Genomic DNA, 130,604 nt, shown 5'->3' with positions numbered 1-130,604 from the left:
TACTGTGTTTAGTGCTGCTGAAATGGACGACTTAATCAAATGTTATTTCGGGATTGGGTTTAATAACAAAGAGATCCTTGCAGTCTTGGCACAGAATCACAATATTGTGATTTCTATCCGGACTTTGAAGAGGCGGTGTCGTGAACTTGGTCTTTTCAGGAGGAAATCATGTAGTGGTTCTGTGTTAGTCTCTAGCAAACAGAAAGCCACTGCCTAGAAGTATTTGAATCTACGTGAATCACATCACCAACTGACTTCCTGTACCCCGGTTGTCACAACTCTGAATTCCATGGCTCTGGTCTCAGCCATTCATGTCTACCGGCCGGGAGTGAGTGTCACTTCCGTATGGAAGCCCGCCTTCTACAGGTTTCTGACTTTTTTTTCTCGAAAATTTCGACTTTTTTTCTCGAAAATTTTGACTTTATTTCTCGAAAATTTTGACTTTTTTCTCGAAAATTTTGACTTTTTTCTCGAAAGTTCTGACTTTTTTTCTCGAAAATTTCGACTTTTTTCTCGAAAATTTTGACTTTTTTCCTCGAAAATTTTGACTTTAATCTCAAAAATTCTGAGTTTTTTTCTCAGAAGTTTCCAAATAAAATATAAAACCCTGGCCCTATTGCTCTGCCGTACCTTTGGAAACTTCATTTCAAATCTTCCCCCCCCCCCCCCCCCCCTTTGGCCTCTGGTTTCCTTTATCTGATGCAGCTTTAGTCACATATAATTCTCACTTGTGGTTACAAGGCTTTAAAGGAGTAATAAGTGGTTGTGATATGGTTTCATTGCTTTAAGAAATCGTTTGTATGGTCACTATCTTGAAACACTGATTTAGCAAATGAAATTCTCAATACTTGGTAGCAAAGGTTTTTAAACGGTTTCTAGTCTGTGTATAAAGTGTGGACTACAAGATGGGCTTATTTACATAGGATAAATAGCTTTAAAGGATTGCATGAGCAGTCATTACAAAGGTGACAGGTCTTGGGCTGCAATAGCTGGGCAGTGTAGACCTCAGTCACTTGTGAAGAGGAAGAATGTGGAGATGGTGCACTGAGAGCCCCTGAAACTGTTATGTTACTGCTTAGTGGCATGACCATTTGATACCTAGACTGTGACCTGAATTTGTCCCAAAGTCTGTCAGCCTCTTAAGGTCTTCCCATCACAGGGTGTGCTGTCTGTGTAGTGTTTATAAGGTTATAGGAGTTTGCTTTTTGTGTGTGTGTTTTCATGGTTTAGGTCCTATAAGAGATTGCCTCCAGCTGTCTGGTGGCAACTGTAACATTTCAAGACGCACCGTTACCCAGGGGAGGAAGGCCTTGTTGTCCTCTGTCCAGGAGAGTTTTAAGGTGTTTGTTTTTCTACTTGTGCACAGTACCTGTACCAAAAAAACAAAAAAAAAACCCCACACAACTGGATTTGAGAACTGTGGTCTGCCTGGTGTTTCGGGGGGAAATGTCGTGTTCTGAGTAAGAGGTCCTTTTTTTATTTTTTAGGTCTTTGGCTGGCCTCTCTTTATAATATACCAAAAATATTTGTTAAAACATGTTGCTGTATATTACCATTGTAGCGTAGGGTAGTTTAAATATTTATGAGTGGAAGCTCTTGGTAAACCACAGGAAATATTATAATGCAATATTTTGAAGATCATTTCCAAAGACAAAACTATTTTTTATTTTGGTTGAGGTGGCTTCCCCTGCTCTGCTCTGTCTTGTTTGTGCAGCTAACCAAATAACCCGAGTAGATGGGGAGGGTGGAGGTTTGAAAAGGTTGGAGGTGGTCAGGCCCATGCACTGCAGCAAAAACACCCCAAAGTAACCTGACCTCCTCCAGGTCATTGCTGAGAAGTCTTTTTGAGTGAGAGGTGAGAGGGGGTAGGGCTGAAGCAGGCGCCCTCTCTCTCCCTAATAAAGTTAATATATTTCAAAGATGTGCTGTGTGTGGATGGAAACAAGGTGCTTTTGTCTTACAGGTTCTTGTTTTCTGTGTGCTTCTAAGATACCAGAGTGTTTTTGTTCCTTAATAGACTGAAATATCCACTATCTAGGCAGGTTTGGGTCAATATTTGGGAGCTTTAGCAGTCTGATCTGTTATTCTCCCCTTACCAATGTAATTCAGCCATGACGTAAAGCTTGAACCAAAGTTTTCTTGCTAGCTGCTGTGCCTGTGGGGATCAGCGAAATGCTGGCCACACTATCACCACTCTACACTACTGACAAGCTTCCTCATGTCTTACTTCTGTTCTTTACCAAACTCCTAATGAACATACTTAAATGAGTTGTGTTTAGCTTTAAAGTGTAATACAGCTTGTGCTGTGCTCACTTCTTTTTTTTTTTAAAGGGATTTTTAGGTTTTTAATGTTCAGTAGCATAGGTAATGGCCTCCAAGTGCCAAGTATTCCTCCAGGTGTACTTCTTACAATGCTTTACATTTGACTCATCAACTTGAAGTCCTAGAGGCTTCACAATCTCATCGTCAGTAGAGTTCACTGGAATCCACTTACGGCATTAGCTTTTATGTTCTTGCCACTGTATTGTGTAAGACTGTGGGAAAATCCCAAACCACTTTACAGTCTGACTGTCCTCCAAGCCTGGCACAGCACTGGTACATACAAACATAAGGCTTTAATGGTACATAGTGTGGTATACCAAAACCACTTTTTGCATGGATAAAGTTAAAATGCAGTCAGGATTAATATATTATTTGAATTCTTAATTTATTTTTTAAGTAGACTGTTCCTGGTTTAGCTCGATTCTGGTCTTTCAGCACCTTAATCCTGCATGCTTTACCAGAGAATTTTTAATTAGAAGGTGTATGCTCTGTCAGCCAGGCATCAAGTCACATATAAATTAACTGTAAAAACATGTCATGTACCTCTAAAGCTCACAAACATTCTGATTTTTCATCCTAGCTCGTTTTTTTTTTTTGTATTTATGCCGGGATCAGAGTACATGAATTCCGCTCTCTTTTTTTTTTTTTGGCTGACAAATTTCCAGCATCAGGCCTGAATATTAATGTTGGTAACAACAAACAGGCCTTGCAGCGTGACATCATTGGCATCTGGGCCGCTCCATGACTACTACTACTTCCTGCTTGTCCCACACTGTTGCCAGATCAGGGTCCATGTGGACACTATTGATCCACGTGTCATATTAATTGGAGCATAGTTTTATGCCAGATGCCCTTCCTGCCACAACCCTCCCATTTCTAGGCTTGGGAAACAACCATCCACACTTATGGGCAATTTAGAGTAGCCAGTTAACCTAACTGCATGTCTTTGAACTGTGGGGGAAACTGGAGCACCTGGAGGATATGTGAACTCCACATAGAAAGGCTCCTGTTGGCCATGAGGTTTGAACCCAGAACCTTCTTGCTGTGAGGTGACGGTGCTAACCACTTCACCACCGTACCACCCTGGGCCATCCCGCGTCACCCAAACAAAACATCTAGCATGTTAGAATTTTTTGTATTTTCTTACAGTACCTCATTTGATGACTCCTATGACATGTTCTTTGATGGCCATGATTGACAATTTCTTGACCCTCATCCCTGATTACACAAGGATATGAACGATGATCGGTTGGGGTCAAACTTGTAGTGCTTGCCAGTCTCCTGACCAAAGCAAGAAATTATGGCACTATAATTGCCTAATCTGACATGGTGACCATAGGGAAAGACAAAAATATTGTGTAGTCTGATCCCGGCATTAGTCCCATCCATATGGGCCTGAGGATTACTGGCAATTTTTTCTGTTACCCTGTCTGCTGGTTTCGATCCATTTCAGCCTTGCTTGTATTTTTTTAAATTCTTTTTTTAATTACCTCATCAGCACTTAAATGGAAGGTTCGCTTTCAGCAAAATGGCACCAACAGACAAGAACTTTTAATGTTTGAACAATGTCCTTTTGAAATTTTCAGTATTGCATAAAAAGAAAACATCAACGAAAAGTCTAACTACTACTGCTGTTTCAAGTACTACTACTTATAGGGTACCTCCAATTTTATTATTTTATTGTCCTACTTGCCAAAGTGAAAAAGCCTTTGTCTTTGTGGCTTGTTGCTGCTCACTCCGCTGGTTCTGTCCTAAGGCTGCCGCATGGCCTTATGGGACTTGTAGTTTTATGTATGGTTATGTATTGCCGTTGTTTTAGTGCAGTGGTGTGGTGCTGGGATGCGTGGGAAGTTACTGAAATATTTATCTAAGTAACAACTTAAATAATTAGAGAGAGAACTGTTTCCCTAATTTCTATATATAAATATATAAATATACATTTGTAATATACTCATATTTTATAATTCAACTATTATAAAGATTGAATGTAGTGTTTTGTCATGCTTATTCACAAAAAAACAACCAAACAAAAAAAAAAATACCTTCCTTACTTTTTATGATGGCAATTGAACTGAACTGAAAACCCTCAGAACCAAAAATTTAGCACCGTACCCTTTGGATGTGGTACTAGCGGTCAGTTACACCCTCCACAATTAAATGTATTTTGTTGAATGAGGGGGCTTGCCATGGTGCTCCCAGCTTGTAGTGTTGTCTGGGAAATGGACGCAAAAAGCACCTGACCTTAACTTTCTTTATTATTATTGTTATTATTGACTTGATTTGCTGTGTTGTTTTTAACAATCATTTCAACTTATTTACTTTATTTTATGTATTTTTGTATAGCATGAGGGAGCAACATCACTGGCTTTCTTAGTTTAAGAAAATTAACTTATCATTTATGCCTTACTATTATTTTAGGAGATTGATGCTTTGTAGCAAATTATAGTATGTTGGTAGGTGAGTGCAGGTTTTTGTTTTATTTTGTTTTGTGTGTGTGTGTGTGTGTGTGTGTGTGTGTGTGTGTGTGTGTGTGTGTGTGTGTGAATGGTGAATGCGTGAAAGGATTAATTCCTGCCTGTTTTTAGGTCTACATCACATATTGATCGCTGAAATAGCGCTGTGAGTCTCGGACATTTTTTAGTTTTTGATGTTTGAACATACAAAATGTTGCTACCTGTTATTTTGGTGTGACTTACGCAGGTTGGAAACCTGTTGCAAAAAGCTTTACTAATAACCCAACTCCAGCTGTTGTGTAGGTTAACGGGGTTGACATCGTTCTTGGTAGCTGTGCATTCGCTTTCAGAGGCCATCCTGTAGGGAAGATAGTTCTCTGAATTTGATTAAATCGATTGGAATCAAGACTTCTAACTAATAATCAGTTGGGAAACAAATAGAAAATATTAACAATCTTGATGTCCAAAATTTCTGAAAGCATTTCTGACTGATTGAGGCAACGGTGACCACTTAGCTTTATGCTTTTAACGTGTGATTGGATTGAGTGGCGTTCCAGAGCCAGATACGACTGATGAGGCTTTGCATTTCTGCAGCAGATCTTGTGTAGTGTTAACTGTAGATAAGTGCTCTGATGAGCGGTTGCATTAGAGATTTTGATTTTTGGGACAGTTGTAGTCGTATAGTTTCTGGTCTGTAGGTTGCTGCAGGAGGCCTTCAGTCAATTGCTGGAAAAGGATAAAGGTGGAAGCAGTCATGGACCCGATGGCTGAGTTTGCTGGAATGGGTAAAGGAGCTGTTGTATACCTCATTTCTAACTCGAGACTGAGTAAAAACTTGCTTTAATCTATTTTGAAAACAAACAAAGAAAAAAAAAACCCTTATGAAAATAACCCTGTCCTGAAAGAGAAGTCTGCAGAAGTCTAGCGTCTAGGGCGAGGGTCCAGCAGTTGCTACGGGGACACACACACACACACACACACCCCACTCATTTTCAAACTTGTGGAGTATGACTCATGGTTTGTTTGTTTGTTTGCTTGCTTTCCTCTCAAATGTAGTGAATGCATATTATAGCCTTATTTATTTTGCACCTTTGTCATTGTAGTTAACCTTGTAGTTTGTTTTTATGATTTGACAATCGTCTCCTTAATGTCCTTCATTTGTATGAATGTAACTGCAGGGCTTATTTGGTATGTAATGTGTGGGTGTGTGTATGTCCTCTTCGTGGCCCTCACAGTCCTCGGCCCTCATCCTCTCTGTAGTAACCAAAGACTTACAAAGTGATTGTATAGACTCCGTTGTCTCTCCTTCTTACCCTCCCTTTATGGATCTGAGGTCATAAGAAGATGATGAGGACAGAGTGCAGGCTTCTCCAAGGGACTTGTAAAATGAACCCCCCCGCCCCCTTTGACTGGGTGATGTTAGTTAGTACACACTGAAGGACATCCTGTGCACAATGCAACCTGCTCAGGATGAACTGTCTACTGTCTGGACTCAATGCCTTTTGTCTTTATAGTTGTAACCAAGCAAATCTGTTTCTATGAGTGTCTCTAACCAAAAACACATCTGACCTCTCCAAGGCTACTTGTTCTGTACTGATGTCTCGTTATTTCAGTGTACTGTTTTAACGTATCTTTTTACAATTTGTCTCTGCTCTTTCTGCCATCTTGATTTCCCTGTGCAACTATGCATTGTTGTCCTGTTTGCCGCTGGGGCTGTGTCTCTGCAACACCGCTCTTAACCAAATGGGTCTTCGATTCTTCGCTCAGCAGCTTTATAAAAAAAGTGCAAGGTCGACAGACACTACAAGCTCTATCCCAAAGCAAAAATCCAAATATGAAATGTTTGACACATGCAGATACCAAAGATGACACTGTCTTTTGTCCTGTTTCTCTCTTTCTCTCCAAGCCCTTCAGCGTGTGTATTAAGGAACAGAACCCAGCTCTGACATTAGTCTTAACCTCAGTAATTCCAAAGCGTAGATGTATATTTTGGTATTTTTCTGAAATACTTAAGGGAAAGAAAAAGCAAAAACAAAAGTGGCATTTTAAAATTCTGATTTGTTGGATGTATTGCTCTTTTTCTGTCACAGCATGGAGTTAACTGAAGAACTGTCTTACTATTAGTAGGTGAAACAAATAGTATTTTTATACGTTTTGGGTGTGTCTGTGTATGTGATTTATCAGTTTCACTGCCCAAGTTACCATTGGTTGTTTTTTTTTTTCCTTTATAACAAATGAGGAAAAAAATAGGAAAATGTACATAGCGCTTGAATCAAGGACTGTAAATGGTCACTCTCATTTCCTACAGCTAAAGCTTTTTTTCACCGTCATAAAGTAGATTGTATTTCTGTGTGTCTCTCTGAACTCTAAGCCACTGTTGTAATAGTGAGGCTCATTTCTTGTATCCTGAGTATCACTTTGGAGCAGGGCTTCAATGCCTTTCACTCTGAACACAAGCTTTTGACTGGATTCTGCAACGGCTACATCATGGTAGCTTAGAACTGACCGATTGTGTAGAAATATAAGTATGTGAATCAGGATACATGGTAGATTAGATACATTTTGTCTGCTGTATTTTTTTTAATATATAAAGATAATCTTTACTGTAACTGTACAGGTCTCTTTTGTTGTAAACATCATTAAACCATTTTCCAAGTGTTTTCATATTGTAAGAAGTCTTGAGTCTTGCCGTGGTTTGGGTACCTTTTTAAACTAGACTCTCTAAAATGGCTTTTAAAACTTGGAGCCACAACTATTTGTTCAGACACCAACTCTATGGGAAAGTAATGCAGATAATTACTTAATCCAGTGAATGATCACCTCTCCTTATGTTTGTTTATATATTTGTGAGCCATTACCTCACAGATTTTAATATTTGTGCAGTCCTTGAGAAATGGTCCTCCACTGAAAGTTATGATTGGTTTTTGTGATTTCTGGCAGCCATCCAGAGCAATGGTACTAACTAAAACATGAAGTCTTTGATTTTATCAGCATGATGTCGCCTTGAGTAGTTATGAAGCTCAAGATGGATTAAGAATGAAGCAAACAGCAGAGATGTGGGAATAAATGTGTTTATTAGCAAAATATAGTCTATTTTTCCAATTAGGCTTAGAACATTATATAGCTTTTTTTTGCATGGAAAAAGTATGCATGTAGCCTGCGCTGAACATTTTAAAAGAAATAAGGTTGTGGATGGACAGATACAGTACTTGTTTCTCAGGGGAGATGAAACAATCTTTTTGTCTTTCCAGATAAAATATTTCTTCCCAATGTACTGAATTAGTTGAGAAAACTAATTGGAGGGCAACACTCCTGCTCTACTGGGCTCTACTATGCTTAACGTGCACAAGCAGAACATAGCACGTCTTTCATGCTTTGGCATAAGAAGCTGTTTCTGCCATTTTTAAATATGACAGACTTGTGTATAAGAGATTAGCTTTTTTTTGTCATTACAGTAGACTTTAATCTGCTTACCATGAAATAACAACGGCCACAACACAAAGCACATATGTCGGCACAAAATGTCATGAGCAGTGAGTATGTAAAGATCATATTGTCAGAAAATTTCCTTGGGCCAAGATTTCTGAATTACAGTACAATCTTGTGGACCAAAATTCACCAGAGCTACATTAAACAGATCATTTACTGTATTTTAACAAAAGAGTCTTAGTTGTAAAAGTGTAACTTTGTTGTGACAGGTCAGTACCATGATTTAATTTAAGCAAAACATTTCCACTTTTTCTGGCCACCATGTAGTTCTCTTCACCATTATCCATCCATCCATTATCCATAACCGTTTATCCTTCTACAGGGTCGCAGGCAAACTGGAGCCTTTCCCAGCTGACTATGGGCGAGAGGCAGGGTACACCCTGGACAAGTCACCAAATCATCACAGGCCTGACACATAGAGACAAACAACCATTCACACTCACATTCACACCTACGGTCAATTTAGAGTCACCAGTTAACCTAACCTGCATGTCTTTGGACTGTGGGGGAAAACGGAGCACCCAGAGGAAACCCACGCAGACACGGGGAGAACATGCAAACTCTACACAGAAAGGCCCTCATTGGCCGCTGGGCTTGAACCTAGGACCTTCTTGCTGTGACGTGACAGTGCTTCACCATGATCTCATCATGATATATTAACAATGAGAACAATAGCAGGTACGTCAAGCATAAAAAATGTCAGGGTGTGATGTTATAGGAAAATAATTAATACTGGGGTGCACTATTAGGTTGTTGATTCATTTCCCATTACACCACACCCTGTCTCTTTTTTTGTCTTTACATACTTGTTTTATTCTTTATACCACTGCTATTTGCCAATAATTACATGTTTTTATTTTTAATAAAATTATTTTTAACCATTACACGGACATCGTAGCTCCATTTAGTAAAATGTTAATTATATGTATGGAACAACCAAGTCTACTTCATTGTTATCTTCTTGCAGAAAACTTCACTGCATCAACCACTAAACATTTTACTTGTAATATATAACAGCACATTTTAAAATTGTTCTATAATCAGGCCAGGGTTGTTCTGGGTTATTATGTGGAGCATCTATCATACACCATGCATCCCTGTGAATGAATTGTTAGTACAGACACTATAACATCAGCATAAACCTGTGCTTTTCCTTTCAGTCAGAGCTACTCCCGGAGTAGTGCTGTTACAGAAAATTAATCAACACTTTCTGACCAATCATATTTGAATAGAATAGAATAGATTCAAATATTCATATTTGAGAATTCATCATTATTGGCATCTAAATTAAATTAATTATTTCAGCTAGTATACACTTTTTTTAAAGCAACATAAATTGAGTTATTATGCAAACAAATGGACAGATTGCACATAATTGGCAGTAGACCCTGGAGTTTTTCACTGGGTGAAATGTGCAGAAATGACCAGATGCCCAGTTAAATGAGCAGATGCTTTGATGAAGTGGAGGGGTGGAGGGGGGGGATCATTGAGTTGTTTAAAGCAGTCCTGTGTGTACTGGCTCAGTTCATCTCAATGGCTTCTGCTGCACCACTCTTGCTTTTAGGCTACAAAGAGGCAACAGTTAATGAAATGGTTAAAGCACTACATTTGTATCCATGATGCAGTGCAGAATGAGGAAACTCACCTCTTTGGATTTACTCTTATGTTTGCGAGGCTGTGGAGACATGCAGGTATAATGGTAAATTTCCAAACTCTGATTTGTCACCAGGACTAAGGATAGCAACTCTTTGAACACATACCTTGCTTTTCCTTTTGATTTCCTCGTATTCTTGATTTGACTGTCCAACCAGTGCCTGCAGAAAAATACAGCTGTTTCACTACTGAAACATCTCTGACGAGCTTCCTGCACTTCAATAGACCTCCACCAGGGGGCATCTGTGTATTAATTATACCTGTATTCTCAATGAGGGTGTAACACAACATATCTGTAGATGTTCAGTGCTCAAATTAATAATAAACCGGAAGTGGCTGTGGTCTAGAAAGGAAGGGGGTTTATGTGAACAAACCCCCGGAAACATTGGAAAACAGTGAAAAAGTAAAAAGAAGCAATTTTCATCCATATTATTCATGCACACAACAACAACAAAAGAGCAATCTGCAGTACACAACTTTATTCAGCTCCTGAACTAGATGTGTTGTGAAACTTTCTGGCGAGCTAACTATGTTTCAAAACAACAGTCTTTCCCAAATCAAGAAAATGTTATTTATACTTGACAACAATAGTAACCAACTAATAAAATTTTATTCAATTTAGTTTTGAGGTTTGTTCTGAAAAATCAGAACATTGGATACTGTATCAGAATCTACTACAGCATTGCTTCTAATAACATCCATCCATCATCTATACCGCTACTTCATCAGGATCGGGGGAAAGCTGGAGCCAATCCCAGCTGACTTTGGGCAAGAGGCGGGGTACACCATGGGCAGATCGCCCATCTATCACAGAGCTAACACTGAGAGACAGATAGCCATTCACAACTTTGGGCACCAAATCTGCACGTCTTTGGACTGTGGGGGGAAACCGGAGCACCCAGAGGAAACCCACACAGGCACGAAGAGAACATGCAAACCGTGTGGCTGTGAGATTCGAAATCAGAACCTTCTTGCTGTGAAGCTAACTAGTAACATTTCGCAATAATGATGAGAATGGTTAGAGAACGATTTAAGAATGAAGAAAACATGCACTAAACGTACAAGTTACATTTTTAACGAATTAATTCAATTAAATACATTAACACATGTCCCCTCCTAGACATGTACAACCAGCCAACCTGAACTTTTCTGACCTGCTGTACATACAGCATCACAGAGCAGCATAACACACTCAGAGGATATGCCAGTCTTGGCTTCTGGCCATGGATGGCTGTGGCATCATTGGGATTTAAACCCTTTATATGTACTGTGCTCTTTAAAATGTCTCAGTAGTGCAGGTAATTTGCCACAAAGCAGGTAATCATGAGACAACACCATCTGGCTGTATGAGACTTCAGTGGGCAATGAGTTTCTTTATAGGCCAAGGTTGCAGGATGTGAATCCAAAAACAAACACAAGGGCTTTTCCAATAAAACTAATGAGACATGCTACATCCATTTGTCAGTTCACGTAGGAGAATGAATTAGGCATGAATTAGGCAATCAAGCCACACCCACTCATGTTGAAAAGCTGTGATTTGACAATAAAAAAGGATTCAGGAAAAGGCACCGCTTGAAATTTTATGGAAATGCAACATAATGGTCATGTGCTGTAACATAATGGCCATCATGCGATAAGTTTTCATAACTATGTAGAGGTTAATAATTAAACAATTGTAATGAACAGCTGTGTTCATTGACAGTATTCTATCACCTTCAAGACATATCCAAGAGCCATGACATTCTCTCAACTGCTGATAGTGGGAAACTTATAGATTCCAGGAGCTCTATCACTAGTTTACAGAGAGTGCAAGATGCTGTTGCACAAATCTTTATATGTACTAGACTGTGAGATCACTCTACACCCATTCTTAAACAGCTGCACTGGCCCATATTCACCAAGTCCTTTATTATTATTATTAATTTTTTTTTTTTCTGTTTTGTTATTTTACCTCAGGGACCAGGTCCAACCTGTGGATCTGAGGTCCGTTAAGGGGCTGGAGTTAAATGGAAAGCACTCTCCTCAGGATTTATTATTATTATTATTATTATTATTATTATTATTATACAAATTTTATTATTACTGTGTGTATAAGTTGAAATGTACTCAAATAATGTATTATATAAATACTGTAGTAATTATTCATTTATACTGCATTTAGTCATTCATATATAAACACATCTATATTGTGTTTATGCTATTTCAGAATACTGGACAAATCTAGGAAATAACCAAAAATAATCCAGGGCTACATTTCAATTTTAACATTGCAAAGAAAACCTAACACTCTTTTCCTGTTTCAGTATTTTGCTACTCTATGTGCCATTACATGCATTTGGAAAAGTAATTAGAGCAAAAATAGCACAGTAGATGTTACAGTTGCCAAACTATCACTAATAAAGTGCATTAAAAGTAAATATATTCTGTTAGACATTAATCCTAGAATTCAGCTAATTGACAAAATAATGGTATTAAAACCTTAGACTAGACATACAAAATGTATGAATCATAGCCTTATGCTTATCGTGTACTTATATATATATATATATATATATATATATATATATATATATATATATATATATATATATATATATATATATCTGCATCACCGCTGGCATTTACACTGTAATGTACGATTAGTCTTGATCAGACTAGTCTTGATCAGACATCAGGTAATGTGTGTACTATTTCAAATAATTTTTTTCCCCATCAAATATCTGTCACATCTGTCACACATTGAATTAAACTTACCTGATAATGCCCCTCATCTTGTCCTGCTTCAGCCTACATTTAAAAAGACACAGAAGTAGATTAAATGAGTCACATGAATGATGCAAAAGTTACTTATGGCAAATACAAACCAGATTATAGTAAAAGGTGAAAGATTATAGCAATGATTTTTTGCTTGCACAATCACTGACATGCTATTCTCAGAAATGTTGCCCAACTGTACTCAGAAATACACAACACAGTGACTCACCGTTAGAGCAGACTTGTCAGGTAGCTTGACAAAGGCCTTTGCCTTTTCAAACTAAAAAGTCAAATAGAAGATAGTTTAGACAAAAACACTCCATAGTAATGAAGAATCATTCATCCATCATCTATGTAACAGTCTCACCTTAAGTTTAAAGTACAGTGCTGTAAAAATGATGCAGTATAAGAGCAGAACTGCATCCAGCACGTAGCAGACGATGGGGTCACTGAAATTTGTGGCCTCTGCAAAGAGGACAAAGAAAGCTATTACAAATGGTTGGATTACAAGAATTCATGAATAAAGACCAAATATTATCTGCATTTTAAAGTATATAACGACACAGTTTTACATAGTGTTAAAGTTGAAGTACAAGAAAGAATCACAACTGAGAACAAAGCCTATATCTCAGATTAGAAACTGACTTTAGTTATTGAGGGCAAATTAATGGTCTTTCAGCAAAGAACCAGGGAATGTGAGTAACTATTCACTTAAGTGAACTAACATAAGTTCTGTTTTTAAGTGAAAGAAAAACTGTAGTGCAGATACTCGGAAAAAAAAAAACCCTACTAATTGTTCACCAAGATGTTTCCTGTTTAACACTGAAACACTATTAAAATGAAAAATGAAATATTTGGGAAAAAAGGTCCTAAAAATGAATGACCAGCCTTTCCATGTTTCAAACAGTACAAATTAATATATACTACATGGCTACTAAGGTATATACAGGGGGCTGCAAAAGTAGGTATACAGTAAGGATTATTTCAGTATTACCAGTATTATAATAGTGGTGCTAGGTTTCATTTAATACTAATGTTTTGTGTGAATGTTTTGCTTTTCATACTGTATACCTACTTTTGCAGCCCCCTGTATTATTGCAAAATAGTAAATATTAAAGCTCTGTCTTATCCATGATCTTTAGAACAACATTTATGTTTATCTATTTTTGCAAAAATCTAAACTATGAAGATGACTTATAGTTGAGGCCAAAGTCTGCATCTCTCATAGTCCTGAATGGAAAAAAGTGAAAATGTTCATCTGTTTTATAATTTCTTAACAAACAAACAATGTTTGTTTGTTTGTTTGTTTGTTTGTTTGTTTGTTTGTTTGTTTGTTTGCTAATGCATCTCAAAAAATTAGAATATCAGGAAAAAGTTCAATATTTTCCATCAGGTATTTAATAAAGTGAAAATTTAACATATTTTAGGCTCATTACATGTAAATTAAAATGTTTCAAGCATTTTTATATTTTAAGTTTGATAATTGTGGTCAACAGCACAACATTTTTTTAAAAAGCATCTCAAAATATCAGAATATTTCCTTTCAAGTTTGAGTAAATGATTATTCAAACGGTATAAATGCTGTGTATTTTTCGGTCTACTTCAGTACACACAACCACAATCATGGGGAAGATTGCTGACTTGTCAGTTGTCCAGAAGACAATCATCGACACCCTCCACAAGGAGGGTAAGCTACAGAAGGCCATTGTTGAAAAGGCTGGCTGAAAAAGGTGCACAAGCAACAGGGATGACTGCAGCCTTGAGAGAATTGTCAAGAAAAGTCAATTCAAGAACTTGGGAGAGCTTCACAAGGAGTGGACTGAGGCTGGTGTCAGTGCATCAAGAGCCACCATGCACAGATGTCTTCAGGAAAGAGTCTACAACTGTCGCATTCCTAATATCAAACCACTCCTGAACCAGAGACAATGTCAGAAGCGTCTTACCTGGGCTATGGAGAGAAAGAACTAGACTGTTGTTCAGTGGTCCAAAGTCCTCTTTTCAGATAAAAGTAAATTTTGCCAGTCCAGTGTGAAGCTTCTGCAGTCTGTGATGATTTGGGGTGCCATGTCATCTGCTGGCATTGGTCCACTGTGTTTTATCAAGTCCAAAGTCAATGCAGCCATCTACCAGGAGATTTTAGAGCACTTCATGCTTCCATCTGCTGACAAGCTTTATGGAGGTACTGATTTCCTTTTCCAGCAGGACTTTTCACCTGCCCACAATGCCAAAACTACTACCAAATGGTTTGCTGACCATGATATTACTGTGCTTGATTGGCCAGGCAACTTGCCTGACCTGAACCCCAGAGAGAATCTATGGGGTATTTTCAAGAGAAAGATGAGAAACGCTCAACTCAAAAATACAGACGAACTGAAGGCCGCCGTCAAAGCAACCTGGGCTTCAATAACACCTCAGCAGTGCTGTAGGCTGATTGTTTCAATGCCACACTGTATTGATGTAGTAATTCATGGTAAAGGAGCCCCAACCAAGTACTGAGTGTATAAATGAACATACTTTTCAGAAGCTGGACATTTCTGTATTGTAAATCCTTTTTTTTTATTGATCTTAGGAAATGTTCTAATAATTTGAGATACTGAATTTCTGATTTTCATGAGCTATAAGCCATAATCATCAAAATTAAAACAAACCAAAAAAAGGCTTGAAATATTTCACTTTATGTTATGAATAGAGAATATATGAAAGTTTACCTTATTGAATTAAATTACGAAAAAACAAACTTTCATGATATTCTAATTTTTTTAGATGCACCAGTACTTACTTCCACTAACAACAACAATAATTTGTTTCTTTCTCACTTTCTTTCTTTCCACTGTTACATATGTAAAATGGGTGTATCCTTCAACATGACAAATTCTAAAATATAAGGCAAAATCAAATTAAAAATTTTGAAAAGTAGAATTGCTATTATGCTCTTGGTCTCCGGAACTGATCTGAATAACACAGCGTATTACGTTGGGCAGGCGGCACGGTGGTGTAGTGGTTAGCGCTGTCGCCTCACAGCAAGAAGGTCCTGGGTTCGATCCCCGGGGCCGGCGAGGGCCTTTCTGTGTGGAGTTTGCATGTTCTCCCCGTGTCCGCGTGGGTTTCCTCCGGGTGCTCCGGTTTCCCCCACAGTCCAAAGACATGCAGGTTAGGTTAACTGGTGACTCTAAATTGACCGTAGGTGTGAGTGTGAATGGTTGTCTGTGTCTATGTGTCAGCCCTGTGATGACCTAGCGACTTGTCCAGGGTACCCCGCCTTTCGCCCGTAGTCAGCTGGGATAGGCTCCAGCTTGCCTGCGACCCTGTAGAAGGATAAAGCGGCTAGAGATAATGAGATGAGATTACGTTGGGCACAGTTATGAAAGATACAGTATTTCAAGAAGAATGTGAGAGAATGAAAATTAGAACAGAGAATATGGAATAGTTAATCAGACGATTAGAGAAGTTTGGAGGCAGTTACAGTGGGGCAAAAAAGTATTTAGTCAGCAACCAATTGTGCAAGTTCTCCCACTTAAAAAGATGAGAAAGGCCTGTAATTTTCATCATAGGTACACTTCAACTATGAGAGACAGAATGGGGGGAAAGAATCCAGGAAATCACATTGTAGGATTTTTAATGAATTAATTGGTAAATTCCTTGGTAAAATAAGTATTTGGTCACCTACAAACAAGCAAGATTTCTGGCTCTCACAGACCTGTAACTTCTTCTTTAAGAGGCTCCTCTGTCCTCCACTCGTTACCTGTATTAATGGTACCTGTTTGAACTCGTTATCAAAAGACACCTGTCCACAACCTCAAACAGTCTCACTCCAAACTCCACTATGGCCAAGATAGACTGGTACCAAAATCCAGAATTGTGACACCCAAAGGCATTTTTGAGACAAAGTCGGCAAACAGTCTTATTTTGTCAATTTGGGTGTGCCGAATTCAAATCTGCAATATGCCGAGCTCTATCTGACCTCTGTTGACCTCTAGAGGTCATTGAACTTTGGGCCTGTAAACGTCTCAGCTGAACCCAGTTTCTCAGCTTTCTAAGGAATGAAATGTACTAAAATGATTAATGAAGTTAGCAAATGGCCTTGTTTGTTAAATGTTTGGGTGCTGAATTCATTTTTCATTTGTAAAACAACATATGACCTCTGATAACCTCAAGGTCATTAAACTTGGCCTATAGGCCTATGCATTTAACGGCATTTTTAAACTGACTTTACTCCCCCAAAAAGAATATGAACAGACAAAAAACAAATAGAAAGGAACAAATACAACATTAAATGCCAGTCCATGTACATGTGACTTACTTTTCACAATGAGAATGCCTAGGCGATCACCTTACATAACATTGCAGTACATTTAGCGGTTATTGTTTATACAAAGCTACTGAAAAAAGGACAGATTCAGCAGCATACAAAATGTGGGGGCATACAGGGTATACAGGTTAATCAGGGTTAGTATATATGAGAGTTTTTTTCTTTGTTGTTTGTTTTTTGTTTTGTTTTGTTTTAAAAGGGGTAAAGTTTGTTACAAAAAACAAACAACAAAGAAAAAAACTCTCATATATACTAACCCTGATTAACCTGTATACCCTGTATGCCCCCACATTTTGTATGCTGCTGAATCTGTCCTTTTTTCAGTAGCTTTGTATAAACAATAACCGCTAAATGTAATGCAATGTTATGTAAGGTGATCGCCTAGGCACTCCCATTGTGAAAAGTAAGTCACATGTACATGGACTGGCATTTAATGTTGTATTTGTTCCTTTCTATTTGTTTTTTGTCTGTTCATATTCTTTTTGGGGGAGTAAAGTCAGTTTAAAAATGCCGTTAAATGCATAGGCCTATAGGCCAAGTTTAATGACCTTGAGGTTATCAGAGGTCATATGTCATTTTACAAATGAAAAATGAATTCAGCACCCAAACATTTAACAAACAAGGCCAGTTGCTAACTTCATTAATCATTTTAGTACATTTCATTCCTTAGAAAGCTGAGAAACTGGGTTCAGCTGAGACGTTTACAGGCCCAAAGTTCAATGACCTCTAGAGGTCAACAGAGGTCAGATAGAGCTCGGCATATTGCAGATTTGAATTCGGCACACCCAAATTGACAAAATAAGACTGTTTGCCGACTTTGTCTCAAAAATGCCTTTAACTCCTTAAATAAGCACTTTTTTGAATTTTGGTACCAGTCTAAGACCAAAGATCTGTCAAAGGACACCAGAAACAAAATTGTAGACCTGCACCAGGCTGGGAAGACTGAATCTGCAATAGGTAAGCAGCTTGGTGTGAAGAAATCAACTGTGGGAGCAATTATTAGAAAATGGAAGACATACAAGACCACTGATAATCTCCCTCGATCTGGGGCTCCACGCAAGATCTCACCCCATGGGGTCAAAATGATCACAAGAACGGTGAGCAAAAATCCCAGAACCACACGGGGGGACCTAGTGAATGACCTGCAGAGAGCTGGGACCAAAGTAACAAAGGCTACTATCAGTAACACACTACGCCGCCAGGGACTCAAATCCTGCAGTGCCAGATGTGTCCCCCTGCTTAAGCCAGTACATGTCCAGGCCCATCTGAAGTTTGCTAGAGAGCATTTGGATGATCCAGAAGAGGATTGGGAGAATGTCATATGGTCAGATGAAACCCAAATAGAACTTTTTGGTAAAAACTCAACTTGTTGTGTTTGGAGGAGAAAGAATGCTGAGTTGCATCCAAAGAACACCATACCTACTATGAAGCATGGGGGTGGAAACATCATGCTTTGGGGCTGTTTTTCTGCAAAGGGACCAGGATGACTGATCCGTGTAAAGGAAAGAATGAATGGAGTCATGTGAGATTTTGAGTGAAAACCTCCTTCCATCAGCAAGGGCATTGAAGATGAAACGTGGCTGGGTCTTTCAGCATGACAATGATCCCAAACACACCGCCCGGGCAATGAAGGAGTGGCTTCGTAAGAAGCATTTCAAGGTCCTGGAATGGCCTAGCCAGTCTCCAGATCTCAACCCCATAGAAAATCTTTGGAGGGAGTTGAAAGTCCGTGTTGCCCAGCGACAGCCCCAAAACATCATTGCTCTAGAGGAGATCTGCATGGAGGAATGGGCCAAAATACCAGCAACAGTGTGTGAAAACCTTGTGAAGACTTACAGAAAATGTTTGACCTCTGTCATTGCCAACAAAGGGTATATAACAAAGTATTGAGATGAACTTTTGTTATTGACCAAATACTTATTTTCCACCATAATTTGCAAATAAATTCTTTAAAAATCAGACAATGTGATTTTCTGGATTTTTTTTTCTCATTTTGTCTCTCATAGTTGAGGTATACCTATGATGAAAATTACAGGCCTCTCTCATCTTTTTAAGTGGGAGAACTTGCACAATTGGTGACTGACTAAATACTATTTTGCCCCACTGTATATAGGGGACATTCAAGTTGTTCGAGAACATTTATATTCAGAGAACATTCAGTTCATAAGTTTCCAAAGGAAGAGTTTATCAGTATTAGTATCTTCATTTTTACACTGTTTACACCATTTGTGTAAATTGCAATAATGTAGAAAGTCGAATAAAATAAAGGCCTTTCTTTGTTTCCTTCATTTTGTCTGAAGAGTATGCAATCTCCTGAACCTGAAATTCAGCGATCAGTTTAAAATGGTTATGTTTGTTTCTTGTTAATAAGGCCTATGTGATGGTAATACGAAGTATATGTAGTATTGAAATAAAATATTGTCTTTTCTTTTTGAGGACTAACCTAAACATAATCTACAAAGAAAACTCATGTATTTTCTTAGCAACAAAATTATGAATGTGTGCCCACTATGGAGAACGAAAGCTGAGTATAAACAGAGGGTTTGCACTGGAGCTCTTGGCACAAGCTGCTGAGCTGAGCTGCATCACCAAAAGTCAAATCTATTAGCTATCTGTGGTGTTTGGGTCTGGAAGAATGAATCTTGGCCAGGAATAAATATTGCTCAGCGAATTTCTTATGGGTCAAGAATAAATGGCCGTGTACCCTTAGTCACAAAGTGATTGTTGAGAGAAAGTCTACTAGTATTAAGCAAGAAAATCTACAAACATTAATATTAAAATAATAGTATTATAGTGAAACTCCAAGGACACTGGGTGCCAGGTGTGTTCAGTTCACTTGGTGTTACTATGAACTGAAAGCTGAGCTCAGGCCTGATGATAAAACTATCTCCTGCTAAGTGCATGCCTTCCTGTCAGAGGTACAGCTAGAGTATTAACACACGATAGTGTGTAATTCAGCATGTAGTTCAGTGGTTTCTCATAAAGAGGTGAAAAATAGATGCTGATGGTTTATATGCATCACTACATTTCTATGTCACAGCAAAGGGGGCTTGAGGTTAGTGGTTAAAAACTGACCACATGTTTATCAGAAAGTAATTGTACATAAGCACATCCAAATAATTTGCACCAAGTACTCATGCACCATAATTAATTCAAATTACACAAATACATTGTAGAAAATGATTTCATTCTTGAAAATGTATTGCATAGTTGTTGAATTAGTGAAAGTTTCCTACATTATCATCATTCTTAATAACTTCTAAAAGAGAAGTCAGCAAGACACTTAAAATGAATTGTTAATGAACAGCACAGTAAGGAGGACAAGAGCAGAGAAGCCACTTTTAATTGACAGTGTGATTTGTATTACATGTAAACTTTATGAAAGATCTTTTAAAATGAGTTAGCATTAGGTGTTTATTGTATTAAACAATAAAGTGCTATTATTTAGTAAATAGTTGCAATGGAAAAAAGGACCAATCTAGATTCAGTGCTGTAACTGATTATATTTTAAACAATATATGAAAGTATCTTTTACTTGCGCTGAAAAAAAGAGATCTTAAACCTCCTTAGATGTAAAATGTATTGCACAGCGCTAAAGAACATTGTTTATCATATCAAGCATGTTTTTTGCAGTCAACTCAGGTGTTTCTTCATCATTTACTGTGTTGGAAACCATATGCCAAGAAAGTCATGGCATATTAAAAATTATTGAATAAAACATTAATACAAGAAGACATTCCTCGCTAATACACATTCCGTTAGTCTATTTGAATGCGCACAAAACCACTTCATGCAATTTTTTTGGTCATCATGTCTTCAGAATTAACCCGTGTAATATTTTATTTAGAAAAATATTTGCTTCTAGTGTATGACAATGAAAAACAGTATAAATATGTATTTCTGACAATAAGCAAAAACATAATTTGCATAGGTCTTACGTAGAGGTGTACATTTAATTCATTTGAATTTTAAAATTTCAGCTGTATTGTCAAAAATGCAGAAAATGCTGAGTTTGGAACCTGGACACAATGTGACTTTGGAAGATGAATCATAAAAATAAGAATAATATAAATTTAATAGGTGGGCCACTTCCTGTATGCTACTCATACTTCTAAGCAAAACAAAAATTAGTAAGATTGCTAAATTTGCAAAGTTTGTAAAGCAAACACTTGAAACACAATAATGTTTTATATATACCAAATGCAGATAGGAGCTTTATGAACAATCATTCATAAAAAAAACCCTCTCCATCTACATGTTCATACTTAACCCTAAGACAGTGGTCTCTTCATGAAGACAAAACCATCTCAAATAGGATGACAAATAACTGACTATATTATGGATTTTGGTCTCCCAGCTACTGATTACATTTATAATGAATTAACCATTAATAATAATAATAATAATAATAATAATAATAATAATAATAATAATAATAATAATAATAATAATGAAATACCTTTAAGATATTGCACACAACCAGTGCAATAATCTTAGATAATCTATGGAAAATAAATGATTTGCCATTATTGCATGCTGGTGCAAGAACTAAGAAACTGATTTGGTGAATTCAGAAATGCATGTAGCTTTACTAATGAAACATTCCCTGTGTGATGACTTCAGTTTTACACAAGGAGTCTGGCTGTATAAGGGTAATTTTCCCAACTACAGTGTGTGAAAAATAATAATGACAAAACTGATGCAACATAGTACTGTAATAATAAAAAAAGACAACATAAAAGCTATAAACCACATCTGAGAAAATCAATCTGAGCTGTTGGTGAAAAGAGTGCAAGTGTTGAAATGGAACAAATGTGTGTTGCGCACAGCCTTTCTATATCGCCGTGAGCGGTAAAGCTTCAACGGTAATTTCTAATTCTCTGAGATGTATCAACCCAAAATATGTTTTTCTATTGTAAAATCTGTCAGACATTAAAGTGCATTCATTTGTGATAATTATCTCATGGAAATAATTATCTCCATTGTTGAAACTATGAATTAAAGAGCTCTGGCCTATATGACTAATTGAGACATGATTATTGTTAACGTTATAAATAAAAAATGGGAAGAAGAACAAATAACCTCACCTGCAGAGGAAAGCAGTAAGGCCAGGCACAGCAGGACATCCTTCTTGAACACTGCCATTACATTCCCTGAGACTCCAGAAATGTGTCTGGAAATCTTGAATTCTTGTTGCTGAGCTTCACTGAAGGGTTGTGTAGCACTCTACTCTGCACATTTGGCTGTGTATAGAAACCCCTTTGCTAACAGGAAATGGCCCCAGTGCTCAGATCTGTCTGGTGATCTTAAAGCTTCACTCTCAGCATCTTCTGTCCTCTCATCTAAACACCCTTCTCACAAGCACATCCTGTTTATTTATAGACCACCATGCACACAAAAGCTCTATGTCTCCCTGAGAGGTATTCGCTGTCATTTAAAAGCAGTACGTAAAGTGTCTTGACATCACTCATGTATATACACGATTAGCCCTCACTTTGCCATATATGAAGATTATGTAAAAAAAGGTTTTATATATTTAAAAAAATAAAAAGACAGAGAGTACTAAAAGAAACTAACTGATGTCATTTTGGTGTGACCAGCTTTTGTCACGGTCATGCGGTTTTATAAGGAAATTGGCTGCTAGGTTGTTTTAAGCTTAGTTCTTTGGCTGTTTCATTTAGTTGTCTTCAGGTAATCTCAGAAAGTGCCACTTATGTTTTTCTGTTTGTTTGCATTATTATTTTTTAAAGTGGTCTATTAACTAACATGGTATTTGAAAATTTTCTTGAAAGCCATATTAAAATTTGTCTAACATTTAATGCTTGAACAAATGAATGTATGGAAATATATTTTTTTCTACTGATGCATAAGACATTTAAAAAAATAATACTTTTTGCCTGGGTGGCACAGTGATGTAGAGGTTAGCACTGTCACCTCACAACAAGAAGGTCCTGGGTTCGAGCCCAGCGGCTGACGAGGGCCTTTCTGTATGGAGTTTGCATGTCTGTGTGGGTTTCCTCCGGGCGCTCCGGTTTCCCCCACAGTCCAAAGACATGCAGGTTAGGCTAATTGGTGGCTCTAAATTGACCGTAGGTGTGAATGTGAATGGTTGTTTGTCTCTATGTGTCAGCCCTGCGATGACCTGGTGACTTGTCCAGGGTGTGCCCCGCCTCTCACCCATAGTCAACTGGGATGGGCTCCAGCTTGCCTGCGACCCTGTACAGGATAAGTGGCTACAGATAATGGATGGATGGACTTTTTTTTTTATAAAAATACTTTTCAAACCAATTTCTATTATTAAATTCAGCTCACTTTTATTTGTATAGTAATTAACAATATTGTCACAAAGCAGATTTACAGTAATCTGGATGTAGATTTAATGACCAAATGCAGTAAATGTAAACGAAAATATCACAGTTTGTTGAGTAAATGCCATTGTGCTGTTTAAGGAGTATAACACACCACCCTGTGGTAAAAATGCATGATTACAAAACAGTCCAATTTACATCTTGACAACAGTCAAGTTTACCACTAAAAATAAAAACAAACAAAATGGAATTTTAGTTAGCTTTCACTAAACAAACAATACTATTTTGATAGTATTTGAGAGTTGTTTCCTGTGAGTGGTACATTGGTATTCATAAGATGCCTTTACTGTCAGAAATGGCGAGCTGAGGTGAAGTGAGGATCCAAGAACAGACTCAAGACAGGCAGTGTACAGAGAAAAGCTTCTTTAATGAAGTAGAGGGCAGAGGTACAGTAGGGATCAGGCAAAAAAAATCAGTGGTCAAAAAACAGGCCAGGAGGCCAAAAACACAGAGGAGCAGGTAGGCACAGTCAGGGACAAAAACAGGACAGAAAAATCTTAACAAAAATCGAAGAACACAGGGACAAGGGAAATCCAGGCAGAAGAACCAAAAACACAATCCAAAGGAACAAGCAGGTAAAACAGGGACAAAAAAATGGACAGAAAACTAGACAAAAAACAAGGAACAATTCAGGCAGGGGGAATCAAGAAGACACAGGTTCTGGGTTCGAACCCAGCGGCCGGCAAGGGCCTTTCTGTGTGGAGTTTGCATGTTCTCCCCGTGTCTGCGTGGGTTTCCTCTGGGTGCTCCGGTTTCCCCCACAGTTCAAAGGTTAGGTTAATATGGGACGGCCTTGGGCTGAGGTGCCCTTGAGCGAGGCACCTAACTCCCAGCCGCTCCCTGGGCACTGTTAGCATGGCTGCCCACTGCTCTGGGTATGTGTGTGTGCTCATTCCTCACGTGTGTGCATGTGCGTATTCACTGCTTCAGATGGGTTAAATGCAGAGAGGAAATTTCACAAGTGTGTGATGAATAAAGTTGTGCTTTCTTTCTTTCAGTACCAAAGGGTTGTAGTGAGGAGAGGAAAGTCTACGAGATACAATCTGGCAAGTGGAGTAGCTCCAAACAGTTCTTAAGAAGGCCCCGAGGAGTGGTGGCAGGTGTGGGAGTGCCTTCAGGGAAAATGGCCTTCAGCAGGGCAGGACTGAATTCCTGTCCCGGATCAGGCCTAGAGCCGGCATGGAAGTCCCACAAACTCAGGCATGGATGGACTGGACCGGACTGTGACATTTACTTTCTGATATTTCATACAAAGCTACAGGTTGGTGTAAGGAAGGGGAAATGGTCAGGGATGTTAAAACAACAGCTCAATACATTTAAAACCCAACATATTCCATTCCTATACAATGCCAAAGGCTACGAAATATTTTTGGCTGCTTTTTAAATTATATTTACAGAAAATATACAGTGCTCAGCGTAAATGAGTACACCCCCTTTGAAAAGTAACATTTTAAACAATATCTCAATGAACACAAACAATTTCCAAAATGGTGAAAAGACAAAGTTTATTATAACATCTGTTTAACTTGTAACGTGAAAGTCTCATTCTCATCTCATTATCTCTAGCCGCTTTATCCTGTTCTACAGGGTCGCAGGCGAGCTGGAGCCTATCCCAGCTGACTACGGGCGAAAGGCGGGGTACACCCTGGACAAGTCGCCAGGTCATCACAGAGCTGACACATAGACACAGACAACCATTCACACTCACATTCACACCTACGGTCAATTTAGAGTCACCAGTTAACCTAACCTGCATGTCTTTGGACTGTGGGGGAAACCGGAGCACCCGGAGGAAACCCACGCGGACACGGGGAGAACATGCAAACTCCACACAGAAAGGCCCTCGCCGGCCCCGGGGCTCGAACCCAGGACCTTCTTGCTGTGAGGCGACAGCGCTAACCACTACACCACCGTGCCGCCGAGAAGTGTTGTTATCATGAAATTTAAAATCACCTAATTTTTCTCTTTAAATGATACATTTTCTCAGTTTAAACATTTGATATGTCATCTATGTTCTATTCTGAATAAAATATGGAATTTTGAAACTTCCACCTCATTGCATTCCGTTTTTATTTACAATTTGTACTTTGTCCCAACTTTTTTGGAATCGGGGTTGAATATATATATATCTCATCTCATTATCTCTAGCCGCTTTATCCTTCTACAGGGTCGCAGGCAAGCTGGAGCCTATCCCAGCTGACTATGGGCGAAAGGCGGGGTACACCCTGGACAAGTCGCCAGGTCATCACAGGGCTGACACATAGACACAGACAACCATTCACACTCACACCTACGGTCAATTTAGAGTCACCAGTCAACCTAACCTGCATGTCTTTGGACTGTGGGGGAAACCGGAGCACCCGGAGGAAACCCACGCGGACACGGGGAGAACATGCAAACTCCACACAGAAAGGCCCTCGCCGGCCCCGGGGCTCGAACCCAGGACCTTCTTGCTGTGAGGCGACAGCGCTAACCACCACACCACCGTGCCGTAACATGAAAGTAAGGTTAATAATATAAACTTAGATTACACATTTTTCAGTTTTACTCAAATTAGGGTGGTGCAAAAATGAGTACACTCCACAACAAAAACTACTACATCTAGTACTTTGCATGGCCTCCATGATTTTTAATGACAGCACCAAGTCTTCTAAGCATGGAATGAACAAGTTGGCGACATTTTGCAATATCAATCTTTTTCCATTCTTCAACAATGACCTTTTTTAGTGACTGGATGCTGGATGGAGAGTGATGCTCAACTTGTCTCTCCAGAATTCCCCAAAGAAAATAATTTCTTTCCACCACAAAGGTGAAGGCTACAAGAAGATCAGCAAAGCTTTACTTATCAGTCAGAATACTGTAGCAAAAGTGGTACAAAAATTTAAGAAAGATGGAACAGCAACCACCTCACAGACATGTCCAGGTCGTCCACGGAAGTTAACACCTTGACAGGAGCGTCTTCAGATGAGAAGGGTTGAAGAAAATCGGCATGCAAGTTCACTGCAGTTATCTAAAGAAGTAGAAAGCCAAACTGGGGTGACTATTTCCCGTGACACAATACGGTGTACACTGCAGAGGAATGGCATGCATGGATGCTGTCCACGAAAGAAGCCTCTCCTAAAGCCCAGGCACAAAAAAGCCCACCTAGAGTTTGCCAGGGCCCATGCTGACAAAGATGAAGACTACTGGGACTCTATACTCTGGAGTGATGAGACCAAGATAAATGTTTTTGGAACTGATGGCTTCAAAACTGTATGGCGTCACAAAGGTGAAGAATACAAAGAAAAATGCATAGTGCCTACAGTGAAACATGGTGGTGGCAGTGTCCTTATGTGGGGCTGCATGAGTGCTGCTGGTGTCGGAGAGCTGCATTTCATTGATGGCATCATGAATTCACAGATGTATTGCTCTATACTGAAAGAGAAGATACTACCATCACTCCGTGCCCTTGGTCGTCGTGCACTTTTCCAACATGACAATGATCCTAAACACACATCTAAGGCCACTGTTGGATTTCTGAAGAAGAACAGGATGAAAGTGATTCAGTGGCCAAGTATGTCTCCTGATCTGAACCCAATCGAACACCTATGGGGGAATTCTGAAGAGACAAGTTGAGCATCACTCTCCATCCAGCATCCAGTCACTAAAAGAGGTCATTGTTGAAGAATGGAAAAAGATTGATGTTGCAAAATGTCACCAACTTGTTCATTCCATGCCTAGAAGACTTGGTGCTGTCATTAAAAAAATCATGGAGGCCATACAAAGTACTAGATGCAGTAGTTTTTGTTGTGGGGTGTACTCATTTTTGCACCACGCTAATTTGAGTAAAACTGAAAAATGTGTAATCTAAGTTTATATTATTAACCTTACTTTCACGTTATAAGTTAAACAGATGTTATATTAAACTTTGTCTTTTCACCATTTTGGAAATTGTTTGTGTTCATTGAGATATTGTTTAAAATGTTACTTTTCAAAGGGGGTGTACTCATTTACGCTGAGCACTGTATGCTATGTTAACAGATGTCTGTGCTGCTTCCAAGGACGATATAGATGTGAACTGAGAAAATACCACCATCCTTTCAGACTGACCAGATAAGCAAATACATTCTGTATGGGAAGCATGTCAGTAACAAGCTTACACAAGTCAACTGATAACGATTCACATTCTCCCATTTGCCAACCTGTTATAAAGTGCACTTAGTTAGACCATATTTAAATGTGTTAGCTAACAAACATCAATATTTTACAGGTTTCCCCATTTGTTTTAATTTCAGAGCACTACCAGTCAAAAGTTTGGACACCCCCTACTCATTTATAGGTGTTTCTATATTTTGACTATTGTAGTACATTGTAGAACAACACTGAAGACATGAAAACTATGAAATAGCACATGGAACATATGGAATTATGTGGTAAACAAAAAAAGTGTAAAAAAAAAAGTTTCATATTTTAAATTCTTCAAAGTAGCCACCCTTTACCTTGATGATGCTTTACACATCATTGGCATTATCTTAACCAGCTTCATGAGGGAGTCACCTGGAATGCTTTTCAGTTAACAGGTGCCTCGTCAAAAGTTAATTAGTGCAATTTCTTGCCTTCTTAATGTGTTTGAGATCAAACAGAAATAGTAAATAATAAAAATACAGTAAATAGCCCTATTCCACAACTGTAATCCATATTATGTCAAGAACTAAGTAAACAGAAATGACATCCATCATTACTTTAAGATATGAAGTGTATTTTAATTCATAAAAATAATGAAAAACCACTGAATTAGAAGGTGTGTCTAAACTTTTGACTGGTACTGTACATAGAGGGTAGCTTTCAGGACATATTGATTGGCTGTACACTTCAAGGCCACTATACTACATTACAGGCTGAACAGCACCCGAGTCAATATTTGCAGCACTTTTCTCCATTCTGCTCCACCAATCTGATGGGGTGAAAGGTTATATATCACAATCCTATGAAGGGCTTCACATAGTTCTTCCTAAAACCTCTAGCACCTTCTTGTATATTGTTCATGTCATCTGATAAAGCTTCATACTGTACCTCTGTGTTTTGTTCTCAGTCATGTGAGTCCCCCTGCTGAATACTGTAGGTTAATACCAGTATGGCTAGAAGTGGTTCAGGCAACCATTTTTGATGGCAGCAGAGGTGCCATAAATGGGACTGGATATGGGATGTAAACTGGGCAAGGAAGGTGACGAGGCATATGTGAGTCCATATGCCCTGAGTAGACATGGGGCCCAAGGGAACATTAGGGAACAAATATTTACCTGGGCAGAGTGCGCTGTGCATTAACCTGTCAGGGGAGCATTCATTTCATCCAAGTGTTTCAGATATAAACCAAGCCAGACTGCTACAACTGAAGTATTCTAGAGTTCAAGCAGAGAAAAAGAGGTAAACATTTCAACCACTGAGCTCTATCCATCCATCCATTATCTGTAGCCACTTATCCTGTTCTACAGGGTCGCAGGCAAGCTGGAGCCTATCCCAGCTGACTATGGGCGAAAGGCAGGGTACACCCTGGACAAGTCGCCAGGTCATCGCAGGGCTGACACATAGACAAACAACCATTCACATTCACATTCACACCTACAGTCAATTTAGAGCCACCAATTAGCCTAACCTGCATGTCTTTGGACTGTGGGGGAAACCGGAGCACCCGGAGGAAACCCACACGGACAAGGGGAGAACATGCAAACTCCACACAGAAAGGCCCCTGTCGGCCACTGGGCTCGAACCCAGGACCTTCTTGCTGTGAGGCAACAGTGCTAACCACTACACCACCGTGCTGCCCCCCACTGAGCTCTATCTCTAGAAAAATCTGGAGAGCTCATAGATTCGTCAGAGTGGTCGCCATTTTACCACTCCCATAGTAGAGCGGAACGGTCATTTAGACTACTGGAAGCTGCACAAAATTGGACAAGTTATTTATGTAGTTGGTGAGAAAAATTACAAGAAATATGCCTACATGTGCAGCAGTGAACTGTACAAATCATCAGGTCAAAGGTTGTGGACGGACATTTCACCTGTGAGTATATCCAACCCCAATTCCAAAAAAATTGGGACAAAGTACAAATTGTAAATAAAAACAGAATGCAATAATTTACAAATCTCAAAAATTGATATTGTATTCACAATAGAACATAGACAACATATCAAATGTCGAAAGTGAGACATTTTGAAATTTCATGCCAAATATTGGCTCATTTGAAATTTCATGACAGCAACACATCTCAAAAAAGTTGAGACAGGGGCAATAAGAGGCTGGAAAAGTTAAAGGTACAAAAAAGGAACAGCTGGAGGACCAAATTGCAACTCATTAGGTCAATTGGCAATAGGTCATTAACATGACTGGGTATAAAAAGAGCATCTTGGAGTGCCAGCGGCTCTCAGAAGTAAAGATGGGAAGAGGATCACCAATCCCCCTAATTCTGCACCGACAAATAGTGGAGCAATATCAGAAAGGAGTTCAACACTGTAAAACATATCATCATCTACAGTGCATAGTATCAAAAGATTCAGAGAATCTGGAAGAATCTCTGTGTGTAAGGGTCAAGGCCGGAAAACCATACTGGGTGCCCGTGATCTTCGGGCCCTTAGACGGCACTGCATCACATACAGGCATGCTTCTGTATTGGAAATCACAAAATGGGCTCAGGAATATTTCCAGAGAACATTATCTGTGAACACAATTCACCGTGCCATCCGCCATTGCCAGCTAAAACTCTATAGTTCAAAGAAGAAGCCATATCTAAACATGATCCAGAAGCGCAGACGTCTTCTCTGGGCCAAGGCTCATTTAAAATGGACTGTGGCAAAGTGGAAAACTGTTCTGTGGTCAGACGAATCAAAATTTGAAGTTCTTTATGGAAATCAGGGACGCCGTGTCATTCGGACTAAAGAGCAGGACGACCCAAGTTGTTATCAGCGCTCAGTTCAGAAGCCTGCATCTCTGATGGTATGGGGTTGCGTTAGTGCATGTGGCATGGGCAGCTTACACATCTGGAAAGACACCATCAATGCTGAAAGGTATATCCAGGTTCTACAGCAACATATGCTCCCATCCAGGCGACGTCTCTTTCAGGGAAGACCTTGCATTTTCCAACATGACAATGCCAAACCACATACTGCATCAATTACAGCATCATGGCTGCATAGAAGAAGGGTCCGGGTACTGAACTGGCCAGCCTGCAGTCCAGATCTTTCACCCATAGAAAACATTTGGCGCATCATAAAACGAAAGATACGACAAAACAGACCTAAGACAGTTGAGCAACTAGAATCCTACATTAGACAAGAATGGGTTAACATTCCTATCCCTAAACTTGAGCAACTTGTCTCCTTAGTCCCCAGACGTTTACAGACTGTTGTAAAGAGAAAAGGGGATGTCTCACGGTGGTAAACATGGCCTTGTCCCAACTTTTTTGAGAAGTGTTGTCTCATCTCCTCTCATTATCTCTAGCCGCTTTATCCTTCTACAGGGTCACAGGCAAGCTGGAGCCTATCCCAGCTGACTACGGGCGAAAGGCGGGGTACACCCTGGACAAGTCGCCAGGTCATCACAGAGCTGACACATAGACACAGACAACCATTCACACTCACATTCACACCTACGGTCAATTTAGAGTCACCAGTTAACCTAACCTGCATGTCTTTGGACTGTGGGGGAAACCGGAGCACCCGGAGGAAACCCACGCGGACACGGGGAGAACATGCAAACTCCACACAGAAAGGCCCTCGCCGGCCCCGGGGCTCGAACCCAGGACCTTCTTGCTGTGAGGCGACAGCGCTAACCACTACACCACCGTGCCGCCGAGAAGTGTTGTTATCATGAAATTTAAAATCACCTAATTTTTCTCTTTAAATGATACATTTTCTCAGTTTAAACATTTGATATGTCATCTATGTTCTATTCTGAATAAAATATGGAATTTTGAAACTTCCACCTCATTGCATTCCGTTTTTATTTACAATTTGTACTTTGTCCCAACTTTTTTGGAATCGGGGTTGAATATATATATATCTCATCTCATTATCTCTAGCCGCTTTATCCTTCTACAGGGTCGCAGGCAAGCTGGAGCCTATCCCAGCTGACTACGGGCGAAAGGCGGGGTACACCCTGGACAAGTCGCCAGGTCATCACAGGGCTGACACATAGACACAGACAACCATTCACATTCACACCTACGGTCAATTTAGAGCCACCAGTTAACCTAACCTGCATGTCTTTGGACTGTGGGGGAAACCGGAGCACCCGGAGGAAACCCACGCAGATACGGGGAGAACATGCAAACTCCGCACAGAAAGGCCCTCGCCGGCCACTGGGCTCGAACCCGGACCTTCTTGCTGTGAGGTGACAGCGCTAACCACTACACCACCGTACCACCTCTATTTATTTTATTATAATATGATATTATATAACCTTTCATATATTTCTTCTTCCTTTATATATATGGAAGAAGAAATATATGAAAGAGAAAGGTACACTGTATAAGAGAAAAACTGAATTATTATCGTCGTAAAAAAAAGAGATTCAAAAAAATTGATCAGAGACCTACGGAAGCTTATTAGGGCCACTTGGAGAAAATATAAAACAATAACAGTGAAGGGGAGCGCTGTAAAGATATGTAAGGAATGTGGGTAAAGTTGAGAGAATAAGAGGAGGTAATGAAAAAGAAAAAAGTCAGGAGATACTTTTCTTGGGGCGAATTTGATCGGATACCACAGTTTAACACAAAAGCCAAATACACGCGATGGGAGTGGTAATATGGCGGCCAGATGGCGTCACTCGTCTCTACAGCGGGGAATTGGCTCTGAGCTCTGCAGAGTTTATCTCGAGCTCAGCGATTTCAACAAGTTCATCTTCACATTTCAGCAGACACTAAAAGCCTGTAAATATTCCAACACTTAAGCATGGCTGACTGCAGTTTACAAATCATGTTCCAGCCCTTTAAATCTTATATACAATATAAATCCTAAATATTGGAAAATCAGTTGGAAAAAAAGGGATGATTGTTATTAATCTATTTTGTCTCGCCCAGGCAAGATTTAATAGATTTGCGCATGCGTGTGGTGCTTGTCTAAAAGGTTCTCGTCACGATATACGCTCGCGCACTACATACGGCAGGAAATAATGGCTTCTTTAAGCCGTGCGTAGTGAACTATGTGTCTAGTGGTTTAGTATTTGGAATACGGCCCGAGTGTGGCAGGAAATCACGTGACTGGGTGTTTTCTTCCGGGTGCGTTTAGGAGACAAGCTGCTCGGGTAAGAAACAAAAACAAACAGGACTCGGGTTTCCGAACGTGGTTCAGCGGTATCAGAAAAACAAACAAACATACAACGACTTACACAGTCTGCTTTTAAATTGTAGAGTTAATTTCATTTTTTTAAATCAAGAAACGTGCGTTATTTGGTTAGAGTGCTAATACTAGCTGAATATAGTTGCTTTGTGTCTTGGCCCGGAGTGTTTTGATTTACGTGAGTCACTCGACTGGAGACATGAAACCTCACAGCCGAAAACACCCTCTGACTTCTGGACTAACTCTCCTCCTGCTGCTGGGTATGTTATAGAACAACCGGTATCATTATACTGACAATAATAAATTAATTTCTTTTAAATGTTAAAAAATACACAGACCAAATTTTCCTTTTCAAATAACAGAAACATCACTACTACTACTACTAATAGAGCATACTATCACTATTATTATTATTATTATTATTACTAATGTAATAAAAGCAGTAGGTTCTTTCTCCTGCCACTATTTCATTAATTTCCTTTCCATACTTTAACACTTCTATGTGCCTTAAGAGAAAACTCTCCTAAAGTATTCCTCACTAGTCCAGTACTTGACTTCTTGCCCTGCTGTCTGAAAGTAGAAGCTCTGTATATTAGATGTACTCTGTATCATAAAGGAATTGATTTCAGCATGAACAATGGTCATTACAGCTGTAACATTATGCCCGAGTTGGTCCAGCGATGTGTCCTCCACCACTTCTGCTCCGACTCCCCCTTCACCTCCCAGTGTCCCTGAGAAAGGGTCCTACAATGTCACCCACAACGGCACTGCATGCTTGTTGGCCCGCATGGGACTGCAGCTCAACGTTACTATTGAGGGCAAGGTATTCACACATGTTGAACTTTTGATATAGAATAGTGTAGAACTGCCCTGCCTACTCCGGCTCTAAGGTTTGCCAAACTGCATTATTGTTCTGCTTCAAAACAAACTTGAAGCAGGTGCAGTCTGTGAACTTGCCTTCCTTTTACTTCCATTTTAGTGTGTGACTAAAATCGACTGTCTGGCACACAACTCATCTTTATAACGTGACCTTTAGCAGTGGAGTTACAGTGGTGCTTGAAAGTTTGTAAACCCTTTAGAATTTTCTATATTTCTGTGTAAATATGACCTAAAACATCAGATTTTCACACAAGTCCTAAAAGTAGATAAAGAGAACCCAGTTAAGCAAATGAGACAAAAATATTATACTTTGTCTTTTATTTGAGGAAAATGATCCAATATTACATATGTGAGCCTCTAGGATTAGCAGTTAATTTGAAGGTGAAATTAGAGTCAGGTGTTTTAAACCAATGGGATGACAATCAGGTGTGAGTGGGCACCCTGTTTTATTTAAAGAACAGGGATCTATCAAAGTCTGATCTTCACAACACATGTTTGTGGAAGTGTATCATGGCACGAACAAAGGAGATTTCTGAGGACCTCAGAAAAAGCGTTGTTGATGCTCATCAGGCTGGAAAAGGTTACAAAACCATCTCTAAAGAGTTTGGACTCCTCCAATCCACAGTCAGACAGATTGTGTACAAATGGAGGAAATTCAAGACCATTGTTACCCTCCCCAGGAGTGGTCGACCAACAAAGATCACTCCAAGAGCGAGGCGTGTAATAGTTGGCGAGGTCACAAAGGACCCCAGGGTAACTTCTAAGCAACTGAAGGCCTCTCTCACATTGGCTAATGTTAATGTTCATGAGTCCACCATCAGGAGAACATTGAACAACAATGGTGTGCATGGCAGGGTTGCAAGGAGAAAGCCGCTGCTCTCCAAAAAGAACATTGCTGCTCATCTGCAGTTTGCTAAAGATCATGTGGACAAGCCAGAAGGCTGTTGGAAAAAAATTGTGGACAGATGAGACCAAAATAGAACTTTTTGGTTTAAATGAGAAGCATAATGTTTGGAGAAAGGAAAACACTACATTCCAGCATAAGAACCTTATCCCATCTGTGAAACATGGTGGTGGTAGTATCATGGTTTGGGCCTGTTTTGCTGCATCTGGGCCAGGACAGCTTGCCATCATTGATGGAACAACGAATTCTGAATTATACCAGCGAATTCTAAAGGAGAATGTCAGGACATCTGTCCATGAACTGAATCTCAAGAGAAGGTGGGTCATGCAGCAAGACAACGACCCCAAGCACACAAGTCGTTCTACCAAAGAATGGTTAAAGAAGAATAAAGTTAATGTTTTGGAATGGCCAAGTCAAAGTCCTGACCTTAATCCAATGGAAATGTTGTGGATGGACCTGAAGCGAGCAGTTCATGTAAGGAAACCCACCAACATCCCAGAGTTGAAGCTGTTCTGTACGGAGGAATGGGCTAAAATTCCTCCAAGCCGGTGTGCAGGACTGATCAACAGTTACTGGAAACGTTTAGTTGCAGTTATTTGCTGCACAAGGGGGTCACACCAGATACTGAAAGTAAAGGTTCACATACTTTTGCCACTCACAGATATGTAATATTGGATCATTTTCCTCAATAAATAAATGACCAAGTATAATAATTTTGTCTCATTTGTTTAACTAATTTGGTTCTCTTTATTTTTAGGACTTGTACGAAAATCTGATGTTTTAGGTCATATTTATGCAGCAACATAAATTCTAAAGGGTTCACAAACTTTCAAGCACCACTACTTTTCTGGTTTTATTTTCTGTTCTTTTGTTTAGATAAGTATTCGTATAATGACGCAGTTTGGCCGGACAGGCTGAAATGTTGTCAGTGTTGTGAATTGGCCGTTAAAGGGGAACTGAGGGCAAATTTTATCAAAATTATTTATCTAATTTTATAAAATGTAGGAATGCATTTCTGACAGCTATTTTGTCACTGCTATAGCAAGTTATGAGTGTTTGAAATATGTTATGTAATATATCAGTCCTTATGCCAAAGCAATGGCCGTAAACGAGATTTGCTGAGACCTCTGCAAGACTTCATAGGACGGAAGTAAAACGTACAGCAGAAATCAAAGTGACCAACATCTGCCAATGTTGTCAAAAGTCCTTTGAGTGCTGACGTAATCAAGCCAGAAGTTTTCCCTGTGTCCGAAATCGCTCCCTACTCACTATGTTGGGCACTATATAGCAGGGATGCCATTTTGTAGTGCTGTCCGAAACCTTAGTGAGGATTATGTGGGAAATGCGCTCGGTATAATATTTATCACAAAAATACATGCATGTATTTTATTATTTTGAAAACCCACCAGCTGCCTGATGTGGCACATTTTAATTGTGCGACAGTAATGACATAAATACCAGCACAATGGACTAGTCCTTATCCTGTTGTCTTTCCAACTGTTCTCTACTCCACGCTGGTTCGAAGTCATATGGAATAATCAATCACTGATGAAGCTGGCAAATCTCGAAATTAATCTAAATTGGAATGATATGGCGATCTGGCCGCTGTGTAAACAGTTTACAAAATGGCGGCTCTGACACGTCACGTTTGAAGTCTTGCACAAGTCTCGAAGATTGTGTGAATAAGCGACGCCTGCCGTGGACCGTATGAACTACATTCGACGTGGCTAAAAACCGAAAAGGCCGATAAGTGTAATATAATATGCCAATACGAGTCACGATATAAGATTAATAAAACCCAAAATGTAATTGATCACATTAAGAAATAAAGCAAGTTTAAAAATGACTTCAGTTCCCCTTTAATCAGTATAACTGATGCATGGCTTTTCACATTTTGCATGTTATGTCCCTAGTAGCTGTGTGTTAATTGTGATCTATTCCAAATCCTCTTGTTCCTGAAGGCTTTTCCGGATATCATAAACCTGCAGCCAAATGTGACCAATACCACTGGCACCTGTGAGGCCGACACTGCAACACTCATACTCATGGAAAAGGATACAAACCTGACTTTCTCCTTCTTTTTGGTCAGTTGATTCCCCAACTCCTCCTCTCTCCATTAGTTACCCTACATCCTCACTTGCCATCTAGAATATTAATCAAATATACCATACACTGAGAAGCTCTGGTTGAAATTATGGATTCTCTTCGGTGACTGGCAAAGAAAATAGTACTATGCCACTCACCAAAGGGAATCCATAATTACCGGTGCCTCTCGGTGCATGGTATTTGATTTTTATGCTATTCACATTCACCGGATATGAGCAGTCGTTAAATTATCAAGTATTTAAAAGAAACCGAAATAGCTTAAAGAATATAGTTCTCCCCCCAAATATCTCCTGTTCCACACACTAACCCAGTCGGTGACTAATGCACCTTTTTAAGTTGGTTTGCCAATGGCCAAAAACCCTAAAGAAGAAGAAAACCCCCAAAAATACACCAACAAAAAATATGGAATAAAGTCCCCCCCCCCAAGAATGATTATTAAAGCATTTTTCACAAATTGCTACTGTCATTTCACCGGTTTGTCCACATTCTAAGTGGAAAGGATTTTGTTGGATGTTTTGTATAAAAAGTTATTTATCAAATTTGCAAAAAATAAAAATGCTCTGTTTCTCAAAATCCAGCGAAGGTGGATATAAAACAAAGTTATTCCACTCAATCTCGTCGTAAATAGCTTATAGCCAACTCGGCGCTACACGGCTCGTCGGCTATCAGCTCATGTCCAACTCGATTTCGTGGAATAGCTTAAATATATTCTTATCTAAGAGATCTTATCCTTCGCTCAGTCAAATAACACTTCAAATGGTGCTCGTTCCCCTCCAGAATTCTACAACTAAGAAGTATCACCTTGGTGGACTGGCACTGTCCATCAACCTGTCAGGCATGGCTCGTAAGTTATTATTAAATGAAGGAATTAAATTAGTGTACTTCAAGTTGAATCATTTTAAATGTATTGAATTGAATGGCTTTTCTGTCTTCTCAGGTTCCTTGGAAGTCAGTAACACTAGTCTTGACTACCTTCAGGGAACTTTGGGCTACTCTTACATGTGCCGTCAAAAGCTGATTTTGACCGTTGTGCAGAATTTCTCCCTGAATGTTTTTAATCTACAGGTGCAGCCTTTTGGTGTCAGTGGAAATAAATTTGGAGCAGGTAGTCTTATTTTAATTCACTTTGTTTTTCATTTTGTTTAGCCCCATTTTGTGCTCACCTGTACAAAAACATATTACATGTATGCCTTTTACAATCTTTTTTGATTCTTTCCTACTCAGCTGAGGAGTGTCAACCGGATAAAGATGACCTGCTGATCCCTATCGCTGTGGGTGCTGCTCTTGCAGGCCTTGTATTAGTTGTGCTCTTGGCCTACCTGGTTGGCAGGAAGAGAAGCCATGCTGGCTACCAGACCATCTAAACCTACTCGCGTAAGATTTCAAGCCAGAATATGCAGCAGTCACTAACCAGTGGATTCCAGTACATTAAGCCCTACCCTCTGCTATTGTTATGCTGCCTTTATGCCCATTGCCTGAGGTGATCCTATTACTTCTGGACTTTAAGTTGTATAATAACTGGTAAGTAGTTTATGAATATTTAATCTTGCACCATTCTGGGCATTCTTTTTGGAGTGGGTGATGCTTAACATTTAATGAAATGCTTAGGTCTCAGATAAAGCACAGACTAATGGTAACACTGACCAGAATATGTCTGGTGTGTATATTGAAAGGCTAGAGTTAACTGAAAAAGTGGACCCCAGTGAGAGCCTCTGCTCTGTACATGACAGTAATTGAGCTCAGTATTACAAGTTGGAGCATGACATAGGGAAACTAGCTGCTATAAATTTGTTTTACATCACTAATAAAAGGGAGTACTTAACACTTCCCGTGCCCCTGCAATGAGTCAGACTGTAACTCAGGATGGTAAGGATGCTGGACTCAGAGCCACAAAAAAGTCAGACATGGAATTTAAAGTTGCATTGTAGTCAGTTTATACACTTGTTTTCCTTTTTTAAAGGTGTTGTAACAGTGTGAAATTGCACAGGTAGCTTGAGTAATTCATACTGTATGCCCAGTGAGAAGCAGCTAAAGTGAGAGGTGCAGTTATGCAAAATTGATAAGGCTGCACTGAGACCTTTCTCTATACCTCTGACCCCCTTATACTCTATTTGAAGGTGCTTCATGCAAGAGTAAACTGGTACTTTTCTTTCCAAACTATCATTATTTATAAAACTGACGAATATAGTTATAGCATGGTGAGGTTCGTATGAAAAGCACAGTGACTTTTTGATATGTATTTGACATGGTGGACTTAACAACGTTTCTAATGATTACCACACAGCACACGTGTTATGCAAACTGTAAACCATTGAGTGTTAACCATCAACACTGCTTCCCCCACCCAGCATGCTTTGGGTTTCAAGAAATCAGTGGCCACTCAACTGGTAAATGAGAATTTCTTAACTATTAATATTGCACCAAGTCCCAGTTTGAAAACAATGTTGAAATTGATAAATGTCAGACTGTGAATGTTTGATATGAACTAGTAGTACAATTTTGTGTGTGTGTGACGGCTTGAGGGAGTGATGTAATGAACTCTTGAATACAGTGCACTGAACATACAGTATGTTATCTGCTTCTGCGTTCATGTTTTTATTCGCAACTTGGCCTTAATGTGAAACGCTTTGGAATAATGTGTTTGGAATGAGATGTTGCAATCCATATCTCTCAGGTGTTGTATAACAGTAGAGATTATGCACATTTATAAATGCAATGACAAATAAAAGGGGAAAAAAAAGTGGTTGATTAGTGTTATGCTCTCTCTATCATGTACAATACATGACACCCCTTGAACTTTCACAGGTTACAACCTGTAACTTAAATGGAATTGTTATGAAACTATACAATCACCCATAATATTTAAGGGAGCAAATCAATAGTCTTCAAAGTTAGTTATAAGTAAATGTAAGTTGAGTTGGCATAAGTATTTACCCAGGTTTCTGTGAAACTCTTAGATTTGTTCTGTTGTCATTAGAAGTCACATAAGTAATTGAAGAGAGTCCACGCTAGAACAATTAAAATCCCAAACTTAGAACATCACATGGCGCATAATTAAACTCATTATTTAAAAAACGTTAGGAATAAGAGTGGAGAAATATTTCACAAGCCAACCAGTGTATGGACACTCCACAAAGCTGGGTTGTGGTGAAGAGGTCCCAAATGAATGAAAAATTGAGTTTTTCAGGATACTTAGTTGGCGACTCAGCAAACATTTGGGGGGGGTAGTTGTTCGATTATACCAATGTTCAACTTTTTAACCCTAGCACAAAAGTGCTACAGTTGGCGGAAACCCAACACTTATCACACTGAGAACATCCTCCTCACACTGAGGCGTGGTGGTGGTAGCATAAGGTTGATTGGTACCCTTGGCTTCTCTGAATAATGCCTCTTTTTGATCACTGATGGCCTCTTGGAGACATACAGTAGTTATACCATATTGTTAATTTTTCCAATTTTTTAATAAATACTGTCCTGTGGGATTTTTATAACCAAACTGATTATTTTCTAGAACCTTTTTCCAGACACTTTTTTTTTTTAAGTAGCCAAATAGTGTTCATGATGTGGTTTGTTTTGGTATGCGCTCTCAAATTCTGGGGCCTTCCCGGAACAGGTGTTATTTATCAAGCTGGAGCCTATCCCAGCTGACTACGGGCGAAAGGCGGGGTACACCCTGGACAAGTCGCCAGGTCACCACAGGGCTGACACATAGACACAGACAACCATTCACACTCACATTCACACCTACGGTCAATTTAGAGTCACCAGTTAACCTAACCTGCATGTCTTTGGACTGTGGGGGAAACCGGAGCACCCGGAGGAAACCCACGCGGACACGGGGAGAACATGCAAACTCCACACAGAAAGGCCCTCGCCGGCCCCGGGGCTCGAACTCAGGACCTTCTTGCTGTGAGGCGACAGCGCTAACCACTACACCACCGTGCCGCCCGGTGTTATTTATATAGTGAAAATATGTAACACTATCATTGCACACAGGTAGACTTTTATTCAACTAATCATGTGACATTTGATAGTAAATAGTTTTCAGTAAAAACAAATTTTGGGGGTCAATAGTAATCAGGGTGAGTACTTGCACAATTAAATTTTTAAAAGAATTACACATCTTATATAAGTAATTTTGCAAACTTTACCAATTTTTTTTTAATTAACTTGCCCCAATTTCAGTATTCTGGCTTTTTGTGCTGATTTATGACCATTCCAGTTAAATCAATTTCAGTTACAGGTAAGATTAAGACGTGTGGAATAGTTGAAAGGGGTAGGGGGTTATGGTTATGCAAGCTACTGTATGTAAAGTCACAGTGGTAATCATTGTTCATAGTGAGAAGTATAATCGTTTTTAAAAAAAATATATATGATAGGAAAACCATTTAATGACTTGAGATTTCTCATGTTGAATTTGGTCCAACACAGTCACCATTATTATCCAGAGTCCTGAGCTTGTATGCGTTCTCGACATATTTCTCTGAGTTTAGTGACTGTTGCCATGGAGAGACTCCCAGGCTCCGTAAAGATATTCTGAGGCGAGATAAGGTCACACATCAGTAGGATATCAACTGTATGCTGTGAACAAGACTTAATTAAAATGCACAGCCAATGAAAAGTTTGCATCATTCATAACTAACCGTTATCAGCATAAATGACAAACTTTAGGTTGGTTTTAGAAGGACTATGGCTGTTACCTGCATGAATGCGTGACAGTTTTCCACAAACTCCCCATGCGTGATTTGTTTGAAACATTCATAGATGGCTGGAAAGTTTTGCGCCTGCAGGATTAGTTTCTGATGATGATGAATCAATGTAAGGGCCACACGGAACAGGATCTTCGAGCCCTCGTAGAACAGACAATCCCATATTCGCAGCACTGTCTGGCAAGAGGTATTTATTTCATTTTAGAAATATGGCATTTAATGCTGCTTGTTTTAGATAAATATTTACTTTCTGCTAATTTGAAAGTTCAAAGTACATTTGCAAATCTTTCCTCACCTCCATAGGAAGGACATCAATGTAAAGGCAAATAAACCACCTTGAGACCACCATGCCCCACATCACATTGTGTTGAGTCATGGCCTGCCACACTGCAGGCACCTTAGTCTTCACCAACTCTCCAAGAACTTCCTGGTCTGTCTTTAGACCCAGCATGGCCGGTGTGTAGTAATCTGGGTTACAGACGAGCATTTTACATTTGCATCTAATCACAGAGGAATATTACAATGTTTTGAACCTGTGTGCAATTATTACTTGACAGAATGTCAACATATTTTCCTGGACCAAGAAAAGAACAGAAAACCCATTTCATAAAATCTAAATGGTGTCCTGCTGAATAAAATCATAATGGACTTTGTCAAGATTTTATAGTCATAAGACTTAGACTTGCTTTAAAAGCGAGTTTTTGGTAGAAATGTCTTTGAAATACAATGTGGCAATTGTCTGGAGTAAATCAATCACTCATATTACAAATGTGATGGAATTAATTAGGTTCAAAGACACTTGTGTTCCTTTAAAACTAGATGGCCTTTCAATTTCATAAAATTGGTGAAATTTAGTTCCCACTGAAGTTGACAGTGATGCGTTTCTGTAATATCTCCAAAAAAAAAAAAAACACCCAGGCCATTCTGTAGCTGGGAAGTTATTTAATTTGAGGGGATTCCTGAGCATATAATATGCATGAAATTGCTCGCTTCATGCAGTCAAGCAGACAGAGGAAGTCCATGTGCGCATGCTTACCTGCTTCTTCTTTTGGGTTTTACAGCAGCTGGCATCCAGTGTTGCATTACTGCCATCTACAGGTTTACCTTGACTGTGCACTGACAGTTCCATCATTCTGTTGCTAAACGAACAGCTGATCATGCCGAGGTGCTCGCTGACTGCCGATATTTATTAGTTTGGTTCTGCGTTTTCACAAAACGTTTTTGCTTCTCGCTTTCCATTACTGTAGTCAGTCTTTCATATTTCATTTGCACACTCACGTTCTCCATTTTTCTCTCCTGTTGTTTCAGATTTGTATCCCACAATACCTTGTACGAACAGGGAAAGCCTACCATGTGATGCATGACCTAGTATCTTGAATTGGGTCATGGTGAAGCAGGAAAAAATAGTGGAGAATTTAGGGCCACGTTAAAAAAAATAAAATAGTAAGTCTATAATTTGGATGCAGTAGCTTTTGGTCCACTAAACAAAAATAATTGGGTGTCAGGGAAAGTTCTTTTTATGACCTATACTTAAAATCTGAATGGCAGTCTACCTTTAACTCTTTATCAGAGGGCCCCCCCCCAAAAAAAGCTGTAGTTGTACAATCTGTTTCTCTCTTGGCTGGGTCACTCTTGATAAAGAAACTTCAGTCTCCCTGAGGGTTTTTTTTTTTTATAAAACACCTGGTTAAATAAAGGATGAGGATCTCTGTATGGACAGGTGTGAATTGTTCACCCAGCAGGGGCTTCACACCCCTCCAAGTTTCTATGGCCCTGTAAGTACAGGGTCAAGATACTATACATACAGAAACTCAGTAGTGTCCTGACTAATCTTATTATAGTTATTATACTTGCAGCACTAAAATAATTCACCCGTTTATACTGACTGAAAATCTCCAAGTTGATTATCATTCCACTGGTGGAATGGAATGCCAGTGTGTGGTGAGAAAGTTAACTATGGGTTTAAGGGATTTAAAAAAAACAAAACACTGACCAGGTAAGATTCTACCAAGCAATGCGTCCATTAACCAGAAGGACTTTTCTTCATCTTTAGTTATGATAAGCAGGTATCCTGCGATAAAGTTCATTCCCTTGAAAACAGGAAAAAAAAAGCCACAGTAAGTTGACACTACAAATATTTACAGTGGAGCAAGTTTTGCCACATTATTGATTTAGGAAATACTGTTAAGGCTGAATGACTAGAAACCTATTAAGAATGATGTAAATACTTTCTTGAATGCAACCAATATGCAAAAATAAACATAGGATTAGTGTACTAGCATTGTACCTGACAGTATCCAACATCCTTATTATGGTGTCCATATGCCAAGAGAACATTACACAGAGCCTTCAGTAAACAGGGCTGGGAGGTGTCATGGAACTGAATGTTGTCTGGGAAAGTTCTGTGCAAGTCTGGTAGGTGACATGACTGCGTCAGTGTTGGCTTCAACTAAAATGACTCCGATGCTTGGCTGATTACAACAATGTTGCTCATCTGAAAGAGAAAAGGAGGAGACTGACCAGTGCGTATTGTCGCTTCCAGTGTGGGGTCATGGTGAACCTTGAGGAGAGAGTGGTAATAACCACTGTTCATCTCCAGATACCGCTGGGCTCCACTGGCAGCCATCCAGATCAGAGTACGGTGCTTGCTGGGGATGCCTTTCCTGACATACCTCTTCACTGCCAATAATGAACATACTGCCACTCAGTAATGAGAAAATGTGTTTACGTGACCATTAAAAATATATTTAAAAAAAAAAAACTTAACAAAATGGAGCTCATTGTGGGAGTGTGCCAAGCTTACCTTTCAGATTCTTATCCACTTTGTTGTTCTCTTTTAAAAGCTTTGACCACTTTTCTGATCTTCGAGCAAGCACTGGTAAATACTGAGACATCATTTCCTCATAGGTTTCATGGTTAAAATCTTCAGAATGCTCAAATCCATACTTGTCTACTCTATAGGTAAGAAAAATCAGAGGTCCCAGATATTTTGACACCTATGGTTTAGTCAAACCTTGAAAAGAAAAGCATGTTTTATAAGAATGATAAGAATTTATCATTATAAAAGTTCTCTTATACAGGCCAAAAACTGAAGTAGAAATAAAGAAGGGGAGGGGGGGGGGGGGGGGGGAGGATTATCACAAAAAAAAGAGAAGTAAAAGAAAAAGCTGCACAATATCAGTTGCACTATTTGTTTTTTCTTCATTTGGGGATATGGCAAATACACAAAAAGAAAAATTTGTACTTTTAACGTGTTAAACAGAAAAAAATAAGCACTGTACATAAGAAGTTTCATGCTAGAAAGAAAAAAAAAAACCCAAACACATGACTCCACATAAAAATTTAAAAACCTGGCAGGTCAGGACAGGTCTAACAAAAATAAATGTTAGAAATCCACTGGATTATCCTTGTCCAAGATAAATGTATGGAAAACTTGAACTCAATGCCCAGCATTTATCCCACACTCCAAATACTGAAGAATAACACAGAGCCACTGTTCAGTTCTGAAATTTAAAGGTGTCCTTTGACATAGAAGTCCGGTATAATAATATTTGAATAGGTTTTTCGAAATTTGTTCATTGAGAAGTATTAATGACATATAATACAATTCAGCTTGAGTGAAGATAGTACTTTAAGTAAATACTACTTGTTATAGCTAAAGATTAACAACAAAGGCCCATATTAAATTAACCACAATAAAATAATTACTGATACTCGAGAGATGATCACCTGACACACAGGTAATGACCCTTACCGAGCAGAAAAGATAAAATCAGGTATCTAAATGATAAAATGCAAAACCTACCTCGGTTTTCTGTTGGAAATGCCACCTTCAGTAGCGCCATAATCCACTGGGGGATTCATCTCCCTTCACTTTCACCAAACTTCACGTTTCACCTTTACCTGCAGATGCGCCTGGTATATAATTACACAAGCCACGCCCACTATGCAAATGAACACATCACCCAGCTCTAGCACTTACAATGAGTCTCACATTGAATTTATACAGCTCGAGATAGGGACATAAGCCACTGTTTAGTAGTTTGTGTAATACACATATGTTGGGAAGTATATTCGGGTTTCAGCACCCCCCCCCCCCCCCCCCCCCAATATATATTCTGGTTTAAGCGCCCAGTACAGATGTACAGTATCTTGCAACGTTTCTTTTCACGCAGACCAGTATTTCAGTATCATAATGCTTTAAAAATCTTAATAATATAAAATCTAAAAGCTCATAAAGCACATTTGTACTTTTAACGTGTTAAACAGAGAAAATAAGCACTGTACATAAAAGTTTCATGCTGGAAAGAAAAAAAACACATTATGACTCCACATAAAAATTTAAAGACCTGGCAGGTCAGGACAGGTCTAACAAAAATAAACGTGAGAAATCCACTGGATTATCCTTGTCCAAGATAAATGTATGGAAAACATTCATCTTAACTAACATTTATCTTAACTAACAAATTACGTTAGTGGATTTTTCATCTCATCTCATTATCTCTAGCCGCTTTATCCTTCTACAGGGTCGCAGGCAAGCTGGAGCCTATCCCAGCTGACTACGGGCGAAAGGCGGGGTACACCCTGGACAAGTCGCCAGGTCATCACAGGGCTGACACATAGACACAGACAACCATTCACACTCACATTCACACCTACGGTCAATTTAGAGTCACCAGTTAACCTAACCTGCATGTCTTTGGACTGTGGGGGAAACCGGAGCACCCGGAGGAAACCCACGCGGACACGGGGAGAACATGCAAACTCCACACAGAAAGGCCCTCGTCGGCCCCGGGGCTCGAACCCAGGACCTTCTTGCTGTGAGGCGACAGCGCTAACCACCACCGTGCCGCCCGGATTTTTTTTAAATGTTTATTCTGCTTCTCTTCTCATTATTATTATTTGAGGGAGAAATAGTAGAAAAGACAGCTTGGCCCAGTAGATGGCGCCATAAACCTAATAAACTACTTGAAGACAAACCCCCCCCAAAAAAAAAAAAAAAAAAAAAACCTACCAGCTTAATTTCCTTATAAATAAAACTGCACAAACTGTACCTTTTTAAGCAAAGGGTCGTCTACCAAATATTGACTTTAATTCATTTGTTAGTGTTTACTACTCTACATTAGCTTATTTTAATGTAGAAATGTTTAATTTCATTATTTTTGAAGGCATCTTTGCTCTACAGGAATTTACTTGCAACCTTTTAGGAATTACAATTTCATCCAATCAATGAGGAGAGGACGCAATGACGTATGCGGAAGTAATTCTTTTTTTTTTTTTGTCAGCTTAGCCAGGAAGACCTGAAATGCAGCAAGGGTTATTTTTAAAATATTGTTAATTAAACTAACAAAATGTTTTCTTTTTTTAAAGAAACTCTACGACTTTTATAAGTTTACAATCTTGAAGCGATTTGTTGAATGCAGTCTTTTTGGTAGCATCCGTGCTGAGGATGGAGCTATCATCTGGTGAGTTTGTAAATAAGAACTTTGTATTAAATATACCTTCAGTAAGCCTTGGATGTTGTGTTTGTATCACTGTCAGCTGTAATTTGTATCGCAGTAGGGCAAAGTTAGAAAATGCCTGCTGGATATAATATGGCGATTGTAAAATATTTCAAAATTTTAACGCGTAGCTTTATTACTATAGACTAATATTATTTGCACAGTTATATCGACTATTTGCAATGGCACTTTTCTTTTGTGTAAACACCCTGAGTCTGATTAATCTCTAACAGCTACATGCACTGTAATTTTAACATTAATTAAACATATTATAAATTGCAACATTCAGAGAGCTGGTCTTGGCCTGATGGACTGTGAATTCAAATTATTATTATTTCTTTCCAGATGTGGCTGTAGTTGAGAACATTGGGAAATTGCCATCAGAAGTGTTTGAAGATACAGTAAGCACTAAGTGTATTGTGTTTTTGCACAGTTTATATAATGAGTCCGATTCATTTATTGTATAATCATACACTGTATAGTGGACACCTGACCATCAAAACCAGATTTGCATGTTAAACATCCCATTCCAAAATCTTTTGCATTAATATGGAGTTGTTTCCCCCTTTGGTGCTATAACAGCCTTCGTTCATTTGCAAAGGCTTTTACACTAGATTTTGACATGTGGCTGTGGGGATTTGCGATATTCAGTCATAAGGCCATTAGTGAGGTCAAGCACTCATGTTGGACAAAAAAGGCCTGGTGTGCAATCAGTGTTCCAGCTCACCCCAAAGGTGTTCAGTGCAGGTCAAGGCTTGGACCATTCAAGTTCTTCCACACCAACATCTGCAAACCATGACTTCATGGAACTGTATTGTCATGCTGGAACATGTTTGGGCCACTTAGTTCCAGTGAATGGGAAATTGTAATGCTGCAAAATACAAAGACATCCCATACTTCCAACTTTTATGGCAATGGTGTTTGAAAGTTCCATGTATTGGTGTGGTGGTTAGATTTTCACATACTGTACATTTGGCCATATATTGTATATTTTTATTGAGTATAAATCTGACCTCCATTTTTTTTTATTGTTCCAGTGTCATGAGATTCTGCTTCATCTTGAAGGAAAGCGTAGTGCAGTAGATTTAGTGGAAAACTACCAGGTCAGTTGGGCACCACAGCTACATCTCCATTCTTCACTGTTTTGCAACACTGAACATGTTTCTCCATACTTACTGTTAATATCTGGTTATTCAACAGAAATTTCAAACAACTGGGATAAACCTTGACTGGAAAGCTATTCAGGACATTATCAGGCTGTTGTCATTTAATTTTAGGTGAAGTATATCTGAATGTCATGAAATTCCGGGTAGTCCTTATTATATGTGTCCCGTCTACTAGATTCAAAGCAGTGTTAGACATATCATGCATAAAATGCGGATAGCAAGCAAATAAACTTGCTTATGATTTTCCCAATGAGTAAATCATAGTCTTTGGTTGCTTGAATTTTGTGAGGCAGAATTTCATACTGATATACACTCACCAGCCACTTTTAATAGGAAATTGTTCTTGATTCTAAGGTTCCTGTTCTTGGCTGCAGGAGTGGAACCCAATGTGGTCTTCTCCTGTTGCATGCTGAGATGCTTTTCTGCTCACCACAGTTGTAAAGAGTGATTATATGAGTTACTATATCCTTTCTGGCAGCTTGAACCAATCTGGCCATTTTCCTCTGACCTCTCTTATCAACAAGGCGTTTGTTTCCACCCACAGAACTGTCACTCACTCAGTGTTTTTGTTTTTCGAACCATTCTGTATAAACTCTAGAGATTGTTGTGTGTGAAAACCCCAGGAGATCAGCAGTTTCTGAATACTCAAACCAGTCCCTCTGGCTCAAACCAACACCCATGCCACAGTGAAAGTCACAAAGATTACAATTTTTCCCATTTCTTTTTTTTCAAACTGAAACTCTTGATTTGTAGTTGCATGATTTTATGCATTGTGCTGCTGTCAAGGGATTGGCTGATTAGAGAACTGCATAAAACAAGAAGTGTATGGGTGTACTGAATAAAGTGGCCGGTGAGTGTATATAGGTTATTAAACATGAACAAAAGTCTTTTTGGTGCTTGTAACAAGTTTGTTGATTTATTTGGTATGCCTGTAAATATAAAGCTTACTGATATTAGTAAATGTTTGTGTTTCCTAACCTTTTACATAATTGCCTTTTGTTGTAGATCAGCTGCAAAGACGAAACTCACTGCTGATGGTCTGGTCACTAAATTAGGAGATTGTAGTTCTAAATGGACCAAATCAGCTTTACAAGTCATGCACCAGCTTTGGACTGAACATGGCTCTCTTGTACAAGCACAACAGGAGGCACAGGCTGTGGCCAGCATTGGGCAGGTAGCTCTCTGCTTTAATCACATAATAATTCCATATATCAGGGGTCATAAACTCAGATTTTTCCTGGGCCACAGCAACATTTTCTGAGTCCTTTAAGGACCATAAACTAATGTTCTTTATTTTTCATTTACTTTATTGATTAACACCATATTGCCCTAGATTCTGAATGTAGGTCACTTATGTGGAAATAAAGTTTTTTACAAAAGCTTATTCAGCTGTATGAAAAATTAGGTGATAGCATTCATTATACCAATTAATATGCCAATTAATAAAACAATCTTCATTTTTTGAACATCAAAAATGTATAATTTTAAGGAAATGATTTATGAAGAGCTTGCATGGACATCTCTCTGCTAAGAACTTGCATATCCTTAGTCTCCTGTCTCTGTTGTGTTTGCACTCCATCAGCTTCTTTTTTCCACATGTTGGCAGGTCTCTTCAGTGGCTAATACATTTTTAGGATTTTGAGTCAGTCATTGACTCTAAAGATCTCAGACTGAGGTCTGGTATGAATCTAGATATTACAGGCCTAGAGTGAAAATGTTGTATAGTAGGTACTACTACCTTGAGTTTGACACATGGACTTGTTTTAGAGTAGTAAAATCTGTTATCTTGTGGTAAAAGCAAGTGTGTGTAAGAAAAACTGTTCACTTATAGCTGGTAGATATCCAGTGGAAGCTGGGAATGGCTGTGAGCTCTGACACATGTCGCTCGCTCAACTCTCCCTACATCTGCATCCTGATGAAAATTGCAGACACATCTGGAGGGATTTCCTACAAGTCCTTTGAGATGACAGTACTTCAGTTCCAGGTTTGCTAAAATTGCTTTCATTATTTAATGCCCTTCAGTTGATGTAGGCAGACTAAAGTGATTTACATCTCTCTCTCTCTCTCTCTCTCTCTCTCTCTCTCTCTCTCTCTCTCTTTCTCTCTCTCTTTAACCAGAACTTCTACAGACAGTTCAAAGAAATTGCTTCTGTTTTGGAAACTGTGTAAGAGTTCAGCTCCAAATGTTCACCGTTTCTATTCTGGTCTGTAGCCTTTCAGTATTTACTAACTGTTTACATTTAAACTCTTTTGGTATGTACCGTATGTGTGGTATTTGACTTACCCATAGAGGGATATTTAACTATGCTGTATTTGCCCTGAAGTTTATTTCATTTTGAATGTGCTTTCCAAAATAACTTGTTATAAACCACTGAATAAAATTTGAATAAAGATCTTTGCTTGCATTTGTGATAATATTGATCTAATTATACCTTAAACAACAGGGTGAAAATGGAGAGGAGAAACCATGTGCATTTCTAATGGTTCATAAACGTTGATTGTGATTTAATGTACTAACTGTTAATTTATAGTGCTATTAATAAAAAAGGTGTTAGTTAATTGCACGCTGATGCATACCTTTTCATCTTATTTAAAGTCAGATTTACAAGTACATCAGCTCTTGGAACTAAATACATTTGCTATTACATTCACTGTAGTTGTGGAATAACTCATAGCAATAATTACTAAATATGCTTTAATAAAAATAGTAATTGGTTCAAATTATCTTGTGCCTTTCTCACACCAAAGATTGCTTTACAATTACAAAAAAAAAAGCTTTTAGATGAAAAACTGAGAAATAAACATAGGCTGGAAATAAGCCAAGACTTTTCATAACTGAAGTACCTTTCCTGTATTGTTTGTTGATGCTATCACTCTGATTTACTACTGGAGTAAGTGAATAAAATGTTAAAACCCCCAAAATAATTTGTGTCCTAAAGAGTGCACATGGGAGGGGAACTCCTGCAGTGTGCTAAACCTCATGGCCACAGGGTGGCCTCGATGGGGTTACATGTCTTGCATATTTTATCTATTTCTGGGAGTAAGAGAGCTTGCATCCATGGCATCTTGTTACAAGCAGGGCACTGACAGCATTCTGAGCTAAGTATGCTTTCTGTGTTTTACCGAATGTAGCAACACCAAGACTTTATTTTTTTAAGGAATGAAATGCTCTGGGTGAAAAAGAACAAACTATTCTTTGTCAATGTCTATTTCAAACAAATTAATAGAACCAATATTAAGCAATATGGTAATAAAGTGCTAATGGTAAACAAGCATAATACAAAACAAATATCATATTTTCCCGCATGGCACGAGATCGGCCTTGGGGCGTCATTGGAACTGTTGTTCCAATAGACACTTGAAGTTCATTTTGTCCATCATCGCCTTACTTGCTTGTTGCTGGTCCACTCCCAGAAGGTCTTCAACTTTTCTCCAAAGTCTATTTGAAGTGCGTCTGTCAAACAGAACTTGCTTTTGTGTTGTGTCATTTTCCATACAGCAGACATGGGCCAAATACTTGAGAAACTGTAGATGATAAAACTCTTGAATTGGCTGTGAACTTCTCATCTCATCTCATTATCTCTAGCCGCTTTATCCTGTTCTACAGGGTCGCAGGCAAGCTGGAGCCTATCCCAGCTGACTATGGGCGAAAGGCGGGGTACACCCTGGACAAGTCGCCAGGTCATCACAGGGCTGACACATAGACACAGACAACCATTCACACTCACATTCACACCTACGGTCAATTTAGAGTCACCAGTTAACCTAACCTGCATGTCTTTGGACTGTGGGGGAAACCGGAGCACCCGGAGGAAACCCACGCAGACACGGGGAGAACATGCAAACTCCACACAGAAAGGCCCTCGCCGGCCACAGGGCTCGAACCCGGACCTTCTTGCTGTGAGGCGACAGCGCTAACCACTACACCACCGCGCCGCCCCGGCTGTGAACTTGTAATTTCATATTGCTGTTGATTTGATATCTTGAATGCTCAGTTGAGTTGACCTTCAACTTGAGTTGCTGGATCTATTCCTTTCTTCCTCTCCTTACGAGGGGGTGCGTTCTTACGATTGTATCCTCCAGACACCATTTTTCTCAAAAACCCATTCCATATAGACCCCTTTGCATGTTTGTAAACAAACCGACCGTTGCCAGGATGCGCGCGCAGCCTGGACTCAAACAATGGTGCTTCCCATAGACCGGCATTATGAGCTATCAGATTATGCAAAACAATTGTCGTTACAAGATCGAGAATGCTACATAAATAAGTTAACTCTAACAAGTGGACATCGCCTACTGGATCCGTATTTAATTAAAGAGTGGACGGACGATGTTAGTAAGTTCCCTGGTATACAATGGCCAGATATATACTCGTACCTTATTGACAAGACTTCAGTGTACACCCACGAAAAACTTCATGCCTACAAGTCTTTAGACGCATATGATTATGTGCGGGCATGTACAACTTGATTAACAATGGGACATTCATATTCATTTTGTTTTAATAAAATTATGCCAGTGATGTGATGGCAATGTGGCTTTAGCTACAACAGCAAATACCAACACTAAACAGCAATTTGCAGGAGGTAATGGCATGAAAGGAATGATAGTGTAAAGAGTGCAGCTAAGAGAAATCAGAGCTGCGTAAAAAGCGAGAGGCAGAGAGCAGAAATGAAACTGAACGGGGCGGGAGCTAGGTTAGAGCAGTCAACGTAAGTTGGCATTTAGAGTGAGGGCACACAATTTTACCTTTCCGTCCTTGCTTTAAAATTGTGATTTTCGGCATACACAAATAATGATGGCACAAAATCTGGACTGCTTGAGTCAAGCGAGACCTCTCCTACAAACAAAATTGCATGCAAAGCTAAGTTAACATGCTAACAATATTCATTACATTGTGTAACTATGACCCAGCTAATCAGACAAACGTTACCAAAGTATTTTGCTACATCAATAAACAAAGACTAGAAAGAATAAAAAAGAAAGATTTAATAAATAGCCTGATCTTACTTGTGATGAAGTGGGCGCTGCAAACCCGTGCATTTTTGATAGTGCTTTCATCCCAGTCTACATGTTTGATGGCTTGTAGTCATAGACGTCGGCGATTTTTTTTTTTGGAATGGGTGAGATCCTGCTGGAATTCTGTACATTTTAACCCCATCACTGCTACGATTCTGACACCCGACAACACAACAACTAGGCATCGCTGAGTCTTTTTTGAGTCCAGGCTGCGCGCGCAATTTCCTCTTACGTATGAATGACGTTTACTGCGAAGGGGTCTATAGTCTCTAGCTTTTGTATTTCTTTGGCAGAAAGCTCCCATGCTTTATTGCTATAAAGTAACCAAGAATGGATGCATGTATTTAGAATCTTCACTCGTATATTGAGGTGGATTTCACAGTCTGTTAGAACTCGTTTCAGCTCATTCCACTTCTGGAATGCAGATGAGACTCTAAGATGTAAGAAAGCAGATGACTGTTCTGTGTTGGTAATTTCATATCCCAGGTAGCGAAAACTCCTTACGTTCTTGATATCGTGGTTGTTCACAGTTATTAGGAGATTTTTTCCTTGATCGTTTCATCTACATTGAAACTATGGCCTTTAGTCTTGCTGTACAACATTTGTAGACCAAACCTACTAAACGTGTTATAGTAGATCTCCAAAATCTGTTTAAGCTCTGTGATATTCTTTGAGAAAATCACCACATCATCAGCATAAATAAGCTCATTTAAATTGTTTTTGCCACTTGAAAGGAATCTGCTGCGAAGCTCACGTGGTGATACTTCGGATGGCATTATAAACTCCCACTGTAACACCAGTTTCAGGAAAATGTCTCAGGATTTCGTGCCTAGCACATTTCATAAAGTCCATGTAGATGTTAAAAATTGATGGGCTTTTAAGGGCATCTTGACGGCATCCTACCATGGTTTCAAAGTATTGACTAGCACCCCTTATACAAGCTTTAGTGCCAGTGTAGAGAGCTCTAATGATTGCAATGAGCCTAGGACATCTAAGACGACTCTCCAGAACATCAAACAATGCTTCGCAGGGGACTCAGTCATAAGCTGCTTTAAGATCATCTCATCTCATCTCTAGCCGCTTTTATCCTTCTACAGGGTCGCAGGCAAGCTGGAGCCTATCCCAGCTGACTACGGGCGAAAGGCAGGGTACACCCTGGGCAAGTCGCCAGGTCATCACAGGGCTGACACATAGACACAGACAACCATTCACACTCCCATTCACACCTACGGTCTATTTAGAGTCACCAGTTAACCTAACCTGCATGTCTTTGGACTGTGGGGGAAACCGGAGCACCCGGAGGAAACCCACGCGGACACGGGGAGAACATGCAAACTCCGCACAGAAAGGCCCTCGCCGGCCACGGGGCTCGAACCCGGACCTTCTTGCTGTGAGGCGACAGCGCTAACCACTACACCACCGTGCCGCCCGCTTTAAGATCAATAAAGCAGATAAACAATGGATCTTGTTCTTTTTCTATAACATGTCTTATAAAAATGGCGTCACTTGTTGATCTATTCTTTCTAAAACCAAACTGCATAGCCTGTAGAATCTTTTCATTCACTGAGCGAATCCTTTCCATAAAATCATAGAAGCAACTTTTGACAGCGTTGAGATGATTGAGATACCATGGTACTTTTCAGCTAAGCTTTTCAATCCCTTTTTATGTAAGCAAGTTATTGTTGACAGTAACCAAGAACTAGGGACCACAGTACATGACCAAATGATGCCTGTTAAGATAACTATACTGTATATTGGAGTAGATTTCCAGATACTGCGTACTTCAGTTGTTCACTATAGACTCCGTCACTACCCTGGCATTTACCGTTCTTCAGCTTCTTCAAACAATGCTGCACCTCAGAGGTATCAGGTGGCTCCTCATTAATATATTCAAATTCTTTTGGTGGTAGTATATGAGGATGATTTTCAGGGTGTAATACCTCTGGTTGTGGTTCGTATTCTCTCTCACCCAGACGTTGGGAGAAGTATTGCTCTAATTTTTCTGCTTTAATCATTTGCCTCGTTCTCATCGGTGTGGATGTATAGCTTTTAGCAAGTCTGAATTCCACCTCTATGTCCCTTTGTTCATTGGCGATATTAATCTTATTTGCTTTCTCCTTAAAGTATAAACTTTTGAGCTTCAAGCGCAGCTTTCTTATTTCGGTAGACAGCTCTCTTTTGACCACAGGGTCTCGCTCTTCCCACCTCTTTTTCAGTAGTTCCAAAAAGGCATCATTAACCCAAGGTTTGGAGTCCATTTCCTTTTGTTTAACAGGGATAGTCTCCTCAGAGACAACATGGATGGCATTGACAATTAAATATTCAATTTCATCCACCTGGTTTGATGGCCTTTCTTTCAAAAGTTCGTCAAGTCTTCTGCTATGATTTTGCCTAAGGTCTTCAGAATCTCTGAAAAGCTTGATGTTTGGGTGGCGTTGGCAGTCTTTCGTGGATTTCTTTGCAAAGATTAATTTACATTTTTATTTAGTTGGAAACATAACATCTAAGACAACCAGTTTATGATCTGATTCAAAAGGGTCACTAACACTTGGGTAGACTCTGCAGTTCTTTGATGCTCTTTTCACTAACCATTCTCCCAAGATATAGTCTAGTCGCCGTTCATAGCCTAGGTTTGATTTAAAGGACCAGTGATGTTTGTCTGATCTGGTGGCAAACATGGTATTTAAGATATATAAGCCATTATTTTCAGCAGTTTCTCATTAACCTTTTCTGCCATGACCCTGTTTGTGATTTGATGGTCTGTGCTGTCCATGACAATATGCTTTACATTTTACCTGCTTGCACCGACACAACAGAGGAACAGTGAAAATTAATAGATAACTAGTTATCTCCTGTCATCAAACCTATTCAACTCCATTTACATCATAGTAGTTAAATTTTTCCAGTTACTAGCCAACACATAAAATGTTATTGCTAGTTGACTACTTTGGATCCTTTTACTGAATGATTATGAAAAAAAAAATAGTGTAATATTGTTTTCATATTTTCTCCTTTCGGCTACTCCCGTCGTCTAGATCCGCATATTTGATTTGGCATAGGTTTTACACTGGTTGCCCTTCCTGATGCAACCCACCCCAGTCTATCCGGGCTTGGCACTGGCACTAAGTATGCACTGTCTTGTGCAACCCCAGTGGCTGGGTATTTTACCTAATCTGCATGTCTTTGAACTGTAGGAGGAAACTGGAGCACCCGGAGGAAACCCACATAGACACAGGGAGAACATGCAAACTCCACACAGAAAGGCCCCTGTCAGCTGTGAGGTTCAAACCCAAACCTTCTTGCTGTGAGGCAACAGTGCTAACCACTGCACCACTGTGCCACCTGTAATGTTGTTTTTATAAATGCTAGTATTTATTTTGGTTCATATGTATTACGTGTACAACCAACAGTGAGTTGTAACTAATGTGAGTTTTTATAAATGCTAGTATTTATTTTGGTTCATATGTATTATGTGTACAACCAACTCACATGCACAGCTCTGTTCAAAAGGAAGTCTAAAATGCAAAGGAAGCAAAACACTACCTTGATGAAGTAGGAAATGGAGTTAATCCTAGGTTATCTAAACAAATGCAGAGAAGGTTGACCTTCAACCAAAAGTTCAGGTGCCATCTTTACTGACAATGGCTTTACACATAACTGAATAAAACGATAAATAATACACCTGAAAAAAGTGCCCTGCAAGTTATAGGAAAGAGTAACAGGAGAGACAAAAGTTTGCCATAGTTAAAAACAAATGTTTATTCCATGCTGCTCTAACTGTATTCAATTAAACTATGGACAGATTTCTCCAGATTTGATTAATGCCAATGTCAAATTCTAAAGCTAGTGTTCTCGTACAGAATGGGTACGAGGTTAGCAATATAAGTAGCTCGCTATTTACTTAACTAGACTACATCAGTGAGTTAACAGATTTCTTATGTGGAACAAAACTGCTGATGCTCTCCTCTTATATCACTTCCTTACATGTCCCTTGTTTTTGGAGGGTGGTGCTTTAGAGAGAGCGTTGGATTGGAGGAACGTAGTGAACGCCTTCAAGTCTCATGGAAGCTGGATAAAATACAGATGGTGGCTTTACTGAAAACTCTGTCCTGATTGTAGAGCCCCAAATTTAATACTGTATCTTTCAACTGTGGTTTCATTTATATCAGAGGAAAGGGTTAGCTGGAGCTGTGTGGCACCAAACATGTCCCTGTAAAGGAAAAGGACAAAAAAAAAAAAGGAAAAGCTGGCATTGAAATGGATAATAACTTGTTCTGAAATTGATATTTATTCAGTTGGTTATTTTTTTCATACAAAAATCCTCCAAAGTGCCCACGTTTGAAAGTGAAAGAAGTTTGAATCATTGTATAAACAATGGGTGGGGGAAAAAACAGACATAGGAGAGAATGAATTATAAATGATTGTAGCAGGTAACATATTCAGCAGTGTTGTTTATTCACTATGTGATGTAGGCAGGGGTGGACAGTAACAAAGTACATTTACTTGGGTACTGTACTTAAGTACACTTTTTGAGTATCTTTGAGGGTTTTTTTTTTTTGGAAACTTATGACTTTAACGTCACTACATTTGAAAGGCAAATATTGTACTTTGGCTCAAGCTTGCCTGCGACCCTGTAGAACAGGATAAAGCGGCTAGAGATAATGAAATAAGAGGAGATATTATACTTTTTACTCCACTACATTTCTGTCAAGGTCCTCGTTACTCGTTACTATGAAGCAGCTTTGAAAGTGGATGTTTTTTCTTTTTTTTTTCTAAAACGTGATTGATTTTTTTTCAGGTGACACTGAGACATCCTATCAGTAATCACTAGGGTCACGTCACGTCCATAGACTGCATAAAATCAAGTTCAATGATTTCTCAGCAGCATTATTTGAACACGATCAGTTGATGGCAGAATGGAAGGAGGCGGTTCTTCTGGTTCTTCATGCACCCATGGCCATACCTAGAACCCATGTTTCAGTTTTCTGAAAGGATTAAAGATTCGTGTCATGTTAAATGTTTGCTTTGTTTGCGAAAAACGAACCACATCATGGCCTACAAAAACTCACCATCCAACCTGCGGAAGCATATTGAGGTATGTAAACATTTTAAGAAGAAACCTTTGTCACATGCACGCTTCAAGCACAGTGAAATTCATCCTCTGCATTTAACCCATCTAAAGCAGTGAACATACGCACACACACACACACACACCCAGAGCAGTGGGTAGCCACACTACAGCACCCAGGGAGCAGTCAGGGGTTAGGTGCCTTGCTTAAGGGCACCTCAGCCCAAGGCTGCCCCATGTCAACCTAACTGCATGTCTTTGGATTGTGGGGGAAACCGGAGCACCCAGAGGAAACCCATGCAGACACGGGGAGAACATGCAAACTCCACACAGAAAGGCCCTCGCTGGCCACGAACCCGGAACCTTCTTGCTGTGAGGCGACTGTGCTAACCACTACACCACCGTGCCGCCCAAGAGAAAGCTTGCAACAAAGTTGTCTGTGCTTTTAGAGCTAGCGATAACGTTGCAATAGCTATGCAATCTGGTGAGTCAAAGGACTTTCTATGGATTTGCCTGCTAAGTTGCCATCGCCTTGTCCATGGCTAAAGTTTATATATAGCTAGTTAACTTGGACACTGTAAAAACGGAGTTATGCTAACATGAATAACATTAACTTATCTGAAGTCCTTTCAGAAATATGTTTGAGCATAATCTTGCCAAATAAACAATGTAGAAATCTTTCTTTTCTAGGAGCATTAGCTACCCAATATGATTTTGAGTTTGAAAAGAGTTTGCTAGCATGTCAGGTGGCACTTCACTGACTAGCTAGCTTAACGTTAAACCACCGTGATGGCACAGCATACATTCATCTCATCTCATTATCTCTAGTTGCTTTATCCTTCTACAGGGTCGCAGGCAAGCTGGAGCCTATCCCAGCTGACTACGGGCGAAAGGTGGGGTACACCCTGGACAAGTCGCCAGGTCATCACAGGGCTGACACATAGACACAGACAACCATTCACACTCCCATTCACACCTACGGTCAATTTAGAGTCACCAGTTAACCTAACCTGCATGTCTTTGGACTGTGGGGGAAACCCACGCGGACACGGGGAGAACATGCAAACTCCACACAGAAAGGCCCTCGCCGGCCCCGGGCTCGAACCCAGGACCTTCTTGCTGTGAGGCGACAGCGCTAACCACTACACCACCGTGCCGCCCCCAGCATACATTCATTTTGTGAATTCACATTTATGTCTTTGGTAACAGCATTAGGTTTTGTAAGCGTTGTGGCAATAATACAACAATGCGTTGACAGAAAATGTACTTTTAATACTTAAGTATTTTTAAAAGCAAGTACTTTAACTTAAGTAAAAATTTGACTGGAGAACTCATCTCATTTCATTATCTCTAGCTGCTTTATCGTGTTCTACAGGGTCACAGGCAAGCTGGAGCCTATCCCAGCTGACTACGGGTGAAAGGCGGGGTACACCCTGGACAAGTCGCCAGGTCATCACAGGGCTGACACATAGACACAGACAACCATTCACACTCACATTCACACCTACGGTCAATTTAGAGTCACCAGTTAACCTAACCTGCATGTCTTTGGACTGTGGGGGAAACCGGAGCATCTGGAGGAAACCCACGCGGAGAACATGCAAACTCCACACAGAAAGGCCCAAGCCGGCCCCGGGCTCGAACCCAGGACCTTCTTGCTGTGAGGCGACAGCGCTAACCACTACACCACCGTGCCGCCCCCAGCATACATTCATTTTGTGAATTCACATTTATGTCTTTGGTAACAGCATTAGGCTTTGTAAGCGTTGTGGCAATAATACAACAATGCGTTGACAGAAAATGTATTTTTAAAAGCAAGTACTTTAACTTAAGTAAAAATTTGACTGGAGAACTCATCTAATTTCATTATCTCTAGCTGCTTTATCGTGTTCTACAGGGTCACAGGCAAGCTGGAGCCTATCCCAGCTGACTACGGGTGAAAGGCGGGGTACACCCTGGACAAGTCGCCAGGTCATCACAGGGCTGACGCATAGACACAGACAACCATTCACACTCACATTCACAACCATTCACACCTGAGTGTGAGTGTTGAAACTTTATATTTTAAAAAAACCCTCTGTAATTTTCTTCTGGTCCCAAGAAGTATTGTTAATAAGTAATAATTAAAATGTTAGCGCGGATCATGGCCAATTTCTGTTTGGCGATTTTCGTGACCACTCGGCGCGTGACGTCATTCAAGACAAACAAACCGCTTGAGTTGAGTCCACTTCTGTTTACTTGGATTGCCATTCGGCTTGAGTGCAGATGTGCGTTCAGGAATTTCCAAAGAAAAACCATGCCTTATTGTTGTACAGTGTAACAATGGGACTGGTTCAGGAAGAAGTTTTTATCTTTTTCCGAGAGAGGAAAAGAGGCAGAGAGAGTGGATTGTGCGCGTGAAGTGAGAGGGTTGGCTTTTTCCGGAAGAGGTGGAGAGAATGGATTGTGCGCGTGAAGCGAGAGGGTTGGCTTTTTCCGAAAGAGGAGAAGAGGCGGAGAGAGTGGGTTGTGCGCGTGAAGCGAGAGGGTTGGCAGCCAGGTAAATACGCCACTCTGTGCTCCGATCACTTCGACGACGATTCATTTTTGAATAATCCCCATCTGTTGGAGAGTTTAGGTGTCAGTGTCGGACAGAGAAGGCTCAAACCTGATGCTGTTCTGACAAAATTCGAACACAAAATCAAGCAGTCAAAGAAGAAACGGACCAGCAACGCTCAAGCAAAAAGAAGATTGGAGGTAAACATTTTTACCTTTTTCATTTAAATGCTCGGTAGTTTAAAAAAAATCATTGATAGACGAGATGAGATGTCAGGCCTGATATATTGACACCGCAAAATACCGCGGATGGCAGGCTAATGTGGCCTACTGGCGCACTGTCAAGTAATCGTTACCTATATCCACTATTCCGACCCACCTTTGGAACGATGATATGGGCGATTGATGATGATATCCACTATGGCTTCGCAACGGCCATAGGTTCATACATATATGGTTTCACCTCTCGATATTCAATTTGGAGAGTTCCTACTTCAAAATCACTATCGCTTTCAGACATTTTACACAACCTCTCACGACCCAAGTCCGTACACATGTGCTCGGTTCGCAAGTAAACACAGAACTGCTCCCAGTTTGTTTGCCTTGAATGACGTCACGACGGGGCGGCACGGTGGTGTAGTGGTTAGCGCTGTCGCCTCACAGCAAGAAGGTCCTGGGTTCGAGCCCCGGGGCCGGCGAGGGCCTTTCTGTGTGGAGTTTGCATGCTCTCCCCGTGTCCGCGTGGGTTTCCTCCGGGTGCTCTGGTTTCCCCCACAGTCCAAAGACATGCAGGTTAGGTTAACTGGTGACTCTAAATTGACCGTAGGTGTGAGTGTGAATGGTTGTCTGTGTCTATGTGTCGGCCCTGTGATGACCTGGCGACTTGTCCAGGGTGTACCCTGCCTTTCACCCGTAGTCAGCTGGGATAGGCTCCAGCTTGCCTGCGACCCTGTAGAAGGATAAAGCGGCTAGAGATAATGAGATGAGATGAGACGTCACGACGACGGTCCCCTGGCAGTAAAAGTGTGCATGAGAGAGATGTAAACAAACCTTCGGAACTTGCGCAAACCAATATATTTTAACCGTTTTATTCAATTTTGGGTGGAAATTAGACATTGGGAAGATTGAATTCACTTTTTGGGTCGTTCTTCTAGAAAATAAAGTTGATATTCCATGTTCCACCTCCGACCCTTGCCTATGACCTTTAAAGTGCATATCATGGGTAAATTCAGGAGCAAGATGAATGTAATTCTCCTATTTTATATTAAACTTTGGTCAAATATCTGTCACATTTTGCATTTTGTGCAATTTTTTTTACCTTGCGCAATACCAGAAAAATTCAGTTGAAATCAAGCCATTTGAGGCGAATTGGTCCGCCTCTAAAAAAACTTGGCATTTGAATTTCCCGGCAAACATTGATTTTCATTACGTCACGTGCAGGACGTCTCCTTCTGAATCCTACGCCAGTGCTGGTTTGTTTATGAGAAAATGACCTGGTGGTTTTCTGCAAATTTCTTCAACGTTATCATGTAATTACTAAAATGGTTAACAGATGTGGGCGGCACGGTGGTGTAGTGGTTAGCGCTGTCGCCTCACAGCAAGAAGGTCCGGGTTCGAGCCCCGTGGCCGGCGAGGGCCTTTCTGTGTGGAGTTTGCATGTTCTCCCCGTGTCCACGTGGGTTTCCTCCGGGTGCTCCGGTTTCCCCCACAGTCCAAAGACATGCAGGTTAGGTTAACTGGTGACTCTAAATTGACCGTAGGTGTGAATGTGAGTGTGAATGGTTGTCTGTGTCTATGTGTCAGCCCTGTGATGACCTGGCGACTTGTCCAGGGTGTACCCCGCCTTTCGCCCGTAGTCAGCTGGGATAGGCTCCAGCTTGCCTGCGACCCTGTAGAAGGATAAAGCGGCTACAGATAATGAGATGAGATGAGGTTAACAGATGTATCATAGGAGGGTGTAGCAACACCAGTCTTGATGGGATTAGTACTCATCATTTCCCAAAAGACCGGACAATGAGGGAGAAATGGGAGCACTTGGTCTACACAGGGACTGAAACCGTGCAAAGCTCGCGCAGCCTGCTGGCGCTTCCGCAGGTAATGTCACGAATTTGGCTCCAGACTCCTTTGGGATTTTTGCAGACACATTTTCTCATCTCATCATCTCTAGCCGCTTTATCCTGTTCTACAGGGTCACAGGCAAGCTGGAGCCTATCCCAGCTGACTACGGGCGAAAGGCGGGGTACACCCTGGACAAGTCACCAGGTCATCACAGGGCTGACACATAGACACAGACAACCATTCACACTCACATTCACACCTACGGTCAATTTAGAGTCACCAGTTAACCTAACCTTCATGTCTTTGGACTGTGGGGGAAACCGGAGCACCCGGAGGAAACCCACGCGGACACGGGGAGAACATGCAAACTCCGCATAGAAAGGCCCGAACCCGGACCATCTTGCTGTGAGGTCACAGCGCTAACCACTACACCACCGTGCCGCCCCCAGACGCGTTTTGTTATGTTATTTTTTTCTGCTGTAGACAGATGGCCTTGTGCAAAATTACCCTTCTGGATGAGTGTGTAAAGGGACATACTTTCATATAAAAAACATAAACATAAGTATCTGTATATATGATTTGATTTGGTCGATATTATACCATGTTGGTATTTTTTTTTGTTTGTTGCTTTTGTTTTCTTTTGTATATATAGTTTATAATGGCGGAAAGTGACGTTTGATTAGCGGTGGTATAGAGGGTTAGGATTTGATGTTATTTACTTCTTTCTGGGCGGCATGGTGGTGTAGTGGTTAGCGCTGTCGCCTCACAGCAAGAAGGTCCGGGTTCGAGCCCCGTGGCTGGCGAGGGCCTTTCTGTGTGGAGTTTGCATGATGTCTGTGTGGGTTTCCTCTGGGTGCTCTGGTTTCCCCCACAGTCCAAAGACATGCAGGTTAGGTTAACTGGTGACTCTAAATTGACCGTAGGTGTGAATGTGAGTGTGAATGGTTGTCTGTGTCTATGTGTCAGCCCTGTGATGACCTGGCGACTTGTCCAGGGTGTACCCCGCCTTTCGCCCGTAGTCAGCTGGGATAGGCTCCAGCTTGCCAGAACAGGACAAAGCTGCTAGAGATAATGAGATGATTTTTGGTCATGACTCCGCCCCTTCGACGACAGAGCCCTTTTATGGCCACGCCTCTGAAAAACGTCATTAAAACGAATGTATTTTTGAGTTGTTGGAAGCTTCTAGCCTTTCAGTAGCTTAGCTGTTTAAAAATGAATTTGGTTACTGATTCAGGGTTAGGATTGTTTTATAAACGGTATGCAGGAGCTGAGACTGCACATGTGTAGCGCATTCTTCGCTGGTCCCTGGGCTGCGTGCAAAACAGCACACTACCGCAATAAATAGTATTCGGTTCGATAAACAGTCTGATCGAGCTTGATTTGGGACGGGAAGCGTTTGTGAGAAGTGTGCACGGGTTCCGCCCATTCCCTGGTCAGAGCCACGCCTCCTGGAGCTGCAGCCTGGCAGGCAGAGGAGAACGTTGCTACGCTGCTGCTGTCAATAGTAGCGAAAGGAAAGAAGAAGAACAAACAAAGCAAAATATAACGACGCCCAGTATACTAAAGAATAACAAACTAAAGTAGTGCCTACAGAGAAGAGTGTCTGCTGGAGTATACGAGTTGTCAGCGTCGTGTGTTCAGCCTGGAGGAGACTCCACACTGTTTGTGTTGTATTGTGTGTTGTGTTTGCACACACACTTGAGTCGCCACGTTTCAGTGCGATAACTTCACTATTTTCTTCTCCTCGCACTCGTACTGCAGCCCTGCCCTTCATCCTTCAGCATGGACGCGGTTTGTAGGCGTGAAATTAATTCGAGGTGTCTGGAGAAAACCAGAAACGACTTATTTCTGTAGGGGAAAGAAGAAAAAAAAAGTGCAACTCTGTTGTTCCAGCTCCATGCGGGGCCCCTGCTGCTCTGAGCGCCTCAGAACATTTTACATACTTGAGAGAGAGCAGAAAGCTGTTTGAGACGGGACACACACACACACACACACACTCTATGTGATTTGTTGCACAACTGAGATCCAGCTGGTTTAGAGTTTCATTTTGTCTTCGCCGAGTTGAGATGGAGGGAGTGGAGGACAAAGGGAAGAAAGGGAAAGACAGGAGCTTCTCGCTGTGGTATGTGGGCTGCAGCGCGCTGGACCGCCGCACCACGCTGCCCATGCTGCCCTGGCTGGTGGCTGAAATCCGTAGGAAGAGCGAGTCCGGTCCGGCTCAGGCTCGCCAGGTCCAGCTCTCCCTCAGCCCTCCTACGATCCGCTGCGTGCCTGCCAACAGCAGCAGCTCGTCCGTCTTCATATTCGAGCACAAAGCGCAGTGCATCTCGCGCTTCATCCATAACAGTCATGACCTCGCCTACTTCGCCTACCTCATCCGCAGCCAGCCGGACGACCCGGAGTGCGAAATGGCCTGCCATGTGTTCAAGGCGTGCGACCCAGACCAGGTGCGTGCCCCCCCATTACCTATGTTGTCTGGTTTTCTAATTCCCTAATAATCAGAGCTGCCTTGTTCATATAAAAATATGGTCGTTGCACGTGAAAGTGTAGCTTCCACATGGCGCTGCTCGTGATGAAGACAATCAAATATCATCAGCCAAGAGGTTTTCTGATGATTCATTTATCATTCACGCGTCATCAGCACGGACTCTGGAACACACACACACACACACACACACACACACACACACACACACACACACACACACACACTCTTGCAGCTTGCACAGGATTAAATGAAACCTCCAAATGCATTTCAGTGTTTTTCAACATTTTGGGTGTAAATTACTTGCACCAAAAGACTAAGACTATACTAGTGCATCTCAAAAAATTAGAATATTGTGAAAAAGTTCAATATTTTGGGCGGCACGGTGGTGTAGTGGTTAGCGCTGTCGCCTCACAGCAAAAAGGTCCGGGTTCAAGCCCCGTGGCCGGCGAGGGCCTTTCTGTATGGAGTTTGCATGTTCTCCCCGTGTCCGCGTGGGTTTCCTCCGGGTGCTCCGGTTTCCCCCACAGTCCAAAGACATGCAGGGTAGGTTAACTGATGACTCTAAATTGACCGTAGGTGTGAATGGTTGTCTGTGTCTATGTGTCAGCCCTGTGATGACCTGGCGACTTGTCCAGGGTGTAACCCGCCTTTCGCCCGTAGTCAGCTGGGATAGGATCCAGCTTGCCTGCGACCCTGTCGAACAGGATAAAGCAGCTAGAGATAATGAGATGAGTTCAATATTTTCCATCAGTTATTTAAGAAAGTGAAAATGTTATATATTATAGACTCATCTCATTCATCTCATTATCTCTAGCCGCTTTATCCTTCTACAGGGTCGCAGGCAAGCTGGAGCCTATCCCAGCTGACTACGGGCGAAAGGCGGGGTACACCCTGGACAAGTCGCCAGGTCATCGCAGGGCTGACACATAGACAACCATTCACACTCACATTCACACCTACGGTCAATTTATGGCCCTTTTCCACTACCCATTTTCAGCTCACTTCAGCCCGACACGGCTTGCGTTTCGACTACCTCAGAGCAGCACGACTCAGCTCGCTTCAGCCCGACTCAGCACCCAAAACTCGCACGGTTTTGGAGTGGGGCTGAAGCGAGCCAAACCGAGCCGAGTGGGGCTAGGGGTGTGAGGAGACACTCCCCTGTGCACTGATTGGTGAGGAGGAGTGTCCTCACATGCCCACACACGCCCCGCGAGCACGCTGGGATCTGTAAACACCGTAAACCCAGAAGAAGAAGAATTACGAATTACGAGAATTTCTGAAGCCTTATGCGCCTCGCCTCATCTATACGCTCTTGCCAGTATCTGTTGGTGTTGTCGGTGACAACAAGCCACAGCACCAAGACCAGCAACACTAACGACTCCATGTCCTCCATGTTTATTGTTTACTATCCAGGTCGTGAGACTACCGCTTAAAAGGTCACTGATGTCACTGGTTGCGCCGCCTAATGACATCACGTGACGTCCACCCACTTTCGCTAACTCCACCCAATGTGTCCACCCACTTCCAGCCAGCACGGTTCAGCGCGGTTGTAGTCGAAATGCAACTCCAACAGCCCCACTCAGCTCGACTCAGCCCGACTCAGCCGCGTTGGTAGTGGAAAAGTGGCAATAGAGTCACCAGTTAACCTAACCTGCATGTCTTTGGACTGTGGGGGAAACCCACGGGGAGAACATGCAAACTCCACACAGAAAGGCCCTCGCCGGCCACGGGGCTCGAACCCAGACCTTCTTGCTGTGAGGCGACAGCGCTAACCACTACACCACCGTGCCGCCCCAAGCATTTTTCTATTTTAATTTTAATCAGTATGACATACAGTACAAAAACATTTAAAAAAAACCCCATCTCAGAATATTAGAATATTTCATTTCGAGTTTGAGTAAAACAGTATGAACACAGTGTATCTCTTGGTCTAGTTCAGTACACACAACCACAATCATGGGGAAGACTACTGACTTGACTGTTGTCCAGAAGATGATCACTGATGCCCTCCACAAGGAGGGTAAGCCACAGAAGGTCATTCCTGAAAAGGGTGGCTGGAAAAGGTGCACAAGCAACAGGGATGGCCGCAGTCTTGAGAGGATTGTCAAGAAAAGTTCATTCAAGAACTTGGGAGAGCTTCACAAGGAGTGGACTGAGGCTGGTGTCAATGTATCAAGACCCATCACGAACAGACATCTTCAAGAAAGGGGATACAACTTTTGCATTCCTAATATCAAGCTACTCCTGAGCCAGAGACAATGTCAGAAGTGTCTTGTCTGGGCTAAGGAGAGAAAGAAATGGACTGTTGCTCAGTGGTCCAAAGTCCTCTTTTCAGATGAAAGTACATTTTGCATTTAATTTGGAAATCACGGTTCTAAAGTCTGGAGGAAGAGTGGAGAGGCACAGAATCCAAGGTGTTTGAAGCCCAGTGTGAAGTTTCCACAGTCTGTGATGATTTGGGGTGCCATGTCATCTGCTGGTGTTGGTCCACTATATTTTATCAAGTCCAAAGTCAACACAGCCATCTACCAGGAGATTTTAGAGTACTTCATGCTTCCATCTGCTGACGATCTTTTTGGAGATGCTGATTTCCTTTTCCAGCAGGACTTAGCACCTACCCACAGTGCCAAAACTACTACCAAATGGTTTGCTGACCATGATATTACTGTGTTTGATTGGCCAGCCAACTTGCCTGACCTGAACCCCATAGAGAATCTATGGGGTATTGTCAAGAGGAAGATGAGAAACACCTGACCCAAAAATACAGATACGCTGAAGGCCACTATCAAAGCAACCTGGGCTTCAATAACACCTCAGCAGTGCCACAGACTGATCACCTCCATGCCACACCGCATTGATACAGCAATTCATGGTAAAGGAGCCCCAACCAAGTACTGAGTGTATAAATGAATATACTTTTCAGAAGTTGGACATTTCTGTATTGTAAATCCTTTTTTGATTGATCTTAGGGAATATTCTAATAATTTGAGATACTAGATTTCTGATTTTCATGAGCTATAAGCCATAATCATCAAAATTAAAACAAAAAAGGCTTTAAATATTTCACTTTACATGTAATGAATATATGAAAGTTTACCTTTTTGAATTAAATTATGAAAAAAAGGAACTTTTTCATGGTATTCTAATTTTTTGAGATGCACTAGTATATGAGACAGCAAAACTGCTTTAAATGTAACACTAATGCTATTATTAAAACTAAAGTGCTTGGGCACTATTTTTTTTTTTTTTTTTGCTGTTCAAAACCCAATTGAAAAGTAAAGCTTGGGATGGACACACTGACCTTCAAATCATTTTTATCAAGAAGAAGAAGAAATGTGGGCGGTACGGTGGCGCAGTGGCTAGCACTGTTGCCTCACAGCAAGAAGGTTCTGGGTTCGAGCCCAGTAGCAGACAAGGGCCTGTCTGTGTGGAGTCTGCATATTCTCCCCATGTCTGCGTGGCTTTTCCTCCTACAGTTCAAAGGCATGCAGGTTAGGTTAATTGGTGGCTCTAAATTGACCGTGAGTGTGTCAGCCCTGTGATGACCTGGCGACTTGTCCAGGGTGTACCCCGCCTCTCACCCATAGTCAGCTGGGATAGGCTTCAGCTTGCCTACGACCCTGTAGAACAGGATAAGCAGCTACAGATAATGGATGGAAGAAGAAATGCATATTTTGTGAAGGCAGTAACATTCTTTCATAATTTTATCAGTCATTCAAAGTTACTTACAATTCTACAAGATCATATTAAAACAAAACCTGATTGATTTGATTTGCATTGGTGCACTTTAAAAGTATGCTGCTTCTTTTTTGGCTGTCTGTCGATTCAATGATTGTTTGGGAGGTTTAATTTGGACAAGGTCATTTATGGGCCTTAAGGCAAGAACACGCCTTGCACAGTGGTAAGGCATACGGTGTCGTGCCACAAAATCTGATACCAAAAGGTTCACAAGAGTTCAGACTTTGTTGATAAGGAGGCTGCCCTAGTTGGTCGATACCATCCATTGGCTGTCATACTGGTTCCTCTACAAGCCACCGAGGTGGCTGTACCATGGATCCTATTGGATTCATTTGCCACAGATACCAGCAAATGCTCTGCCGCCAAAAGTGTATATTATATACACCGATCGGCCATAAAATTAAAAGCACTGACAAACTGCTGAAAAAGTTAATGCTGACACTTTTGTTTTAGCCAACAGTAACTTTTTCATCAGTTTGTGCTACAGTAGCTCTTCTGTGGGAGTGGACCCATGTGAATCAATGAGCCTTCGACACCCATGACCCTGTCACCAGTTCACCAGTTGTCCTTCCTTGGAACACTTTTGGTAGGTACAAAACCACTGCATACCGGGAACACCCCACAAGATGTGCCATTTTGGAGATGCTCAGAACCAGTCATCTAGCCATCACAATTGGGCCCTTGTCAAAATCACTCAGATCTTTATGCTTGCCCATTTTTCCTGCTCCCAGCACATTGATTTCGAGAACTGACTGTTCTCTTGCTGCCCTATATATCCCACTCCTTGACAGGTGTCACTGATTGTAATGAGATAATCAAATGTTATTCACTTCACTCATCAGTGATTTTAATGTTATGGTTGATTTGGTGTGTGTGTGTGTGTGTGTGTGTGTGCATAATAGGCATGGAATGAACAAGTTGGTGACATTTTGCAACATCAATCTTTTTCCATTCTTCAACAATGACCTCTTTTAGTGACTGGATGCTGGATGGAGAGTGATGCTCAACTTATCTCTTCAGAATTCCCCCATAGGTGTTCGATTGGGTTCAGATCAGGAGACATACTTGGCCACTGAATCACTTTCACCCTGTTCTTCTTCAGAAATCCAACAGTGGCCTTAGATGTGTGTTTAGGATCATTGTCATGTTGGAAAAGTACACGACGACCAAGGGCACGGAGTGATGGTAGCATCTCCTCTTTCAGTATAGAGCAATACGTCTGTGAATTCATGATGCCATCAATGAAATGCAGCTCCCCGACACCAGCAGCACTCATGCAGCCCCACATAAGGACACTGCCACCACCATGTTTCACTGTAGGCACCATGCATATTTATTTGTATTCCTCACCTTTGCGACGCCATACAGTTTTGAAGCCATCAGTTCTAAAAACATTTATCTTGGTCTCATCACTCCAGAGTATAGAGTCCCAGTAGTCTTCATCTTTGTCAGCATGGGCCCTGGCAAACTCTAGGCAGGTTTTTAAAAAACCCTTTAAAAATCCCGTATTGTGTCACGGGAAATAGTCACCCCAGTTTGGCTTTCTTCTACTTTAGATAACTGCAGTGAACTTGCATGCCGATTTTCTTCAACCCTTCTCATCAGAAGATGCTCCTGTCGAGGTGTTAACTTCCGTGGACGATCTGGATGTCTCTGTGAGATGGTTGCAGTTCCATCTTTCTTAAATTTTTGTACCACTTTTGCTACAGTATTCTGACTGATAAGTAAAGTTTTGCTGATCTTCTTGTAGCCTTCACCTTTGTGGTGTAAAGAAGTTATTTTCTTTGGGGAATTCTGAAGAGACAAGTTGAGCATCACTCTCCATCCAGCATCCAGTTACTAAAAGAGATCATTGTTGAAGAATGGAAAAAGATTGATGTTGCAAAATGTCACCAACTTGTTCATTCCATGCCTAGAAGACTTGGTGCTGTCATTACAAATCATGGAGGCTATACAAATTACTAGATGTAGTAGTTTTTGTTGTGGAGTGTACTCATTTTTGCACCACCCTAATTTGAGTAAAATTGAAAAATGTGTAATCTAAGTTTATATTATTAACCTTACTTTCACGTTATAAGTTAAACAGATGTTATATTAAACTTTGTCTTTTCAACATTTTGGAAATTGTTTGTGTTCACTGAGATATTGTTTAACATGCTACTTTTCAAAGGTGTACTCATTTACGCTGAGCTGTGTGTGTGTGTGTGTGTGTGTATATATATATATATATGAGTGATTCCACGCTTATGGGTACTGAAATGGGGACATGAACTTATTTTTAAAAATTCACCTAAAACCATTTTTCTTTTTTTTACCATCAGGTCACAAAACATGTAATCTTTAATGAATGATATGTTAAAAGATAACTTTAATTTTCTGAGATGTAATAAAAACATATTTATATGCCAAAGTCAGAACGTAACAGAAGTGTTGTGGACATATATATTCTCAATTTTAACAATGTAGAATTACTTTTTGAAACATAGGAAGGTGATGTTTTAGCAAATATAATTAATAAACATGTGTAGTAGAATAAACATACACATTCTTTCAATAAGATTAACATGGTATATAGCTAGATTGTAATTAATTTGTAACAGACGCGAGATGGACAATCGTAACAGAAGTAATGTAACAGACATCATTTTGGAACTCATAGGCTTGACTTTGGCATATAAATATGTTTTTATTACATCTCAGAAAATTAAAGTTATCTTTTATCATATCATTCATTAAAGATTACATGTTTTGTGACCTGATGGTAAAAAAAGAAATGGTTTTAGGTGAATAAGTTCATGTCCCCATTTCAGTACCCATAAGCGTGGAATCACTCATATATATATATATATATATATATATATATATATATATATATATATATATATATATATATATATATATAAACACTGTAAAACAACCATTTCTAAAAGCTGAAAGTTTCTTAGTGAAATGAGTGTGTTTTCTGAGAAAAGCCTTGGTATGCCTCGTTTGACTAGCAGTGTGAAAAACAAACTGGCACTGTTGAGCTGGATGGCCTCCTGACAGTTTAATGATGAACACGAAAATCTATTGTGTTATGTGGCTGTTATCTCTAGATATGAGCAGGTGTTCATCTCCAGAGAAATTTATTATATGCCTGCAACCTGTTATATCATCAACTGTTGTATTGATTGTTGCTAGTCCGAGCTAGGCTCACTTGTAGTCTAACTGTGGTGTGAAACAGGAGTGCGAGTGTGTGCAGGGCATGCATACGGTACATGTCAATCTCCAGATTGTATTGTTCTTAATTGAAGAACACGACACTGCCAATATCCTTCATGTTTTTTCCATTGATGTTGCATTCTTAAACAGTGACCTTTCTGGAAGTAACTGCAAAATATGTCACAAGCAATGCAACATTTAACTCTCAACATTCAAATGACTGAAACCATATATGAAAACTACTGGTGATTCCTCAGATCAGGTCATTTGAAAGATTTTTTTATTTATTTATTTATTTTTTTTACTCTCATGATTTTATTGCCAGGCGGCACGGTGGTGTAGTGGTTAGCGCTGTCGCCTCACAGCAAGAAGGTCCGGGTTCGAGCCCCGTGGCCGGCGAGGGCCTTTCTGTGTGGAGTTTGCATGTTCCCCCCCGTGTCCGCGTGGGTTTCCTCCGGGTGCTCCGGTTTCCCCCACAGTCCAAAGACATGCAGGTTAGGTTAACTGGTGACTCTAAATTGACCGTAGGTGTGAATGTGAGTGTGAATGGTTGTCTGTGTCTATGTGTCAGCCCTGTGGTGACCTGGCGACTTGTCCAGGGTGTACCCCGCCTTTCGCCCGTAGTCAGCTGGGATAGGCTCCAGCTTGCCTGCGACCCTGTAGAACAGGATAAAGCGGCTAGAGATAATGAGATGAGATGAGATTTTATTGCCAGTTTCGTCATTAAGCTGGTCATGTACATAGAGAACCCTGACCTTCTGAAAAGCGAGGGTGCACTGAACCACATGGTTCCAAATAAACACGGTGTCTGTCTTTGTATGAATGAAGTCTTTTCGTGGTTGAATATGAGCCAGGAGGATTTGTTCTTGGAAAAGAGTGTCATGTTAGTGCATGCAGCAGTCAAGAACACCATACAAGCAACTCATGATCATGTTGTTCAAGAAAAACTGGCTGGATAGGACTGTGCCAGACAGACAGTGAGGAATTTCCCTGTTCTTAGCTACTACTGTACATGTAGCCATACAGAAGCTGCTTTTTTAAACTCCTCTGCAAAACCCTTTAAACATCAAGAACACCTTCAAAGTGCTACAGCTGAGATCGTCTCATTTAACCTTGGTCTCAAGAAATCTGTTGGTTCTGATCGAAAGAACAAAACAACAAAAATGATGATCTCTCCAACCTCTCAGCAGCACAGATATGAGCTGGCAAGCAACATCTCAGCTTTCATTTATGCAATGCGAAGAGACTGGGATGATATTTTATAAGCTGAAGGAGTAAGCAGTGCTTGGCCAGTATCTGAAGTGTCTCAAGTTTGATAGCTGTGTTCTGGTCCTCCTTTTCTTGATTCATGTAAGATGAGCCAGAGTTCACCAGTTGAGCAAACTCAGTCATGCTTAATTCTGACATGAAGGATGAAGTCTTGGAGCTTAATTAAGAACTGAGGATTGAGACTTTCCATCAGGTTTCTGTGAAAAGTCATTGAGTGTTCTTAGCTATGGTTTATTGTGTGTGTTTGTTTTTATATACTACCGAGGACCAAATGTCCCCACAAGGATAGTAAAATCTGGCAATTTTGACCTTGTGGGGACATTTGGATGGTCCCCACAAGGAAATTGCTGTGGGTTATTTATTTATTTATTTATTTATTTTAAACAAAAATGGGGGGGGGGGGGAGCCAAAAAGTTCCCTTTTCATCACTGAGGTTAGGTTTAGGTGCAGGCACAGCATTAATTAACTACAATATTAACTGTCAATGAAAGGTCCTCACGAGGATAGTGAGACAAATGTGTGGGTGTGTGTTGTACAGTACCAGTCAAAGGTTTGGACACAACTTCTAATTCAGTGGTTTTCCTTGGAAGGAGAATGTTGAGGATGGTTTTCCTTTATTTTTATTAATTAAAAGACACTTCATACCTTAAAGCTAGACGGCCTTTCGATTTCATAAAATCTGTGAAATGTAGTTCCCTTTGAAATTTGGTCATTGTGATATATGTTTATTTCTGTAATATCTCAAAAAAAAAAAACCCAGGCCATTCTATGGCTAGGAAGTTATTTAATTTGAGGGGATTCCTTCACAAATAATGTGCATGAAATCGCTCGCTTCGCACAGTCAAGCAGACAGAGGAAGTTCGTGTGCACATGTACTGGTTTACCTTCTTCTTTTGGGTTTTACTGCAGCGGCATCCACAGTGTTGGATTACTGCCATCTACAGGTTTTTATTTTTTTTACTCTCATGATTTTATTGCCCGGGCGGCACGGTGGTGTAGTGGTTAGCGCTGTCGCCTCACAGCAAGAAGGTCCGGGTTCGAGCCCCGTGGCCGGCGAGGGCCTTTCTGTGCGGAGTTTGCATGTTCTCCCCGTGTCTGCGTGGGTTTCCTCCGGGTGCTCCGGTTTCCCCCACAGTCCAAAGACATGCAGGTTAGGTTAACTGGTGACTCTAAATTGGCCGTAGGTGTGAATGTGAGTGTGAATGGTTGTCTGTGTCTATGTGTCAGCTCTGTGATGACCTGGCGACTTGTCCAGGGTGTATCCCGCCTTTCACCCGTAGTCAGCTGGGATAGGCTCCAGCTTGCCTGCGACCCTGTAGAAGGATAAAGCGGCTAGAGATAATGAGATGAGATGAGATGAGATTTTATTGCCAGTTTCGTCATTAAGCTGGTCATGTACATAGAGAACCCTGACCTTCTGAAAAGCGAGGGTGCGCTGAACCACATGGTTCAGCGCACTGATGGTTACATCATTCTGTTGCTAAACGAACAGCTGATCACACGGAGGTACTCGCTGACCACCGATATTTATTAGTTTGGTCCTGCGTTTCCTTTCCTTCGCTACATAACGTCTTTTCTTCTCGCTTTCCATTACTGTAGTCGGTCTTTCACATTTCATTCACACACTCATGTCCTCCATTTTCCTCTCCTGTTTCAAATTTGTATCCCACAATGCCTTGTGCCCATCACATGATGCATGACGTAGTATCTTGAATGGGGTCATGGTGAAGCAGGCAAAAATAGCAGAGAATTTAGGGCCATGTGGGCCTAAATTCATTAATTGCTCTATTAAAAAAAACTAATAAAATTGGAAGTCTGTGATTTTGAATTCAGTAGCTTTCGGTCCACTAAACAAAAATGATTGGGTTTTAAGGAAAATTCTTTTTATGACCTACACTTGGAAAAATCTGAAAGGCAGTCTCCCTTTTAAAGTAATGTCATTTCTTTTTACTTAGTTGAATGGTTCTTGACATAATATGGATTACCGCAGTTGTGGAATAGTACTAGTTACTGTATATTTATTATTTATTCTTTACTGTTTGATCTCAAACACATTCTGTGTCCGAAATCACTCACTCATTCACTATTCACTATATAGGGAATTACTATATAGAGGACTATATCGTGAGCTCATTGGTAAAATGAAAACACACTTTCGGACTCTACTCCGCTGCGACGTTATTTACGTCATTACTGTCGCACAATTAAAACGTGCCACATCAGTCGGCTGGTGGGTTTTCAAAATAATAAATACATGCATGTATTTTTGTGATAAATACATATTATACTGGGCGGATTTCCCACATTAATAAATATAAAGCACTTTGTGTCTGCTGCGTCTTTCAGTTCTTTTAAATCAAGGCTGAATACTTTTTCTTCTTTGCCGCTGCCTTTTATTAAATCAACTTTTATTCTTGTATTTTATCTGTCTTATTCTATTTTAGCTTTTTTTATTCTCTTACTATTTTTAATTGTACTTGAATGTCAGTTTATAATGTTTCTTCCTCTGTCCATTCACACCAACATTTTTTTTTCAGTGCAACCGCAATGCATGATGGTATATATTGTTTGGTTTGTGACCATTGGTTGTACACTACTTTTTCACAGTGCATTGTGGGATACTTTGAGTGCACTATATAGGGTGTAATAATTCTCACTATACATTCTAATTCACTATATAGTCCACTGTATAGTGAGTAGTGAGTGATTTCGGATACAGGGATTAAGAAGGCAAGAAATTGCACTAATTAACTTTTGACGAGGCACCTGTTAATTGAAAAGCATTCCAGGTGACTCCCTCATGAAACTGGTTAAGATCATGCCAATAGTGTACAAAGCGTCATCAAGGTAAACGCTGGCTACTTTAAAGAATCTAAAATATGAAACACCATTTTTTTAAACACTTTTTTTTGTTTACCACATAACACATGGAACATTATATGAAATTATTTAATAGTTTTGATGTCTTCAGTATTGTTCTAGTGTAGAAAATCATCAGAATACAGAAACCCACACACACACCTAGCTTTTCTGACCTTTTGCTGAACAACAGGTTTGATCTGTCCATTCATATTTTAGGTGTTCAAGGCCAGTGGTTTTGTTCAGTAGTCAGGTTCTTTGAAATGCTGGTTACAGACATGTACTGACTCTTAAAATGCTCACCCTCATCCCAGCGAATAGCACAGTTCTTTCTCACAAGCATGTTGGTGGGGAATGCGGAAAAGCTTGAGGGATGTTTGAATTTGTGTATTTATAGATGTTGCAATGATCGTAATCTGTATTTACTGCTGTTGTTCTCGATCCCACCAGATGTTGGGTTCAATCAATCAATCAATCAATCAATCAATCAATCAATTAATTAATTAATTCTTCTGCGTTTGTAACACAGAAATGTGAAAAAGGTCTTTTGGGTATCTTTTTTTTTTTAAATACACATTTTTTTTGTTGCTATTCTACTGGTGGGTTTAAAGGAAGAGCAAACATAAGGTGGTTTAGTAAGGTGTTCCTTCTGACAGTCTTATCAAGTCCTGCAATGACAGTCACCATTCTTACTCTTCTGTTCTTCCTTACATATTTCACTAAAGCTCAAGCATTACAGTCATTGAATGTGCACTTCTAAGTACAGTTTCCGTCCCTATTTACTGATTAGCTTTCCCTTAGATGTTAATGGAAATGTTACTTCAGGACCCGTTCACTACTGGTTTGTCTTCAATGATCAGGTCACAAGAGGACAGCTGAGATGCATAGCTGTTCACACTTGGCATTGTGAATGCATCTCTTGTGACCGCTTGTGTTCAGATTTCATACATTGTTTCTACTGGAGTAAATTTCATACTCTTCAGTTGCCTTGTCTGCTAATAAAACTAATAAATGAATGGCAGATAAGATGATGCAAGAAGCAGCTCTGGGTGTGCATTAGAAGTGCAACGGACAGTTATTGTTAGTGGTTGGTGGAAAGTTATTAGCGGATCTCTTCATGCGTGCAAAGCATGCACGAAGTGGCGCCCCATACTAAATAAATGTGTCTAGCTGATTTTTGATTGCTTGAGCGTATGACATCCATATGTACGAATGTGTACCACCACACGGAACCAGATCAAAAGTGCATGCTAACATATGCCATAAACACTTGACCATCGGACAACGAAATTTGTATCTTTATTTGCATAAGATAGATGGGTTTTTATCCAGTGCTTATTTTTAATTTGCTTTAAAAAAAGGGGGGGGGGCAAGTCTTCAGCAGAAAGGCCAAAATTATGAAATTATTAAGATTGCCTTAACTTGTCAGCTCAGTGATGTTGCTAAAGTATGGAATCCAAGGCAAAATGTACTGAAAAACCATATATTTAAAAATCATCACTCCAATTATAGCAATGTCGCTTGAGAGAAATCTTAGTTTGAATTTTAAGAAATGAAAGTTCTTAAGTTCAGGTTTTTTTTTTTTTCTGACGTAATTCCGTTACTGACTTTTCTTTCCTCGTAAAAGATTTTGCATTCAGAGTTAAACATAGCCAGTTTTTCTATGCTTTTTTAGGGTCAAAAGATACCCTATACAGTGTGAATTTTTTTTTTTATTTAATATCATTATCTTGAGTACTGCAACTAAAAAAAAAAAAAAAGTTACATTTTGCTGTGAATGTCATTCAGTTACCAAAGAACTACAAAAAAAACCCAACAACCCATGGGATTATTATGGAAAATATTCATGGCAGTTTCATAAAAAAGGGCGGTAGACGGATATAAGTGCAGGAAGAGTATTATTGAAAACATGCCAGCAAACAGATCCAAAACCAAGACAAATAAAGAGTCAGAAAAACACGCAGTGAGGCACAGACAGGATATCAGATGTAATACAATACTCACAGTCCAAAAACACAAACATGGTCAAAACCAGAAAAAGCAACACAAGGCTTTCGCAAAGTCTGTGTGTTACTGGGAGTCCTTTTATGATTGTGCTCTAATCAGGAACAGGTGCATGCTAATTGGTCCGAATGGCAAAATTGCAGTCTGGCTGCATGCTCTGAGCGCCAATGCGCGTGGATGTGACAAATGTAACCAGACAACTGTTTGAAATATCAAATTTGATATTGGATGGTAACTGTATAGTAATTATGTAAAGTGAAAGCTCTGGTTCACTGCTGTCCACCAGGCACCCAGCAGAGTCACACCATAATAAATGTCGTGGTGTTGTTTCTGGCGCATGCCATGCGGTGTCCAAGAAGGGAATAAATATGTATTTGTAACTGCGATGTATGTCTCATTATTGGTATCGCTGTCACAAGACAATGCAGCAATCTATTGACATGAAATACACAGTTAGATGGTTCATATGCTATAATATTATTATTCTATTCAGGTTGATTTTGTGCAAATATTTTGCTCATACACTCATCAAGAGCTCTGCTTTTAGGTACTACCTAAATATGTATATCAGTTCAGCACAAGTTCCAAACAATCTTGCAATGATTATGTATTCTCTGGCTTGGGCAATGGCGCAGTCCATCAGAAGATGCTTAATAAACACATTCAGGTTTACGCTACAAATGTGATGTGGCCATATGCATCCCAGAACACCTTCAAATGTGGTTTGATTGATCACATCACAAGATGACTTAAAGAAGCATTTAATCCTGTTCACACCTGTACCTGGTGCTGACCACTTACGATCTAGTTACCCAGGATGCATGTTCATGCCAGTTGTAAATGGGCTTTCATCCCTATTCCTATTGAAGCATTAGCAGGCTAGATCAACTGGGCCTACACAGCACTTTATACAATGGCAGCATGCTAATTACTTAATTGTATCATGAACTACAAATGTCCTGAAGCACCTTTATTGTCATGCTGTCATATTGGAGGGCCCCAGACACAATTGCGTCTCCAACTCTGCTTAATTTGTCAGACAATCCACAACATTCCATAAAAGACAAGGCTCTTGCATCATGTGAATGAAAGGCAAAATAAGACTTTCTCAGAGATAGAAGTGAAAGTTATTTTTGACTGATGTCCTCGCTCCCCTCTCTCTCCCCTCCCCCACAAGTTTTAATTTATTTTGGGTTTTCTGAAATCAATACAGGACTAGAATTATATATCCAGGGTTAAATAAATAAATATACACACATACAGCACACCTAATGTTAGGTTAAATGTCCCTTAACAAGTTTCACCTTGCCCAGATGCTTTTGGTAGCCATCAACAAGCTTTTGACAGAATTATGATTGGATATTTGACCCCTCTTCTTGGCAGAATTGGTCGAGTTCAGTTAAATTTGTGTTTCCTGCCTCAGACCTGAGTTTTGATCACAGTTCACATATTTCCGATAGGGTTGAGGTCAGAAGTTGTTTTAAACTTGTTAGCATGCTTTATTCATTTCACAACCAGCTTTGATGTGTGTTTGGGGTCAGTGTCCTGTTGGAACACCCAATTTTGTCCAAGTTTCTGATGGTTTGAGGTTATGCTGAAGAATTCTGAGGGAGTCCTCCTTCATTATTCCATCTACTTTGTGCAATGCACCAGTTCCAGTGGCACCAAAACAGTCCCAGAGCATGATGCTACCACCACCATGCTTAACAGTTGGTACAGTGTTCCTCTGTACCTCTGGTCATTGTCGTCAAACAACTCAATCTTTTGTCTCATCTGACCATAAAACTTTCCTCCAGAAGGCTTTTTCTTTGTTCATGTGGTCAGCTGAAAACTTTAGTCAGACTTGCAGGTGTTGAATTTTGGAGCAGGGGTTTCTTTCTTGGACAGCAGCCTCTCAGTCCATAGTAATGTACAACTTGCTTGACTGTAGACAGTGTTACAGCAGCTTCCGGTTCATGGCAGGCCTGTGCCTTAGTGATTCCTGGGCTGTTCCTGACAATCTGAACCAGTTTCCTCGCAACTGAGGCTGACGGTTTAGGTCTTCTTCCAGCAAAGTTGCTTGGCAAACCTCCCACTAACCTATACTTATGTACAGTTGTTAGAACTGATGATCTTAAACTCTGCAGTTGCTTAGAAAATGCTCCAAGAGACATTTCTGAGTTGTATAAATCAGTGATTCTCTTTCTCAGATCTGCACTTGGCTCCTTAGACTTTCCCATTGTACTGTGCGTTGTTCAATCCAATGAGTGCTGTCAAACAAATCCTTTTTATGTGAAGCTACCAACTGATTTATAAACCAGCTTTCATCCCCTGAAATACGAAGTTTTTATGCAAGTGTTCATACCTCTGGTTTACAAATAAATCTGTTCATATTCAGTTTGAAAAATAAGACCAATTTTTGACTGGATTTATAAATTCATACTGAATTAAATATTACAATAGTTATTGGGGTAATTAATTATCCATTTAATTCTCTTGAAAGACATTCAGCATTTTGTTCTTAGCAAATACTTTTAAATACTTTTGTCCTAAATACAACATTCAGAGTGCATAAATGAATGATTTCTTTCAAACTGTAAGCTGGTTGTATCATTAGTAAGATGAGTCTCACTGGGCAGATTGCCCATGCCCATGATGAACCATTTAAAAAAGGTCGCCAAGGAAACACTCTCAAATATACCCTTACTGTGAAAATGTAAACATTCAGCTCTAAGTCATAACTGAGGTATAATTTTTTTTCTAATTCCTAATTCAGGAATTCCTAATTAATTTTTGGGTGGCACGGTGGTGTAGTGGTTAGCGCTGTCGCCTCACAGCAAGAAGAGCCGGGTTCGAGCCCCGTGGCCAGCGAGGGCCTTTCTGTGCGGAGTTTGCATGTTCTTCCCGTGTCCGTGTGGGTTTCCTCCGGGTGCCCCGGTTTCCCCCACAGTCCAAAGACATGCAGGTTAGGTTAACTGGTGACTCTAAATTGACCGTAGGTGTGAATGTGAGTGTGAATGGTTGTCTGTGTCTATTGGCCCTTTTCCACTACCCTTTTTCAGCTCGCTTCAGCTCACTTCAGCCCGACACGGCTCGCGTTTCGACTACCTCAGAGCAGCACGACTCAGCTCGCTTCAGCCCTACTTAGCACCCAAAACTTGCACGGTTTTGGAGTGGGGCTGAAGCGAGCCAAACCGAGCTGAGTGGGGCTAGGGGCGTGAGCAGACACTCCCCTGTGCACTGATTGGTGAGGAGGAGTGTCCTCACATGCCCACACACGCCCCGCGAGCACGCTGGGATCTGTAAACACCGTAAACCCGGAAGAAGAATTACGAATTACGAGAATTTCTGAAGCCTTATGCGCCTCGCCTCATCTATACGCTCTTGCCAGTATCTGTTGGCGTTGTCGGTGACAACAAGCCACAGCACCAAGACCAGCAACACTAACGACTCCATGTCCTCCATGTTTATTGTTTACTATCCGGGTCGTGAGACTACCGCTTAAAAGGTCACTGATGCCACTGTTTGCGCCGCCTAACGACATCACGTGACGTCCACCCACTTTCGCTAACTCCACCCAATGTGTCCACCCACTTCCAGCCAGCACGGTTCAGCGCGGTTGTAGTCGAAATGCAACTCCAACAGCCCCACTCAGCTCGACTCAGCCCAACTCAGCACCGCATGGCTCAGCCCAACTCAGCCGCGTTGGTAGTGGAAAAGTGGCATATGTGTCAGCCCTGTGATGACCTGGTGACTTGTCCAGGGTGTACCCCGCCTTTCGCCCGTAGTCAGCTGGGATAAGCTCCAGCTTGCCTGCGACCCTGTAGAACAGGATAAAGTGGCTAGAGATAATAATTCCTAATTCACTATTGCTTTAAGAAATTTGCAGCATCTTGAGTTAACCAGTCATTCTTCCTTTTTTTCTGTTCTGTTTTGTGTACCTGACATGTTAGCTCTGTAACCCACCATAAAATTTCACTAGGTGTGGAAGCTCTTACCATAAAAACAAAGCAGACCACACCATTTTACAAAATGGGGTAAATATGAATTTATTCAGTGAATTGCAGATGTTGCAAAGATGTACGTATTTGATCACCATAATTTGGTCAAAAAGACGTATTTCAGACGATTTTATCCTGCATGTCAATGGTCTACTAAAACCTTTTGGGGCCCCCTCAGACCTGGGCTTGGACAGCTTCTCTGGTTGGCCCTGGAACAGCAGGTCTGAGTAAGGTTAAACTAGCCTAATAACCGCAGAGCAGATCTGATGTTCCCTTTTGAGCATATTTGAAGATACATATTCATATTCGTACAGATCTACCAACTATGATAGTGATGAAACTTTAAATATAAGTGTATAAGAATTCAGGGCTCTTAAGCAAGCGTAAAAAGCACATTTTCACAACGTTTATCGATTTTTATGACCTCAAATTCTGTCCTTATTAGGGGAGTTGATATTTCATTGGTAACAAGAAGTTGATCAATATTTAAATCATACTGATCTATTGGTCACATTTGACTGTAAATGTGTTGTACTCTGGTGTTAGAAACCGGTTTATTGCACAGAGTGGTTGAAGAGGAAGCAGAACATTCAATACTCGATAAAAGCAAACTGTGGCAACTGAAGCACATCAGTACAGTAGATCAGTTAATGATCTCTGGGTGATAGTATTTTTCTGAAAGAATGGAGCTGCGCTGGGAATTTGCACACATCACGTTGCACACATCGGCCCCAGTCATGTCACAGCCAAGTTGGAAACAAGCTGTGTTTCTTTGAAACAGACTAATGAATAAAATGACTGGCCAAAATATACTTGCACTTTTGTCAATAACCTATGTATAGAAGGCACGGAGTTCTGCTGGCTTCCATAAATAGTCCACTAGTTGTGTTTTGTGTCCATCTGAATCATGTAGACACAATGACCCTTAGCATAGATTTCTGGCTGGCTGGTGTGGTTGGGACCTGTGCACAGCCCAGAAACATGAGACACCGACTACAATGACAGCAGCAACTGAGCTTGAAATAAACTTTAGCCAAAACCCTGCACTAGTCACCTAAACAACAGCTGTTGGTCACACGCATTGTGACATGTAGCAAACTATGCATATTTGATTTTAATTAATTAATTACTATTCTGATGCATGAAGAGTTTAAATAGTCTAAGTTATTTAAGTTAAAATGGGAGAAACCGTTAAAGGACATGGGACATGGATTTTTTTCTGGGTGTAATTATGTATAAAGGACATAAGAAATACCATCTAAATCACTGCAGGGTGTCAAAAATGTGAAAATCATCACATTATTCAACTTTTTTATACATCAGTGTAAAACAATGATTCGTTAATTAGCTAAGCGGTCACGTGACCCGTGACGTCACAAAAACTTTTCAAGGAGCCAGCGCTTGGGAATCTAATGTAAACAGGTTACCGAAATGGACACCATCGACAGTGACATTCCCGATGTTTCACAGAGATGTGAAGTTAGACCCTATCAATTCGAACCGATAGCTGGAAATTCACATGAACATAGATCTTGTCTTTACTCTGACGGGTCAGATGATTCTGAGAGTGAGAGTTCATTCAATCCCCATGAAACTGAAAGCAGTCGGCTCGATAACACATCCTGGTAAGTTAAAAACAATTCTGCTCAAAGGCTAATGATCTGTTGAAAGAAGTATTATTTTTGTATCATACATTGAAAGTTCATCATAGATCTAGCTAAAGTCCGTTGCAAGCTAGTTTTTTTTTTTGCTGATATTTTTCGAGATTGATTGAGATACAATGCTTCCAGAGTCCGAGATGAAAACATTCAAAATGGCGAAACGAGTCAGAATTATGATAATCAATAATTGATACACCCAAAATTATAATACTAATCCTTACCGCATGAGGCCCATGGTAAAACCACACTTCCAGGAGGGGCTGCCGTCTGCCTCCCAAGCCGGTCAAGAGCGCTCTTCGTCGGGCACGGCCAGGCGGGCGAATGCCCTGGTCCGTCCGCCCTGTCTAAAAAATAATGGTACAACTCCGAGTGAAGGTATCAATGCGCTGTCGAAGCGCGCAGAAGGTGTTAGTACGCCTGTCATTATAGTGCGGACTTTCCATAGCATAGAAAATTCTCACGTTTCAATTTGTGTAACTGAACTTTGTTTCATTTCACTGGTCATATAAACCTATGTAAACAGGAAAAATGCGGAAGAGTTTGGTCGCATCTAACTACAGCCCCAAAAAATACCATTGGCCATGCTGAGCCTAGCTACATTGCTAACAGGAGTGACAGCGCGTCTGACTGACTGGGAGGTCGCAATACACCATGATGTTCAATGTACGTTAAACACTCTAAAAACGAAACAATTTTCTTGTCATCCAAGACACAAAAACTATTTTGTTGCATTCGTCATCATCACGATTCACACTTCTCCATATTCATCTACCCGCTTGTGCTGTACCCGAAAGTTTTTGTGACGTATGATCACATGACAGCGGCTCTTCCGGTTGTAAAATATGCATATCGGAGCTCGAGCAGAAATGCCATATAATCATCACGAATATAACGATTTTGCTGAATTTAATAGATAATTTTGTATTTGTTGATGCAATTATTTCATATTTTTAATGGAAAGAAACTGATATAGCGTGCATTTATGTTTCATGTCCCATGTCCTTTAAATGCTCCCTAGTACTGTCAAACAGTAGACAGTAGTATCCAACTGGTAGCTATTTGGCACCATAAGGTTATTTTATCTTATGGTCCACATTTCTAGAAAAACAAATCTTTGTGGGTGGGGTGTGTTTTTTAAAAATAATTCTGGATTTATTGAAAAACGAGCAACGACAAACATAGTATATGTTAAAAGTACTTTTATACACCTATTCATTCATAGGTTTTTCTGTATTTTGACTATTTTCTACATTGTAGAACAATACTGAAGACCTCAAAAATATGAAATAGCACATGGAACATTTATATGAAATTATGTGGTAAACAAAAAAAGTGTTAAAAAAAGCAATGTTTCATATTTTAGATTCTTCAAAGTAGCCAGCATTTACCTTGATGCTTTGCACACTATTGGTATTATCTTAACCAGCTTCATGAGGTAGTCACCTGGAATGCTTTTCAATTAACACGTGTGCTTCGTCAAAAGTTAATCAGTGCAATTTCTTACCTTCTTAATGAGTTTGAGATCAAACAGTAAATAGCCTGATTCTACAACTGTAGTAATCCATATTATGTCAAGAACGGCTCAACTAAGTAAAGAGGAACGACATTCATCATTACTTTTAAGACGTGAAGCATCTCATCTCATTATCTCTAGCCACTTTATCCTGTTCTACAGGGTCGCAGGCAAGCTGGAGCCTATCCCAGCTGACTACGGGCGAAAGGCGGGGTACACCCTGGACAAGTCGCCAGGTCATCACAGGGCTGACACATAGACAACCATTCACACCTACGGTCAATTTAGAGTCACCAGTTAACCTAACCTGCATGTCTTTGGGGGAAACCGGAGCACCCGGAGGAAACCCACGCGGGCAACATGCAAACTCCGCACAGAAAGGCCCTCGCCGGCCACGGGGCTCGAACCCGGACCTTCTTGCTGCGAGGCAACAGCGCTAACCACTACACCACCGTGCCGCCCGCTGTGAAGCATCTTAGTTAATAAAAATAAAGAATTAGAAGGTGTGTCCAAACTTTTGACTGGTACTGTATTAGGGCTGGGTATCGATTCAAATTTCAAGAATCGATTCGATTCCAATTCTGAAGCTTCAGAATCGATTATCACGACTCTGTACGATTTGATGTGATTCGATTCGATCCAATATCGATTTGGGTTAGTGTTATTAGAACCATTTTTGACTGTGTAGTTAAGCAACATATTAATACTTGTATTATATTGACATTCAACAGCAAATTAATCAAGTGTTGGTAGTTAATGATGGCTGTAAGACTGGTGAAAATGATAATGATCAAACCCCCTCACAGAAAGGCGAATCAAGACAGAAAACAGAGGACGCCAGAGGTCTCTATACCTGCAACAATAGTGTCCAAATGGGACACTAACCTGGTGCATTATTAAGATTAAGAATTCACCCAAAAGCTGTTGCTGTTGCACACAAATGCATTTTTATTTTATAATGTGAAAAAAGAGATTCTTAGCCAATGTAAATGTAAACAGATTGCTGGTTACTGGCTTCAAAGTAACCTAACGGTCATTATACTGTTTGCAAATAAGAACCAAAGATACAGCACCTTAGGAAACATAAGTGTCTCTCAGTTTTGTGTAAAATCTTCAAAATATAAAAAGTATAAAACATTCAATTGCCTTTAAAGTGTGAACATATAAACAGGACATTTAAACTTAAACTTGAAATTTACCTTAAATTTTAAACTTAAATAAATAATAAACCTTAAATTTCAACTTCAGACTGTAAATAAAAACGCTGTTTCCTGTTAAAGTGCACACAAAAATAAATTCCGACTGGACCTTAAACTTGACCTGAGACAGACTGGGTAAACTGTCCATCAACTGCCATCACTTGGGTACAAAAAGATTCTTCTGCAGAAAAAGGAGCTCATTTACATGCCCAGGAGTAAGGCAGCTTCTTTTCGCACCGTGCAGGGATGCAAACGGCATGCCTTTTGGCGGATGCCGCCTTTTTCACGGCTGAATCGTGCAGATCCGATTTTTTTTTTTTTTAGGGGGGGCGTTGGAGTGTCTGATTATAATTTCATCAAAGTAAATTCTGTATTAAAATTACTAAATAAGCAAATGCTGTTACAGTCCATGAAACATAGGAAGTATAAGTATGAGAAGAAAACAGTAAATCAGAAAGCTGCGCACGTTTGCGCGAAAGCTGCGCAAACGTGCGCAGCTTTCTGATTTACTGTTTTCTTCTGACACTCCAACGCCCCCCCCCCCCCCCCCCCCCCCAAAAAAAAATCGGATCTGCACGATTCAGCCGTGAAAAAGGCGGCATCCGCCAAAAGGCGCGCCATTTGCATCCAGACCGCCTGCGCGAATTCAGTGACGCGACGAGTGGGGTTAAAGTTCACCGGGAAAAATATAATTTAAAAAAAAAAATCAATCTTTGGACGTACGAATCGATCTTCAGGAAATAATATGCAAATCAATTCAGAATCGGAAAATCAATTTTTCCAACACAGCCCTGTACTGTATATGAAAGAAGTTGGCAATATGTCTAAAGTATAGTTTGAATCTTGACAATGCTGCAGCCATCCATGAGCTGCTTAGCTGATCACAGGATTTTGTTCATATAAACAGAGTAAGCAGTTTAGTGTGCTCCTCCATATGTGTTTAGCTGCCTATAACATTGCTTGAGCAGCAATTCAACAAGACTTATGTGTCTTGAAGGAAGTTTATGTTGACCCCTTGCTACTGTTGTGTGATGGGGGAGACCTGATGAATCTGTTGGGAACTTCTGTTGTCTAAATAGCAGAGGTGGGGACTTGAGACTTGGGGACTTGGACTCGAATCGACTCGAGTCACTGTTTTCATGACTTGTGACTTGACTTGACAAAACATGAAAATACTTGAGACTTGACTCGGACTTGGAAGTTTAAGACTCGGGACTTGACTTGACACACGATGACTTGAGTGACTTGAGTGTTATTTCCATCGTGTTTTTATTGTGAAAATAAAATGTAATATGCACATACTTCAGTAATTTTGATTGCACTGCCGTTGCGTTGTCACCGCCCTGTCCATCAGGCACGCTCTCTGCGCGGGCTATATACCGGCACGCCCCTTGCCACGATGTGTTCACAGATTTCACATCATATCATCATGTCAGGCTACCAGGCGGCCAAAACAATGGTCTGAATGACTACAATTTAGAGAGCACAACTCTGTAACTGAACAGGTGCATTGGATATTTCCCAGTGAGGTAATTTAAAAAGTCTCCGGGTAATTGTTCAAGGAAAGATGAATCCCACGCACTGTCCTTTCCGTATTGTTCCCGAAACGTTGCACTTGTGGTAAGGAGGACAGTGCGTTAGCCACGACCGAAACGTTGTGAGCAAAGTTCCTGTGGAAAGGAATGCGCAGGATGCATATTTCATTTAACATTTATTTTCGTAACAATCTATTATAGCGGGAACCAAGACTCCCGCGCCAAAGTCGTTCTATATGTCCCCGCTCCGCACAGGCTGAGGCAGCCTCGGAGAGGGAGAGAGAGAGCGCTTTTGCACACACCTCTGTAGCTTGTCATATGGGGTAAGATGATGTCACTTTTGCACGGGCGAACAGGTCTTCTTTTTGAGACCTAAATTATGTCTGACACATTTCTCTATCCTTTGGGGGGTTTTTTTTCTGGCGCAAACATGCATCAAAGTCACTTCAGGTTTCTCCACGTGTATCTTATTAATAATAATCATCTCATCTGACGTGGTTAGAGATTGGAGGAGCTCATGCCCCTGTTAACCCAAGGTGTCGTCCTACCCTCTTTTAACTACGCACATAACAGAATGCCAATTCTCTGTTTATTTTTCTTGTTGGCTGATGACAATGTGAGAAACTTAGTTGGCTTTCAATCTTGCAATCAATTTTGCCATCGATAAATAACTTTGTGACATTATTACTGTTTTGTTTTATGTATTTTACAGAACATGAGTATTTAAAATGCAAATATTTAACAGGTTGGGCACATGTGCCAGGCAGGGATGTTTACTGACATTTACTTATGTATTGCCTTTTCAATGTATTAAATTCATATTCTGCTGCTAAAATTATGCCAATACACCTAAGGTGACTTGACTTGGACTTGACTTGACTTATTATAGGACTTGACTTGACCGGACTTGACATAGCCTGTGACTTGACTTGACTTGCCCAAGACAAAAAAGACTTGGGACTTACTTGGGACTTGAAGGTTAAGACTTGAGACTTACTTGAGACTTGCACATGTGTGACTTGGTCCCATCTCTGCTAAATAGGGAGAAAAAGTGGGTTCAAACAAAGAAATGAGGTCTTCATGTACGACTTGATGTGTGAGTGTATAGCACAACAGAAAACTGCAATAGCAGTCAGCATGAATCATTTTCTGTATTTCTTTGCATTCAGGCTTAAATTGAATGTGGAGCACGTTTCCTTTTAAATCTTTTTGTTACTCATAATTCAACCTTCTATTTTCCATTGAGTTGTAATGTCAGAGATTTGCTTTAAATCTTCATGTAATATTTGGAAATAAGCCATCTGTCAGTTAAATATGAGCAGCTACGCCCTTTCTCTTGCTCTCACAAGTCTGTTTGTCTGTGAGTTCTGACATGTAAAGTGTTGATTTTCAGCAGGTTTTGCTTGGATTTGAAGTAAAGCCTTCACGAAATGTTGCATTTAGGCCATGTTTTGCTTGTTCCCTGCCTATGAATAATATGTGTAGCCTCAAATATTCTTGCTGAGGTGTGGCATGATGTTATCAGCTCTCACGTTGCATGGTCTTTAACGTAGCTCTGTGGCTCAAAAGGTTGTCATGGTCACGCTACTGAAAGTCATAATATACACTTTAACCACTGAAACTTTAACTTGTACAGCAGAATTTTTTTTAATACAGTTAAATACATTTGGCAAACAAGCCCACAGCCTGTTATCTTCAACAGTGATTATAAGTGTGTGCACAACGTGGAGTTATGTTTGGTTTACTCTCGATTGCCGCCTTGAACAAGTAATCCATTTGACCTTGGTGTTGACCGGAGCTCAGTGTTTCTCAGCTGCAGGGACTTCATGTCCATTAGAGTATGAATGTTTTGTCTGACATTTACCCAGAAGACTGCTGAATTAATTGAGTGTTTAAATGGCAGATTCTAATTTATTCCTATTTAATTAATAAAATGCGATTACTTACCAGTCACTGGTTTTGGCATATTAGATACATACAGCCCAGACCGGACATCCCACATTGATCTTTATTAGGACTGTAAAATGGGTATCTGTTCTGTACACTGTGTGAAGGCTGTTCTGGTGTTTGGTGCCTCTAGCATTTTATTTTATCACCTTCAAGTCTAGTTGGCGCTTGGCCCAATTCTGTCACCAGAGCACTGTTTTTGTTCTCCTGGTATGACTTGTCTAGCTAATGTAAATCAGTTTAATTTGTTTGCAAAGGCTTGTCTGTGCTTTTATATCGGTAGAAGTGACAGGAGCATTCCAGCTCTTTGAAAGACAGCTGGATGAGACCGTTATCACTATCGCTTACTACAATGCTTTTGTCTTTGTGGAAAATCTGACTTGGCTGCCTGCTTTCAGATTTATGTGACTGTTGCATGCCTGTTAACTATTAGGCAACCTAGACAAAGGGCACCATGTCAGTGAGCCAAGCATATTCTTATTTTTCTTAAAGATTTTAGTTTACTTTCAGGTTTCAGCGTGTTATTCAAATAATCAAGATTTTCACTGTATTGAAACTGACAATGTGTCTAACATGGGGTGTAAATAGGATTAGCCTGATGTGAGATTTGTTTTGTTGTTGTTTAAATATTGTGATTTAATTTGGGCACTGTCATTCTTTATTCATTAACAGTCAGCGACTAGCTTCACTTAGCACCGTGATGCACTTGAGTGCGTTAAACACATTTTGGTTTTTGTTCATGTGAATATGACCTGACATTTGTATTTTGTATAGTAAAACAGTCAAGCTCCAGCCTGCTATAAATAGGTCACAGATTAAAGGGAAAACTGGAGACTCTTTTGCTGTGAGGGCATTTTATTGGCTTGATTTTGGTCCACTTGTCCTGTTAGATAGAAGGTCACGGCAGACCGGCCATCCGTCCAACCGACCATCCTTCTGACCATCCAGCCAGCCATCTGCAATAGATTGGTGATTTGTCTCTGGATAAGTCGCCAATCTATCGCAACGCTAAACATGGAGATGAAGAACCAGTCACACACTCATTCACACCTATGAGCAATTTAGTGTAGCCAGTTGATATAATCTGCATGTTTTTGGAGTGTGGGAGGAAACCCACACAGGCACGAGGAGAACATGCAAACTACACACAGAAAGGCCTCAGTCTGCTGTAGATCAGTGCAGTTATTCTGACTGATCACCTTTAAACTATGATGAAAATTCTATCCTGATGGGAGTGATCTCTTCCAGGGCTGCCGCCCGAAATTTTGGGCCCCATGAAAGATTAGAATTTTGGGCCCCCCAACTTTGCCCACCCTCGTCACAATTGCACTATTGTCATTATTTGATTTTTGACAGCCCATGGACCTTGAGTTTGTGACTTTGTTATTACATTTCATGTATTAACCTACTAGGGACTAGATGAAAACTGGTCAGTGACTAATTCTGGTGCATTTACAATCACAAATGAAAATTCAAGATTTTGCCACATGCCTTCTTGTGCTAGGACAATTAGTAGTGAAATGTGTGATGTGACTGCTAATAAATCATAGAAAAAGTTTTCTACCCAGCATCAAAATACCTATGGAAATCCCATGGATTGTTATGTGTTAGGTAGAAAGCTGTGTGTACTGTTCTGCAAAAAGGGAATATGTTCAAGCATTTATGGGTTGTATTGCTGCTTACCTCCTTCTCCAAAGGGGGGTTCAGTGGTTTGGTAGGGCGGAGGTCCCCCTGAGGCTGAATCTGTGCATATTTAGGGCACCCCATTAGTTATGAAACTGGTTATTAGCACTAGTTATTAGCACCAGCATAACGTAATATTTCATCTTGTTTATCACACAAGTCAGTTCAGTTATTAAAATGGAAAAAATGTCACTGTACAAACTGTAAAAGTGTTCTCTTGATAGGCTAATCCAACCACGTTCATACCATTCATTTACCATTCGCTAATATTTTGAACACACATGTGAGCGATAGCTACCTTTCTTTGGGAAAAACTGAGTGACCAGTTGCCTGCCTCTCCGGTCCCTCTCAGCTTTCAGCTGCCTTTCTTTACATTTTTGACAGCCACTCTTCATATTTAGCGATCATAGACTGTACGCACTCCACTGCTGGCTGGCTGGCTGCTGCACCGCGACACAGCAGCAAGTAGTGTTGCACTGATCAGCACACAGATTTAACGCATCGCGCTTCTACCAGAACTAGACCGTACCATTTCGCAAAAGGGGGAGGGTTAAATGACAATATGTTGAAGAACTCAAGAAATAGACAACCTTGTTCAATTAACTAATTTTACCAGATGGAATATTGCATTGTTGTTATTTCAAAAGTCTTATTAAAATCATTAAAAGCATATTATCAGCCCCTTAAAGGGCCCCATGGCAGTGCTGGGCCCCTAGAATTGTTCTAACCTTTCCCCCTCTGGCGGCGCCCATGATCTCTTCCATGGCTGTCATAAAGCGAAAGCCATGGCCTAATGGTTAGAGAAACAGCTTTGGGACAAAAAGGTTGCTGTTTCGAGTCCCTGCAGGAATGGCTGAAATACCCTTGAGCAAGGCATCTAACCCCTAATTGCTCCCCAGGCTACTCTGGGTATGTTGCACATTGGTTTGGATAAGAGTGTCTGCTAAATGCATGTAATGTAATGTAATAAAACACTAACTGAGTGAATAGCTTTTGGAAGAATTTTGTTTATCCTCCTACACTTCCAGAGAGTTGTAAAATCTGTGACAACACGCTGTTCTGGAGGCTCGTAGTGGCCCAAAATCTTAATAAGATACTTTGTTTTGTTTTTCTTTCATTTGTCACCTTTATTTGTATGTGAATGCTCCAGTGTTTTTCTTGTTGGTGTAGTTGTGTAGTTCCGGAGACAGACGAGCCTGGACTCACCCTGTGTCGCACCACTGAACTTGCATGTTGTGGTATATTCATGGAATTTGTCTGTTTGAACTTTGTCAACGATGAAAAGTGAAGTGCTGTTCTTAAACCATAGGTGTCTGAGGTCATCAGCAGCATCCGACAGGCTTCCAAAAGCGCACTCAAAGAGGAAAGCAAACCCAAACAGGAGGCTGAGGAGTCCTTTTACAACTCCCAAAAGTTTGAGGTGCTTTACTGTGGCAAGGTGACCGTGAATCACAAAAAAGTGCCCTCCACCCTGATCGACGACTGCATCGACCTGTTTCGGCAGCACGAGTCAGAGCGCAGGCGTTTGCGCCTCTTGAATGGCCAGCGCTCTATGGAAACCCCAGTGGTGTTCACCATAGGAAATGATCCACTCAGCGCATCGCTCTCTGAAGCTGCACTCACAGAGATGAATGAGAAAGCAGGCGGTATGCGTAGTGCCTTCCCCGAGTGCATCCAGGAAGACTCAGGCTTTGAGCAGCAGGAGTTCCGCACTCGCTGCAACAGCTTGGCAGGTGGCTTACAGAAGAATCCGAGAGAAACAGGAGCCAAAGTGCCAACGCGTAGGAGACATGCCAGTGCACCTAACCATGTGCAGCCCTCTGACACAGACAAGAACCGCACCATGTTGTTTCAGGTATGACTGCACAAATTCACAATCTGAGCACACACGCACAACATTCAAGTCATATGGGGGCGTCGTGGCTCAGGTGGCTAAGGCGCCATACCATAAATCCGGGGACCTGGGTTCGATTCCAACCCGAGGTCATTTCCCGATCCCTCCCCGTCTCTCTCTCCCGCTCATTTCCTGTCCTGTCTCTACACTGTCCTATCCAATAAAGGTGAAAAAAGCCAAAAAAAAAAAAAAAAATCTTAACATTCAAGTCATATGGCTCTCTTTGTACAGCTCTCTCAGTTGTGTCAGATGTTACAAATATTATGTCCACTCTGTGGAAATCTTTTAAAATGCATTGATCTTGTAGCATATAATGCCTAGCATTCGTAAAACATGCAACATTTGCTGAATGGACTGAACTGCTTGTTATTTTACTCAATCAGCGCAGCGCAATTCTTATCCATCTGTAATAAGTCAAGCCTCTATTAAATCACTCTAAAGTGATCAAGCTGCTAATTACAAAATCCACCCCTTGTTGTAGGGCCCCATATATAAAAATAGTGCTTCTGTTTGTGCATGGTGTTAGTGACATTTAATAGAATTGTGGACTAAAAATGTCTCATGGAAATTATTTGGCATGCCAGCTAAGCAGTCACTGAACCAGTCTTTAAATGGTCACTCAAGGCTAAAAATTCTCACTGAAAGCTCAGAACTGTTCCTCTGAAATCAGATCTGAGAAAACATTTGCCTATGCTACATGACCTTGTATGTGCGTGCGTGCGCGCGCGTGTGCACGTGCACGCACGTGTGTGTTTCACCCTTACGAAAGCCAGCAGGCTCATCATAAGATGATGCTGTGTTCATATTTTCATGTCTGCCAGATCCCCATTTCAAGGAAAGGTCACTTATGACATCAGCAGTCTTTTTTTTATTTTATTTTTTATGCTTTTAGGTGGGACGGTTTGAGGTGAATCTCATCAGCCCAGACAGCAAGACAGTAGTGCTGGAGAAGAATTTCAAAGATATCTCATTTTGCTCCCAGGTTTGTACCCTGGAATTTGCCTCACGGCTTTGTTTACGCTCATATCGATCTCCCCCAGCTCAGGTTCAATGTCAAGCCGCTTTCCCAGCATATGACTTTGACACAACAGCATTGGAAGTGTGGAGGTAGTTGTTGATAGTGGCTTAAATCTGACAAGAATAGTTTACTCTCCATTCATGGTTCTTGCATGGCTTGTGACCTGTCAGCATTTAGGAGTTCAGTGTTTTTTAACTTGTTAAATTCTGTGAACCTTTTACCATGTTCATACCTATTGCACAGCTTTGACTTATTGCACAGAACCTGTGCTGTGCAGTTATTGATTTATTGCAAGGTTTTCCTTTGCGTATGTATGCATAGTAATGTCATTGTTGTCATTTATTTATATAACACATGGCCCAAACAGGGAGTGAAGCAGACCGACCACTTTGGGTTCATCTGTCGTGATGTGTCAGAGTCAGGGCCCAGCCAGTACTTGTGCTACGTGTTCCAGTGTGCCAGTGAGTCTCTGGTGAGCAGCTCAATATTTTATTCTGCCTGTGCCCCCCCATATACACACACACACACACACACACACACACACACACACACACACCCCCCAATGATCCATTATTTATCATCAGGTACAGAGAACAATCACTGTGCCATACTAATGGTGAACATAATATTTTACCCACAGAACTGAACTGAATGGAATTCAGGTCGTTGTTATAAGGTGGTGTTGCCTTCCAGCCTTGCAGAGTTTATAGGAATCATCATGAAAAATGCAAAATAATACAACTCAGTATTCTGGCTTTGGTTGTTTACACTGAACTGAATAAAGCCATTGTGAAGCCGTGCCAGTGTGTGTTTTCTCATTGAGAGTCCACGTTTCACAACCAGAGGCATGACATGTCACGATGGCGTGTCGGCTTTTAAGGTGACGTATCTACATGTCGGAAATATGAATACCCCAAGCATTCCAGTGTTGCTTTGAAAACGACAGGTGAACTGACTGTTGAGGTGCTTTTGTTAGTCGTGCACTTTTATATCACTCTTCAAACACAAGCAAAGTTGCTGAGCATCATAACACTTCCATCCATCCATTATCCATAACCGTTTATCCTGTGCAGGGTCGTGGGCAAGCTGGAGTCTATCCCAGCCATGGGCGATTGCTCTAAGACAACGAGGGAGGCTCAGCCTCCTCTAAAAATGCCCTTATAACTTTAATGTGTGCGTGAGTTTCTCCCCCTCGTGACAGCGCGATGCAGCGCAGCCTCAGTGGACTTCACTGGCATTTGGGAGCTCTGCGCTTTTCAATTTCAAAATGCAAGACGATTGTTGGACAAATACTGCGAAAATGCCCGCCTACGGACTCCCACGGACTCCCAGCCTCAGTGGACTTCAACGGCATTTGGGAGCTCTGCGCTTTTCAATCTCAAAATGCAAGACGGTTATTGGACAAATACTGCGAAAACGCCCGCCTACGGACTCCGAGCCTCACATGGGAGGGACATGGCAGTTTCCGCGAGGAGACTGGTGATTGGTGAAAGTGGCCGGATATTTTCTTTGATTGACAGCTCGTTTCAACTATAGACAGGCAGCGGTGAATCTACGGTTTCTACCAGCTTTTTTAGTTTGTATATATTTTCATTGTAAATAAAGTGTAAATATAGTGTTGTCAAGTTTGCTATCTTAGTTCCAGAAATTTCGTTTATTTGAGTGACTGAACTTGAACTTGAGGGGGCTAGTCAGCTAGCAAGAAAGCTGCGCACGGATGCCAAGCATTGCTGATTTAATTTTGGCGAAGCCATTTGCCAGCCTTCCTTTCGAGGAAAAAATTAAAATTAAAGAGCAGGGTAGAGCAACGCCTCAAATTGACTTGGTGAAAAAGGTAGGGAATAATACTCGTTCCTTTCAGCTCTCCTGGTACGAGAAAGTGAATTGGCTAACAGCAAATGACCCACATCAACAACAGTAAATAGGCTACTTTAGTAATATGTCATGGATGGACCAAAAATATAGAATCTATTTAAAATGTTTATGCTGAGTATATTATATTGGAATATATATTTTTCTGGATATGAATTAAACACAGCTACAATTTGGAAAACATTTTTAAACAAAAACACAGCCGAGAACATTTCACACTACAGACCTGGATTAAAAGTGAAGGGTTATCAAAATTGTCAATAAAACATTTCTCAGTCAAAATAAGTAAAATATAGGGAAAGTGTCATTGAATGAAATGTGTGGCACCCAGCTCTACTGCTGAGGTTCCTGACAAAGAGCTGCTTTCAATAATGATCAATTTTTAAACAACATGCCACAATTTTAAAATATAAAATGTTAAAATATACCCCCCCCAACACCATCATGTATATTGGACAGTAGGCTAATGGGCCAAAAGAACCTGTTATTTCACAGTTTGTGACCCTGCCAACAATCAGCCAGATCAGAGGCAAGAGTATGGGCAAAATTGATGTTTTTTCTTTTAAAATCTGGAAATATCGTAACCGACCAGCCTCCCCTGTTTGAAAGACTACCAGCCGCCACTGATCCCAGCTGACTATGGGCAAGAGGCAGGGTACACCCTGGACAAGTCACCAAATCATCACAGGGCTGACACATAGAGACAAACAACTATTCACACTCACATTCACACCTACGGTCAATTTAGAGCCACCAATTAGCCGAACCTGCATGTCTTTGGACTGTGGGGGAAACCGGAGCACCCGGAGGAAACCCATGCAGACACAGGGAGAACATGCAAACTCCACACACAAAGGCCCCCCATTGGCCACTGGGCTCAAACCCAGAACCTTCTTGCTGTGAGGCAACAGTGTTAACCACTACACCACCATGTTGCCACTTGAATTATTTAAGTTATTAATTATTTACCTTTGAGGGAAGTAATAGCCTCAATATATACGTTTGTGTCCTTTAGCCGAGCCGGCTTTTCAGGGGAAAGTGTGTCAGAAAACTGTGCTCGCAACCGGAGAGAAAAGGGAGAGAGAAAGGTAATGAGGAAGAGACGAGTGGAGAGATTTTTGCAAGCAATATGTTTGTGTGATCAGAATATCTTGGAGGAGAAAGTGGAGAGAAGTAGGAAGCAATTTGTGGCAGAAAGGCGCACGGAGCTTAGACACCATAGACGGAGACGTTTGAATTCGGGCTGGTCTCAGAAAGTAGAATGTAGACATCAAAAACGTCACACCCCTGTCCCACCAGGCCGGCTGTCCCTTTTACACAGACGTCCATTCCACCTCTTTTTCTCCCAATCATTCCGGTTCAGAGATGGAACAACATGGACTCTCCTCTTCCACATTCGGACATTTTATACAGAGCGCGAGACGGAATAAAGGCGTAAGATAACAGGCTGTGTAAAAGTGGCTTCTGTGTCTACAACAGCTGTGATTAGCATAAAGCAGTTACTGAAGAGGAAAGAATACGAGTTATCTTTGTGAGTGATGTACAAAATGAGCATTTCTACTCAAGTCTTATTCAGAAATGATGAATACTGCAGTTGCATCAGCTCTGGTAACATCATGGAAACATTTTGAATCAAAGTGTTCCAGACTGACAGCAGGAACTAGCTCTGGTTTGGTTTGTGATGATATTGTCTGTGTGTAACTAAAACACAAGGGTCAAGGCTATAATTTCTGGCTTAAGGTGCTAGCAAAACGTTTAGCAAGCACAGCAACTTTGTTACACCATGTGATCAAAAGTTTGTGGACGCCTCTCCATCCAAATGTGGACCTTCCTCAAACTGTTGCCAGAAAGTTGAAAGCACACCAGAATGTCTTTGTATGCTGTAGCGTTATTTCCCTTCACTGGAGCTAACGGGTCAAACTCAAACTTGTTCTAGCATGAAATGGTTTGGCAAGGATGATGTGGAAATTTTGACTCAACCCCACTGAACACCTTCTGGATGAACTGGAGCGCTGACTGTGCACCAGACCTTCTCACCCAACATCAGAACCTGATCCCATTAATGTTCTTGTGGGTGAACGGGCAGAAAGTTCCCACAACCATGTTTCAAAATCTAGTGGAAAGCCTTCTCAAAAGAGTGGAAGCAGTTATAGTAACAAGGGGCCAGTTTTGGAATGGGATGTTCAAAATGCACATATTAGTACAATGGACAGGTGTCCACATACATTTGGCTATATAGCGTACCTTAACAACTTGCTGTCTGTCCAAAACATTTACACACACACACACACACAGACACACACTTATTTATTTATTTATTTAGGTCCTATGTTTTTGGATCTATATTTAAGACTATGTACCAATGGTTGTGCCCTATAGCATGGTAGTATGCAGTTTGGAATTGATCCAAACAAGAGTGTAGAACATCTTATGTCTAAAATTTCACAATTTATTCCAAATATATATTTCCTTTTGCTTTATTTGTATAAAATTTGCATTAGGCAGGTGAAATGGATATGCCAATGTAGTTAAAGTTTGTGTGCTGCAAGTAGCATTGTATTGTGGTGTAATAGTGGGCCGGTTGTCTTCCTCTCAGGTGGACGAGGTGATGCTGACTCTGAAGCAGGCCTTCAGTACAGCTGCGGCACTGCAGAGCTCCAAAACCCAGATCAAGCTATGCGAGGCCTGTCCAATGCATGACCTGCACAAGCTTTGCGAGCGGATTGAAGGTGCAGCCAACACGTCCATCATGCACACGCGCGTGCGCACACCAGTTATTTCCTGAAATAAAACCTGTTTGTTTATTTTGTTATTGCAGGACTGTATCCTCCCAGAGCAAAGCTGGCCATTCAAAAATACCTCTCCCTGCTGAGTGATAACGAGCAGGCAGACATTTTTGAACGTGTACAGGTAATCACATGAAGGGGGATGCCAACAGCCCTGAAATATAACACTCATTCTAATCATCTTTCATTGTTTTCTGCTGTGCAGAAGATGAAGCCAAATTGTGATCAGGAGGAGAATGAGCTGGTTATACTTCACCTCAGGCAGCTGTGTGAGACCAAGCAGAAGACACATGTACATATTGGAGAGGCTCCTCAGGTACAACATGCATCCTGTTCATGCTGAAGGACAGCTCGAGCTGTGTCCTGCCTTGGATAAGAGAGACTGCAGATTTCTCATCAAGTCAAAATCAAAGCATTTATTGGCATACACACAGATAGAAGCCAGTTTCCCTGTACAATGAAATTCTTCCTTTGCTGCCCACTTTGAATGCAGGGAGGATAGTAAAAATAAATAAGTTGAAAGTACAATAATTCTAATGTACACTCAACGGTATACAATGTACACATTCCAACATACAATATATGTTCCAGTGCAAATATGTACAGTCTGATGGATCATATACAGTCCGATGTGCAATTCCTGTGCAGATTTTATGTATAGTACAATATTGTTCAGTGTGCAAATCTGTATGGATTAGAATACAATGTCCTATGCAGTTATGATTCTGATAATATGGCTTGTCCTTAGAAAAAAAAATGAATGCATGCATCCTTCTCGGTATGCATTAGAGCATGAACACTTAGAGCCTTTCCAAACATAGCACTGATGCCATGCTCCAATCCACCCATGGGAGGCAAAGTGTATTTCAGAGTAACTCTATCAGTCTCAGCGGTGGCTTCCAGTCACAGGTTAACACTTATTCAGGATTCAGCTTCACTTTTTACAATTTTGTCTTGAAAAGCCCATTTGTATCCCTGGAGACTGGCCTTCAGTGTAGTGTACTCATTATAAAACTGCACTTAGTTTGAGTAATGTTCTTTGCATTTATTCGCTGAGCTGAAGTAAACATTTATCATTTAAATATGCATTGCGTCTGTTATAATACCCAAACATCCATCTCTTTTGTGTGTTGTAGAATGCAATAGGCTCTGAGAGCTCAAGTGCAGCCGGACGCAACAAGCTGGACGTGCTGAAGAATAAGGCACGCAGCTCCCTCACCAGCTCCCTGGAGAACATCCTTTCACGGGTGTGTGTGTGTGTGTGTGTGTGTGTGTGTGAGAGAGAGAGACTTGCTTGGGGGTGTAAGCTTATTTTCCAGCTTTACCCTTGGGCAAATATGTATACAAACAGAAGCTCAGTTCAGTCTCTCTTACTCTCCCATCCAGGGTGCAAACCGGATGCGCATGCGTCTAGGAAGTATGGGCAGCTTTGACCGAGTGAGTATCCTTCCTGAACTCTACTCCCCCTCACATAGTCTTTGCGAATTCCAGGAGCTCGTAGTTCCATTAAAACTAACTATGAGTAAACACGTTCATACTGACCATATCACAGTGTGTGGGTTCCCTGTGGTGTAAAGGCTCTCTGTTTTGTGCTACTTCACTGCAAAAAATGATGTCTTAGCAAGTGAAAATATCTTCACTATAGTTGAAACGATCAAGCATTTCCTCACAAGACACCAATTCTGAGAGTATTAAACCTGGTTCTAGATTGCAACCAACTTATTCCAAGATGTCTTGTCACGTAAAATGATCTGTCCATGCAGCAAGATAACTTCACTAGTATTAAGTAATTTTCTCCTCAAATTCAGTTTTCAATTTTTTGCAGTGTTGTTGCTGGCGTCCACGTAAAAAAGCTTAGGTTTGTGTTTAGATATTTGCATTCCTTCTCCAGAGGCAGAATGACACTGTTTCACTTGAATGTGGAATGTGAAGTGTGTGTGTGTGTGTTGATGGTCCCTGGTCAGTGTCCTGCTTGCTGCGGTTTGGTGATCTGCAAAGTTTTTGTTCCATAGAACCAACTATTGCCTTACAATGTTTACAGTGTCTCTTGCGCACACAGTTTACATTTATTTATTTCCTTCATATCCTCAATATGCGCACTCAACTCTGCACCTTGTGTTGCTTGTGTCTGCACTTTATTTGTGTCGTTTATTGTCTATTGTCATTTTCTGTCTGCAGTGTTGCACTCTTGCACTTCATGTTGTTATATGTAGATTTGTGGTCCTGTGACGTTCAATGTAGCACCATGGTCCTGGAGAGACAGTTTCATTTTAACTGTGTACTGTACCAACTGTATATGGTTGAAATGACAAATAAGAAGACCTTGACCTTGTCTTAAACAGTGCTATCTCTGCGAGGCCCTTGTGTCAGGTTGAAAAAAAAAAAAACTCCATATCTTTGCTATCAGGCCTGCTGCTGAACTGTCCTACCACACAGTGCATCCGTCTCACAACGCCTGAAAGTGAGATGTATGCATGTAGGCCATATGCTTTGTTTTGTTTTGATAAGTTTTGGTTACGACAGCAAAATATGAGAGGCTGATGAGTTTGTTTATTGATTTAGAAGAATATGTTCATACCTATTAAATATTACATGCACCCTGAAGCCTTCCTGTCTGTTATTTCTGTTGCTGCTTAAACTACACTAAGCACGTTTCTGTGTTATCTCTGCTTAAGGGTATTGCTAAGAAAGCTGCAACTTGAAAACAAAGTATGTTTTCCTTTGTCTTGTAGCTAATCAGTGTTTTTCCCCCAAATTTAACCTTGGCAGTGGAAGGCTGGCTGGGGAATTACGGGAGGGGGAGGGACTGACTTACAGAAATAGACTGGTGGAGAGCGTTATGCAGCCGTTACTGGTTTCCTGGCTCAGCTGAAAGCTGTGTAAATGGAGAGCACTAGGTTAGGCTCCAGAGTGTAAGGACAGGAAACAGAGCAAGGAAGTGAGCGAGAATGAGCCTTTCCTATAACCAGGGTAGTAAACATGACCAGATCATGCATGTGTGATGTTTGTAGTCACAGGACATGGGTTATTAGCATACAATAGATCCAAGAGCATGTGTGCAGTCACACTGCCTCCAGTTCTGCCACTTCAGAGTGGGATAAAGGTCTGGGATACACACTGAGAGCACCGAGAGACGTGTCTGGCCTGGGTGAGTGGGCACTATTCACATTGGCGCACGTGGTATTTGGCTGCTGTGGGTTGGTGGTGGTGCTGTAGAGGATTCATTAGTGTGTATGTGTTTTTAATGATTTTTTTTAATATCTGAGGTAATTTGTGCAGATAATATTGTATGGCTTTTTTTTTTTGTAGTTGGTACAGATTCTCTAAAACTGAAATGCAGTGCTCTGTGTTTTTAGTAAAGCTTCAGTTATTTTTAAGTTTCAGGACCTTGGTTCTTTATCTGCCTGCTCTTGAGCAAAAACTATGTGCATTTTTATAAATGGGCCCCTAAGCAGTCTGTTTAATCTCTGGTCATGCAGCAAGACGAGTCTCCCGGTGATTCTCCTCCAGGGACTCCCCCTGCTACCTTGGATGAGGACCCTGACGCCCCTCTGTTCCGCCGCCGAGCACACACCTTCAGCCACCCTCCAATTAAGAAGAGGATCTCTTTCACAGAGTTACCTACACAGAACAAGGTTCCTCTGCACAGACAACATTCTCTTGCTCCAGAGCTGCTGCAGAGCAGGTAACACATCACTTCCTGTCTCACATGATCAACTCGTGGCTGTGTTTATCTCAAGCCTAGTCAGCACTTGTGGTCTCATTAGAAATACAGATCCATGTCTAAGTAGCAAGAGGGTTTGTGGCGTACTCTTGACGTTTTGACATTCTAAAAATGGGCCACAACATTAGTGTAAAATGACATATTTTAAGATTTTTATATACAAGACTTGGCGTATGATGTATTGATTTTAGATCTGTAATGTCTGCATTGGTGAAGACTGAACAAGGTCGTGGTACTACGCAAATGCTGAGTCTTTAAGTTGATTTCCTTGTGTTAGAGGATGGTTGTATCGATACAAAGATCAGGATGATAGATAAACTGTTACTTCCTATAGCATGCATGCTAACGCTGTTAATGAAATATGAGGCATGTTGCTGTGTAATGCTGAATTTTAATACTAATTCAGATAATCAGATCACTGGCACAAATTATTCCCTCTATAACTTTTTGAATACCCTGTTGATTTTAACTAAATCCATCAATCTTTGATTGTTTTAATCTCTGATTAAAAAAATACAAGATCCTTGAAATTATTGAGAAGCTGTTTATCAGTTTTTGATATTAAGGCATGTTAATAATTCTGCCTTTAAAACCACTTCGTTTATTTTAAAGAATACTCACCTGAACAACCTTTAATTGCTCATTTGAGGTATTTGAGCATTCAATACTTGCATCAATGAGCCATCTTTTATCCCTAACTGTTCTGCCACAGCCGTGTTCTTGTCTGCCTGTAATCTCTCTTCAGCCCGGTGCGTGTGCCAAGAAAACGCAGCGTGTCTGAGGGTGAATCTTCCTTCAACCTTCCCCCCTCCTTCTCCACTCCCACTTTCCTGAAAAGTCTTTACCTGGGCTCCTTCAGCTCACTGGCCTCCCTGCCGGACAGCCCCAAGAGGTGAGAGGGGGCGCTGGCTGAAAGCCCCCCACTGACCCTGGGACAGGAGCGGGGCAGTGATGCCATGCAGTAGCACTGGGCTGGCAGCAGTGTCTGTCTGACCTCTAACCCCTTGTCAATCTTCCGCCGTTTTCTCTGAGAGGAATTGTTATTCTCTCACCCTCTTTCTCTTGCTCTGCACTGCTGGACTTGTTGGCATCTACAGGAACAAGGAAACCTGATGGGGAGAAGCCTCTCTGTTAAACTGCATCAAGCTTCTCAGTCTGCTCTATAGTGCTCTAAGCGTGAAGTATAACTATAGCACTAACACGTAAATCCAGCATCAAATTGCTAGCTGAATTACAAATTGCTACAGCTTTCTACTAATCCAGGGGTTTTCAAAGTGTGGGAGAGTCAGCCCCCCCCCTCGGAGAGCAAATAAACAACCGCGCCCCCCTTACAATTTTTGTTGTTGCTATACTTAATGTTCCATTTGTATTTTTAAAAAATGGTTGTTGTACACATTATTTTTTTCTTTTTCACATTTTAAACATCTGTGCTTTTTAAAACATCTTGTTTTACACATTTTAAACATTTCATAGCATTGTTAGCTAGCACCTCTTGGCAGACAACACACTGTGGCAGTGGAGCATCTTCAGATCCAGTCCATGAAAATCCAAACTTTACCGTAAATAATCGTGGTCATACTTCCTTCTTTTTCCAGTCCCCCAGGATTTCGCGGGCCTTTTTTGTGATTGTTGCGGCTAAAATGTCTGATGTTGCGGGGGTTTTCCAAAAAAAAATTGCGATGAAAGTTGCGGTGTTTTTTAGGTTTTTGTTGCGATTACATTGCAGGAGGAAGTGAAAGTTGCGAGAAATTGTTGCGATTTTCTCTTTTTGTGATTAAAATTGAGTGATATGTTAAATATTAAGTTATTACTGAAAAACTATTGATTAAAAAAACAAAGACACTGAGAAATGGTCCTATAAACAACTTTACCAATATAAAAGATTACCAGGACTACAAAATGCAGAAAAATAGGCTTTACTTATCCAAATGCACCTGTTGGTTCAAAAGTTAAAGTGCAGAGAACCTCACAGCACAACATGAAGTTACCTTCAAATATAATATAAATGCCTCAGCTTTCATATAAGAAAAAAACTATTAATACTAGTACTGTGTGCAGGCAGTCTCTCCTGAAGACTAAATTAAACAATAATTATAAACTAATTAAATAAATGGCTCAGGCTTCATAGAAGAAAAAAAACAATTTGAACAAAATCTCACAGTATGATGCTGAAGCTGCCTAAACAATGGAAAATAAAATACCATTTTGGCAAAAATGTTGGCATCCATTAATTTCTTGTATTAAGTAAAAAAAAAAAAGTGCACACAGTCCTTCACTGTAAACATAACACACTTTCAGTGTTGCCAGATACTGCTGACGTTTTTCAGTCCAAAATATGTTCAAAACCCGCCAAAAGGCACTTGAAACTTCCCAATCTGGCAACACTGCGCGCATGCTGCTTCTCTTGAACACACGGAAGTAAGGCGGAAGGTAGTTTGTCGACGTCACCTCAAGACGACACCAATGATTGGTCAAATTTGCGGGAACGTTGCGGTGATTGGATATAATTGCAACACCGCCCTGAATTCGCGGGGATTGGTTGAATTTGCGCTGAAGTTGCAAATCGCAACATCCTGGAGGCTCCGTTTTTTTTGCTTGGCCCAGACTTTGTCTCCTCACTCACTATAGCTTTAGCTACTAAAAATCGATCCATTTTGTCTCTCACGTTGCGCCCCCCCTGAAGAACTCTGGCGCGCCCCACACTTTGAAAAGCCCTGTACTAATCCAAGCTTCACTGTGTCCTTATATATTATTGATTTAAAAGATATAAAATGGAAAATTTTGTGATAATTTAGTTTACCAGCCTTCCTAAATGGATCATGATATATACATTGTATAGTTATTTTACATTAAGAGCTTTGTTCTATGGCAGGTATCATAATATCTGTATTTTAAGGCTGCTCACTGCACAGCTAGAGTACCCCTTGTTATAGGTAAATAATCAATGTTTTTTACTTTTGTCTCTGTGTGTGTGTGTGTGTGTGTGTGTAAGTTATTCCACAAAATTGGGTTGTACATGAGCTGATAGCCGATGAGGCACGTAGCATCGAGTTGGTTATAATCCATGTACGACAAGATTGAGTGGAATAACTGTTGTATTCTATCCACATTCACTGGATTTTGAGAAACGGAGCATTTTTATTTTTTTGCAAATTCGCTAAATGAATTATCACGATAAAATGTCAGACAAAATAATTTTCGCTTACAATGTGATAGGGCTGTGCGATGTCCCCTTAATTGGCATCGACGATGTTTACAGTGCAAACATCGTGATGGACGATGATATCGTGGGCGGGGGGATTTTAATACCACGTTATTAAATATATTATTATTATTATTATTATTATTATTATTATTATTAAAAGTATTAGATACTCATCCGAGGCTTTGGCACGTAAAGGAAAAAAAAAAAGCGCTAGGTGATGTGGAATATTTGGCCTTGACAACGGATATGTGGTCCAGCTGCAACATGATGCCCTATATGTCAGCTACCGTACATTATGTGGACCGAGAGTGGGCAATGCAGTCCAAATGCCTGCAGACGAGTTTCATGCCAGAGACACATTCAGCGGACAATTTAGAAGACGCAATGCGCGAGACACTTGCCGAATGGAAAATAGAGGAGAAAAAGATCGCCTGCATAACAACGGGGCGAATACTGTCACAGCCATCAGGCAATTGAAATGGCCGTGGTTAAGTTGTTTTGGGCACAATTTGAACCTGGCCATAACCAACTCGCTTGCGCAACAGAGGGCCAGTACAGACCGAGCGTTTGGAGTTTGCCGAGCAGTCAACACTGCGTTTGCGCACAGCTGGCTTCGGAGAAATGAGCTGCGCAAAGCGCAGGTGGAAATGAACCTCCCCGAGCACTCGCTGATCACAGCAAGATATTAATCTGCTCTAACAATGAAAGACTAGTATTCAAATTATGAGAAGAAACTACACTTAAGCTATTACTCATTGTTTATTTACACCATATCAATTGAAGATGCGTTTCGGCCTTTAGTGCGCACTTGAACGCGCTAATTTTTTCCAATTTATTAGTGTTTGAATTATTGCACCAGCTTTTAAAATCATGATTTAATATTGTTTTTTTTTAACTGTCTTTACATTTATCAGAATCACCTTCATTCTTCCATTTGGTTTGACATTATGGCTTAGAGTGGACCATTTTGTGTCTGAAAGTAGGCCTATTTACCAGATTAAAGTTATTTGACTTCTGCCGAAGTCTGCGCTTCACTGCCGTTTGATAAGGTGCAATATTTCCCGACTGAAGTCGTTAATAGTGGCTATTTGTTTGAACAACATGACAAATTTTACATTAAAAGTATTGTGTAGGCTAAAAAATGAAGTCGAAATTTATTATTAGTAGCATACTGTATTTGTGTAACCACGTTATGTTCACTAGCACGTCCCTGCACCATAGCCTACGTGAACAAGCGGTAATAGGATATTACTTTATAATGATTTATATAATTATGTATTTATATATATATATATATATATATATATATATATATATATATATGTATATATATATATATATATATATATATATATATATATGTTATATAATATATTTATATATTAAACAAAACTAACTAACTAAACTAACAAAAAACTAACTTTTTAGGTTAAATAGGCCCAGATGATACCGTATATGCATGTTTATGACAGGAGGGGGCGTGGTATCACGATGGTGGCTCTCCATCGTGATGGATGACCACCATCGTCGATGGACGATGGCATCGTCTATCGGCACAGCCCTACAATGTGAACAAACCGGCGAAATGACAGTAGCACTTTGTGAAAAATGCTACAGTAATTCTTGAAAAATTAAAAAAAAGATACATTCTTACCATCAAATACTTTTATTGGATATTTTGTTGCTTTTTTGGGGTACTTTTTGTTTTTTTTCCTTCAGGAAGAGTTTTTATTTTGTCCTCGGTTGGTTCAGCAACATGTGCCGCCATTTTGTTTTTCTCTACTCATGGTATATGAGCTGATATCCTAGTAGTAGAGTAGCCAATCAGACCGTGCAATTGCTCATATCCAGTGAATGTGGATAGAATAAATAAATATAAAATATAATATATGTTAAAAGAAGAAAATCCATGTCCTGTATGATACTCTGAACAGGATTATTTTCTTATAACAGCACAGCCCAAAGTGTTATTCCACTTATATCATGGTGATTTGCCAATGATTACAATATTTATTAATGACCAAAAACAACATGCTGTTAACCATTTAACCAATTAGTTAGTTTCTCTAATCATGCAAGTTAGAGCAGCTATAAACAGTTGTTCTCTTTTCTGTCTCTGTCTGTCTTGAAGTTAATAAGACAAAAAAAAAAAATCACACCCTGTCAGTTTACTGAGAAACCAGAAAGGGCAAACTCTTCTGTCCTGAAGACAGCTTACTGGCGGTTAAAAAAAATGCTGACACCCGAGACTCCTTTCATAACTGTGGAAACCAGAAAGTCCTCCTGAAGAAAATCTTGAAGTCCTCCGGAAATCCTGAAGACTTTCTAATTTCTGAAAACTTTAAAGAACGCTTTACTGCTGACTCCAAAGCACTGACACTGGAGAAATGTCTTCTCCCCGAAAACATCGTGATGTCAACCATTACACACCACTTAAAAAAAATTATTTTATATACAGCATTCATCATACAAGTCCCTGTGTATGTTGTTTCTATAGAGGCCATTACATATAAGGATGAGTGCATTAATATAAACCTGCGATTGCCTTGCAGCTGACACTACCATCAAATCCATGCTGTTATAAATAAAAAAATTAATCACACCCTTCTGCACAATCAGAGAGTTCAGTGGTGCTGTGGTATAAGTAACAATAATGATTTCATTAAATAATAAAAAATGGAAATAAGTCATTAATAATAATCGGCTTAATGCAGAAGGTAATGGGCAAACACTTCTATGTGTAGTTATCTTGGAAGCTTCCAGGCTTGAAGGAATTTTCTTCTCATGTGTGAACAAAATTCAGACAGCCGATCTCAAATATCCATCCATCCATCCATCCATCCATCCATCCATCCATTATCTATACGGCATATACATCGAGGGTCGCAGGGGAAGCTGGAGCCAGTGAGATTACGTGAGAGGTGGGGTACACTATGGCCAGGTTGCTAGTTTATCATGGGACTAACATAGACAGACCGACAAATGCTCACATTCACACCTTTTGGGCATCCATTCCATCCATTATCCATAACCGCTTATCCTGTGTGGGCAAGCTGGAGCCTATCCCAACTGACCATGGGTGAGAGGCGGGGTACACCCTGGACAAGTCACCAGGTCATTGCAGGGCTAACACATAGAAACAAAGAACCATTCACACTCACATTCACATCTACGGTCAATTTAGAGCCACCAATTAGCCTAACCTGCATGTCTTTGGACTGTGGGGGAAACCGGAGCACCTGGAGGAAACCCACGCAGACACAGGGAGAACATGCAAACTCCACACAGAAAGGCCCCATTGGCCACTGGGCTCGAACTCAGAACCTTCTTGCTGTGAGGCGACAGTGCTAACCACTACACCACCATGCCGCCCACCTTTGGGTAATTTTTGAGTATCTAATTGACTTAATCCACATGTCTTTGGACTGTGGGAGGAAACTGGAGCACCCAAAGGAAACCCATGCAGGCATGAGGAGAACATGAAAACTCCACACAGACAGTCCTCAGTCAGTCATCAAGTTTGAATCCAAAACCTGCTTGCTGTGAGACAACAGTGCTAAGCACTGTACAATAAGATAATTATTTCAGATATTGAAGCTCATTTCTCAAATCATTAACTGCCACTTTGACTAAGGATTCCTGACTCACTGAATAAAATGACTTCTTGAAATGAATTATTTTCGGGTGCTTGTTTTGTTCTGTTTAAGTAAGTAGAACACAGTGAGAGAAAAGCCAGAGAACTGTTCAAATATCCTTAAAACAAATATTACACATTTGAGGACAGGTTATTTTACTTACATTTCTATTTGCTTTTTAAAGATTGCCAGTTGGAAAACAGTTTTAAAATTCATGTGAGGGTGTTGTAGCATGAACACCTTGTTATTGACTGTATTTCTAATTTTGTATTTCTGGCTCAGGTTAGATTGAGCTTTGACACCCCAATTTCTTAAGTCCACTATTTGCTATTTGATTAACCTATACGTGTGTATATACACTCACTGGGAACACTTATCCCCTTGCACATCCATGCAGTTATCCAATCAGCCAATCACATGGAAACAGCACAATGCAGATACAGGTCAAGAGCTTCAGTTAATGTTCACATCAGACAGAATGAAGGAAAACTGATGTCAGAGACATGGTTGTTGGCACCAGACAGGTGGTTTTGAGCATTTTAGAAACTTGGCTGACATGAGTGAAACCTGATTTGATCTTTCGCCTTGAGGTTTGGTGTGTTGTACAATTTGAGATTCTTTTCTGCTGGTTGTAGTGGTAAAGTGTGGTTATTTGAGTTACTGTAGCCTTCCTGCCAGCTCAAACCTTTTTTTTTTTTCCTCTTCCTCCGCACCATTCTGTATAAACACTAGTGACTGTTGTGCATGAAAATTCTAGGAAATCGGAGGTTTCTGAAACACTCAAACCAGCGCGTCTGGCATCAGTAAGCATGTGACAGTCAGAGTCGCCGAGATCAAATTTTTCCTTATTCTGATGTTTGCTGTGAACTTTAACTGAAGCGCTTTGCCTCTATCTGCATGATTTTATGCATCATGCTGCTGTCACATGATTGGCTGATTTGGATAATTGCATGAATGTGCACAGGTACTGGTGTTCCTGTTATAGTGATCAGTGAGTATATATTTAAGGATGTTGGAAGGTAGATGTGTTTTGTCTGTAACATATAATCTCACTTTTAGTACCTAAACACATATATGTCTTTTGCCTGAATAATCGATGTCTTAAACATTGTCCTAACTATTTTGAATGAGTTTATGTGCTTTAATCAGTGTATCCTTACATATTAATCCTTCCTGTTGTAGGCTTTTTTCCTAGTCAATCACATATGAAGCCATTTAATAAATTGTTATTCCTCCTCTGATAATTGCATAACTAATATCTTATGACCTTTTGCTTTTGTGTGCTATACATTTTTAAACTATGACATTGAGCTTTGTGTTACCTTGCTAATACAAAATATTTTTGCTAATATATTTTAGAAAGAATCTCCAATTTTTTCTTTGTCATTCATATAATGCATGACTTTTAGGTTCATGTTTACTGTCAACGTACGACAAATCCAAAATCTTATTTCTGTCTGCTGTAAAAATGAAGGAAAACCAATTTGTAATTTTAATGAATGTTCCAAATTAAAGATTTGTTTCTAACTTTGAACTAGATTATTGATGAAGAAATCAGAATTACTTTATTAATCCCCGGAGGGAAATTCAAATTTGCTACCAAGCTCCTGAATAAAAGAAATAGTAAACATGTCTAAAAATAGAAGATAAAATGGATCATATTGAAGGATTAATTTTGAAATTAATATTTGGAAAGTGTAGCAAAGTGTGAAAAGGTTTTCATCATATTAGTGTTAAATATTCGAAATAAGATTTCCACTTTAATGAGATTAACAAACATGTACTCCCTGACCGTGTGTGTGTGTGTGTGTGTGTGTGTGTGTGTGTGTGTGTGTGTGTGAGACAGTAATGGAGAGGACAGAAACAGGAGGCTGTCCGGCTGCAGCACTGACTCGTTGACTGCAGTGACTCCACGCAGAGTGTCTTGGCGTCAGAAGATTTTCCTGAGGGTGGCTTCACCCATGAACAAAGCCTCAGCCTCTATGCACAAGGCTGGTGTGTAAACATACACGAACAAATGTGTGTACAGACACAACATTTCTCCCAAATATATTGTTAACATCCAAATCAACCAGCTAATTTTACTTTATGCCAGAGTTGAACTTTGTGTTTGTAGAACTGCTTACCTTAAGTACATCAAAGCAGTGCATCAGTTTCGACACACTGCACATCTCCTCGAGGACAGGAATGTAGCCTCGCTGGATTATTCGACCAGTTCCTCAAGCAATACTTGGTGTTTTTCAGTTTAATTTTTATCTACCCCATATCTATTGTCTGGAAAGTCTTCATGGATAGTAATTTCATTCAGTACTTGGAAAAAAAAGCCAAAAACTTTTTACTTGAAAATGTTTTACTCGGGAGTCGCTGAATTCTATCAATAAATAGTTAAAATGTACAGTGTAACATGAATTCAAAGTAACAATGATTAGACATACATGGAAGGATGTTGATTGCTTTTATTTTGTAACTTTCCAACACTGGGACAATTTGTTAAAAAGTAATTCTGGGTAATTATACTCTTCTAAAGGTTTTGTGGAATCCGAGCACCACCAGTGCCACATGGTAAACAACAAGCTCTTGGACTTGAAAAAGAAGTCTAGGAGCAAAAGTTCGACTGTGAAGCCTTCATAATAACTTTAATGAAAAAAATGCTTTGCATAAACACTTATTGACTGCCCTAACAATGTTGGTGTTTTTTTTTTTCCCTTAGTAAGGGGAAGAATGTGAAATATGTTGTTAGTGGTAAATAGACTTGCACTACAGATTCTGTAGACAGAGATGAAACACTAAATAATCCCTTTAACTGAACTATACTATGAGTGAGTGTGTGTAATGGTTGATTCTTGTAGATATGGATGGCTGTGAGCTGCTGCCGCTTTCTCCCCGTGCTGTACAACTGGACCAGGACCCCCTATCCGGGCTGCTCTCCTCCACTCAGAGCCTGAGAGGAGAGAGCGGACGCCACACCACTGCTGATTATAGAGGTCTGTGGAAGAAGGCCATCCACCAACAGATTCTCCTCCTCCGCATGGAGAAGGAGAACCAGCGTTTGGAGGGTTAGTGTAAAACAGGCACATTGACACATACATATTGCCTGACCTGCCTGACAGCATCCTTTACCTTTTACATATTACTACACTACTATATATAATAGTCATATGCACTAGAAACATTGTGTACTCTGTGTGCTTGCCCATTTGCCACTGTTTCCTGCCCCCCCCCCCACACACACACAATAATGTCACTGTAGTGTCTGTTATTCCTCATAGGGTGCAAAATAACAGAGGCCCAGTTACTTTCAAGAAGTTGTTTGGCTTTCTCCTGTTGGCATGAATGCTGTTGCATCTGTTTGCGATTCTATCACAAAGATACACTGCCTGGTCAAAAAAAGTCGCCATTTGAATTTAAATAAGCAAATAGTTAAAGGGGAACTGAAGGCAAATTTTTTTTATTCTCAAAATTCTATTTATCTCATTTTATAAAATGTAGGAATGCATTTCTGGCAGCTATTTTGTCACTGCTATAGCAGGTTATGAGTGTTTGAAATATGCTATGTAATATATCAGTCCATATGTCAAAGCAATGGCTGTAAACGAGATTTGCTGAGACCTGCGCGAGACTTCATAGGATGGAAGTAAAATGTACAGTGGAAATCAAAGTGACCAACATCTGCCAACGTTGTCAAAAGACGCACGCGCCCTCCTTCGAATGCTGACATAATCAAGCCAGAAGTTTTCCCTGCGTCCGAAATCGCTCCCTACTCACTATATAGTGGGGACGCCATTTTGTAATGCTGTCCAAAACCTTAGTAAGGATTATGTGGGAAATGCGCTCAGTATAATATGTATTTATCACAAAAATACATGCATGTATTTATTATTTTGAAAACCCACCAGCCGCCTGATCTGGCACGTTTTAATTGTGCGAGAGTAATGACGTAAATACCAGCGCGACAGACTAGTCCTTATCCTGTCGTCTTTCCAACTTTTCTCTACTCCACGTTGGTTCGAAGTCGTATGGAATAATCTCCATCACTGATGAAGCTGGCAAATCTCAAAATTAATCTAAATTGGAATGATATGGTGATCTGGCCTCTATGTAAACAGTTTTCAAAATGGCGGCGCTGACACTTCACGTTTGAAGTCTCGCACAAGTCTCGTGAAGATCGTGCGGATAAGCAACACCTGCCATGGACCATACGAACTACATTCAACATGGCTAAAAACCCAAAAGGCCGATAAGTGTAATATAATATGCCAATATGAGTCACGATATAAGGTTAATAAAACCCAAAATTTAATTGAATAACACGTTAATTAAGAAATAAAGCAAGTTTAAAAATGACTTCAATTCCTCTTTAAGAGCCATTGATTGGATAATTACTGCAGCGAGTAATATGTTCAGCTGGCAACAATTCTTTTAACCCTAACTGATGCAGTGAGTAGCTTCTCATTTCTTAAACAACCATGTCAGAAGACGTGTCCCATGGTCATGGAAAAAACGTTATTGTGTTTCAGAAAGGTCAAACAATTGGCCTGCATCAAGCCAAGAAAACAACTAAGGAGATTGCTGAAATGACTGGAATTTGGTTAAGAATTGTCCAACATATTAGTAAAACCTAGAAGGATAGTGATGAACTTCACAGAAGAAATGTGGTCAGAAAAAAATCTTGACTGACCGTGATCAGAGATTACTTGAAGTTGAATTGTTAAAAAAAAAATGTACAGAACTCATGGCTATATTTAATAGTGAAAGTAAGATCATTTCCACATGCACAATGCAATGGGAACTCGCAGGATTGGAACTAAACAGCTGTGTGCCCATGAGAACACCACTTGTTAGTGAGGCTAATTGGATGAAAAGACTTCAGGCTGCTAAGGAGCATGAAGATTGGACACTGGAGCAATGGAAAAAGGTCATGTGGTCTGAGGAGTCCATATTTACCCTATTCCAGAGCATCAGCGTAAGAAGGGAAGCTCGTGAAGTGACAAACCCATCATACATAGTGGCCACTGTACAAGCTTCTGGAGACTGTGTTATGATGTGGGGTTAATTCAGTTGGTCAGGTTGAGGCTCAGCAGCATTATACAGCAATAAAATGAAGTAAACTGATGACCTGCATTTACTGAATGTGACCAGGTTATCCCATCAATGTTTGTTTTTTTTCTTCCCTGATGGCACGGACATAAAAGGGCATAAGGATAGTTAGGGAGCATGAGGAATCATTTTCACGCATGAACTGGTCACAATTAAGGTCAGGAGTCCTGACCTTAACCCCTGTGAAAGTCTTTAGGATGTGCTGGTGAAGACTTTACGGATGTGGTTCAACTCTCCTGTCATCAAGACAAGCTCTCAGCATAAAATTAATTCATCTCAGCATGGAAATATATGTTGTGATGTTGCATAAGGTTGTTGAAACAATACCACAGTGAATGGCTGCTAATCAAACCTAAATGCGGTTCAGCGAAATATTTGTGTGCGCGAGGGGTTGGGTTGGATTATTTTTTATTTTTATTTTTTTGCTGGGCAGTGTATATTTACCCTGGAAAGCAAAGTTGGATTAAGTTTGCATATCTGTAGGAAAGTATCATCATTGACATGCCACCTGCATCATACAGTTTGTATAGAAACTTTGCATAGAAGAGGAATTCACTTATTACTATTAAGTGTATTGACAGTCATGGATTATGTTTTGCACTTTAAATCTTTAGATGGATTTAAATTTATTTGTAAAATATTGCCCTCTATTGGCTACAAATGGTCACAGTAATCTTTTTCCTCAAGTGACAGCCACACTCTTCCATTCCCCTCTTCTCTATGCTTCACATCATGCATTTATGTGTCTGAGTCACCCATGTCGAGGACGGCAGAAACTGAAAATGCTTGTTTTGAGCAGAAGGTAAGAAAGGGAGGAAAGGCTTGGCTATATATGAACAGTCTGCCGCGCCTTTAAAGTTAAACAAAACCCCAAAATAAATGCCGTTTGCCGATCACGGTAAGTGCCCTGATGTGCCCCCCGAACATTTAAATGAAAAATCAAACTTTATAGCAATTTATTCATTTTAAAAGTTATGATCTTGCTAAAAATAGGCTTACCTGGATGCAGCCATTTGCACTGAAACTGGATATCTGCTTGTGACGTAACCACACACACAAACGCCATTTACCTCAGTAACACAGAGCCATTTAAAAAAATAAATAAATAAATCCCCGCGTACCACTTCTGTGTGTGTGTGTGTGTGTGTGTGTGTGTGTGTGTGTGTGTGTTCACTGCTTCAGATGGATTAATTGCAGAGAGAGAAATTCACTGTGCTGTAATGTATATGTGACCAAAGTCTTATAATTCTAAAAATCTAATCAGAAATTTTCTGTAACCATGTGATTTCTACTGGCAATAAAATATGCGAATCAACAGACTTCAATTTTATGGCGTGTGAATCTCACTCAGCTAGATAACGCATACACAGTATTGACACAGATACTCGTAAAATAATGCTTGTTGTCATAGCAGTGCAATTCTTGTGGTCTAAAAAGATAACTTTTCTCAGTGAATAAAACCAAACAAGAATGTCATTAAAAATAGAAGGAAATTTACATTTTTTGGAAAACAAACAAGAAAAAAAAACCCTAAACACTATGTGTAGCCAGTGATGTAATGTTTATAGGCAGCAAAAGGCTTCCAAAAGCTGGGTATGTGTGTGCTCTCTGTTTACGTGTGTGCGTGTGCAAGAATGGGTTGCCATCAGTCAGGATTTGGCCCAGAAGTTGATATCCGGCATGCCAGGGCGAATAGCAGGAGTCTTGAAAAAGAAGGGTCAACACTGTAAATATTGACTCTCTGCATAAACTTGATGTATTTTTCAATAAAAGCCTTTGAAACTTAAATTCTTATAATTGTACTTCAGTATACCACAGAAACATCTGACAAAAAGATCTAAAACCAGTGAAGCAGCAAACTTTGTGAAAAACCAAAATTTGTGTCAGTCTCAAAACTTTTGGCCATGTGTGTATGTACAGTGGTGCTTGAAAGTTTGTCAACCCTTTTAGAATTTTCTATATTTCTGCATAAATATGGCCTAAAACATCATCAGATTTTCACACAAGTCCTAAAAGTAGATAAAGAGAACCCAGTTAAACAAATGAGACAAAAATATTATACTTGGTCATTAACTTATTGAGAGAAATAATCCAATATTACATATCTGTGAGTGGCAAAAGTATGTGAACCTCTAGGATTAGCAGTTAATTTGAAGGTGAAATTAGAGTCAGGTGTTTTCAATCAATGGGATGACAATCAGGTGTGAGTGGGCACCCTGTTTTATTTAAAGGACAGGGATCTATCAAAGTCTGATCTTCACAACACATGTTTGTGGAAGTGTATCATGGCATGAACAGAGGAGATTTCTGAGGACCTCAGAAAAAGCGTTGTTGATGCTCATTAGGCTGGAAAAGGTTACAAAACCATCTCTAAAGAGTTTGGACTCCACCAATCCATAATCAGGTAGATTGTGTACAAATGGAGGAAATTCAAGACCATTGTTACCCTCCCCAGGAGTGGTCGACCAACAAAGATCACTCCAAGAGCAAGGCGTGTAATAGTCGGCGAGGTCACAAAGGACCCCAGGGTAACTTCTAAGCAACTGAAGGCCTCTCTCACATTGGCTAATGTTAATGTTCATGAGTCCACCATCAGGAGAACACTGAACAACAATGGTGTGCATGGCAGGGTTGCAAGGAGAAAGCCACTGCTCTCCAAAAAGAACATTGCTGCTCATCTGCAGTTTGCTAAAGATCACGTGGATAAGCCAGAAGGCTATTGGAAAAATGTTTTGTGGATGGATGAGACCAAAATAGAACTTGTTGGTTTAAATGAGAAGCGTTATATTTGGAGAAAGGAAAACACTGCATTCCAGCATAAGAACCTTATCCCATCTGTGAAACATGGTGGTGGTAGTATCATGGTTTGGGCCTGTTTTGCTGCATCTGGGCCAGGCTTGCCATCATCGATGGAACAATGAATTCCGAATTATACCAGCGAATTCTAAAGGAAAATGTCAGGACATCTGTCCATGAACTGAATCTCAAGAGAAGGTGGGTCATGCAGCAAGACAACGACCCTAAGCACACAAGTCGTTCTACCAAAGCATGGTTAAAGAAGAATAAAGTTAATGTTTTGGAATGGTCAAGTCAAAGTCCTGACCTTAATCCAATGGAAATGTTCTGGAAGGACCTGAAGCGAGCAGTTCATGTGAGGAAACCCACCAACATCCCAGAGTTGAAGCTGTTCTGTACGGAGGAATGGGCTAAAATTCCTCCAAGCCGGTGTGCAGGACTGATCAACAGTTACCGGAAACGTTTAGTTGCAGTTATTGCTGCACAAGGGGGTCACACCAGATACTGAAAGCAAAGGTTCACATACTTTTGCCACTCACAGATATGTAATATTGGATCATTTTCCTCAATAAATAAATGACCAAGTATAATATTTTTGTCTCATTTGTTTAACTGGGTTCTCTTTATCTACTTTTTGGACTTGTGTGAAAACCTGATGATGTTTTAGGCCATATTTATGCAGAAATATAGAAAATTCTAAAGGGTTCACAAACTTTCAAGCACCACTGTATGTGTATGTATGTATATGTATATATAAAATGTGTTTTTTATATATATATATATATATATATATATATATATATATATATATATCTCCACTAGATCTCAGCCTCGGTACGTCATGTGGTGGGTAAGTGACGTTACAATCTTGTATTCTCTTGCATAATTTGTACTCCCAGCGCGATATTTGAACCTTGGAGAGAGTGAGATGGCAGCACCCAGGGACGCTGTTTTTCTTTTAAAATAAAATCTGTACACAGTATACAGGTACAAATATGAACAAGTGAACACTTGAACTTGTCTTGTATGGATATTATCTTTCAGTATAAAGGAGGTTTTTTTTGGGTTTTGTTTGCCTTTAACCAATGGCATGCCAGTATATTGACTCACAAGCAGAGATTAAAAGACTGCAATTCATCTTGAGCAGATTAACTAACTGCAAAATTCAAATGTGTGTTAACCAAACAGAAGAGTGCATTTTAGTCATTTGCTTGTCTCATCCATATTTGCCTGATTGTCTTGTTGAAAAGTTTGATATTTTTTAAGTAGAAGCTTAATACGTTCTAAATGCATTGCATATTGTAGATATTAGTACAGCTGCAGTAGATGCTTAAAGGTCCCATGGCATGAAATTTTCACTTTCTGAGGTTTTTTAACGTTAAAATGAGTTCCTCTGACCTTCTTAAGTCACCCCAGTGGCTAGAAATTTCATAATGTGTAAACCAAACTATGTCCAACATTTGAGAATGGCGCGTCAAAACGGTGCGTTGATAAACTCTTCCCTTGCCCACGTCAGCAAGGGAGATGATCCCCACGCCCCCCCTCTGGATTCCCACCCACTGTATGGATTGCCCGCCCAGCTCAAAAGTTGCCACCAAACATGGAAGTTGCGCTGTACATGGATGTGACAACACAGAAAGGAGTCTGTTTTTACTGCCGACGGGAGAGCCCCTGAAGACGCAGTGGCTTAATTTTATTTACTCCAATAATACGCCGTCGAGTCTACCTAAGACGGTGTATGTTTGTCGGAAGCATTTTCCTGATGAATGTTTCCACAACTTGGGACAGTACAGGGCAGGTTTTGCACATCAACTGTCACTGAAGCCTGGGTCCGTACCAAGCATCCCTGCCGCATCAGCCACAAACACCGAACAAGTAAGTGTATAACTAAGTCGTTTTGCCGTGTTTTAAAATCGGTGCCATGTTAGCCTTGCAATGGCTACATTAGCTGTGCAGCTAACCGCTTCCTGCAGTTAGCCAGGTACTCTGCGCTACAAAACCAAAAAGCATGCAGCATGCTCTGTTAAACTGAGTTTAGTCTGGAAATTGACTGTAACTTATGAGCTTATGTTTTGCCGTGTTTTAAAATCGGTGCCACGTTAGCCTTGCAATGGCTACATTAGCTGTGCAGCTAACCGCTTCCTGCAGTTAGTCAGGTACTCTGCGCTACAAAACCAAAAAACATGCAGCATGCTCTGTTAAACTGAGTTTAGTCTGGAAATTGACTGTAACTTATGAACTTATGTTTTGCCGTGTTTTAAAATCGGTGCCACGTTAGCCTTGCAATGGCTACATTAGCTGTGCAGCTAACCGCTTCCTGCAGTTAGCCAGGTACTCTGCGCTACAAAACCAAAAAGCATGCAGCATGCTCTGTTATAATAGCCAATCAAAACAGTTTTTACAAAGACACCCACATTCTTTTTTTTAAGTCACTCGTTCATTTTATTTGTTTGTTTGTTCAGTAAAAACCCAAACATTTGTTGAATTTATTTTATTTCCTCGCGTCGCACCTTAATGACGTCAGCGCGCGGTATTTTTCCCTTCGCGGTTTGTTCCTTCTCTCTCGCCATAGTAAGACACCCACATCCGCTTGTTCTGACCCACTGGAGGTAGCGTCACAGTGCTGTTAGCCAATCAGAGGTAACACGTTTACATGTCGTGAATATTAATGATAAGACCCGCCCCCACCCTCTACCCTTCCCCGCCTCCTGCTTCTCATTAGCGAAACGATGCACTGGGAAAAGCGCTGAAATGGGGCTTTCTCCCAGGAGGCTATATCTACTTGCCGAGGGTTCATTTTGAGAAAGGCTGCGGATATAACATCCGGAAACCTCCACGAGCCCGTTTAAAGCATCAACAAACCACCATGCCATGGGACCTTTAAGTGCCATTTTCTCCTGCTAATGTTAGAAGTAGAAATGCTTATGCCAGAGCAAGAACACAAGAGGTTCATTATTTGGCATCTCTAACTGTTCTGTCCTTACGGGGACAGTAGATAACGGGCCTACTGATGGCCATGTACCTGTTCTTAGCTCTGTTGCCTTAACTGATCTGATCTGAGTGGCTTTTCTACTAAACTGTTATCTTATTCAGCATTGCTGTGAAATTAGGGTGGGAGATTGACAACTGAGAGTTTGTATGTGTGTACGCTTCATATTTAGCTAGCCGAGATGAGCTGCACATCCGTAAGATGAAGCTGGACTACCAGGAGGTGGGGGAGTGTCCTACAGAGGTGCAGGCTCTGTGGGAGAAAAAGCTGAATGTGCCTTGCAGGACCAAAGTGCAGTGGGACAAAGACGAGATCCACACTGCTCTCTGCCAGGGTAATTGCAATATTACCCCTACTCACATTATCATACAGAAGCTATTGTATCAGTATCTATCAATATCAGATTTCTTGCTGGTCCGTTCAACAGAAATAAATCCGTTAATCCTGTACAACCTTCTGTGTATTCATGCACATGTGTGGTTTTGTGTAAAGGTGTCCCAAAATGTCGGCGAGGTGAGGTGTGGCTGCTCCTCTCTCAGCAGTATCGCCTGCGTCATCGTCTACCTCAGCGGCAGCAGCCTCCTGACACGCCCTACCAGGACCTGCTCAAGCAGCTCACCACACAGCAGCATGCCATCCTGGTGGACCTGGGTACTGGATATGCCTCATGACCTCTGACCAGTGCTTTAGAACTTGTCTCACTGATCCCACCACTGCAGTTCACTGCAGTATTAAAATGACTAATAACAAACATATAAAGCTAAAAAGTCCAAAACTTGCATATTGTATTGTGATCAGATACTAATTGGAACTGCTTTTCTGTATCCTTAAAGTTTTCATGTTTAATCCCCTGGGGTCGAGAGCTTCGCCGGCAAAGCTTGGCAGGTTTAGAATGAGTAGGTCCTGTATTGAGATAAATATTTTCGAGTTTTTATCATACAAGCATGATAAACATATTGACAGAAGCTTTATACTTTACACTTTCCTATGTGCCCACTACCAAATAATATTATATTTTTTAAATTACCTAAATTAGATGAAACCTAAAACTTGTCACCTTCCTCAGTCACACCGGAGTCAGAGCGCTGAGTGCCTGCTTACCCATTCATAAAAGACTATTCACATGGTAATGGCATGATGATCATGTTCACTCTTTCGGTTTTGATTGGTTTCTCTTTTGTGGTGGAAACGCCCACTGTAAACAGGATAAAATCTGTCAGCTATAGTTTAAGTTACTTGTTTGGAGGTAAAACTTGTTGCGAGATGGCACGTGGAGTTGATGCTCAGGAGGCGCTTCGGATGATTCAGGACAGCGATTCAATTCAGTCTTGAGAACTGATGATGAGTGGTGTCATTTTGAACTTCGACTCAATCCAGCCAAAGCTGAACTCGTAAGTGCAAATATTTCTTATGAGCATATTGGTTGATATGTGTGCGGTGTAGTGCATATTTGCGTGCTTGAGGAGCTAAATAAAACACGCACTGTCACTTGTTTGCTCTTTTTCTTCTTCGTCTTTTTCTGGTACTCTAATAATTTTGGTATTCTCTGATGTCAATTTCAACAAATCTAAGCAGTATTTTCAGTCATATAACCTTTTTTTTTTAATTCAGCACAAGTTCAGCTACAGGGCGGCACGGTGGTGTAGTGGTTAGCGCTGTCGTCTCACAGCAAGAAGGTCCGGGTTCGAGCCTTGTGGCCGGCGAGGGCCTTTCTGTGTGGAGTTTGCATGTTCTCCCCGTGTCCGCGTGGGTTTCCTCCGGGTGCTCAAAGACGTGCAAGTTAGGTTAACTGGCGACTCTAAATTGACTGTAGGTGTGAATGTGAGTGTGAATGGTTGTCTGTGTCTGTGTCAGCCCTGTGATGATCTGGCGACTTGTCCAGGGTGTACCCCGCCTTTCGCCCGTAGTCAGCTGGGATAGGCTCCAGCTTGCCTGTGACCCTGTAGAACAGGATAAAGCGGCTAGAGATAATGAGAATGAGGTGAGAAGTTCAGCTACAATAATATATATGTAGTATGTATGTCATTATTGTACTTTTAAAAAATAAATAAATGAAGATGTAAAAAGTAGTTTTAGAACTGTGTTGGAATGTGTGAAAAAACATGACCTTACCCATTGTGACGAACCGTTTTGGTCACTTGGTGATTCTTTTCAGTCTTAGGAATGTATCAAGCACAAAAACTTAAATCTGCTCCATTGATTTGGACAATCAACTGGCTATCAAAAAATGTATGTCCTATTGTTTTTGGATAAAGGGTTGGCAGTGGGAGGGGGATTCAATGAGAAGAGTAAAAAATTCCATTCCATTTAATGAGAAGAGTGAACACCCCTCCCACTGCCAACTCTTTATCCCATCAGGTCAAGTGATCAAAATGGTTTGTCACGATGGGTAAGGTAGTGTTTTTCACACATTCCAACACAGTTTTAAAGCTTCTTTTTACAACATTTTCATTTATCTATTTTTTTAAAGCACAATCATGATGCATATACTATATAGAGATTATTGTAGCTGAACTTGTGCTGAATAGAAAAACGTAATATGACTGGAAATACTGCTTAGATTTGTTGAAATTGACAACATTAAAGCATGCCAAAATCATTAGTGCCAGAAAATACCCTCGGACCCCAGAGGGTTAAGAAAATGAATCAATCAAATTGCAAATCATATTGGCAGTATATTACTCCAAAAATGAAGTTTACTCAGTTTCATCCGTACCTTAAATGCCGTCAATTAGCTAATGACACATTTGCTTCTTTTGTTTTGCATTGGACATGAGGCTTATAATAGCTAACATTTAAGTGAAGCTTGTAGTATTAATGCAAACCGCATTGCTAAATCACCACGTTTGTCTCAGCCCTGGTGAAGTTGTTCAGTATCTCAAAGAGACTTGCTTATATGGTTTCTGACATTGCATTACCTGCTTCTAGATGCTTCCACATCTACAGGTATAAAAATGACTATATGCCATTAAACCAACTGTGGATATTGTAATAATTTTTTAATGTAAATACCACTTTATGAAGCTGCCTTTATACAAATATTACTATTATTGAGTGGGATTTAGACAGGTAAACTCGTAGACAGGTAAACTTGTAGTTTCCTGTTTTTCATAGCTACATTAGTCTCGTCACTTCAGTGGACATCAGTACTGTATTTGTGGTAAAGGTGGAAATGGTGTAATCTTCAGTGCTTCTAAACTGCTTCTCTAAAATGGCATGAGTAAAAACAATTACAAGACTATCATGTGCACTCTTTCCCTAAAATGGAATCAATAAATCGATGTTTCTGTTTAGTGTGGATAATGAAGCCAAAATAAATGCCTGGCTTGTCCAGTTAGACTTGCATCTGCAGTGACATGGTTATTTTCCTCTGTCCTGCAGGTCGCACATTCCCCACACACCAGTACTTCAGTGCACAGCTGGGTGCAGGCCAGCTGTGTCTCTATAACCTGCTGAAGGCCTACTCTCTACTGGACACAGAGGTGGGCTACTGCCAGGGCATCAGCTTCGTGGCTGGAGTGCTGCTGCTACACATGAGCGAGGAGCAGGCCTTCGACATGCTGAAATTTCTAATGTACGATTTAGGGCTCCGGCGCCAGTACAGGCCTGATATGATCTCCCTGCAGGTCAGAGCACTGAACTTGCTTTAGTCCTTAATGCCACACCTTTTCTGCTTATAGTATATACGTAGGCCCTAATTTGTTTGTCACGTGCATGAAGAATGCAGCCGGACAGGTTTTTTTTTTTTTAAGATTCAGCGGAAACAGTAGTACAGGAAATAAGTTACTGATTTACTGCAGTTGAACCATTAGATCTCTAAAATGCAGAAATGATACGAGGACTGTAGTAAGTGTTATATTGTGAGGGTGTGCTATAGTAAACAGCTTTTAAATGCTCTATAAAAATTTCCTCATAAACATTTGTCTGTTCTGGGTAATCCATTAAGGTACACCAAATCTCCTTCTCAGCTGTGTCTTCTCAACTTTCAAACGGTTGTTCATTCAACCCCACCTCCTACCTGCTCTCTGATTATTCATCATCAGCTGTGCTAATGTTTAATCCTTCAAACTAGAGGAAGATTCAACAGCTACAAGCAGCTCTCAGTGCCTCTGCCTGATCAGAGTTCACCCTCCTGACCCTCCCTCTTTTGTGTCCGTCTAGATTCAGATGTACCAGTTGTCCCGGCTGCTGCATGACTACCACCGTGGTCTGTATTCGCACCTGGAGGAGCATGAGATCAGCCCTAGCCTGTATGCTGCGCCTTGGTTCCTCACACTTTTCGCCTCTCAGTTCCCACTTGGTTTCGTCTCCCGCATCTTTGGTATGAGTCTGTTCTCAGCTGCTGTTTGTATGGTGCTGTTTAACTCCGGGGCAGTTCTTAGACCACGAGACAGAGTTGTAGAGATTAGGGTGCTAGTTTTATTTTATTTACAGTCACTTGCTTATTTCTTTCTGCACATTTTATGAATGTACATGCATTGTGTTTGGCAGACCTGCTGTTTGTCCAGGGCACAGAGGTGATTTTTAAGGTGGCGCTGTGTTTGCTGAGCAACCATGAGGGAGAGATACTGGAGTGTGACAGCTTTGAGAGCATTGTAGACTACCTTAAGACCACCATACCCACCCTCACACAGAACCAGATGGAAGAGACAATCACAGAGGTACAAATAGAAGGTCACTTTTCTGTGCATTTTAGTGGGAGAGTAAGTCAGAAAACCACACCCTGTCAACATGGGGTTTAGTCACAAAGGCAATACAATATCATGTGACTGTTTGCAGAACAAATAGAGAACTACACAGGGCACTTTACAGTTATTCACAGGCATTTCCTATTTTTACTGCCCATGTTATGTTAGTCACGCCTGAGCTGATGATATGAACCAACCATAATTCTCCATCATGTTTTAGCTTACTCCTATAGCACATGAGGATCAGGTTGTCTTAAACACGTTTGAGTTTCTACATATTAGTTCTGTTAGATTGTTGCGGACATTGGATGACTCGTACTAATGGCTGGAGTGCAATGTTGTGCGGCAGGCTTTAGAGATGGACATCTCGAAGCAACTGCACGCCTATGAGGTGGAGTACCACGTCCTACAGGACGAGATGGTGGACGCCATTCCACTTTCAGAGGAATCAGACAGGCTGGACAAACTGGAAAAGACCAATGCCCAGCTCAAGAAGCAAAATATGGATCTGCTAGAGAAACTGCAGGTATGGCTTTTTTTTAGACTCTTCAGAATGCTTATCATGTTCTTATCAAATATATTTAGGGATATGGTTTTTAATATGTAATAAAGTTAGGGATGTGTAAAAAAAAAAAAATGCACAGCCTATGGTTGTGTTTGATAAATGCCAATAGGTGGCAGCATTATCATTACTTGTGGAGTTCTGAAATGACCAAAAAAAAAAAAATACAACTCGTAACATCTGTGTCAAAGCATCTGCCAGAGAATCTCCTCTTGAACTAGACTTTTGAGAACACTTGCAGATATATGTTGACTTGCAGAAATGGTAGTCTATTTTTGTTTCATTGCTTTGGCCAAGCTTCGAGTAGCACCTGGAGATTTCTTAACTTTGTGCACTGCTGGGATTTTATGCTTTGACAGTGAATTGTAAAGACCTAAAGTCTGCTGTTGGTGAGAATTTGTAATGGAATGTAATAGAAATTATCAAATTTGTAGTAAGTAATATAATTTGTAATAGAACCAGCAAGTGTCCATTAACAGAGTGAGGCTTGATTTATCTTCTGAAAAAGAAAAGCTGACCGATAATCTCAATACCGGTAATCATCTATCAAGCATACATCATTTATCTTGATATTTCATGCTGTCCTCCCTGTGGTAGCTAATGGCCATCAGGAAAGTCTCTCACACTGTCCTTTTGATGGATACTACAAAAATGCGCATTGAGGCATATAGTAACTTGCATATACTCTATGGTTCTAAGATCTGTGTGTCTGTGTGTGTGTGTTTGTCAGGCAGCACGGGTGAAAATCCAGGGTCTAGAGAACAGTGTAGAGAGCTTCCTGGCACGCGAGAGCCAGATGAAGCACATGATCCGCTCGCTGGAGCAGGAGAAGGCCAACTACCAGAAGACTATTGAGCGCATGCGCAACAGCCTCCCTGCAGACGCAGCTGACATGGAGATGACCCAGCTGAAGATGAGCAGCAACAGCAAAACCAAAGCAGCCAACAAATAAGCCTGAGTTAGCAAACGTGTCCTTACTGAACATCATACCAGACATGTAGCTTACCATTCATGCATGGTGGAGTACTGAGGGGTTGTGGAATTTTTCCTTGGTAGTCCCTAGCATAACTTTCAAGGGGTTTGAACTTTACGAACATGTCAAACTGACCATGAAGATCAAGAGTTGATTCTGGGGAGGTAGTATAACAAATTTTTAGCTTTCTGCAAAATGCGCCTTGCTGGTAGCATCAACTTTCTCTGTACACCCGCGCCTACAAAATAGTGCCCCAAAAGTCCTGTCAGACTTGCTTTACTCCACTGTACTAAATTCACTTCAGGTTTCGGGATCGTGGTTGCTGCATAGAACAGATACCTTGACTTAGTGTCAGTGGTGTTGAAAACACTTGAAAAAAAGACGAATGTAGTTTTTTTCCAAAGTGCAGTATGACTCATGGCTGTGTAAGGAGGATTGCTGCCTTGATGTCAGCGTACGCTTTGAGACTGGCAGGCAGTGTGACTTTGAGCTTGCCGGAGAACTTTTCCTGAAGGAACACAACAAAAGCGGCAGTGACGCCATCGGCCGCCAAAAACCAAAATATTTAGCTTATCAGATCGACACTCTGCTCAAAGAGCTTAACCCAAAGTTCAAGCAGGAAATGAAACTCTCTCTGAATTTCCTCTGACTTTGCAGCACTGTCCAAATTTAACCTACTCTCCAAACTCCTACACCTCTCTGGCAGTTCATCAGTTACTGAATGTGCTTCAAGGCAAAATCAGGCCTGCTGAAGACAGGAAGAGCCTACCACGCTGTCTACCACAATGCTGCAGCGTATGCTCATGAGTTATGCAAGCTACACAGTGAAAAGTTTGTTTGCACAGGGCATTTAATGTCTAAAAGTATTCCATTCAGGTGTGCAATTTCTTCAGGCGTATGAAAATTTATAAAAAAGAAAAACACCCCACCACCACAAAAACAACAACAACAAAAAAAACCCTATGATATGCCAATAACCTTTTTTCCTTCTTATAAAAACGATCTTTGTGTTGTATCATGTACTACAAACTCATTTGTAAAAAGGTTTCAGGACAAACATGAAGCACCTCCTACATGTATGGGATGCCTTTTTTTTTAATCCAAACTCTACTATTGAGTACTTTCTGGAAGGCCTTCCCTGACATGGCATATTAATGACACCTTATGAATGTTTTATATATCACACGTTTTTAATGAACGCTAAATAAGTGTTATAGTTATGCAAAGTGTTGTTGCACCTTCTGTTGAAGAAATAATTCAGTATGGCGTCTGTCACAGGAAAGATCCTCCTCTAGTAAGGAGCTACTATTACACATAGTATGAATCAAGCAAATGTGTGTAAAGCTTCTTATTCCCTGCACCTTAAAGGATGGGATAAGTAGCGTTTTGTTTTCAAAATTACATACTATTTTAAGAGAAATGAATATTACTTACATTAAATATTGAGAGTGATGCATTGATTCAGATGCTTGAATTTGAGCTGGTAAATTTCAGCAGTGGCTGCCTGAAGCAGTGTGCAGGTTTTTTGTTTGTTTGTTTGTTTTTTTCCCTCTGATATTTTTAATATGCTTTACTGGACATGTAATCTGCAGAGAATCTGTGCTAGGAAACAAAATGTAAAAAAGAATCCAAAAAAATTATACACGTCTCTGTTAACTAAAGCTCTTCATATGAGTTTGCTAATACAGACTTGCAATCATTTATTCTCAGTTGCAGAACAATAAGGAGAAGCTTTCCAGGCTGTGTGCCAGATACTATGCTCTACTTTTTTTTGAAAACTTTTTTTTCCTTTTGGTCATCTCTCAAAGGGTGATTTACTCCTACTCTTGTTTCCAGAAAGCTGAAATTCTGTCGGGGTTTAGTGATGATTGCTGTTCAGATAGTGGTTCTATTTTATTTGCTTTCCTGTCTTTACCAAGTCATTTATCAACACATTGCTGTCTTAGGCTTCCAAAACTCCCAGGATCTACACATCTTGCAAGATCTATATACCTTTCATATGTTTTTTGTTTGGTCTTAAAGTGGTGTGCTAGTCCAGCAGTGACATTTTGACAGTGTTCCAATTCTGTGTCAAATGCAGACAGACACTGTAGGTGTTAAGTGGGTTATATTGGTCTGATAATTGTGTGTGGCTAAAGGCCAAAAACAGCTCTGTTTTATTGTTTGCATGCTTGGAACAGAAGTTGCTTGCTTATGCTGTATGAAATCATCTCCATTTGTATGTAAGCACTCAGGTCAGTTTATAAAAACTGTTTTGGCATGGACATCACCATAGTGGTAAAATATCTTGAGACATGCAATAAGAAAAATAATTTACATCGTTTGGAGAAATTAAGACAACGAGAATAGCAAATTATTCCAATGGAGAAGCACCTCGTTGTATCTTTTGTTGCGATCCAGGTGGTGTCCAGAAGTGTCTTATATTCGCCAGGTGACACATAATGTCAGTTATCCAAATTGTTAAAGGTTGGCTGTCAAAAGACTCTCATCACTGAACCGACAGTAAACGGAGGTAGTGCTTGTGTTGGACACACCCAACCAAGGCTGTTATGGGTGGGGTGCGTAACTGCTGTTTTTTTTGTTTTTGTTTTTTTAAGGCAGTACACACATTTCTGCTCGCTTAAGAAGTGAACTATGCAAAATTATATAGCACTTGAAGTGTGTTTGCAGGAAAAACTTGCATAATTCTGATGCTAAAAAGATCACAATCAAAATTTATGAAGGTGCACATGACAACTTCTGTTTGATTGTGGGTTGTTTTTTTTTTGGGGGGGCACAATCTTTTGTCTTTCATTAAACTTGACACCAAGTTACACTTGGAATATTTTTCCACCATGTCCATGCTTGTGGAGCTGCAGTGCTATCTGCACTGTGTGTAATGATTGTTGCTCTGTAAATACCATTGAATAATGCAAAAAAAATTGGTGGTCTCTGTCCACTTGTATGTTAATCAAGAGCCCACGCATTATTAAAACATTCACTGGCTTTTTATACATTATGAATTTTTGACTATTTTGTATTAAATCTGAGGACTCAATGTTAAATATTTTTCAAAACGCATATTTTCTGTAAAGTAAAGAATGGAAAAAACAGTTTGTTCATGGGTGGAGGAGAAGTGTATTGCTATACACGTTAGAGATAATATGATGATGAAAGTCTGTCCCAATATATTGCGACTCCATTGCGGTACTGCTGCAAATATTCAATAAAGAGAATGGAAATCATTTTAAGATGAAACTGTGTTATTAACAATCAATATCTCACCTCTGGTTAAAAGTAACTTAAGCTCTGATATACACTGAGGATATTGGGACTATAGCCAAGACTGGCTCTGCTCTTTATCTCCAGATAGGACAAATTTTTTCACAAAACCTGAGTACTTTAAGCTGCTGTGATTTGAGCTTTGCTAAAAGGAATGAGTGCTGTTGATTCTTACGAAAAACTATACATTTTTAAACTAGGCCTGGGGCTGCTATTACATGTCAAAGAATGTTAATGTTTTTCTTTCAAGAGTCTTAATTTCAGAAGCATGTAACATGAACTGAGCTGTTTATTCCACTATGGATCTTATAAAACATCATGAAATCATAATTATGATTGGAAAAACATGGGCTGGCCTTTTTTATTTTCAATGAAATGTTCATTGATCTGAAATGTGCAGAATTTTTTTTTCTCAATCAGGATTA

The 130,604-nt window shown here is 40.4% G+C and overlaps 4 protein-coding genes and 1 long non-coding RNA gene across 7 annotated transcripts; 4 read left to right on the top strand and 1 right to left on the bottom strand.

The window, feature by feature from the left end:
• Positions 1 to 7,837: 7,837 nt before the first annotated feature.
• cd247l (CD247 antigen like) lies at positions 7,838 to 22,323 on the bottom strand. Its single transcript, XM_060929543.1, has 7 exons — positions 22,068 to 22,323; positions 13,039 to 13,136; positions 12,901 to 12,951; positions 12,672 to 12,704; positions 10,025 to 10,078; positions 9,910 to 9,939; positions 7,838 to 9,829 (listed from the first exon to the last, which is right to left on the bottom strand). Exons 1-7 carry the CDS (start codon positions 22,123 to 22,125, stop codon positions 9,785 to 9,787), a joined length of 369 nt encoding a protein of 122 aa, XP_060785526.1. The 5' UTR covers positions 22,126 to 22,323; the 3' UTR covers positions 7,838 to 9,784.
• Positions 22,324 to 32,575: 10,252 nt separating this feature from the next.
• On the top strand, positions 32,576 to 39,289 carry lamp1b (lysosomal associated membrane protein 1b). The gene is made up of 6 exons (XM_060929542.1): positions 32,576 to 32,917; positions 33,308 to 33,480; positions 36,402 to 36,524; positions 37,324 to 37,390; positions 37,484 to 37,651; positions 37,771 to 39,289. The coding sequence occupies exons 1-6, from the start codon at positions 32,857 to 32,859 to the stop codon at positions 37,908 to 37,910; spliced, it is 732 nt and encodes a 243-aa protein (XP_060785525.1). The 5' UTR covers positions 32,576 to 32,856; the 3' UTR covers positions 37,911 to 39,289.
• Positions 39,290 to 40,345: 1,056 nt separating this feature from the next.
• Positions 40,346 to 44,347, top strand: LOC132891699 (uncharacterized). Its single transcript, XR_009655352.1, has 3 exons — positions 40,346 to 41,442; positions 41,559 to 42,420; positions 42,564 to 44,347. It is a non-coding gene; the product is annotated as an uncharacterized LOC132891699 (long non-coding RNA).
• Positions 44,348 to 46,415: 2,068 nt separating this feature from the next.
• Positions 46,416 to 50,315, top strand: commd6 (COMM domain containing 6). The gene is made up of 7 exons (XM_060928707.1): positions 46,416 to 46,720; positions 47,102 to 47,157; positions 47,794 to 47,859; positions 47,957 to 48,033; positions 48,928 to 49,096; positions 49,754 to 49,906; positions 50,041 to 50,315. Exons 1-7 carry the CDS (start codon positions 46,705 to 46,707, stop codon positions 50,089 to 50,091), a joined length of 588 nt encoding a protein of 195 aa, XP_060784690.1. The 5' UTR covers positions 46,416 to 46,704; the 3' UTR covers positions 50,092 to 50,315.
• A 13,488-nt stretch (positions 50,316 to 63,803) lies between these two features.
• On the top strand, positions 63,804 to 130,142 carry tbc1d4 (TBC1 domain family, member 4). 3 transcript variants are annotated; one of them, XM_060929539.1, is made up of 20 exons: positions 63,804 to 65,049; positions 92,989 to 93,534; positions 94,466 to 94,555; positions 94,959 to 95,063; positions 99,060 to 99,192; positions 99,282 to 99,373; positions 99,455 to 99,565; positions 100,386 to 100,496; positions 100,636 to 100,686; positions 102,729 to 102,934; positions 103,719 to 103,865; positions 111,660 to 111,808; positions 112,663 to 112,869; positions 120,868 to 121,029; positions 121,188 to 121,346; positions 124,077 to 124,321; positions 124,857 to 125,016; positions 125,187 to 125,356; positions 125,733 to 125,909; positions 126,676 to 130,142. In XM_060929539.1, the coding sequence occupies exons 1-20, from the start codon at positions 64,669 to 64,671 to the stop codon at positions 126,895 to 126,897; spliced, it is 3,624 nt and encodes a 1,207-aa protein (XP_060785522.1). In that variant the 5' UTR covers positions 63,804 to 64,668; the 3' UTR covers positions 126,898 to 130,142. The 3 variants fall into 3 exon arrangements, with proteins under 3 accessions (XP_060785522.1, XP_060785524.1, XP_060785523.1); XM_060929540.1 differs by lacking the exon at positions 103,719 to 103,865 and having other exon boundaries at positions 63,805 to 65,049; XM_060929541.1 differs by lacking the exons at positions 92,989 to 93,534; positions 94,466 to 94,555; positions 94,959 to 95,063.
• Positions 130,143 to 130,604: the final 462 nt, after the last annotated feature.

This window comes from Neoarius graeffei, chromosome 9, assembly GCF_027579695.1.
Source record: "Neoarius graeffei isolate fNeoGra1 chromosome 9, fNeoGra1.pri, whole genome shotgun sequence".
Taxonomy (NCBI): Eukaryota; Metazoa; Chordata; class Actinopteri; order Siluriformes; family Ariidae; genus Neoarius; species Neoarius graeffei.
Note: the sequence above shows the minus strand (reverse complement) of the source record. Positions and strands in the feature narration are given on the sequence as shown.

Coding starts and splice junctions, on each gene's coding strand:
- tbc1d4 (XM_060929539.1), top strand. CDS start 64,669: ATGGAGGGAGTGGAGGACAAAGGGAAGAAAGGGAAAGACAGGAGCTTC. Junction 112,870..120,867: donor GGAGAACCAGCGTTTGGAGG/GTTAGTGTAAAA, acceptor CTTCATATTTAG/CTAGCCGAGATGAGCTGCAC. Junction 125,017..125,186: donor TTTCGTCTCCCGCATCTTTG/GTATGAGTCTGT, acceptor TGTGTTTGGCAG/ACCTGCTGTTTGTCCAGGGC.
- cd247l (XM_060929543.1), bottom strand. CDS start 22,125: ATGGCAGTGTTCAAGAAGGATGTCCTGCTGTGCCTGGCCTTACTGCTT. Junction 12,952..13,038: donor CACTGTACTTTAAACTTAAG/GTGAGACTGTTA, acceptor TTGACTTTTTAG/TTTGAAAAGGCAAAGGCCTT. Junction 12,705..12,900: donor CTGACAAGTCTGCTCTAACG/GTGAGTCACTGT, acceptor TTTTAAATGTAG/GCTGAAGCAGGACAAGATGA.
- commd6 (XM_060928707.1), top strand. Junction 48,034..48,927: donor CTGTTGTCATTTAATTTTAG/GTGAAGTATATC, acceptor CTTTTGTTGTAG/ATCAGCTGCAAAGACGAAAC. Junction 49,097..49,753: donor CTGTGGCCAGCATTGGGCAG/GTAGCTCTCTGC, acceptor GTTCACTTATAG/CTGGTAGATATCCAGTGGAA.
- lamp1b (XM_060929542.1), top strand. CDS start 32,857: ATGAAACCTCACAGCCGAAAACACCCTCTGACTTCTGGACTAACTCTC. Junction 37,391..37,483: donor CAACCTGTCAGGCATGGCTC/GTAAGTTATTAT, acceptor CTGTCTTCTCAG/GTTCCTTGGAAGTCAGTAAC. Junction 37,652..37,770: donor TGGAAATAAATTTGGAGCAG/GTAGTCTTATTT, acceptor TTTCCTACTCAG/CTGAGGAGTGTCAACCGGAT.